The sequence below is a fragment of the Magnolia sinica genome, chromosome 4 (assembly GCF_029962835.1).
Source record: "Magnolia sinica isolate HGM2019 chromosome 4, MsV1, whole genome shotgun sequence".
NCBI lineage: Eukaryota > Viridiplantae > Streptophyta > Magnoliopsida > Magnoliales > Magnoliaceae > Magnolia > Magnolia sinica.
This window is the reverse complement of record NC_080576.1, coordinates 87,805,309-87,949,487: the sequence shown is the minus strand read 5'-3', so window position 1 is coordinate 87,949,487 and position 144,179 is coordinate 87,805,309. Positions and strand designations below refer to the sequence as shown.

Sequence of the window (144,179 nt, the reverse complement as noted above, 5' to 3'; positions counted from 1 at the left end):
CAGCATCGTCGACCAGCCGATGAGGACGTGGACCCACGCATGGGTTAGTTTTAGAGCGACTTACGCGTGAAGGTAGGGTGACGGTAGAGTTCTCATAAGAATGCCTTAGACCTGTTGGGGATAATGTCGGATTGTTTATGTCAGAGGTCGGTGTCCTATGTCGATCTTGGATCCCCGCCACCACCCCCATTGGGCAGACGTGACAGATGATGTGCGACAGCTCATCCGTCAGCGCCTTCTTAGTAAATTAAATTTTCTTTTGTGAAAGTTCATTTATGGTTAAGTTATTTTTTTAATAAGTTTATTGTCTTAATCTATTATTTATGAAACTGCAGGATAAATTTGTCCTAGATCTGAGTGTTCCCTACATTTCTCATGCCATCGACGATATAGTCAGGGAGCGGTTTAAGGAGTACCGCGGGGAGTTACACCAGCGGTACAAGCGGTGCAGGACCCACGAGAAGGCCGTACTGTCCACACAGCCGCATGTGACTACAAACGACTAGCGAATACTCTACGAGAGATTTTCGTATGAGGCTTTTCAGGTAATATTTACATATTTACGATATCTTAAGGTAACAATTAAATTCGCAATTAATAACAATGTATTATGAATAATGTGTTCAGAAGAGGAGCAGAATAAATTCTTTGAACAGGGGAAAGTTAGAAGTGAACCACGTAGCTGGTTCACAGTCATTTGTACGACATCGTCTGGACATGGTAAGAAATTTCTGGTGATTATGGTAAGAAATTTCTGGTGATTGTTAAGTTGATATATTCAAAGTCATTTATATTAACTCAATTGTCCTTTCAATTACGCAGCGAGATTTCGTCAACGGCCAGGAACCTGGACCAGTAGACCGCTACAGAGGGACTCATTATCGGCAGGCGACGAAATCTTGGGTTCATCCTGGAGCCAACGAGAATTGGGTAAAAATCCTTATATTGTAAAATTTAATTGCATTGATTTATAATAATGTCATTCGTTATGAAAATTCATATGTTTTCATTACAGGCGGCGATGGACACCATACGCAGTCAGCCCACTCCCGATGGTAGTCAGTGGAGTGAGGCAGATATCCTGAGCGAGGTGTTTGGCACCCGTACTGGATATGTGCGTGGGCTTGGCCATGGTGCCAAGCTCACGACACTCACTAGAGCTATCTCCAACCGATCCGTCGCTAGGGAGAGCGCCCTACGCTGAGCTGATATGACAAAGAGAGAGGTTCAGCAGCTACGGCTCGTCGTCGATGACATCAGAGCTGGTGAGGTAGAGGGAGGAGTAGCAAAGGCGTAGGGAGGAGGAGGAGCAGAGGCGGAGAGAGGAGGATTAGAGGTGTAGGGAGGAGGAGGAGCAGAGGTGTAGAGAGAAGGAGAGGCGACGGGAGGAGCAGGAGAGGAGGATCGAAGAGATGCGGGTAGAGCATGAGCGACGGATGCAAGAGATATTTCAGGCTCTCGCTGCACGTTTTGCCACCGATGCCCCACCACCTCCGCCTTCATCTTCGTGATTTTTTTAATGATTTATTTTATATATAAATGTTAAACTTATATGCATTTATGCATGGATGAATGTGGGTTGTATATATGTGGATATGGATAGGATTGTTTGTGTATGGATGGATGTGGTTTGTGTTTGGATAGATATGGATGTGAATATGATGAAAATGTATTATAACATGTGTATTTACAGGTGTATATTAGGATTTTTTTTTCCTAAATTTTGAAGAAAAAAAAAGAGACTATTATTGACGAAATATTTCGTTGGTAATAGTAGGCTGAAAACTTATACCGACGAAATATTTCGTAAGTAAAAATTAATACAAAATTTATACCGACGAAATATTTCATTGGTAATAGTAGGTTGAAAACTTATACCGACGAAATATTTCATAGGTAGAAACTAATACAAATATTTATACCAACGATTTATATATGAGATATACCAAAGATATAATTCGTCGATAATAGTGGTCTTATGCCGACGAACATATTTCATAGGTAATAGTTTATACCGACGTAATATTTCGTAGGTAAAAGTTTATACCGACGAATATATTTCGTAGGTAATAATTTATACCGACGAAATATTTTGTAGGTAATAGTTTATACTGATGAAATATTTCGTAAGTAAAAATCAATCTATATATGAGATATACCAACGAAAGAATTCGTCGGTAATAACTGGCTTATGCCGAGGAACATACTCGTCGGTATAATTAATCCACAATTTTACCGACGAAATATTTCGTTGGTATAAGCTGTGTTTACCGACCAAATATATTATTTTTTCCTACCAAAAGTAACATATTTTGCTAATGATTTTTTTCATCGGTATTTGTTTTACCATTGCCGACGATGTAATATTTCGTCGGGAAAAGCCTTTAGCCACGGTCTTATCGTGACGATCTTTTCGATGACATATTTCGACGAAAACATATGAAATACCGACGAATTATGTTGTCGGTAAAAGAGCAATTTCCTGTAGTGTTTGAAAGCTGGAGCCACTGAAGAGGAGTGCCTATTGGCTGCCTCTTGGACAATAGTTTGTGGGCCTAACCATGATATGTGTTTTATCCATGTTGTCTATCTATTTTTTCAGATCATTTTAATGCATGAGCATAAAAACACAGTAGATTCGGATCTCATGCGGACCACACTAGGAAAAAGTGGTGATTGAACGCCCACCGTTAGAAACTTTGGGGTCCACAAGTTTTGGATGAAGCTGGTAATTATGTTTTTGCTACATCTATGTCCATGTGATCTAATCAGCATGTTGAAGGGCTAATAAACATTACTTACCATTGGCATTAGGAAGTTTTTAATAATGGTTGTTCAATCACCAATGGTTCGCTGTGGTGTGGTCAACCTGAGACTTGTATCTATTTATTTATTTATTTATTTTTGGCTCATTTTGCAAAATAATCGTCCAAAGTAGATGAACAGCATAACAAATACATTAGGGTAGGGCCCACAGAGCACCGTCTACTAGCCGGAGACGGATTGGCTACTCCCCTGCCACCTGCCAATGGATGTGGTCGGTGCTCTGTGGGACCAACCATGATGTATGTGTTTCATCCATGCCGTTCATCTTTTTATAGATCATTTTATAATATGAGATCAAAAATGAGAGATATCCCAATGTCAACTGGACCACATTACAGGAAACGGTGTTGAATGAACTTGGACTATTAAAAACTTTATGGGGACCATAGAAGTTTTGGATCAAGCTGATCTTTGTTTTTTCCTTTCATTTAAGTCTGTCTGATCTAATCAACGGATTGGATGTCAAATGAACAGTACGCCTTAGGAGGATTTTAATGATGGATATCCAATTACTATTGTTTTCATATGGTGTGGTCCACCTGAGATTTATATCCCTCTCATTTTTGGGATCAAGCCTAAAATGATCTTTAAAAATGGATGAAACACATACATCATGGTGTCCCACATAGCACCGACCACCAGCCACCGGGCTGTGGCAGGGGAGTAGCCAATCCGTTTCCCTACTAGCCACCTCGTTACTATCAGTGTCAGTCGGCCATCCGCGTACACTGAAAAGCTTTGCAGGTTAATCGAAAAGAACGCGTATTGCGTCCTACCCACGCCCGGCTCCAGCTGTGAACAAGCAGGAGATTTGAGTGGCCACCATGATGTATGAGTTTTATCCACATCGTCCATCCATTTTTCCGCATCATTTCAGTATGTAAACCCAAAAACAAGGCAGATCCAAGACACATGTGGACCACACAATGGGGATTAAATTCTTTCGGTTGAAAACTTCCTAGCGGCCACATAAGTCTTACATCGATATGATATTTGTGTTTTCTCTTCATCCCGGTCCATGTAATTTCATGAATAGGTTGGATGGGAAGTATACATCACGGTATTCCCAATGAAAGTTTCAACGGTGAGAATCATTATCACTGCAGCTGCCTGTGGTGTGGTTCACTTGAGCCTTGGATCTACCTAACTTTCGAGCTGATGCCATAAAATTTCACGGAAAAGTGGATTGACGGTGTGGATAAAACCCATACATCACGGTGGCCACTCAAAACTCCTGCCCGTTCCCAGCTGGAGCACATTGTGATACGTGTAAAATATCAAATCCATTTATGACGTGGGCCTCTTCATTTTCTCAATGCAGCCCACAAATCACACCCATCCAAAATTCCCTGGACTCGATTAGGTCGGCCTCGGGTTGATTCTCAGCCCGAACCGAAAGGACCGAACCGGACTGAGTTGCAGTAGTAAAGGCCTGGTGCCGTCGTTCGGTAGCGACAGAGATCGAATTCTCGTTTTCTGCAGAGAAATGTCAGTGGAAAACGGGACCCGAAGTTCTGAAGAGGATGCGAGAAAAGAAGATGAGAATATTCTACTATTCCTGGATTCAATGGACAGTTATCTCACTCTCTTTGATTCCTTGTCTTCCACGCTCCGCCAGGTTACATGGCTTACCCCCATTTTTTAAAAAAAAATTAGATCAGCTGATTTCGGTTGTTTTATCTGATATTGATTTTTCGTTTTTCCCGTTCATGGGTTTATTGGGTCCCCGGATTTTTTTATTTTTTTTTCTTCGTTTGGGGTGCGTTTGGTTGCACCAAATATCATGATTTCATGATATTTGGTTGGTGCAACCAAATGCACCCTTAGTTGTGTTGTATGCTTAACTCGTGGGTGTGTTTGGATGCAGTATCGAATTGAACTGCAATCATTATTAGTCTAATAAAGTGGGAATAACCAAACTGTAATTTCATTTGTTAGTGTTTGTAGCGAGGTTGTGTTACACAAATCACAACTGTGTTGTTTGAGTTGAGCTTGAAAGAAATGTAATCACAATTTGAGGAATACTACCACATTTTGAATACTAGGAAACTTTGTTGGATGTGTCAGTTACTCTTGATTAATCTGAATGTTCATAGTCCGATTCATTTTTGCATCCAAACTGAGCTTTAACCTGTTTGGGAGATGCCTGAAAATGACTTCATCACATTTTAGTCAACAGCAATTTTGGATTCATGGTTTTATTTCTCCTTCTAATGGTGTTGACGGTTGAGTACCAAAATGTTAGACATTGGCAAGTGGGGCTCACTGGTGGGCAATCACCAGTGGGTGGGACGGATGTGGTTTAGCCTCTTTTTGTTAATCATTTTTCTTTCTTTCGTTTGAAATCGAATTACAAATTCAACTTTAAATGAAGATTTAGATGAGGAGATAAAGATAAGCCTGGATAATTTCTAGTCTCATCTAAACTCCCCATTCTTCCCCATAAATGGGAAGAGGTTATCTTGCAACAAAGAGAGTAAAAAGAGGAAATTGAGAGATTGATATTTGTCCATCTAACTTGTACTTTGTATGATCTAAGCCATAGATTGTAAACCGAGGTCATCTATAACGTAGAATTGGAGGGGTGATTAGACCATCTGCTCTATTAGTGGTTAGGTGGACCACTAGATCTGGACCGTTCATCCTTGGCTTTGTGGAGGTCCCATATCGTGTAGATCGTCAGATCTTGAGGGCTCACTCTTCTACACAGACTTTCACAAAAATATCAGAGTTTGGTTTTATGGGTATTTGGATTTGATTTTGCAATCAATAGATAGGTTGAAATGCAATCAAGGTCTCGAATATCAATATTGGGAGGGATATTGACTGGATCAAACGATATGGTATGGAGGATATTGGACCTGTATTGGCCGATTTTTTGGCCCAAAATATTTTGAAAAGTTATCAGAAAAATAGAAAAACGTAAAACACCAGAGTTGATCATTTTTCTTGTGTTCTTTAACATAAATTCAATGGTCTATCAGGCTATTCTTTAATAACAATAACATCGGCTGGCTTGGTCTGCTAAAATTCTAAATAAATAGGCCTCACTAGAACACAAATCAAGCGTGATTTGGTACATTGTGCCCCATTACATTGAAAATTTGAAATACAACAAAAGTGGATGAAAAACACAAATTTTAAAAAAAGAGAGTGATGGTTTACTCCTTCAATATGTCCCAAAATGGCCCTTTTTTAAAGGGTTCCCAAAATGACTCATCCTGCATCTATTCATAGAATCTCACTTAAATTTTGTGTTTTGATCCCAAAAATAGGCCTAAAACTAGTCCGCAAAGAATTTCGAAGCTTCCTCTATGGTCAAAGAAGAAAGAAGTGGAAACCAAAAAAATTAAAAGAGGGCCTTTATGTCCATTGCAGCCTATATGCCACCTTTTTTTAGATGGCTTGATTTACCCTTTCATTGCGCATTAAGGGGAGCCGATTCTCCCGTATCATAACTGTTTTTTAAAACTATGGTTGGAATGGAGCGTTTGGGACTATAGACTTTGGTAGAACCCTTTTTTTTCAAGGACGAAAATTCATTAAAGAAAAAAAATAAAAAATACAAGGGAAGAGAATCTCCAACAAAATTTTCTGGCAAGGAGCCCATTTTAGCTAATTCTTTTCCAACTGTGTTCCCATCCTATGTATATGTGAAAATTGCTCTTGAAATCCCTAATTTCCTTTATTCATCTTTCACAATCTCCAAGGATAGCGTTCTACTAAAGAACTTGAAATCCCAACTGATGGCTCATAGGAAGTCACCTTCTATGATTGGAGGGGCTTGCATGTGGATGAGTTCTTTTAGCCTTATACACAAGACTCAAAACTCTTCCTCATTGAAATCCGAAACCCAGTAGGTTCGGCAAATCCATGAAAATACTCTGGTTGCTCTTGCCTTATAATCCCTCCAATTCACATAGGGCCTAGATTGCTTATTGAACTGCCATCAATGTTGAGGTTCCAATTCTCATGGGGGAATCTAGGATACATGGGGATTTGAGGGATGAAACCCCGATCCTTAATGACCCCCATCCAATCTCTACTCATATTGCTTCTAGAAACACCCATAAATCCCCCTATGGAGCAGAAGTCCATCAGATGGCCCTTCCATAAACCCTTCACCTAGTTTGCTGATTTTGACACATTTTTTAAGGCCCTATTTATTTATTTATTCTCTCTCCTTTGAAATTGACTTCCAAACAATTGGAAGTAGTGACAAATGCCTCGGGATTTTTCCTCTTGGAAATTCGTAACCAAGCTTTTGAGCATCTAAAAGTTTATCCACCGATGGAAGCATCTACTAAATTACTTCTAATAACCAAATATATATCTCCATATTTCTTGGGTGGAAGGATAGTGGATGAATGTTGATTCACACAAGCAACCATTAATATATCGATGTCTATTCTAGAAATGATCCCAGAGGACTTTATCTTTCCCTATCACCCGACATGACACAATAGCCCTTAGAGGACATTTTAAGTTCCAAATCATGTACGTAGGACCACATAGGTGCATCAATGCCAACATCTTCATGTGCAATGAGTGGACGGAGAAGATCCCATTCCTGACTCATCTCCATATTCTTTTATTGAGTCCATGACGTTGGATATAAATTTTAGCTTCAAAAAAACTTTGTATATAGATTCCCTCCAACATGGAAGAAAAGGCAGATGTATGAGTGTTATGCGATCTTGTCACTTTGGAAGTTGCATATTCCATATTATTCAGTCTCCCTCCTTCAAGAAGCACATGTTCACTGATACTTCCTTCTTCTTCTTCTTCTTCTTCTTCTTCTTTTTTTTGGTTTGAAACGATGATGATATTTCATTAAAAAGGCCAAAGCCAAACACATTACGAAATACAAATATACAAATGTACAACCCATGCACCCTAGGCAATCCCCCGAAACAAGCTATAGATGAAGTTAAGGATTCTACACTTCCCCCCACTCCTTTACATTGAGCATCACCTTTTTGATAACATCTATAGTTCTTCCCTTTTTATTTCTAAAGCACTGCTCATTCCTTTCCCACTGCGAAGCCTAAAGAGCCGCTAATAAGCTTAGCCTCCATACCCTTTTCCCTGATTTTCCTATTCGCCCACCATGCCAAGATAGAAGAAATTCCTCTATCGAGTTTGGAAACATCCAATCAACCCCAAATAGCCGAAGAAGATGACTCCACATCTCCCTTGCAAAGGGCAATGGATAAAGAGGTGATCCACTGATTCTACATCTTTGTAGCACAATAGACAACTGTTGGGGAGAATCATACTCCTCCCACACAAATTATCAATTGTTAACATTTTGTTCCTCCCTACAAGCCATCTGAAACAGCCACCTTCAAAGGAGCACCGTATCACCATAGCCAAGATGTATCCCATCAAAATCATCTCTTTCACACAGAGACCGATAAAGAGGTCTTACTAAGAATTATCCTGATGTTCTTTTAACCATTTTATGGAATCTGGATTTGATAGCCTCGGAGAAACCTTTTCTAGCATTACTTTGAATGATCCATTTAAGGGACCATCAACACACCATGCATCCTCCCAGAAGAAGATATGGGGACTATTACCAATTCCTCATCTGGTTCCCTGTTTCATCAACATCAACAGATTCAGAAATTGCAGAAGGTGTAAGCTTTGGAAGAGATATAGTTTGAGATCAGTTTCCAGAGATTGAACCTTCTGACTTAGCTGACCAAAGCTGAGGCTAAGGTTACTACTTTGTGGATGGCCCTCCAAAGTCTTGATGTTTTGACGCTAGGATCTGATCAAGGTGACTAACCGAGATCACTTAAACCATATTTCGAAGTTGGGGCAGATGACCTTTTTCCACAGCCATCCTCATTTTGCGAAAGCCTCTATAACCACTTTTTGAGCTATGCCACAGTCAAAATCTTCAACCATCTAATGCCCATTCGTCTCATCTTTTTCGCTTTGCATATTTATGACCATTCCACCCTCCTTTCCTTGCCATGAGAAGTCTTTCTTTAGTTTCTCCAACCTTTCCATTAACTAACCAAACATTGGAAAGGGACATGTAATAAATCCACAAATTAGGTAGGGCTGCTTTTATGTGTGTGATCCTTCTACCAAATGGGAGGTACTTGCCTTTCTAGATAGGAAGTTTCCATTATTTTTTATGGTTTTTCAATAGAAAGAGGAAGGCCCAAGTAACTTGATGGACACAAACTAGCTCTACAATCTAGAATCACATTAAGACCTGTCAGAGAATCAACGTTCATTTTAACACAGTTGCAAGAATCGTGAATCAAAGTAGGAAGAAATTCGGGTGCAAGAGTGGGAAGCGAATATTTCAAAATCTTGGGTATAAAGAGCTAGGGAAGTGGGAGCGGGAATGAGAGTTGGAAGTGCAATTTGAGGTGGGAGTGGAGAAGGTTTGTGTAATTAAGTTTTCCCCCAACACTTCTTATTTGCACCAATTCACATTTCGACCGGAGGCTGCCTCCTAACATTCCAAGATGACCTTCAACCAGCCATCTTGTTCCCTTGGTGCATCACATATGAGTAACATGTCATCTGCGAACTAGAGATAAGATACTTAGAACTCTGATTTATCTACTCTGAAGTCTAAACCGTTAATGATGCCTTCCTGGGTCCCTTTGTTCAGCATTCTGCTTAGCGCATTTCTTTGCCACAGTCGTAAAAAGAATCAGAGAGAGTGTTACCTAGTCTCAAGTCTCGGCCCCTAAATCCTCTAAAAAATAACTTTCAGAACACAGTTGATGAGAACTAAAAACAACGCCAAACCAATGGATTCTCCTACCCAACCCATGCATCTGATGCCAAACTCCATTCTTCTCAACATATATTTTAGGAAGAACCAGAACCATTCTATTCGACAAGATCTTGCCTGCTTTCAAGGACCTCTCACAAGGCAAGTTTTGGGCTCTAGCTCATCCAAGTGGGTGGTCCACTAATTGGACCATTTGGTTTCATTGACAAAGTGCACTGCTAATGGCACTTGAAACATATTGGACCTAAAATCTTTTGAATTCTTTAGAAATTGAAATAATTGTTTTATAAACTTTTTTTTTTTTTTTTTTTTTGCATTTTTAATTAACATCATTTTTGAAGCTTCCTTTTGCATATAGGGATGGCTGGAGCTAGCCAGTGCCCGGCATTCCATGGGTACATCACGCATCACCAGTGCATTATTCGATCTCAAATTGCATTCTGCTGCCACCACATTGCAAGTGAACCTACCATATGATGAATCAGCTTCAGGTATTTGATGAACTGCTGAAGTTGCATTTGATTCAAGTTCTGAAAGATGGGTACCTTATCACCACCCCATTTGGCTGCATCTGCTACGAGAACCATTCTACTGTGGAGGAATTATGTAATCCCTAGCCTAAAGAACTGTATACTATCCTTTGGGCCCTGAGTTCATATTAGGTGGGTATGATGGGCAACGTTGTGGGTGGACCATGGCCCAAAAATCTACTAGGTTGGAAGATCCTAAGTTCCTAACCATCCAATCTTCAGCCTTTTTCCTCTTGGATGTGGATCATTCCTGTAACTTTTACATTAACTGTCTATTTTAAGACCACTGACTGAAAGCTTAGGATTACCGTTGGGGCATGTCCATCTATAGGGTTTCCCATTAGACAATTGGAAGATCCTAGCCATTCAGTCCTCAGCCTTTTCCTGTTGAATGTGGACTGTTATTGCAATTTTCACATTATCTGTCTATTTTATGACCACTGATTGAAACTTGAAAGTTTAGGATTGCCCCATCAGCAATCACTTTGAGGCATGTCCATACACAGGGTCTACCATTAGATGGAAGATCCTAGCCATCCAATCCTTGGCCTTTTTTTTTTTTTTTTTTACTTTTTTTTTTTGTTGAATGTGGACCATTCTTGCATTCTTTACATTAATTGTCCATTTGAAGACCACTTATTGGAGTTTTTAGGATTGCCCCATCAGAGATCACTTTAAGGCATGTCCATTAAGAGGGTCGCCCATTGATCATTGGAAGTTCGTAGCTGTTAATGACTGTGGATGTGAGTCTTACCATTATGTGGCCCACCTGAATGACTGTAATAAGGGGCTGTACAGTTGTACAGCCCGCCTAGTCCCGCCTAGTCTTTAGGTTTGTTGTCCATGTCCTCTTCTTAGTGAGAAAGAAGAACAAGAACGAAAGAAATGAAATGCAATAGGAAAACTGAATAATAAAAGATCCTTGTTTATTCTTTCCTCCATCCCATCCATATTCATACAGATGGAATTTTTATCATGATTCATGAACTAGTGTAGTGTTTAGTCCCTTTATGTAGTCTATTAGGTGCACTTAATATGCACATGTCATATTGTAAGTAGGCAATGGGTAGTTTTGGCATTTTTCTTTCTTTTTTGCCATAACATAAAAACGAAGAGAGTAGGGAAGTACAACCTTAGTTTTTCTCTCTCCATTCTCATTTTTTCTCTTCCTCCTCCTTTCTATTTCCTTTCACTTTTACACAAATCTACATGGTACCAGAGCAGGGTTCATTCTAAATTGCATTGCTTTTCTATCTTCTGTCTTGCAAAATTCTTTTTTCCTTTTCTTTTTCTCTTTGCTCTTCATTATCTCCCTTGTGTTGGAAGCACTCTAAGAAACCCAAGGCTTCTTCTTCTTCTTTTTTATGGGTCGGGCCTTCATAATGATTTGCGAGTGAGCGGGAATGGTTTGTTTGTGATCCTCGTTTTTCTTGTGTTCGGTTAGAATGTATGGACTTATTGTTTCGTCAGGTATGGTGTGTACATCGTGTGGAGCTTGCAATTGGAATCTTCTTATATCTAGAAGAGTTAGCCTTCATTCGTGTAAGCACTATGATATTTTATGTAATTTCTTCTTCTAATGGAAATGAAGGATGATCAAATATCTCGATTCCTAAATCCATCTGATTTTCTAGGGGTTCAAATTGCCTCTATAAAATTAAATGGAGCAAATAATCTCTAGTGGTCTAAATCCATCCGAGTGTTATTATTATTATTATTATGGTTAGAGGCAAATTAAAATATCTAACTACAAAGTAACCAGATGAAAGTGATAGCATGTAAGATCAGTGGATCTAGAAAAATACTCAAATCATGACATGGTTGTGGAACAGTATGGAAATGTTTGTTAATGTGAATGTGATGTTTTTAGATACTGCAAAGGAGGTGTGAGATACATTACAAGAGATGTATTCATTCAATAAAAACATCTCTCGTACATATCAATTATTTACATTGTTCGGAGTATCCTCGATATTATCGAAATATCCCGATATTATCTCTCTCTCCAGCTCAACGATACCGATAACACTAGTAGTATCAGAAATTCCAAGTATCGGTGATGCATCGCTAGTCTTGCCAATCTCTCGATATCACCAATGTATCACCAATATTTTTGACTGTATAAATTCTAGGTGTCGCTTGTATTGCCAATGCATCAATATCTCCAATGTATCACTAATATTTTCGACCATGTAGATTCCAAGTGTCGCTTGTATCGCCAGTGTATCGACAATATTTCGATAATATTGCCAATGTATCTGTTTACTAAAAGAATTCATTTCATTTTTTTTTTTAATGGGCGCATGGTTGCACGCAGCGATCAAATTGTCGACGATTTTATCATTAACTCAATATGGGCGATATCAAGACCACATTCTTTCATCTCTTTTTCAGTTGTTGACGATTTCTCGATAAAATATTGTGTGTTGTCGATATTTTGAAATATTTATGGATGTTTGGATGGAAGGTAGGATGGTTGGATGGATAGAGATGGGATTGATGGGATGGTTGGACGGATTTTTTACAACAACACATGCTTTTAAGCCCCCCCCCATTAAATGGAAACCTATTATGTATGCATTAAAAAAAAATCCTAAATATGCAAATATATGTATTTTAGCATCTCCTGAAGTTTCACTGAAAATTTTCACCATTTCCCCCATGTTATTTCTTGTTATTGGCGATATTATTGACGATATAGATATTGTTTCCATATCCTTGACCAGCGAAACTCGTAGCGATACTGATACTTTGAACACTTATTTGAAAAGATTTTGCATTCCAACAAAGGGATAAGTCCTTTGGTGAATATTATTCGAAAATCAAAGGAATATGGGATGAGTTGAATGTGTATCAACCACTTACTAATGATTTGAAGAAACAAAGTTAACAATGTGAGGAGTTATGTATGGCTAAATTCCTATCTAGCTTGAAATTAGAATACGAGTCAGTGCATGCGCAAGACTTGTGTGGCAAATCCTTAAATGAAGTTTATGCTTGCCTTCAACAATTATTATTGGGCTCTACAGGTGGAGCCAATGACAGTTCTGCACTGACATTATTTGTTGGATGAGGCAGAGGTGGTACTTGTGACAATTAAGGTAATCAATAAGGTGGCAAACATAATCAAGGAGGTTGTGGAGCTAGGAAGCGTACTCATTATGGGCTCACTAATCACATTGTTAAGAAATATGGGGACATCCATTGGAAGCCTTCTTTGGAAAATCATGCATCTTATTATAAAAAGAGCAGTTAGTCTTATTCTGTTGGTTCTACTCTTACGACTCAACAACCAAGTACATCTAGTGACATAGTCACACATTCCTAAGGTGAACACTCCCAAGTTTTTAAGAACAGTCTATCTCGACCACTACTTCCACTTCTACAGTATTGAAGAAATCAGTCTAACTTGACCACTACTTCCCACTTCTACATTCACTTTAGCGAACTCAAGTACGATTTGTTTGGGTCCAAGTCCTCTGCTCCATTGGTCATTAACTCTAGAGCTTCTCTGACCATATGATAGGTTAGTGTGGTGCCTTTTCCTCTACTGATACACTTTTGTCGAGTTCATCTATCATTTTGGTAGATGGTACCCGATCCAAAGTGTGTGGAATGGGTATTGGCCATCCAATTTCATTTTCTTTCATTTTCACCTATTCTCTACATAGCTAAATTTCCTTTCAGCCTTGTGTGTGTTGGTAAACTCAAAAAATCACTTAAACTTCTAATTTTCTATCATTCACACTGTGTTTTCCAAGATCTAAAGACGAAGAATAAGATTGGTGGAAGACATGAATATGATGGGCTTTACTATCGTGACCGTGAAGTAATTGGAACAAAAGCGCTGACAACATCTCTCCTTACCAGCAGCATTGTTGTCTTGATCACCTATCTTTGAAGATTCTCAAAAGTGTCATTCCTTCATTATTGTTTGTTTGCTTTAGAATGAGAAGTGTGTGAGTTAAGTAAGCATCATTGAGTCACTTTTTCACCATGTGTGGAAAAGCATAGTCTAGTTCCATTTGCTATGGTTTATTTAGATGCTTAGGGACCTGTTTGATTCTCTTGTGTGTAAGGTAATAGGTATTTTGTTACCTTTTTAATGATTTTTCAAGAATGACTTGGCTTTATTTAGTTAAACACAAATATAAATTGTTCTTTATTTTTAAAATCTTTCATATGGAACTACATAATTAATTTAACTCCAAAGTCCGTGTGTTTTATTTTGATAATGCTAAGGAGTATATATCCAATTCTTTTTAGCTTGTATTTATTTGAAAATGGTATTTTGCATCAAACATCGTGTGCTTACACTCTACAACAAAACGGTGTCATAGAATGGAAAAACCATCATTTGCTTGAGGTAACACATGCCTTGTTGATTCATATGAATGTCCCAAAAAGTTTGGATTGATGTGGTTTTAAGAACATGCTATCCAGTAGAATGTCCTATGCCTTTATAAAAAAAAATAAATCAATAGAATGCCCTTTACTGATTGTTGTACGTGAATAGCAAGGAGATGAACCTCCACAGACTACGGCACGACCCAAACCATGTGAGATTCGGCAAGGAAAAACTCCCACACTTCCCGAACAAAGGACTAATGGATAAATAAGTGGTCGATTGATTGAAGGCTTAGAAAGTTTTCCGAAGGCTTCTCATTATGGCTATTTGGAAAGAGCGGAATGAGCAGTGTTTTGGAAATGGGAGGTCCTCGGTGGATAGTGTGATAAAGATAATTTTAGGTCTTGTTAAGGGATGGGAACCTCGTGTTTATACAGCCAAGGTTGCTTCTTTTACTTCTTTTTTATTTGCAGATTAGAGTTGCATTATATTCTTTTCCTGCCTTATATCGGGCGTTCTACTAAATTGATGTTATCTCTCTTCTCTCTCAAGAAGAAAAAGAAAACCAAGGAGACGATCAACCACCTCTTAATCTATTGTTCCTTCTCCTATGAAGTCTTAATACCTCTTTGTTTATGCCAATGTCAATTAAAGACCTTCTCTCGGCTTAAAATGGAGGAGGAGGGAAAGAAAGGACTAAGGAGGGCAATCTGGCATCTTCTTCTCATGGCGTCTCTTTGGGCCATTTGGAGAGGGATGAACAACATGCCTTTCGGAATTCTCCCAACTCGGCCATTGGGTGGTTTGGGCATCCTGTTATAAGAATATTGATCCATGTAAATGCCCCAGTTGTTAGGGTTGTAGCTGCTTTCTTTGTTTGTGTTCTTTTCAGCTTTTGACGAATTTCTAATAAAAGCTTGGTTGCCTTTATAAAAAGAAAAAGAAAAAAGAATGCCCTATGCTATCTTGACTGGTCAGTCGCCTCATGCAAATTTTTTTCCAGGTGTTTTATTGTTCTCTTTGCCCTCCTTGGATGTGTATGCTTTATTCATCAGTTGGAGTCGGGCTAGGATAAGTTAGAATATAGAGTTGTTAAATGTATTTTTCTTGGGTATTCTAGAGTGCAAAGGGGTTACAAGTGTTAAAGTCCTTGTCTTCGAAGACAATTTCTTTGTGCCAATGTTACCTTCTTTTAGTCCACTCCATTCTTCTTAAACAAAGGTAGATCTCTTGTCTTGGAAGCTTCGCAATCTTATCCCAGTGTTGTTACAATTCCTATTGAAGAAGACATCCAATTGCCTCCTTCCACTGATTCACCTATCCCATTGCTGAGCCTACACTTGAAGTTTACTCACGACGAAAACAGGGAGATAGTGTTGCCAACCATGATGTCCCATCCAAGAGGATATAGCAATTTCTCTTGGATTTATCAACCTCAGTAGGAGACAATATACCTTGATATTATTGATAATTCTTTTATTCAAAGGATCTTCCCATCTTAATTGAAAAAGGCAAATATCTTTTCAGGAAGAAATATAATTCTGCTTCCTTTTTTATCTTCTTCCGAGCCTGTTGATCTAGTCACTTCACCCATATCTCCCGATTCATGTGATCTCCCTATTGCTTTGAAGAAAGATAAGCATGCATATACTAACCATTCTATCTTCAAATTAAAATCTTTTCATTGCTTGTCTTCCGTCTTTCGTAAAGTTTCCCTTTATCGTCTCACTATGTTCCTAAGTCATACTAGGAAGCCTCGTCACATACGGGGTAAAAGCAGGCTATAGAAGAAGAGATGGTTGCACTTCACCAAAATGACACTTGAGAGCTAATTAGTCTTCTAGTCTGTAAATGCAATGTTGGTTGTTTGGGGATGTTTGCAAGTAAATTTCAGCCCGATGGTGCAGTTAAACAATTGAAAGCTTGCTTAGTTGCCAAGGAATACATTCAGACTCTCAACATCGTCTATACCGAGACCTCTTCAGTTATCAAGCTTAATTCCATTCATGCCATTCTTTATGTTGTTAATCATGCGTGGCCCCCTATTTAAGCTTGACGCTAAAAATGCCTTTTTTTCGTAGTGATCTCACAGAAGAGGTCTATGTGGAGCGACCACCTAAGTTTGTTAAGACTGCCAAGCTTAATTTCATTCACACCATTCTTTTGAGTTTGTTACTCAGGAGGAGTTAGGTAAGGTTTGTAAATCACCACGTGCATGGTTTGAAAATTCAGTAAGATTATGTTGATCTATGGTTTTCTCTAAGTCATGTTGATAATTTTGTCTTCATATGAAGAGGCGCCTCTTGTCTGATTGTATTAGTTGTGTATGTGGATGACATTGTAGTTACAAGAGTCATAAATAAAGGAATTGAGTTGAAGACCTAGAAAGGTAACAAAAGATTGGTCGAAAAACTCATCGACCTAACAATCACTAGGCCAGATTCATCATATGCTTTGAGTGTGGTATGTCAGTTTATGAGTTCTCCTAGGGTGCCTCACATGGTTGCAGTTGTTTGGATTCTGCGATATCTCAAAGGAGCACCAAGCCAAGGAATTTACGTACAAGGAATAATCATTTTCAACTTACAGGGTATTCTGATGCAGATTCGACAGGCTTCCCAACTGACAGGCGATCTATTAGTAGGTATTGTACATTTGTGGGAGGGAATTTGGTCACATGAAAGAGAAAAAAGCGTTGTTTTAGCCCGATCAAGCGCTGAAGCATAATATAGGGTGATGGCTCACCACTTGTGAGCCATCAAGTGTGGATTAAGAAACTATTACAGGAAAATGGATTTGCAGTGAACCTACAAATGTAGTTATTTTTCGATAATCAGGCAACGTCCATATTGCAAATAATCCAGTTTATCACGAGAGAACCAAGCATGTTGAAGTCAATTGTCATTTAATATGTAAGAAGGTTTCTAATGGTGAAATTTCTATGTTGTATACTTGGTCTCAAGATCAACTTGCTGATGTGTTCACCAAAGCTCTTGGCCGTTGTCAGTTTGCACATGTGTTCAAGCTAGGCATTGGCGTCCACGCTCCAACTTGAGGGGGAGTGTTAATGACTGTTAATGTGGGTCATATGATTATTCGGCTATCTAGATGACTGTAATATGGGGTTGTACAGTTGTACAGACCACGTAGTCTTTAATTATGTCCACGTGTCCCTTTATTTAGATTATTAAGTGCATTTAATGTGTACATGTCATATTGTAAGGTGGGATATTTTGGCATTTTTCCTCTTTGTTTATTCTTTTACTTGATTTTTTTAAAAAAGGAGAGTAGCGATGTACAACCCCTGTTTTTTTGTCTCCATTCTCTTTTTCCCATCTCTTCTCTTCCTCTTTTCTATTTCCTCTCACTTATATATAACTCTCCACTATTCATCCAATCCTTGGCCTTTTTTCCTGTTGAATGTGGAATTGTGGACCATTCCTGTATTTTTTGAACCTTATTTTAAGACCATTGATAGAAAATTTAGGATTGCCCCATTAGAGATCACTTTGGGCAGTGTTAAATAGCGTGTAGCGTATAGCGTGGCGTTTGGCCCTCTATAGTGTGTAGCGTAAGTTACACAATCCTTAATATTTTTTACTTAAAGTAATAGAAAATATGATAAAAATTTTAAAATGCATAATTTCTATGAGTTCTTGACTATGAATCTGAATCATCAACCATTTATTTCCATGCAAAATCTCTCTCTCTCTCTCTCTCTCTCTCTCTCTCTCTCCCTTTAGACATCTCTACGTGTGACTTCTTCTTTTATTTATTTATTGAAACATCACAAATTAATAATATATACCACAATTTGGATGGTTCAGGTTAGTTTAATGTAGTGCCATGTGTCATAGGTATAAGTCATCGCCATTTTAAAGTAGGTGTTAAACTAACATAGAAAAAACACTTTAAAAAATGAGATTTTAGGTAGCTTACGCTATCTATGCTTCACACTACGCTATAGTACATGTAGCTTACGCTACATACCCTATAGCTTACGCTACATGGGAGTTACACTACTTGCGTATGCTACGTAGCGTTTTCGCTACGCTACACTACATAGCGTACAATACACGCTATGCTACAGCGCTATTGAAAACACTAGCTTTGGGGCATGTCCATCCACAGGGTCTCCCATTGGATCATTGGTCTAGAGCATTGAACAACGAACCCCACTTGTAGGAACTCAGGGCACAAGGATGCTGCATATATTCCTCGGTCAAGGATATATAATTCCTCGACACTGATACATGGTTTATTGTCGAGAACGTTGATGAATGGCTGTGCCTATGAGTGTGTGCCAGGGATAAAATCAGGGCACAAGGATGCTGCATATATTCCTCGGTCAAGGATATATAATTCCTCGACACTGATACATGGTTTATTGTCGAGAACGTTGATGAATGGCTGTGCCTATGAGTGTGTGCCAGGGAAAAATTAATATTGAAGAACCACTGAACAATTTGCCATTGTAGGTGATCCTACGGTGAACCAGCCACATTTTACTCTATCTAAGTGGGCATCTCTGAGTGATAGAAAATGTGACTCCGGGGAGGTTGAAATTGATGAGGAGTTGCAGAAGAAATCATATAACTCCCAACTACGACATAGGGGTCCATCCACTGGTATAGCTGCTTCCCCCCCACCAGACTAAACATAAAATGCAAAATGGTTGTCACTTTGTTTCACTTATCAGTGACTTGCTTTCCATACACGTGGCAAACATGTATGAGATCCAAACTGATCTGCAAGTACACCCTGCCTTGAATGGGCCATATCCACACATTCACATTGGTTGGACAATCCTAACCCTTGATTGGAGGAACTTTTAGGGAAAGAAATGGATGCTCAAAGAAACTTTGGTTGAATTTTTTATGGCCATCTATTTTCTCTCCCCAAAAGTTCTGAAAAACAGTACTCTTCTAGAGGGAAAAGGAAAAAAGATTCAAAAACTATAGGATTGTCAGATCAGTGTATTTTTGGGGTATATTTGGCAGGCGTACAGAAAGAAAGTCACCGTTAATTCCCCCAAAAAAAAAAAAAAAGAAAGATCAAATGAAATTCATATAAGGTTCCAAATTTGGACAATGGCGAAAGTTCGTTTGAAGGACGAAAATTCCCTCAATCTAACCCTTTTCTAGCCTCTTGAAAAAGTTGTTGCTAATTGTATTCTATTGCAATTAAAACGGGGCTAAATCTCAAACCACTATAAGATGTAACAGCTGACCATATTCCAGAGAAACTGAAAGCGGGTAGTCCTTTATCTGCTAGAAGCAGCAGCTCACTGTATTCTAGTGCACCCGAAAGAGGCTAACTCTTAACTGCTAGAGAATTTAGCGGCTAACTGTATTCCAGAGAAAACCATTACAACTTTTAACGGGTTAAATTGTGAGTATTCGTCCCCACCTGAAACGGAACTTCCACTTGAGTCCAAATTTGGGCCCTTGTGAAATTACTTTCAATTTCTTTCTTGAACTTATGGAATTTCCAGTCCCTTTCCTGTATATATTTATAGAAATAGCTCTCTTTTTGTAACATTCCCTTTTTGTTCCCTATCAAAAGATGTCCAGGAAAAAGATTCAGAAACCAACGGAAAGACTCTTGCTGTTGATGATCAAGTAAGTGACTGATCAGTTCTCTTCTTTTTGAGATATTGACCTTTACAACACTAGAAAATATTCTTATAATAACCATTTAAGATATTTAATTACCAATGAATGAGGCACAAATATTCTTAAATATAGAAACTATCGGATGTGTTAGTGGCCATGTCTTTGTGGAAAATAATTGTATTAGCTCTTATATCAGTGATCACAGACTTGTGAGTTGGCCTGCAAGAAAAAAGAAAGAAAGAAAGGACCAACCACATCAAAAGACCAAGGGGTTGTTTAGATTTTTAAGTTACAAGCACTTTACACCTTCTCAGGTGTAAACTGTTTGCATGTCATTTTTTTTTTGGATTTTAAGTGGTAATATATGTTTGGCTAACTTGTGCAATGTTTATGTATAAAGTAGGTATTCACACCACAGAGCTTGGAGCTGCAAATCCCTCCAGAATCGGCAAATCACATAAAGAGGACTTGATTTTCTTGTCGGTCTGGGAGAGCATCAAAGCTTACACGCATCAGACGGATTGGATGCCCCCCACCCATCATAGTGGGCCCCAAATGCAATCTAGAAGTTTTTAATGGTGGACGTCCCATCCTTTCCTCTCATGCATCATACTTGCATGCATTGGATGGATTGGATGTCCCCCACCCATCATAGTGGGCCTCAAATGCAATTCGGATCCCTCACCCGTCATAGGAGAGCAAGCTTGCATGCATTGGACGGATTGGATGTCCCCCACCTATCATAGTGGTCTCCAAATGCAAAATGGAAGTTTTTAATGGTGGGCGTCCCATCCTTCTCGTGCATCAAAGCTTGCACGCATTGGACGGATTGGATGTCCCCCACCCATCATAGTGGGCCCCAAATGCAATCCGGAAGTTTTTAATGGTGGACATCCAATCCTTCCCTCTCATGTGGTCCATTTGATGATCAATCAAGCTGTTTTTTGGGGGGCCATAGGAGAGCATCAAGGGAAGCACAGATGGACATATATGATGTATCATACACATTACGGTGGGCCCCACACGTCATGAGTGGTATCAACCATTGTGTTCTCTTATGTATAATGTCTTTTGAGTTGTAAAGACTATTTGTAATTTGAAACATGGCTTTTGTTAGGTTTCAGATTACAACTAAAAGGTGTAAAAAGGTGTAATGTGTTTACAACCTGTAAAGCCTTTACATGCAAATGCAGGTATCCAAACAGCCCTGCAATCCTTTTACCTGTAATCCCTATACAATTTAAGGATTTTACAGGCATCCAAACGACCCCTAAGGATTTGTTTTGGCTCAAGTTCCGTGAAAAGCTTTTTCCCACAAAACCAATTGATGCAAGATAATTAACCACTTGCTCTAAAAGCTCGAACTGTTAGAGTATGACGAATTAATCCCTTTATCTCATAGCCCCGACCCCACATCTCATGGGTTAGGAATTCGGCCGAACCCCCCTTGTGGGCTCCAAATCACATGGGTACCGCATCACACAGGCCGCCCACCCCGAGTGTGTCCCTGCATCCTATAGGCTACCTCACTCGAGCCCGGTGTGAAATGCGCATTAATCACCCTCGGTGAGGAGTCTCGTACACAAGACCTCCCCCGTGGGCTCCGCCCACCCCAAGAATGCCCTCGCATCCCACAGGCGACCTCACTCGAGCCCAATGTGAAAATGCCCCTGCATTACCGATGTTTTTGTTAGTGGGCTTTTTAACACCTATTTCATCAGGTGATTTTGCAAACGAAAACTTTGGGCAGGTTTCCAAATGGGCACAAAACTTTCATTTTGAGATCTGGAACATGGGTTTTGTCTAAAACAACTGTTTTGACGTGCATCCCAAGAGGCCCTAAATGTGCACTTGGATCTACAATTTAAACAGGTACCTTCAGTTTAATTAAGATAAAAGACCATATTGTTATAGCATTTCTTACTATTCATGATAAGTAGCCCTCAAAATGCAATTCAATCATTTCAAGTCCAACTTGAAAGTAACATAATTGTAGTTAATCGACAAGGGTGAAACAATGAAATGAGGGTGAAACAGCGAAAAAACGAGACAAGAGGAGATCTATTGGAGTGAGGCGAGAAGAATCTGGAGAGGATGCTCGTTTACACCTTTGGATTTGATCATCAAGGGAAGGAGAATGGAGGTCAAGGATGGGAGGGAAGGTCATCGGTAAGGGTTGTGAGGGGCGAGGGAGGCAGGATGAGGGAAGGTGAGGCAAGGGAGGGGAGGGAAGAGGAGGGAAGACTACCAGGAGTTTCAACACCTTGTTAAGGGTTCGAGTACCCATAGGTGGTGAAATCCCATTAAGGCGTGAGTGTGTGGGGGTGTGTGCGTGTGTTAAAAAAAAATGTACAAAAAAAAGGAGGGAAGAGGAGGGGGAAGGTTGGTGAGGGAGAGGGGTAGAAAGCAACTGACGAAGGGAAATAAAGAGAGGGGTGGAGAAGAGGGTGAGCAAGGGCTTACAGAGAGGAGGAAAGAATTACAGAAGGGCCAAGAGAAAAGGGTATACAAGGAAGGGTGGGGAAAGGAGAGGGGTCCTTGGACTAGGTGGAGTATTGAGAAAGAGGCTTAGAGTCAGCAGAGGGAGGTTGGATCGCGGTTGAGAAGACAAGGAAGGCTCTGCTAAAAGGAAAAAAGCGTATCGTTGGCGGGTCTCTATCGAAGCTCCCTACCTTGTTCGTGGAGAACTTCTCACAGGATTGGATGCCTACAGATTTTTTGAGAGTGTTCAAGAACTCTAGGGCAGTGAAGGAGGTGACCATCCTGTGTGTTCGAAAGTCATCAACTATTCGGGGCTTCGCTTTTGCCTGGATGAACTTAGCGGAAGAAGCTTCTCAAGTGGTGGCTTTGTTGCATGGAAAAGACTTCGATGGGAAGAAGATTTACGTAAAGGAGTCAAAGAGTGGATCAAAAGTAGTTAATGAGGCTTCGATAAAGAAGATGGAGGGCGAAAAGGGTGGTAAAGGATGAGCAAAGTTGAGGCCCTTCATGGATGTCGACAATAAGTGGGAGGTGTAGAGAAGGGGGCTACCGTGGATGCTGCCAGCAAGAATATGGGTGGTGCATGTGCAGCGGGAGGGACATCACCCAAATCTTTCAAGGATGTAATCATGGGAAAAGATCTAGACCAGGAGCCGAAAAGCTCATCGCGGCATTAGGAGAAGAAGAGCAATCAACAGCAGAGAAGTGGGAAGGAGGTGTTGGCTTCGGACCAGGAATTGGAGGTGAACCCCTGGGTGATAGAGAATGCATGGAATGAGATGCAAGCATTTGTAGCAGCTCGATCAAGGACCATTACTTCATTGGTAGAGACCTTGAGGTGGAGGCGAAGGACACCATTATCTGGTTTGTTGGGGAGGATGAGGTGTGGATCTCCTTAAAGCCCTACACATATCTAGAGTGGGTAGTCATTGTGGGATTCCTCTTCAATGATGGACCAGTGTTGTCTATGCACAAATGGTTGGGAAGCTCGATTTTCGGCAAAGATGATGTTTGGTTTTTTGTTTTGGTGCTTGCCGTTGGAAATGTGGTTCATGGATACTATCATTGGATTGGGATCATGTCTAGGAGAAGTTACTGTCAATTCAACAATAGAAAGGGGGGAGGAGCTTAGTGTAGCAAGGATTTGTGTGCGAAAGAAGAGAGTAGTGGAGTTTATTCCAATTGTTGTTGGTGACAAGATGACATTAATCCGAGTGGAGGGAGAGGTTAGATGGGGCAAGTCGAGGAGATGGGGAGAGGTTTGGCTGCAGAGGAGTGAGGTTGCTTAGCCGGTTGCAACTTAGCTAGGGGGAGATTATGGAACACCATCATGGTGGTCCGGTGGAGCATTGAGTCCAACGGGGCAATCATGTGAGATGTCGGTTAGCCAGTCGAAGGTAAGTGGGCATGAAGTTGCCTCTCTTGATGACGCAATAGTGTGTTTGCAAACGGGGGAGTAGGGACTGCAGGAGAGTCTCTTCGAGGTGCTGGTCGATGTCTATTGTTTTGACGTATGGCAAGGAGGTAGGCAGTTGCGCAATGGCGGCAACAGAGGCGCTGTTTGGGTGTCAAGGTGAAGCTAGGTTCGGAGTTTGAGCTTCTTGCATTGTGACTCGTTGCTTGGGGGCAGTAAGCTTGGGTGAGAGCCTTCGAAGGATTGGGCCATGTGCCCCTCATTGTCGCTGGTTCGGAGACTAAGTGGTGTCCAAAGCCTGTCTTGTGTGACATATTGAGAATGGGTGACTGGATGGCGCTTTTGAGGATTCTCATCTAGATGCGTCACTCTGTGAGCGATGCGGGATGGCTATATGGAGTGGGCCATTGTGTGGTGGGAGCATGTGTGCAGGATGGTTTTCAGGAACCTCGATTCCCTCATGTGTTCTCTCCAGAATCCAGATCGTGTGTGCCTCTCAGCTTCTTTGGCATGTGTGCCCCATTTGGTGGGTACCTAAAACTGATTTCATCTAATTTAGTTAACAGTAATTATGTATTAGAGATCAAGATCATCTAATAGAAAATTGTTATTAACATGAACTCAATATGTACTAGAAATCAAGACCTCTAATATGGAATTGTAGTTAACTGAAATGAGATGCTCCTTTTTAGTTGTCTACCAAACAGGGCCCTAGTCTTGTTGCAAAATGCATAATATTTTTTAATTTGTCTAATTCATGTTCTTCACCTTACCCATGACTGTCTGAGCCCCGATAAAAAACTCAGTAGAGGGTTAAGATTTCAACTTGTAGAAAAAATTTATTTGTTATAGAGTTAATTAAAATCAAGAGTTAGTGACTGAATATGTGTGTATTTGCCACTGTTTAATTAAAAGGTGGCAACTAATCCATTGTAACACGGCATGCATATACGGGCAAACAAATACGTCAATGCAGATCATTGAGACCTTGGACCCCATTGTGGACTGAGAATACCCTGAAAATCACAGTGGTCCAAGGATTCCAACCATCCAATTGGTGGTCATCAAATGGATAGTGTAAAGAAAAAAGCTCATCAGACCAAATTATCAATGAAATTGGATGGTTAAGATCATTTGATAGTGAGGTATTCAGGCTATGCTCCATCCGCATATGGTTCCACAGTTTGGACGGTCTGGATTGATGTACTTGTATCATATGTCATGTCTACAGTGGGTGCCATTTAATAAACCATGGCAGACTCAAGATCTATGCCATTGTTCGCCCCAATGGTTAATAACTTGGAGAACTGATAATATATAATTCTGTAAAGTTTACTATTGTAGGATAGAACTACTTGACCATTCATATTTATAGCTAATCTTTTTTCTTATTGAATCCTGCTTTCATAGATTCAGAAGGAGAGATCTAAGTCACTGTCTGTCTTTGGGACATTGGTTTCTCCAAAGCTTCGGTCAGCCCAAGTTTCATTCGAAACAGGTTCAAGTTATTTGACTTAGTTTGCTGCAGAAAATTAGAGATATTCAGATAAGAGGCATTAAACAATTCCGGGTCCAAGAGTTTCTACTGCAGAAAGGGGTTTTCTTTTTCTGTTTGTACAAGTGGGAGCCATGGTTCAGTCATCCTAGTGATTGGATCTTTGGCACATTCTTTGGTTGAATGTGGAACATTGCTGTATTTTCATTCTTAACTATCTTCTGGACAAATATTATAGGGCTGGGATTTTCTGAAGTGGGTTCAATCTTATGTATGGTTTAGATAATCGAACCATGGGGCCTCACATCAATGGTTTAGATAATCGAACCATTGGACCACACCTATACACACACATTGAAAACCAGTCATACTGTGGAAACTCTTGGCCCAAGCATTGTATAATGGGGTGTGCTCTGGTGGTATCGGTAACCACCGTAAGCTATGGTGGTACCGAGCATAGGTGGGGCTCACACGATGTATACACAACATTTGACCCGTCCATCAGATCATCCAATCACATTACCCCCAAGGCCCAAACATCAGCCCAAATGGAAACTCAGGTGGGTCACTGAAAAGGGACATGTTGAGAGGTGACGCCTATCCTTGATTTACATGGTGGCCTACCATTTTGTTTATAAGGAATCTAGGCTGTCCATATCCTTCATCTGAGATTGATGAAGCTTCAGGATTAAAAAAAACAGGCTGTTCTGCAACTGAGGTGGGTGCCAAGAATCAAAGAGAGGCATCCCCTCCCTCCTTATTCCCTCTGCTGTGGTCCATCAGAGTTTTTGATCGAGCTGATTTTGAATTATTTTGGGTAACCCGTGGGACTGCATCTTATGAATAGGTTAGATGTGATACATAAATAACATGGTCCCCACATTTGCCTGTACCACTGGGGTGCACTCTTGTGTAGTACCTCATTCAGGTAAATAAACATGCATATGCATGATCTTTACAGAATGTTTCCTTTTCCCTCAGCACTGGAAACTCTTGTAAAAATGGCAAATATGCGGTCTTCGATGTTATCTGCATATGCTCAAACCCGGCAAGAAATGGAGGGTGCGGAGTGACATCCTAGTTGTGTCTTCAGGACCTGACCAGGTACCTTATCATCCTAACCACGATTACTGAATTTCATTCTTGTGCAACATCAGCTATCAATTTTTGAGATGAAGATTGATTGTCGAATGCTGATTACAAATTGCTAGTAAAGATGTTACGACTGTCGAAAGTTACACGATAGCTCAAAATGCCATATAAATGTGTTCAAACTTCAAACGAACCCAGCTGATTGTTATCTGAAACTCCAAGTTACAAGCTTAACTTTAGGGGTGTAACTCTGGGGTCCTAATCTATGCACTATCTAACTGAATTGATGCAAGTTTATTCAAAGTCTATTCATATAATTTATAAATGTAAGAAGGCATGTGGAAACACAAGCAATACATCCAAAAGCAAAAGAATAATCGCTAGATCAGGTTACATACATGCAGTGTTTCAAATAGCCCCCATAGCGTAGTGGTAGTATACTCTACGTAGCGTAGCGTGGCTGTAGCGCTACATAGCGCGTAGTGTCCGTAGCGTAAGCTACAATGTATTTTTTTACTATTTTTTCAAGTTTTCTTTGTTTTTAATGTTGAGAAATGTGACACTTGAATTGTACATGATACTTTTAACCTATGGGATTTTTATTTCTTTTCATAATTGTGACTCGTGGTTTTAATTAGACATTATTAATTAAAGTGGTTTGCTTAGAAAGTTGTTGATGTGATAATTATTTGATTTGGCTTATATATGTGGATTGGCTTTTGATAAATGATAACTAATAACTTTTTGGAACATGCTTATAATTGATCAAATGAATCATCTTTTAGGCATTTTTATATTTTTTTCCTTTCTTTTTTTCACTATTTATTATATGTCCTATTTGTTAAATTAAAAAATAGAAATATCATGTAGCTTACGCTACACGCTATGTATTTACACTACATGCTATAGAGGGCTGAGCGCTACGCATCATGCTACCGCTATTTAAAACACTGCATACATGTTTGATTTTATGTTTGGGCAATTGGTGCAAAGGACATTTTTAGAAGCAACTCCCGACACGTGCCAAATTAGCACAGATGTATGACATCTGGACCATTCATCCGGTGACACCCATCCTGAACATGCCCAAAACCAAAATTCAGTATGGTCTACTTATCAGGTGGGTATACATTTTTGCAAAAAATTAACCGTTAGCAAAAAAAAAGATCCACCCGGGCCTTTATTCAAGATACCCGTGTCCCAGCTGAGGAGAAACTAAATTATATTGTGGCCACCGCACGTTCACAGTGGTCTCCACTTGATGATGGAGTCAATGTTGGTTGTTGTTTAAGTTACATTTGTATCCCGCCAAATTAGTACTTGTAATTTTGGGCAGTAGCAAATTTGACGTTGCTTGCTCCCCACCTGATGAGCTTCATATTTCATATTTCATCACATGAAGGACCTCACCAATCTCTGAGAAACCTATCACTATTACTTGCCAAGTGGCCATGGATTATTACAGCGACATCCCATAACACATGGGTGACTAATCTTCTTTAAAAGGACAAGGTTTTCTCATAAAAGGAACCCACCTCTAACTATAGCCAGGCTGCCATGGCCATTGGCGCTCACGGTCAGGATTGTAACGACTGTTGTGACTGGTGGCAACCCACATGTAAGTCTTGTTTACCCATCCAAAAGTGTGGCCCACAATTTAGATTGTTTGATCTCAGTTTCATATGTGCCTCTTGATTATTTCATAGTGCACACAGATGGGACCATCACACTTGAGAAGAGTGCATGCTTAAGATGAGTGGCATGTTTTCAAATTGGAGGGCCTTTCTTTGGATACAACCCAAGTTCCAAGTCTGCCCCTTCACACTTGTAATTTCATGAGCATGGGCAAATCCATCTTTCTGAATGGTTAATGACATTGCTTTCTCTATAATAAAAAATATTCACACATGTTATGAAGGAGGGGACCTTTTACAGTTATGTAAAGTGGGAGGGTTTTTTTTTTTAAATAAAAACTGGGCATGACAAGGGAATTGGACTAAAATGGGGGAAAAAAAATTTGTTTTTTGAGGATACACCACTTGATTTTGTCGTCCTCAATACCTGTACCCACTTTAGGGTAACATATGTTTCCATAACAGCCCACACTGTACCCACTCTAGGGTAACATATGTATCCATAACTGCCCATACTGTAACTCTTTAGGGTAACATACGTTTCCATAACTGCCCATATGTAATTTCAAGTCCTCTAGTCAGTGGCTATTATCCCACAAACAGGGTTGAGTTGTTGGATGTGGAACATCCATGATAGTGACCAACAAATGGAAGGTTGCCTCTCAGTGGCTTACCACATGCATGGATTCTGAATTCTTGACCAACCTGAGGGCATCTGAGTAGTGCAAAACATGGCCCCCACCATGAAGGTGACAAAGTCAGGGTAGTTTACGTACAAGGCCACAAGCTGATGATCAATGTGGGCAGTTGGGAATTTTATTCAAATGAAGGTATTCCATAATGGTAATGCTGGCCGTAATGGCCACTGCTGTTACCATTACCTTACAGGTTGTAACAGCTGTTATAGCGTAACTGTCCTTTTTAAATAATAATAATAATAAACTGTCTCTGACATTTTCTCTGTAACAATCGTTACTGCCGTTTCAGCCACATACCGCGTAAGGGTTAAACCATCCATTGTTTTGGTGTAGGAGTGCACCACTAATGAGTGGACTCATATTGTCATCTTTGGTGGGGACCTCATCCTCTGTTAAGATGTCCCCAAACATGCTAGGAGGGAACAAGTGATGCATGTAAAGGCATGTGTGGGGCTAGTAAATTTCATTATTGTCATTTTAGATTTTGATCTAAGAGGTCTTTTTATTTATTTATTTTCTTTTTCTTTTGTTTTTGCCTTATTGTTAGGTAAGCTACGCTTGAACCAGAGACCTCAATGTTGAAACACGCCGTCTACCATTGAGCTACAGGGAACTGCAGCTTATGTTCTGCAGTTCTCATTGGATTTCATTTGGCTAATTGAAGATGTGGTCATCAGCATCTAGACATTCGATGTATTTTATTATAGTTTTGTATCCTTGGCATGCATGTCACAACGTGTACATGGGTATAAACCATCCATGCCACAGCCTAAAATTCTCACTGATCTGATTATCTGAAATGTCAAATCGTATGGGCATTGCCCAGGAAATGTGGGCCTGGCCTGTTTACATTTTCAACCACTTGTTTGCAGGGCATGTCACAATGTGGGGACTTTTTTGCACTGTTAAGACAGTGGTCCATCCATCATGGGGTCTGGTAGATTGGATTCTTTCGAGGGTGGTACATGTGCTGGATAATGAATAGAAAGTTTTGGAAGAAAATGATAAATACGGACTCATGCACAATGACATAGCACTTGAATTTGAAGAGGTTCAATGGCTGGCTAGTGCTGTGGCACATGCAAGATCTATCTTGTTAATCATGTCGACCCCACTACGTATACTAATGGCCCAAAAATTAGGCCCGTCCGGTCAGTGGGCGGACCATGCGTATACCAAAATAAAAAAGGATTAACCAGTGGTCCATGTTCAATGTCCATGTTCGGCAACCTACATGCCCTTGGATGAAGGGTACTTGGTTTTGCAGTTAGGTGATCCAGACTGCCTGGCCGGTGGGCCTAACCTGGATGAAAAATAGCACAAAAACCACAAATGGCTCGACTACACTGAACTTCAACATGCGATTGTCTGATTGTCATAAACTCGGTGCCTCTGGGCCTAATAAAGGTGAAATTTCCCCAGAAATAACATATGGTGGGCCAAACGTGGATGAACAATGGTGTAAAGATCATGAACATGCCGAAATGGGCTGTCCAACAATCTTCTATACTTCTCTCACTTTCAATACCAACTTAGCCTTGGCAAAATTTAGAAATTTACAACCAAACATGGTACCAATCTCACAAGAATTATAATACTCATATACGAGTACCAGGGTTGTTTCTATGCATGGAAAGCTCTACCTAAGACGGGTTTCCATGTTATGGAGAGCTTTCCACAGTTTGGATGCAGTTGACACTCTCAAAAGACGCCTCAGGAGACTGAAATGCAGCTATTCATTGACAAAGGTTTCCACAAATACTGCTCTCATCTGCATTTCAACAACTACTTAACCGTGCTCTAGTAGAGGCAATGTCACGACCTTAAATCTAGTGTTGGTAATCCATGATTACGGGACACCAAATTTTAGTTGACAGCCTCCGTAGAACTTCGATTTTGGGACTTCCAACTATCACATCCTAAGTCCCATAAGCGGGGCTCCACAAGGAGGATTTTTGAAAGTAAAGACAACAAGCATGTATGTCTCAAAATTTCATCATATTCAACATATATTATTGTGTACAACTGAGCACATCAAGGCAAAAACAAAACATAAACCATGTCATATTTACTATACTTGATGTACACATTCAGGGTATTACAAAAAAATATATATATACACTGATATGTATAAAACAAAAAGGACAACTAGAGTCTGTAGCCTCTACTCCTGCAGCTTCCTACTCTCACCTGTAACAAAAAAAAAAAAAAAATAGAAAGAAAAGCTTGAGCTACTAAGCCCAATGAGTGCGTGTGTGCAGTGAAAATGCATGTTTCATTTCATGTTCCTCTAATACACATGCTTTTTGGCTCAATAGCAATAAAATAAAGATACAATGCCTACTCTTTCAACGTTTTCACAACTTTTCACATTTCTCAATTGGATCACCAGGGTCTAAAGCAGAGGTGGGATTCACATATGATTACTATTCACTTGTGTAGACTTTTCCACCGTGGTCAACTATAGAGGTGGGACTACATAGTTCACGGGCCGAACTAGTCTAACCCACTTGTGTTAAACCTTACTATCTGCTTAACAGCGAGAAGTAATTAGTTGCATGGCAAAACGATAGTGGACAATTTACTAGCTTGTCACACACAACCTATCTTTGCTTGCCCATAAACAGGTCAAGTCAAACTTCTCAACCAATCGACACACGTCGATGGAAGTCGCTGCCTACTTTGGTATTTCGACATTCCAGCGCTCTATTCTTCCACCCGGTCTAAGCATTGGTCGCTCCTAATGGTACCAATCGGAGTTTAGGGACTTTCACCCACGGACCCTCTACTCATGTCCTGTCGAATTACACATTTCCGGTGTGGTGTCAAACTCAAGTTATAACAAAGTATGTTTCATCGCATTTACAATTACCATATGCATAAGTCCACATACAAGCACAATATGTCATGGTTTTCAAGGCAAACATAGGACGACCTTCCTCATATGGTCTCCTCATACATTTAAGTTCCACATTTAAATTCCTCATAAGGGTCTCATGTAATACATCATGTATCTAGACGGTTTAAATACTCATCATAGACACATCGTGTGTTGCACCACAACCCACTATGACCACCATATTATGATATGAATCATTCACTCTCAAGCATGCAATGATACAACAACTATGAGTCATGCATATGATATGCACATGACTTAGCCAATCTAATTCCAATCCGGGATTTATTCTGCTATAAGACTTCATGCTACAAGTATACTTTTTTCTCAAAGAGTAACTACATTAAAAAGATGTAGGATATTTCTTTGAAACAATTTGTCAAACAGATAGCGGGCGGATGTAAGGGACAAAGACAGAACCCGTTTGTAAGGGACAAAGAGAGAACCCGTTAAAAATACGTATGACTTTCATCTAATCAGCCATTAATAACCTAGTCAACTAACATAGAAAATCCACTTTCATCTAATCAGCCATAACCTTAAGAAAGTCCAGCAATTATTTAACTTTAAAACAGAAATTTCAGCAATCTTCTAACCCTAAATGAAAATCCAGCGAAACTCTAACCCTAAAACAGAAAATCCAGCAATTCTCTAACCTTAAAATAGAAATTTCATGAAAATCCAGCGAAACCCTAACCCTAAAACAGAAAATCCAGTAACTATTTAACTTTAAAACAGAAATTTCAGCAATCTTCTCACCCTAAATGAAAATCCAGCGAAACCCTAACCCTAAAACAGAAAATCCAACAATTATTTAACTTTAAAACAGAAATTTCAGCAATCTTCTAACCCTAAATAAAAATCCAGCGAAACCCTAACCCTAAAACAGAAAATCCAGCAATTCTCTAACCTTAAAATAGAAATTCCAGCGATAGAGTTTTGAAGAAAACCTCAACGTACACATATACGTGCTCCTAATCTATACACTCACCTGGAACTATCAAAGGAGTGACTTGCAATCTCAACTTCTATTTCCTTTTCTTCTTCTTCTTCTTCTCAACTTCACATTCAACAAGAAAGAGTGCTGAAAAAATAAAATCCTGCAAGAGGGTTGTCATATGTGTGGACTTGAAATTGGTTTTAAAGGGGTATAGGATGTTTTGTGATGATTTTGAAAAGTTTAAGCGTATAGTAGCAATATAACAATGTTATTTAAGTAGTTGGAACTAACGTATTCCAAGGAGTTTAAAAACATCGAGGTCATTTGAGTATATTTTCTCAAAATATACATGTACATATCTATGCATAACTTTCACTCCGGGTGTCCTATTGACATGTCGTTTTCGCCATTAACTCCGTAACTCGACTACAGTTACAACGGTTAGGCTCTCGGACCTAACGGATTTTGAAAACTCAATGGTAGGGCTCTACCAGATAAAATAAGGATATAATTGTCATTTCTCAGATTGTTTAATTTTAAGTCCATATCTTAAATTCGGACATCGGGTTGAAATACGGCTTGCGGCTTGATAACAGAACAACATTATGATCAAGTCAAAACATTCTCGAGGCTAATGGACCTATAGTCAACGGCTATCCAGTGTACAAACCAGATTTCAGGGTCACGGGTCTTACAACTTTTTCTGTCACGGGTCTTACAACTCTTCCCTCCTTAAAAAATTCCGTCCTCGAAATTTCAAAACATACCCGGTTATAATAGTACAATATAACAATACAACAATAACCATATCATATTTATACGTACCTAAGAATCAAATAGATGATGGTAACGACTGCGTATCTCTGCTTCTCGTTCCCAGGTTGCTTTTTCTACAGAATGATAACCCCATTAGACTTTAACTAAGGGAATGACTTTAGTACGAAGAACCTGTTCTTTTCTATCCACGATACAAATTGGCAGCTCGATATAGGATGCATCTTCCCGAACTGCTAAGGATTGCGAGTCAATAACAAGTGTTATTATCTTCGGATCACATTTACGAAGCATTGAGACGTGAAAAACATTATGAACTCCAGATAATTGGGGTAGCAAAGCGAAACAATAAGCTACGGTGCCAACTCATTCAACAATATCAAAGGGCCCTATAAACCTCGGGGCTAGCTTTCCCTTAACACCAAATCGTACTACACCTTTCACTGGTGAAACTTGGAGATATACACGGTCTCCCTCGACAAACTCTAAGGGTCTACGCCGGCGATCTGTAAAACTCTTCTGCCGACTTTGAGCTGTAAGCATACGTTGTCGAATAAGATCAATCTTTTCAGACGTTTTCCGGACAACATCAGGACCTAAAAGACATCGCTCACCAATCTCAGTCCAACAACTTGGGGACCTACAAGGTCTATCATATAACGCCTCATAGGGTGTCATGCCAATAGTAACTTGAAAACTATTATTATATACAAATTCTGCTAACAGCAAGTGGTCGTCCCAACTACTAAAGAAATCTAAGGCACATGATCTGAGCATGTCCTCAAGAATCTGGTTAACTCTTTCGGACTGCCCATCTGTTTGAGGATGATATGTTGTACTAAATCATAAAACCATCCCCATTGCTTTTTGAAAACTCTTCCAAAACTTTAATGTAAACCTCGGATCTCAGTCAGATACAATCAACACAGGTACACTATGTAATCTAACAATTTCGTTCATAAACAAAGTTGCGAGCCAATCTGTAGACCAAGAAACACATATAGGAAGAAAGTGAGCTGTCTTTGTTAAACGGTCTACAATAACCCATATAACATCATGTCGATGTAAGGTTCTTGGTAAACCCACAATGAAATCCATAGTTACATGTTCCCACTTCCATACTGGTATCTCTAAAGGTTACAATTCCCCTGCCGGCTTTTAATGCTCTGTCTTTACTCGTTTGCAAACGTCACACTCTGACACATGCCTAGCAACTTCACGTTTCATTCCAGTCCACCAAAATTGCCTTTTCATGTCCTTATACATCTTCGTAGAACCTGGGTGGATAGTAACTGAGTGCGATGTGCCTCATCCATAAGGGCCTTCTTCAATTCTGAGATATCTGAAATATATAATCTACTCTGAAACCGAAGTCCACCATCCAAACCTATCTGCCACTCTAGTTGACTTTTCCCTATTATCACATCTTTACAAAACAACGCCCATTGATCAAACTGTTGGGCTTCTATTACTTGGGATATCAAAGAGGGCTGAATCGTCAAGTTTGCTAATTGTACAACTGAGAACTGTAGAGTCATCTCAAAATCAAATTCAACTATATCTTCTACCATTTTCCACTCTCGCATCATCAATTGTGCCACTTGGGCTTGTGGCTGACAACTTAAAGCCTCCGTCACCACATTAGCTTTTCCTGGGTGGTACTAAAGATCAAAATCATAGTCTTTCATCAATTCCATCCAACGTCTCTACCTCATATTCAATTCGGCTTAGGAAAAGAGGTATTTCAGGCTCTTATGATCTGAAAAGAGTTCGAATCTAACCTCATACAAGTAATGCCTCCACACTTTGAGGGCATAAACTACCGCTGCTAACTCTAGGTCGTGTGCGGGATAATTCTGCTCATGAGGCCTAAGTTGACGAGATGCATATGTTACTACCTTGCTCTGTTGCATTAGGACACACTCCAAACCTATAAGCGAGACATCTGTATACACAACAAATCCCTCACTCCCAGATGGAAGAGTGAGAATCGGTGCCGTCGTAAGACGAGTTTTTATGTAACGCCCTGAAAATCGGGGGTCGAGTAAAAGTCCAACTCCCGAGTTCCAACGCATCACTTATGTAACATATTTAATGATGATTAAATGTTGTTTGGGTTAGTGCATTAATCATGAGTGAGATTATACCAAAATAGTAATTCATACTCCAGATCAATTCATATAACGCAAGCGGAAGACTGAAAAATGTATATAAACGTGTATGAACCAAAAGATCGTGATCGGTATCCAGAGTATGAATACATCACTGAGTCATCATATACATGTAATAGTTCAAAATAGTTCAACTACCAAAAATAAACCCTGTAGCCCCGTCGATCCGGAAGGTCTAAGCGAAACCCCCGGAGAACTGCATATATGAGAACTTGTCCTGATTATCATAGAAATCAGGCTCCGCCTCCTGAGTCGTATCATCATCTGTAACTAAGGCAGAGTGTGGTGGGTGTTCAGAACACCGTCCCAGAACGTGGGAGTGAGTGATCAACTCAATGGAACAATAAAGCAAAGGTTAACATGTTATCAATTCAATCAAGCAGTAATGATAACGCAATACAAGCAAATATCCCTAAGTACTGTGATTAATGCAAGAATGATATGAATAATGATGCATGCCCTCGCATACGCTCCCTCAGCAACTTCATCTTACGATCACGCATGCAACACCGCCACAGTGCTTGACTTGCTACGCCAAACGCACGTGTAATGCGGTGCATAAGCATGATTACCAAGTTCTTATTAGTCCTTTTCATACAGCAGGATTGGGAAGCTAAGGTACCTCCCTTGTATCAATTTCCAAACAATGATCCATTCTAGGGTCGTCAATCCTAGTAAATCTCATACGACGATATGGTTCTAGGTCGCTGCAAAGGGCTCGTCACCTTATCAGTGCAGGCCTAGTGTACTCTTATTGCTACGTAAGGGCTCGTCGCCTCTACGCAGTCTTAGTGTACGCTCGAGGTCACTACAAAGGGCTCGTCACCTTATCAGTGTAGGCCGACAGCTTAAATACAGTGTCTCATACCATCGTATTTGGCTCACGAGTCTAGATTGCTCACTGGTCACTACGGGGAGGCTTGTCACCCCAGCGTAGGTCGACAACTCGACCACGGTGTCCCATACCACCGTGCCCGGCTCATGAGTCTTAGCGGATCGATGTACCAAGGTTAACGGGGTTTCACTGGTGAGTTTGGTACCTTAGATTTAAACGGTAGCGTCCATACATGGTGAACATACAATAGGGCCAATTGGGTTACTTGATGAGCTCGATTAGTACGAGCGCACGTTGAGTTAATCGACATGAAGTGCGTAAGCACTCCGTGTGGCCTAACCACTACCGACATCCTAAATACGGCTTGGATCCATCGATCACGTCTTATGTGGCGAGACAACCTTAGCCACAAATCAGAACCTGTTACCGATTGCCTGGACTATTTCATAGTCCCAAAACACATTCAATGATAACAGATAATCATACAAGCAAATAAGAACAGTAATGGATCTACAATTCCAATCATACAAGCATGTGAGCATTTGATGGATTTCAAATTAAACATGAATTCACATATAAGTAGTGTCTAAGTTAAGCAGACAAAGAATGTAAGTTACATGGAGGAAATCATACACATCGTTAAGGTAGTTGAGAATCTCTTCTCAACGCCTATAAAAAGTACAATATATTACACACTGATTCATTCAGGCATTTCTACAAACACTTAGACCACACATTCCAACATACATGACGTATGTTGGTAATATCACGTATTAGGACAAATCCTTTCGCCGAGGAGTTGTTACACATACAACTAGTACAAACACACGACAACAAATCATGGCAAACACTTGTTCATATTTCATACGTATACGATACTTTCTACATATACATGGAATACACAAATCTCAATATAGTTCATATATATCAGAAACGCAATACAAACATCGCATTTTGCATGTGAAATTTCACCCACATCAGTACTAAACCATTAACCGACATTGAAAGCCTTGAAAACCATAACTTATACGTTTATAGTCCGCACCTTTCACCGGTAGACTTGTAACGAACTCTGTTTAAAGCTAAGTCTTTGTCTACGGCAGATTTGGCAACCTATAGGATAAATTAGGTTAGCTATTTGATAACCTACACTATCAGAAACCCTAGAACAGATTAGGGTTTCAGTTTTCTTACCTAAGAACGGAATACCTAAGAACGGAATGGAATTTGCCGGAATAGCGATCCAGTAGCGATGAATAAGCACAGGAAAAGACAGGGTAGAATACCAAGAATCTTCTCCAAGTTCTCTCTCACTTTCTCTCTCTTTACTCTCTTCTCTCTCCTAGGGTTTTTTCTCAAATTCGTATGGGATATGAGAGAGGGGGTTTAAGGTCCTTATATAGGCCCAGGTTTGATGGAAATGGCCCCAGGGCCAAGGTATACTTAGGTTGTAACCAAATATGGGTCGTTCCGGTCCAACGGAGCACTTTTGGTGGTCCCTTTTCCACGTGCGGTCGGACTTAAGCTCCCTGACCATGGATCTAGGTCAGGCTGAGTTTTCGTACCGATCGAATTTACAGATCAACCGTGGCGGATCAGTTTCAGTTCAGCGGTCACGATCACTTGATTAGGGCCACAAGTACATCGACATGTGAGGGACATTTCTCCTGATCCGAGGGTGTATTTGGGTCAGATTCTGACCGTCTGAATCCTTATATTTGGCCCGCAAGTGACACGACTCAAATTACTTAAATTCAGATTTTATTCTTAAATAGTTTCACGTTTCTCACCCTCTTCGCTCCGGGCTCAAGTTATGCATTTCTAGACACAGTTAGGACTTGATTTCCAAGGAGGTTGTCAAGTCCAATAATGCGGTCATATCCGTATAGTTTCGGGGTAATCGAACTTTCGACGTGCGGTCTAGGTTCGATACGAAGTTTCAAGATGCTCCCGAGAGCAACCGGGTTTAAGGATGGATTTTAAATTTTAGGGTAATGTAGCGTCAATGATTCTATACGTTTCAGGTCTTACAGATCATATTTAAAGTGATTAATACTAATTTCATAAGCACTCTAGCTTAGCACTTGCTAATATTAACCTAATTTCTAAAGGATTTGGTTCTGGGTGATTTCTGCCTGAGGTGGTACTTGGGTCTTTGTACGGATTTTTTCGAGATGTTACATTTTAGTTCCGCAAATGCCCGCTCACAGGCTCCACTCCAAACAACCATTACATCCTTTCGAGTCAATCGAGTCAGTGGGGCAGCTATACGAGAAAATCCTTTAACAAAACGTCTGTAATACCCTGCTAGACCTAAGAAACTTCGAATCTCAGATGCATTCTTCGGCTGTTTCCATTGCAAAATTGCTTCAACCTTAGCTGGATCAACTGAAACTCCATTCTTCGAAATGTGTGCCCTAAAAATGTCATGAAACACTGGATTTTCATAAAATTTCTGTTTTAATGTTAGAGAATTGTTGGATTTTCTGTTTTAGGATTAGGGTTTCATTGGATTTTCATTTAGGGTTAGAAGATTGCTGAAATTTCTGTTTTAAAGTTAAATAATTGCTAGACTTTCTTAAGGTTATGGCTGATTAGATGAAAGTGGATTTTCTACGTTAGTTGACTAGGTTATTAATGGCTAATTAGATGAAAGTCATACGTATTTCTAACGGGTTCTCTCTTTGTCCCTTACATCCGCCTGCTATCTGTTTGAAAAATTGTTTCAAAGAAATATCCTACATCTTTTTAATGTAGTTACTTCTTGAGAAAAAAGCATAATTGTAGCATGAAGTCTTATAGCAAAATAAATCCCGGATTGGAATTAGATTGGCTAAGTCATGTGCATATCATATGCATGACTCATAGTTGTTGTATCATTGCATACTTGAGAGTGAATGATTCATATCATGATATGGTGATCATAGTGGGTTGTGGTGCGACACACGATGTGTTTATGATGAGTATGTAAACCGTCTAGATACATGAGACCCTTATGAGAAATTTAAATGTGGAACTTAAATGTATGAGGAGACCATATGAGGAAGGTCGTCCTATGTTTGCCTTGAAAACCATGACATATTGTGCTTGTATGTGGACTCATGCATATGGTAATTGTAAATGCGATGAAACATACTTTGTTATAACTTGAGTTACTTGAGTTGGACACCACACTGAAAATGTGTAATTCGACAGGACGTGATTAGAGGGTCCGTGGGTGAAAGTCCTTAAACCCCGATTGGTACCATTGGGAGTGACCAATGTTAGATCGGGTGGAAGAACAGAGCGCTAGAATGCTAGAATACCAAAGTAGGCAGCGACTCCCACCGACGCGTGTCAATTGGTTGAGAGGTTTGACCTGACTTACTTATGGGCAAGCAAAGATAGGTTGTGTGTGACGAGCTCGTAAATTGTCCACTATCGTTTTGCCAGATGACTTATTACTTCTCACTGTTAAGTAGATAGTGAGGTTTAACACAAGTGGGTTAGACTAGTTCGACCCGTGAACTATGTAGTCTCACCTCTGTAGTTGACCATGGTGGAAAAGTCTACACAAGTGGGTAGTAATCATATGCGAGTCCCACCTCTGTTTTAGACCCTGGTGATCCAATTGAGAAATGTGAAAAGTTGTGGAAACGTTGAAAGAGTAGGCATTGTATCTTTATTTTATTGTTATCGAGCCAGAAAGCATGTGCATTAGAGGAGCATGACATGAAACATGCATTTTCACTGCACACACGCACTTACTGGGCTTAGTAGCTCAAGCTTTCCTTCTTTTTTTTTGTTACAGGTGAGAGTAGAGAGCTGCAGGAGTAGAGGCTACAGACTCCAGTTGTCTTTTTTGTTTTATACATATCAGTGTATATTTTTTTTTGTAATACCCTGAATATGTACATCAGATATAGTAAATATGACATAGTTTATGTTTTGTTTTTGCCTTGATGTGCTCAGTTGTACACAATAATATATGTTGAATATGATGAAATTTTGAGACATACATGCTTGTTGTATTTACTTTCAGAAATCCTCCTTGTGGAGCCCCGCTTATGGGACTTAAGATGTGATAGTTGGAAGTCCCAAAATCGGAGTTCTACGGAGGCTGTCAACCAAAATTTGGTGTCTCGTAATCATGGATTACCAACATTAGATTTAGGGTCGTGACAGAAAATGGTATCAGAGTATGATCTGGGAACTATCTACATAAATCCTAATGTATTTACTATATGTTGTTGTGTTAGAGTTGTTAGGTTCATGTTTTGTGAAGTAGAAGAGTTGTATGGTTATTTACTATTGTGTATATTGTATCGGTTTACTTGTTCCTAGTTCTTTTTAGGCTAATTTGGTGTTTTATTTATAGGATGCCGCCTAGAAAGAATCCTGTTCAGACTCCTCCAATGCAACCTAAGTCTAAATCAAAATCTACGTCGAAATCTGTTCAAACTCCTCCAGTACAACCCAAGTCTAAGTCACAATCTACGTCAAAATCTGTTCTAGATCCAGTTATACCTATTCCTGCAACACAACTTCAACAACTGTTGCAGACTATGTCAACTATAACGGCTAATCAAAAGCAGCAATCTAGTTATATTCCTGAGACATCAGCGCAGGAGTGGGCCAGTACTCTTTTTATGGAGTTTAGATGTCTAGATCCACCTTGTTTTTCTGGCAAGTCAGATCCTATGGCAGCTGAGTTATGGAAGTCAGAAATAGAGAAACTTTTTCAAGTTATGGGTTGTACTTCCAAGCAATGTGTTAACTTAGCGACTTATCAATTGCAAGGAGAGGCAGAACAATGGTGGAAGTCAACTGTTCGTTCAGTAGATCCAAAATTTGTGTCGACATGGGACGCATTTAAAGACCAGTTCGATCGTAAGTTTTTCCCCGTAGCTGTTCGTCGTCAAAAAGCATATGAATTTGATTCTTTGGTTCAGGGTGAGATGTCTGTTGCTAACTATGAGGCTCGTTTTATAGAATTATCTCGTTTTGCTCCGCATTTAGTAGCCACTGATGAATATATTAAAATATCATCGATAAAAACAACAATAAACTGGTCCAAATAAGGACGGAATAGCTTATTCATCAACTGCATAAATACTGCAGGTGCATTAGTCAGACCAAATGACATGACTTGAAATTCAAATTGTCCATAACGAGTGACAAAAGCTGTCTTCGGGATATCTTCCACCCGAACCCGAATCTGATAATACCCAGACCGTAAATCTATCTTCGAGAAATACTGCGCACCACTCAACTGATCGAATAAATCATCTATTCTTGGGAGCGGATACTTGTTTCTAATCATAACCTTATTAAGTCCTCTATAATCACCACACAACCGTAAAGAACCATTCTTCTTCTTTACAAAAAGCACAGGCACTCCCCAAGGTGAAGTACTCAGGCGAATAAACTCCAACCGACGTAATTCATCTATCTACTTTTGCAACTCATGCAATTCTAACGGTGTCATACGATAAGAGGCTTTGGATATAGGGGCAATGCCAAGGATAAGATCTATTCGAAACTCTTTCCGTCTAACTGGTGGTAAACTTGGAATTTCCTGAAAAACATCTGAAAAATCACATACTACCAACAACTGTTTAATACATACACCTTTGGACTCGTTATAAAGACAGGACATCAAGGTCTCTATAAATTTATCTTTAGGATCAGCCACAAACTGAAATTGAAGATGGTCAGGTATAGAAAAGGTGACTGTCTTAGCGGTACAGTCCAACACTGCATGGTACTTGGATAACCAGTCCATTCCCAAAATCACATCATATTCTAACAACTCCAAAACATAATAATTGATTGGAAGGGCATACTCTGCTATGTAAACAGGACAGTCCTGCGATATAGAACTCAACACCATTCGTTTCCCTAAAGGAGTCAAGAGCTCTAATCCCTTGGTCATCAATGTTCTCGACAAGTCCAACGACTGACAAAAACTATCTACTATAAATGAATGTGATGCGCTAGAATAAAAAAGGACACGTGCAAAAAGGGATGATACTACAAGTATACCTTCTATGACTCCTCCCTTAGTCTGAGCATCTTTCTTCTGAATTGCATAAACACGAGGTTGCATCTGAAGGGGTAAGGGTTGTCTACCTTGCTGTCGCAGTGACTGTTGTTGTTGGGGCCTATATTGTGTCCTATATGGTGGCTTTTGCTGCTGGGGCTGCTGATGTCTAGGTGGTTGATATGGCCGCTGTTTCTACGGATTGTGACAATCCTTTTAACGGTGCCCTACACCACCACAATTATAACAGGCTCCGAAAAACTGTCACTGAGGAACAGACGATGATACTGGGGATCTGACATCAGGTCTAGTTACAAACTGTCGTTGAGGAACAGATGGTACTACTGGGGGTCTTACATCAGGTCTGGCTACATTATCATATCTAACTGTAGGCCTCTTTGGGGATGAAAATGGCTGAAAACTACTACCACTCTCTAAAATAAATCTCCTCTTCCTTTGTTGATTAGAAGTAGATGGATGCGTACTTTGTTGTTGGTTCCAACCAGACTCAAAAAGTTGTGCCTTCGCTACTACTCCCTCAAGAGTCGACAACTTAAACCCTCTAACTCGAGATCGCAAACTAGGACGCAAACCATCCTCAAATTTCATCGCCTTTAAATCATCAGTGGCTACTAAATGCAGAGCAAAATGAGAAATTTCATGAAAATCTAGCGAAACCTTAACCCTAAAACAGAAAATTCAGCAATTATTTAACTTTAAAACAGAAATTTCAACAATCTTCTAACCCTAAAACAGAAAATCCAGCAAAACCCTAACCCTAAAACAGAAATTCCAGCAATTCTCTAACCTTAAAACAGAAATTCCAACAATAGGGTTTTGAAGAAAACCTCAACATACACATATACGTGCTCCTAATCTATACACTCACCTGGAACTATCAAAGGAGTGATTTGCAATCTCAGCTTCTATTTCATTTTCTTCTTCTTCTTCTTCTCAACTTCACATTCAACAAGAAAGAGTGCTGAAAAATAAAATCCTGCAAGAGGGTTGTCATATGTGTGGACTTGAAATTGGTTTTAAAGGGTTATGAGATGTTTTGTGATGATTTTAAAAAGTTTAAGCGTATAGTAGCAATATAACAATGTTATTTAAGTAGTTGGAACTAACGTATTCCAAGGAGTTTAAAAACATCGAGGTCATTTGAGTATATTTTTTCCAAATATACATGTACATATCTATGCATAACTTGCACTCCGGGTGTCCTATTGACATGTCGTTTTCGCCATTAACTCCGTAACTCAACTACGGTTACAACGGTTAGGCTCTCGGACCTAACGAATTTTGAAAACTCGATGGTGAGGCTCCGCCAAATAAAATAAGGACATAATTGTCATTTCTCAGATTGTTTAATTTTAAGTTCATATCTTAAATTCGAACATTAGGTTGAAATATAGCTTGCGGCTTGATAATAAAACAACATTATGATCAAGTCAAAACATTCTCGAGGCCAATGGACCTATAGTCAACGGCTATCTAGTGTACAAATCGGATTTCGGAGTCACAGGTCTTACGACTTCTTCTGTTACGGGTCTTACAACTATTTTCTGTCACGGGTCTTACAGGCAACCCATCCAGACATGGCCCAGAACCCAAAATAAGAGAGAGCATGTTCTCCGTCCATGCATCCAACATGAAATCTCAACATGCATTGAAGTATCTATCCAGGATCAAGGATCCATGGAAAAAAAAAAAAACCTTTCCCTTGCCTTTTACCACTGTCTCAACATCCGAGCAACCTCAACACGTAACAGTCCCAGCCATAGGACAGGTTTACATAGTACCGAAAAGAGCAGACTAGATAATGGTCTATAGTGTATGGTCTGCATACTTGCATCGTTCCACCTACACTTTTGTTTTAAGTGGCATTGGACCCATCAGAAATCTTGCTTATCCTGATTGGAATTGAATACCAACGAAGTGCCAGAGAGGAACAGACCATGGGTTCCAACACATCGCTTAGTGTTAGACTGTGTTTCAACACTTAAGTCATGGCTTCGAGTGCTCATTTGGGGCGTGTGTAAATAGAGAGAGAGAGAGAGAGAGAGAGAGAGAGAGAGAGAGAGACCATTTGATCAATCCGTCATGTCTATCTAATACGAAGCAATGTACAAAAGTGTCTAATTGCATCCAAGTGCGTCTAAATACAGTTTGTAAGTGCATCTGAGTTTATCTAACCCCAAGGTACTTAAGATGCACTTAGACACTCATACCACACTTGGACGTAATTCAACACACTGAGATGATGCAATCAAATTACGACTGACATTAAGCTTATATTTACAAAGCTTTATATTGGATCCAGAATCTGCATGAAACACCATATAATAAGAGGATTTAGAAGGTCCTAATGCATGAGCACACAAGTGACCTGATGCATCTATTTTGTGCAAGTAGGGCCCATGTTCCCAGGGGATCCAAATCTTGATATGATATAATCCACCATAGGAAAGCAATCCCATCTTGACTGTTAGTTCAGACAACTGTTGTATTTCTCCATAATTGTATTCATCAGTGTCCAATCCAAGAGTTAGAGCCAGACATGCACAAACGGTCCCATCAGGACACTATTAACGATCTGATGCATCCAAACCCTATAATTCCTCACAACAAGAATATCATCAGAGAAACAATAAAACTAAGCTAGAAGGCTTATATTTTCATGGAAGAGCTTTGCTAAGCGCACACATGTGCAGTAAACCTCCAATACACACCAAAATGCGCAGACAATAAATTTGGTCCCCTCGGAAAGTAGGTCCCAATATTGGAAACAGGTGGGTAGGTCAGAAAACCTCAGCCGAATTTTTCAAAGCCATACATTTTTTTTGCTAACTGTGGCCCACCTAACCAGTGGATTTGCCTAATTCTTGGGATAGGGTATCAATATAGGGTTGCCATTGTGATAGATGGATTGGATATCAGACCCATTGTGCCATGCTGGCATGTGTGGCATGTACACGAGCTTTATTGCACAAGCGTGTACACTTAGCAAAGCTCATTGTGGAAAATTGACCATGGGTTTTATTTTCACAAGCTCAAATGATTCCCATCATCTCGTTGATGTATTTCTATTGCACACACTATAGAAGGTACACTTCACCCTTTCACCCTCTCATCTCCCATGGTACAAGTTTTGAAGGTGAAAAACCACAGCCCAAAACACTTTCAATTCTCAGGAGTCAAATCACAAATATAAGGAATATGATATAAAGAATGTTCAATATGTATCCATCAAATGAGACTAGGAAAACAAGAGGTGAAAAAATATATATATATTATCCTAATGCAAAATAGACAAGCAGAAGAATAAAATGCAGACATACAAGAAAAATTAAATCCCAAACATACAACTAACTGATCATCGCACATAATAGCACACAAAAACTGGCGGTCGAACCCACACGCACACAAACTCACAAAAGCCATAGCCACATGAAATTTGATGCTGAAGTACCTGCTAGAAAGCGCTCCACCTATCAGAACCCCGCCTTGGCGTCTCCGAAGTCTTGAACGGCCCGGTTGAACCAAAAGGATCAGAGTCGTCAAAAGACGGGAAACCCCGACTGTGGTCGGAGTCCCTGGTGCTACGGATGGAGTCGAACCTCGCAAGGGTCTCAGGTGGAGGAAAGAACCCACTGTCATGTGTGCTGAAGGAATCAAACCTCGCAAAACTGTTGAAGGAGTGATCGTCCGACCCTTCAAACCTCGGCGAGAAGCTAGTGTTAAACAGTGGGGTGCTGGGGACAGAATCTGCGAAAAACGAGCTCTTCTTCTGAGACAAGCTATCGGCAGTGGGGGATTCTGTTCTAATTGGATTTAAACCTAACTCGCCAGATCCAAAGAAAGAGCTCTGTCTGCTCCTCTCATGATCAGAGTCCTGCATGGGAGTAAAAAGTTAGAACTTAGAAGAAAGAGAAAAAGAACCTAATATAAGTAATTTCTAGTGGAAGTGACAGGCTGGCAGCTTTGATGCTTTGGGGAAAGAGAAAGCAGTCACCCAAAAATAAAAATAAAAATTGCAGTATGTGATTGAGGTCCTTCATCAATTGGGAATCTGCACAGGGAAGGTCAGGCTACCTTCCCTCAACATCATCAGATGGCAAACAAGATGATTTCCATCCATTCTTTTATGAAATTGTTCTCTTAACTTCAGAAAAACATTTCGTTTGCCCATATATTGGTAGGGAGGTGAATCCGGTAGCCAATATTTTAGCTAAACGATGGGCCATCCATACTTTTGTAATAGGGAATTCACTTACACAACTTGGTGCATAAACTATTATGTGGTTGTGCGTGCGGGCATGCATGAGGGGGGGGGGGGGGTGTGGCGGACAGCTAACCTTAAGTGGGTTAAAGCCCCATACTGAGTCAGTGTCATCATTAGCATCGAACCTAGCACCCCAAGATGGTTCATCGGCATACTTATCCCCAGAGAAAGTGGATTCAGCACCACCATGATCACTGCATGATTTCCAAGAATTTTAGACAATGTGAAGCCATGTTAGTAGAAAGCCAAAAACAACGTATGCAGTTCACAAAGCAGAATATAATGAAAAACATGATTCTGACTTCCAGAAAATGACTAGTCTGAAAATTTTGCTTTTTTGAAAGATAGTAAAATTCATTAAAAAAAGTGGCAAAAGCGCCAAAGATACACCTGCAGCCCCAAAAAACGCAGAGAAACAACCTGCGGGGATATTCTGATTAGAAGACCATTCTTTCACAAGACTTGGCCCTCCCTATTAACAAGGAAAACAACCCACTTTTCTCTTGAAAGCACCGATTATTTTTCTCCCCAAATGGACCACAAAATGGCCACCAAGGAAAGCCTCCAAAGTAAATAAAAATAAAAATAAAACCAAAGTTCTCTCTTTATCCAAGGCCACATAGATGTGAATCCTCCACAAACCACACCTCTCTCTCTCTCTCTCTCTCTCTCTCTCTCTCTCTCTCTCTCTCTCTCTCGCTCCATCCTTACAAGGTATTCTCCATAATCCCTAATCTTTTCTTTTTCTTTCTTCTTCAATCCATCAACCTTAACCCATCCCTCTCTCATTCCCCACTAACCCACACACCCATCTCCTTCACCCATTGAATCCTCCTTGCTCCCCTTTGTTTCCCCATCCCTCTTTAGGCCAAAACCCCCCAAATCCCCAACCCTAGGACCCTAATTCATCAACCTTTTCTCCATAATCCCTGATCTTTTCTTTTTCTTTCTTCTTCAACCCATCAACCTTAACCCATCCCTCTCTCTCTCTCCATCCTTACAAGGTATTCTCCATAATCCCTAATCTTTTCTTTTTCTTTCTTCTTCAATCCATCAACCTTAACCCATCCCTCTCTCATTCCCCACTAACCCACGCACCCATCTCCTTCACACATTCCCACGCACAACCAGCCACATGCAGCTGCCCCATTGAATCCTCCTTGCTCCCCTTTGTTTCCCCATCCCTCCCCCCCAATCGAAAACCCTAACTCTAAATCCCCAAATTCCCCTTGAGAGCCAAAATTCCTAACCCTAAGTTCAGTTTTCCCTCTTTTCCTTCAAATCCCTAAACCTATTTCAACCTATACTTTAACCTACACCTAATTCCTTTAGGGAACTAGTGAGTCCCTTTGATTTATGGCCTAACCCTATGTTAATGTGGAGTTTCTCAACTCCATTGGGACCTAATTCTCCAATCTCTTATTGGTTCCTAACGCCGTGCATGTATTAACTTAGGATTAGCGTAATTTCTATTTGCTATTATTTGGATTTGCATGTAGTTGCTGAAATTTAATTGTTCTTGCTCACATCAACTAGAATCTGATTTTTATTATCATCCCAGGGTAGAAAAGCACTGTCCTGCATCACAAAGCTTCCTTCCTTCTCTTCTGGATTCACCAATATGCCAAGCCAGAAATAAATCATTGATGCTTCCTAGCATCACCCAAGGCATGTTGAAAACACCCAAGAAGTACTCCCACATGGACCTGGCAAGTGGGCAATGAATAAACAAGTGGTCTACCAAATCTTTGTTTCCAAGGCACAAGGAGCACATATTGAGAATGTACATTGCCCTCATTTGGAGATTGTCGATAGTGAGCACCTAGTTCCTACACACCAACCGCACAAAAGTAGCGATTTTTGGAGCGCCATATCTCCAAACAAAAGCCAATAGACTCAGCCCCAAAGCAACAATTTTTTGAAGTGAGAAATCTATAAGAAGATTGGACCAAGAATTTGCCCAACCTCTCTAGATTCCATACCAGAAGGGTCATCCACCCCTGGAGAAAGGGTAACCCCATGAAGCTTCGTGAAAACCCTTGGAAATTTCTCAAACTCATCTTCATAAGGGCCTGTTTGATTTTTCATGTCATATGAAAATACCTTGTAAATAGGTCATAATTACTTACCAAATAGGTCATAATTACTTACCAAAGTAATTACCACATCGTTCCCAATGCGACGGCTTAACTTTTGAATGCTAAAACCAAGGACAACTGTGAAATGAATGTGGAGCCCACTATGATGTATGTGACTTATCCACACCGTTTATCCATATTATGCCAGCTGAATTTAGGGCATGAGCCCAAAATAAGGTAGATCCAAAGCTCAAGTGGACCACACCACATGAAACAGTAGGAATCAGACACCTACCGTTAAATACTTATTGAGGCCCCTAGAAGTTTTGGATGAAGCTGATATTTGTGTTTTCCCCTTAACCATGTCTATGTGACCTTATGAATAGGTTAGATGACAAATAAACATCAATGTGGACATGGGGAAGGAAACAACTTTCACTGGTGGACGTTTTAAGGCCATTATTTCTTTTGTGTGGGCCACTTGGGCGTTGGATCTGCCTCATTCTTTGGCACATGCCCCAAACTGTTCCGGTAAAATGGATGGACAACACAGATATATCACATACATCACAGTGCAACCCACAAATTTAAGTCAGTCTTTTTGGACTGGTTTTCAAAGTAGAAATACATGGATTATCAAATAGGCTCAAAGTGTAATAATTACCTATTTACAATGTACTCACGGTGGACATGGAAAATCAAACCTGCCCTAAAGATTACTTCTACAAGTGGGAGACCACATGAACTCCATTCTGTGGAATGAGAAGCAACCAACCACAGAAGATTTTGTATCCGAAGCCATGCTTGCCAACCTAAGGACTCAGATCATAGAGACCTATCAACTAACAAAACGTCTTCCCAAAAGAGCACCCTTTCCTCCTTTACTATTGCAAAGCTAACCCACTTCATAAAACTTACCATTAGAAATCACGCCTCAACTTATCTAGCCTCTCTATCACCGCCTTTGGACATTTGAACAAAGACATGAAATAGATTGGCATATTCAAGAGAGCTACTTCAATCAAGGTTAGCCTTCCACCCAAGGACAAGTATCTACTCTTCCACGAAGAAAACTTAGCTTCCACTATTTCAATAACCATGTCCCAAAGGTGCTTAGGCAGTTTACTGATACAAGGGGAAGCCAAGGTAAGTGGTAGGAAAAGATTCAGCACAACACCCAAAAATCCCAGCCAACCGACTCTAACTTCTCCTTGGAAGTCCCAATCCCTAGAATTTCACTTTTCGAGACATTGATTCTCAAACCTGATTTTTATTTTTTATTTAAAAAAAAAAAAAAAAAAAATCTTTTAAAAAATATACTTTAGAATATTTGATTATCCTCCTTAAACTAACCACATTGCCCACCTCTGCTTCACAGAAGATGATCATGTCATCGACAACCTGAAAATGGAATATCCAAAAGCACTCCCCTCCCTACCTCGAAGTCCTAGGGAAAAAAAAAAAAAGGCCAACATCTTGAGCTTTGTCTAAATCTTAATTAAAGCTTCTGCAACCACCATGAACAGACAAGGTGATAATGGGTCCCCTTGTCTTAGACCCTCTTGAAGCACGAAAGAAACCTTTCGAAGATCCATTGACCAAAATAAGAACTTCGCCAACCGAACACGAGAAATAATTCAACTTCACCATTGGTCTCCATTGGTCTCCACAACCAAATATGATTTACATATAGTCTGAAAAATCCCAATCCACTCTATCATAGGCTTTTTTAATATCTAATTTACATGCTACCCATTTCTTTCCACCCCTACGACACGCATCGATGCATTCATGAGCCACCAACACAGCCTACAATCTGTCTTCCGTTGATAAAGGCATTCTGAGTCAAAGATGATACTAGAGAGAACTGCCTAAATTCTAGTAGCAAGAATCTTAATGAGGATTTTGTAAGGACTTCCTATCAAGCTAATAGGTCTAAAATCTTTCAAACTCTCAATTCCCTCCTCATTTGGAATAATGACTATAAAGGTGTTCCCCATTTATGAAGCTAATCGGCCGCTTGAGAAGAATCCTTTGATGAACCGCATTACATTGGCTCCCACCACACTCCAAAACTCCTGAAAGAAAACCATAGGGATGCCATTTGACCAAGCCCAAACATTGGTTCAATAATTTCTCTTTCTAAAATTGGGTTTTCCAACCCTTCAGTCTCAGTAGAGGATAACTAATTAAACTGCAAGTTGTCTAAGCACAGTCTCAACAAACCCCTGGAAGATAATAAATCCTTGTAGAAGTCCAAAATGTCTTCACAAATCTACTCCTTATTTTCGACTCTTGAATCATTCACCTTCACACTAAGGATTGGGTTTGCACTAGCAACCCCAAGAAAAAAATTTGTTTTCTTATCCCCATTTTTAGCCAAATCACTCTAGACTTTTGCTTCCATTTAATCTCATCCTCCTTTAGCCGCTAATTGTATTCACACAAGAGCGACTCCTAAGCCACGTGCAGCTCCCAAGTTTATAATAGAATGAAGACTTGTATGTTGTTCATATCGAACAACTAAATACCCAGCCCCACTCATCCTCTCTTTTACCCCACACATCTTTCTTCCACTCCATGATTTTCCTTTTCAATAATCTCATCTTCGGAAAAAGCTCAAAACCTAAAAAACCTTCCAAATTGAAAGATTACCACCATTCTTAATGAGACCTCGGAACCCCTTCATCTCCAACCACATCGATTTGAACCAAAAAAGGACACAACACCCAATTTTCCTCATCTGATCCGACACCGATTTAGGAAGACCCCTCAATGAGACACTCAGGAAGTGCTCAATCCAAGGGGAATGGTCAAAATCGATTGGTGAGCTCTAAGCTGAAAATTTTGCTACCCTGACCTTTTTTTTTTTGGAGAGGAAACTTGCAATATCATTAAAAGGGGAAAAAGCGAAACAGAACAAAGAGGAGAGAAGGGCCGCTGAGAAAGAGACAAAGCAGGCTCTCACCGAAAGCAGAAAGTTAAGAACAAGAAGAAAAAGAACAAACAGCCCACTTGGTGATGTAGAAGTGGACTTTAGCCACTATAATCCCACCGAATTGGAGGTCCCTTTGAAACATCTATCATTTCACTCTTTCCTAATTGCCCACCATACCACTAGCAGGGCCAATCTCCAAAAATCAGAATTATGCTTACCGATGGAGACCCCATGCCATGCCTTTAAAAGCATACCCGTAGAGTTTGGAAGGCACCAAGAAACACCAAACCAGGAGAGAACTGCGGCCCATATCTGAGAGAGGATGGGACAGTGGATGAAGAGATGATTAACCGATTCAGCGTCGCCCATGCAGCAGAGACAGATGTTTGTGAGCAGCATTCCTCTTTTCCTCAAATTATCAACTGTTAGCACCTTTCCCTTTCCCACCAGCCAACCGAATGCAGCTATTTTTGGAGGGAGCTTGTATTTCCAAATTTTGTCCATCATGCAAAGGGTTGCAGGAGCGTGCGCACTACTAATGGAGTGATAAAGAGATTTAACCGTAAGCCTACCCGATTTATCGAGCTTCCAAAACAGGCTATCGGCCGCGGAGGGGTCATGATTAACTGCACTGAGACGGTGAAGGGGCTCAACATACTCGTCGATTTCGATGTCTTTGAGGTTTCTTCTGCAAACCACTGACCAGATAGTCTCAGCACCTGAGGAGAGGAGAGAGTTGGCAATGGAGATAGATTTATCGGGGGCCAGACGATAGATGCGTGGGAAAATGTCTTTAAGAGCAGAGTCTCCCAGCCACACATCTTCCCAGAAACGTATCTTTTGGCCATTGCCCACAGTGAAAGTCGTACCTTTGAGAACATCAGATTTGGACGCTATAATGTCCTTCCAAAGAGTGGAGGCCCTATAGGCCGAAGATTCCTTGGTCCACCAACCACCTGCAAACATCCCATATTTACTTTTAACCAGCATATTCCACAGCTTGCCCTGTTCAGTACCCAATCGCCAAAACCATTTGCCCAGTAGGGCCTGATTCATGGTTTTAAGAGCTCTAATGCCTGCACCGCCATTCTGAAAAGACTGGCACACCTTGTTCCAGGCCAGCAAATGGAACTTTTTCTTGTCTTCAAAACCATGCCACAGGAAACCACATCGAAGATTATTGAGTCTTTTTAACACCCAAGATGGACATTTAAAGAGAGACATAAAGTAGAGCGGGAGGCTAGAGAGTGTGGCTTTGATGAGAGTTATGCGACCACCCAAAGACAGAAACCTGCATTGCCAACGGGCCAGGAAAGATTGGGCTCTATCTAGAACTTTATCCCACAGATATATAGGAGGCTTTCCCACGCATAGAGGAAGACCAACAAAAGTCGATGGAAGCGAGGCTGTAGCGCAGTTGAGAAGATCAACAAGGCGTTGGGTCTCAGCTTCTTCCAGATTCACTCCAATCAATTTGGATTTAGAGAGGTTGACTCTAAGGCCTGACACAGCTTCGAAGCAGCAGATAATCTTACGGAGGTTGTTGATGTTGTGCTGGTTAGCTTCGCAGAAGAGCAGGATGTCGACAGCAAATTGAATGTGGGTTATTGGCGTAGCCAATCCTCTAATGTGGCAACCTGAAATGATACCAGCAACCTAACCAGCAGTAAGCATTTTAGAAAGAGCTTCCATGACAATAAGGAAAAGAAAGGGAGAGAGGGGGTCTCCCTGACGTAAACCCCTAGAGCAGCCAAAGAAACCCTTGGGGGCACCATTGAGAAGGATCGAGAAGTGAGCTGATCCTACACATTCTCTGATCTACGTACACCATTTGGGGCCGAATCCCATACGCTGCATCATGTAGAGAAGAAATTCCCAGTCTACGTGATTGAAGGCTTTCTCCAAGTCTAAATTGCAAAGAACACTTTTTGCTCCCGATTTGGAGTACGAATCAAGGCATTCATTGGCAATTAAGGCGCTGTCAATGATTTGTCTGCCAGGGATGAAGGCACTCTGGTTATCCGAGATGATCGTGTCCATCACTCTCCTAAGCCCGGAGGCTCGGACCTTAGCTAAGATTTTGTAAGGTGCACCAAGGAGACTAATTGGCCTAAAGTCCCACATAGTGTTAGCACACGAGAATTTAGGGATAAGATATGAACGTAGCTCCAAGCTGATTAGAAAGACGGCCTCTATCGTGAAATTCATTGACGAAGGCCATGATGTCCGCCTCCAAGATCTCCCAAAACGAATGGAAGAGAAGGATAGGAAACCCGTCTGGCCCAGGGGCTTTGTCTCCCCCCTAGGGCATCAATCGCCTCCTTTACTTCTTCGGCAAAGAATTTAACTTCAAGACAGGAGGACTGATCTTCAGATAGAGCAGCGAACTCGAGGCGATCGAGCTTTGGTCTAACCCAGTCTTCTTTGTGGAAAAGGAGTCTGAAGAATGAGACGGCTTCTTCAATAAGTTGTTGTTTGTCTTCAGTTGGAGTCCCATTGATCAGGAGGCAGGCGATTTTGTTGGCTCGATGTCGGGCACTGGCGATGGAGTGAAAGTACTTCGTGTTTTTGTCGCCTTCCTTGATCCATTTACAGCGCGATTTTTGCATCCACACCATTTCATCTGCTAGAATTCTGGCTGAGTATTTCTGAATAACTTCTAATCTTTTGGTCCAATCCTTCGCATTAGGATCAACTTCAGCAGCCATATCTATCTCCTGGAGCTCAGTCAGAATAGCCTCTGTGTAGCAAGACTAAAGAAAACTCGACATGACTTAGTGTAGCAACCCCATTAGATTTTTCAAAGACCGAACAAAAGCTAGATTTGGGCAAGACTTAATGAAGACTAAGGTTGAAGTGAAAGTCAACTGAGAGAGAGAGAGAGAGAGGGGGGGGGGGGGGGATCGAGTTCTCAAGACTTTAAAGTGTCCTTTTTTTTTTAGCATCCTTGATCAGAAGCACAGACAAAAACTATGAAGGAAATACCTCTTTATTATTACTTCTTTTCTAAATGACAAAACTTCTATTAAAGAGGAAAGAGACAAACTACAAAAGGGCCAAAAACAAGAAACTACAAACAGATGTTGAGAAATCATCCATCCACGAATAAAGGAGAGCCCATTCCCAATTACTGGAAAAATCATCTCTACAATGTCCCTTGAATTCCTGAATGCCACACACCCATGCAATACCCCTTCCAAAAGCCAATTGGGATACATCTTCCATAAACAAAAATCTGTTTCAAAGCATTCCATTTTTTTGCTTCTTCCAAAATGGACCAAATACCTGCAAGCAATGCCAATTTCCATTATTCCTTCCTCACTCAATTTACTTCTTTCCCAATCCTCAAACCAAGCATAACCCACAGTTCTTCAAAATAAGATAAAGACATCTACATACTTGCCCAGCAAAAGAATAGTACATGAGATGGTCAGTCACAGATTCCGCATTACCAAAGCATAGAATTACACAAATTAGTAATCGTCGTGTTCCTGCTTCTTAAGTGGTTGATTGAGAGCATCTGTTTTTCCCCACTAGCCATTAGACACAAACACCCTGGCCGGGCCATGATACGATTGTATGTCCAGTAGAGGCACCTTTAGTGTCCTCAGCAAGTCATAGAAAGATTTGCCTGTAAATTCCTATCTCCTTTCTTTATCCATCTGCATTTGTCTGTTTCTTCTACTGAGGATATCTACCATTTAATTGATGCATGAGATTAAGAAATTCCTCAAAATTAGAGCCTGCCAGGTTTCTGCTGAATGCCGGATCCTAGACCACCTGATTGTCAATTACACTGCGGCACTGAGAAGCCGTCTCCACATTTACTGCCACCCAAAACAAGCAGACAAAATCCTCACTAAGGACTTCACATCAAATATCCTTCAGGATTGAATTGTTCTAACAATCCCTCTGTGGACTGACAATTACATGTAATGCTACCTTCCAGATTCCCGATGCTCTGTATTGAGAGGATTCTTTTGTGAACCATCCACCCCAACGAATCCCATATTTGTGAGAAAGTAAATGTTTCCACAAACTATTATCTTCATCCCCAAACAGCAAAATACACTTCCCAGAAGTGTTGTGTTCACAAACCTTTTCCATCCGCAGTGTGACTGTTCACTTCTTGTGTATTTCATTTAGATACATTTTTCTTTACAGTTTTTTTTTCTATGAATATTTAGAGATATTTTTCTCTATGCAACTAGGAGGCACCAATTTTTAATCATGGTGCCATGTTGACAGGCGGGGACATGGATACCCATGTCCAAAACTCATGGACGCAACACAATTTGTAAAATGGCTTTTAGGTTTAATTAATATAATTATTCATTTGCATAAAATAATTATATTTCAGTTTTATTAGCATTGTCGTAATTTAGCAATTTTTTATATGCAATAATTATGATATATTAGGGATCAGATCCAGTGCCCATCCAGGTATGACATTTTCTTACATCCATGCTATTCCTGCCCATGTGGCGTACCTGACTAGATAAAAAATTAAGTGGACCATGGTCCAAAAATCACAATGTCTTGACAATCCTAGTCCTTTGATTGAACACTTAAAGACAATCAGTAATTGACCCCATCCAATGAGAAAAGTTCCATTTATTACACAAGTCAAGACAGTCCAATCACAGCCATTTTGTTCAGTAGCCAAACACCAGTGAAGCCTGGAGAATGCCTGGATCAGATCCATGCCTCCAGATGCAGGGGATCCTCACCAAATATACTAAAATTTTAATGTGCTTGTGCACATGTGTCAGCCAATCAGGTCTCGACTCTTGAGACATTTCTACGTCCAACACTCAGTATCTGTATCCAACACCAACATATGCTGATATCCAAGTTACAGACTTTTCTGTCTTGTGATTTTATGAATTCATTATTAACAGAGTAATGCATTGATTAATGTTTTTACTGTTACTCGGGTGCTAATTGGAACCACTAATCTGGTAGGCCATCATGTGAAGGACCTGTAGATTAAAAATTACCAAGATCAGACTTAGCCATTGTCAGTTTTCAGAAATGAACAGGTAAAAAACTCAAAAATAAATAAATAAATAAATAAATAAAAGAAAAAGAAAAGAAAGAAGAAGAAGAAGAAGAAAGAAGGCAAACTTGCACATTCAACATGCAAAATTACAGTGACCAGGCTGTAAGGGTTATCAAGTCACCATGGTTTCTAGGCTATGGTTTGTCCACATGATGTCCCACCAGATCAACAGTTATGTTGCAAGCCTCACTAGCTATCATAAAAGAACAAGGAACCTAACACCAGGATGATACAAGAGACCACTAGACAGTTCCTACACTAGAATTAAAGCAGGAGAGTTCAGAAATATTAACGGATACTCAAAATTTTGAATGAGAGGCAGGAGAAGCTAGTAGAACACAGGAAGAACCATTGATATCTCTGGAGATTCACATATGAAATCATGGAGGAAAGAAGATTTAGCCATATCATAGGAGGAAAAAAAATCAACATCAATAGAAAAAGGGATTTTTCAAAGTTATTATGGAATTTATATTCCGTTGCCTTTTTTTAAAAAAGGTTTTCATTAAGCTCCATCACTAATTTAAGTAATAAAAATTATGATACCTTCTGGTAGATTTTTCTAATGGCATTACATTTAGTTATTTTCAATTAAGGACAAAAATGTCCTTTGATGAGAATGCCCTTTCAACAAATCAGAAGCTAGGATTCACAAATCAGAGGTCAGGAGTCATTGGAAATGTGTCGACATCCCCAAAAGTTGTGCCTGTCAGCTAATCAAGTGGGCCGCGCTGTTTGAGAAAGGTGGGCGGTTAAAAGAAAATTATGAAAATTCTATTTCCAGAATATACTGGTGGCATGCATGATGAGTGGGCCAGCCTGTCCATGAGCAATGGTGCAAAAATCATGATTACCCATCATCCATGTTTCGACAATCAGTAAAAATTTCTACTAGCCATCCAAAAGAGAATAGAATGGTTGAAAACAGTGGGATTAAAATACTAAAAACCCACACGCAAGTGTATAAAGTAGCCGAAGTACATCTCTCCACTTATGCCATGTGGCATGTGGGTGTGATCCCTGGCCAAGAATCGGAATGGTCCACTCATCGAATGGACTGAAATTAGAAACTTGCCGACGGTATAGAAAAATCTGGCCAAGCATTTTTTTTTAATCCACCACTTGTTTTGTAATCTACGTGTCACCTGGTAAGTGGACTGGCCTAATTCTTTATCTAGATTGTCAAGATGTGGGACCAACCTTTTAACTATACATTTCATCACCATCAAGTAGTTAGGAATGTATTGTGAATTTTGGTCCATTTAGACCAGCCAGTTAGGAAACCGCACTGATCAGATAATCCTGATCGCCTAATAGGACTACTGAAAAGAAGATTGTAGGTGGAGCAATAGTCTGAAAGCTATACTGATGGGACACTCAATATCTGATTTCACCAATTGTATCTGAACCTCTGACTAATTTCCTTCTACCTCTACATTTGAAGGCCCCTAATTGGATAGCTAGGTTCCAATCGGTAGTATGACTCTCAAACTTTCTCCATAGAAAATGGGTCCATGATTTGGATGGTCTAGAAGGGTGTGCATTTATGTTCCCCGTAAGGTGAATGATTTTTCATAACGGACAATGCGATCTAGGCCTTTCATTTGCTGAAAATCCACACCTCATAACTCATTAACCTACACATGGCATACAACTACCAATATAGGATGTCCAAATCAGGAGCCTTGCTGTTCAAAGTCCAAAAATCATACCAATCAGGAGATCTTGACCGATCAATAAAAGCCACAGAATTTGGACTGTCCATTTTTCTTGAAACTTTCCATTTTAAGTCCAAATTCAAGCGGCAAAAGCTGGTCATGATCACCCAATATATGATGGATCATCAGCCGGTGGGGTCATAATCACTGGATTGGGCAAGGGCGTGGTTCACTATTGGGCCAGCCTATGAGCATCCTGAATCTCACACATGCCCCAAGATGCTCGATGAACATGTGAGGTGAATTGATCAAACATGAGCCCTTCGATTAGTAGAAACTTGTTTCTTGAAAGGGCATTCTAGCCAGAAGAGCAGTTTTGTCATTAACAAGAAAATAACCTTCTGAATTTAACTACCATATAAAAAACTTAATGGAAAGTGCTTTATTGAAAGTTACTTAAATTACTGATGTAGATTAATGAAAAACTTTTTCAGAAAGGTAATGGGATGAAAATTACCCAATAATTAGGTGGTAATTATAAAAATCCCTGAAAAATTACATAAAAAGAAAACAGAACATATATCAACCATCATACCTGTGACTATCTTTACCAGTTGGTGAAGAATCGGTACCAATGTTCTTTTCGAATTGTGCAGCTGGGAATTCTTGAGATGGACTTTCGTGTGAAATTTTCACTGATGGACTCTCTGGCGGACTTCTTGCTGAACCATCTTCACTATGGGCATATGCTTGACCACTCTCAGCAACCTGCTCACCTGTACTAGTGGGCTTCTCCATCTTACCATCAACATCTGATGATGATGTGACCCCAAAGCTTTCATCAGGAGTTTTATCCTTCCATGTAGGCTTGGTTCTTGGAGGAGCCACAATATTTTCCACATCAACAGTAAGCTCCTTGACAGGCACGAATCCTGAAGGTGGAAATGAAGCATCAATCTACTCTGCTAGTTGCAAATCATCATGTCACATTTTCTCGTTAATAATGGATTTTTAAAAGAAAAGTTGAAACTGTCCATTTTGTAGCAAGCTACACACACATGAATCGAACTCATGTATCTCCAAAAGGACGAACAAAGAGAACAATCAAGGGAAACAAAAATAAGTACTACAGTCAATCTGATCTTTATTTTGCTAAAGGCAGTAAGATAAATCATTCTCATCAGAACTATCAACCACAAGGTCTAACATACCATGATAAGTATTGTTCAGAGTATCCCCGATATTATCCGTATCTCCAGCTCCGCAATACCAATAATACTGGTAGTATCAGAAATTCCTAGTATCAACGATATATCGCTAAGTATTGCCAACATATCGATATTGCCAATGTATCGCAATATTTTCGACTGCGTAAATTGCAGATGTCTCTTGTATCGCCAATGTTATCGATATCACCAATATTTTCGACTGTGTAAATTCCAGTTGTCACTTGTATCTCCAGTGTATCAGCGATATTTCAATACTATCGCCAATGTATTGATATCGCCAAAACTCTGTTCATTAAATAACTTTTAATTTCAAATTTTTTATGGGTGCATAGTTGTATAATGAAATGCATGTTTGTATGCATGCATGGACGGATGGATAGATGGATCATGGATAGATGGATGGATGGTTGGATGGTTGGTTGGATGGATGGATGGATGGATGGTTGGATGGTTGGTTGGATGGATGGATGGATGGATGTGTGCACGCGCGTGCACGTACGAACGCATGGATGGATGGATCATGCATGTGTGTTTGTATGTATGTATGTGCGTGCATGGATGGATGGACCCACCATTTCCCCCATGTTTCCCTAATATTTCCGTGCCAATGACACATGCTTTTAGGCCTCATTAAAGGGAAACTTATTATTTGATTCCTAAATATGCAAATATGCATCTTTTTCGATATTATTTGATTCTTAATTATGCAAATATGTGTATTTTAGTATCTCCTGAAGTTTGACTGAAAAATTCCCCCATTTTCCCCATGTCTCCCTAGTGTTTTCCTGCATTTCTGGGAATCAGCGATAACGATATTGTTTCCATATCCTAGGCCAGCGAAACATGTAACAATACCGATACTTCGAACATTGATGATAAGTAGTAGCATTCATTGAACCATGGGCGAGAGTTGCATCCTTAATAAAGAGTTAGAAGCATGTACCATGGTCTACTCTTAATCCTACAGTGTTGAAAATGAATATTGACAGACCCTCGATAGGCTAACCAGGGCACTCAGGGATTTAAGTTGTGAGGGACAACAGAAGCAAAACATCAAGCTCATATTCTCTGTGCCTTCTGGAGTAGGTACTTCGAACAGAGCAAAATTCTCAGATATTCTTGTCAGCTTATAATTATTTAAAAGTTACTGTCCAGGGAAGGATATTGTAAAAGAGGATTCAAGGAGTGCCACATAATGGGCATCACAATCAAAACCAGAGACTTGGAAGCTTTCCTTCATCATTAGCAAAATTCAGAAGGTAATCTCATCCTTGAAAGTTTCTTTTTCAATCAGGTTCCTAGCGGGGTTAATAATTTACCTGATAGACTGGGAAACTAAGGAGTTGTATGCTCTTCTTTGGGTGTAGGATTTTCATGTCCATTTCCTTGATGGATGCTTGTAGTTTTCAATTTTATTTACTAGTCTAATATAATTACAGTTACTGATTTAAAAAAAGGAAGAAAATTTAGAAGTACAAAATTGATAAAGCTTTTCTATCAACACCCTCCACTCCCTCCTATGTTGGTGTTGTAACCTACACCGTGCACAGATTTGGGCATCTTTTTCTTTCTTTTTCTTCCTTACCAATTAGTAATAGACTCATGCTATGCCACAACCCAATGGATTCAAAGTCTCAAGTCTTCAAAAAAAAATTCTTGCATGGGAACCCAAGTTAAGTATGTGAACCACGTCCAAAATGTACAAATCTTAAGCATTAAACCAAAAAAGAAAAAAAGAAAAAAGAATGTCGTGCAAAAGCACATTTTGGTTGACGACCAAGAGAAGGAAATTATATTTACGTAAATGAGAAATGCTCCAGTGCTCTCAGAGCACTATAAGTTATAGTGCTCCGAGTTTCGTTGGTTCGCTTGGACAGATAATTCGATCAAATTGAACTGTTCATCACATCCAGAACAAATTTCACAAGCAATCATACAAATATTACTATTGGATTATCCAATCCGTCTTTGATTTGGCCATATTTTCTACACCCACCTATTTTCGAATCCACATATGGGATGGTTACAATTGCCTAACAAAACAAGTTCTTTAGAATCATAAGCAATCCAGGATCGGCCCTAGCAGATAGATGGATCAAATTGTTGATTGGACCTGTCTTGTCTAAATTATCTTGACCATCCATATTAAGCGGCATTTATCAAATGGATCATATTTGTCAGATCAGTGTGATTTTTTGCATGTCAGCACATGAAATGTGAGGTGAACCTAATGAACAGTCTAGATCAATAGATCAGACTTTCATAAGTGTCCCCATGCAAGTAGGAGCACTATAATTTATAGTGCTCTGAGAACACTGGAGCATCTCTCTACATAAATATCAGAAATATTCACTTCATTCACTGGTTGTTCTCCATGCTAATTCCCAACATGAAGTGGAGTTTTAAGACACACGGACTGCATAACACCGCCCGACGCATCACTTGAACCACCCATGTCATGCCTGAAAAGGCAATGTACTGTGGATCAACCGCATCGCAGATACATCAACCCACAACACACCGGAGGAAATCGACGACCTTCTGGAGTGAACAAACTAATTCACACCATAGAGTCAAGAATCTCCTGTCGGAATCCACTTCATCCTTACAAAGGAGATACGGCAGTCCAGAAGGTCACCCTCTGAACCGGGTCTAAAAGACATTACTGAGCAGATACTGTTAGCAGATGCACTTTCCCCTTGTAATTTTGTCCTTTGTTAGTAGGTACTCAATTGTTTTGTAATTGACAGATCACCATCATCATCATCATCACCATAACTTTGTCCCAGCTCTTTGAGAACAGCATAAGGGATTAATCAAAGAGTTAAACATCACTGAAAATAATGCAGAATCCAGGCCTACAGAATGAAGACTGGTCCCCAAACATCAAATTTGCAGAAGGAAAAATGGTTTGAAACAGTTATAACAAAATTAGATACTCTGCTTCCTGCTACTAATGTTAGTGACTAACAAATGATCTAATAATCTTACACAAAATAATAAAAAAGGCTAACTATTTCAAAATGCATCTGGCATGTGTAAGGTGTTCAATGGTGGGGCACCTCAGAAATTTTCCAATAAGCAATTATTCCAAAATGAATAAATTTTAAAAAACAGCACAGAATTTGGAATTTCACATTCACAATGTCTCTGCAAAGCGAAAAGAGGTAGCATTCAGAAACATCCAATTCAGTGCATTGAATAAGTTCCCAACTTCAATAAATGAGCACTCAGCATAAAGATTGGTAAAATGGAATGATAGTTAATTTAGCGCACCTTCATCTTCAAATTTATCCCAATCTTCATCCCAATCAGCTGCTCCGTCTTGAATTCCAGGTTGCCAACCTTATATTTTGAAGGGGGGAAAAGGCACTATCAGATGGAAAGAAAAAAATGAAGTACAAAATTCCTAAGAAACTGAAAAAAAGAAGAAGAAGCATATCCAATCATAACTTCACAAAAACACAATCAATGTCTTATGGAAATGAAATGAAATGGTTCATTCGCTTAATCCAGTGGAGGGGTAGGTATGAATTAAGCTTAGTTTGTACCGTCGATTATTATGAACGGAAATGATTCATCTACTTAACACATCACACTAACCATCACAAAACAAATTTTAAGCTATCCTTTTGGGATTAGTTAGATAAGGATAACACCTTCTGAGAACAATTGCCTGTTATAGTTGAAATATGTTTATCAGCATTACTCAAACAGTGCAAACTATCAACCATTCATGTGGCAAGCATTTATGTCAAATTGTTTACAAGGATTTAGCAGTTCATGCAACTATATCGATTCAGTCATCCATGCCACTGGATTTTAAGCGGCAATCCTAAAGACTGACATTATGAAAACAAAAGATTCGGTGGAATGGCAGCTCTATATGGGATGCATCATATTATGAGGACTTCGCATATGATAACAGTGACAACATCTTTCCTCAATCAGACAATGAGTCGGGATCACTGGAACCTCGAACATTTCGTTGACTTATCTAGAAGGTCAAGGGTAAGGAATTCCCTTCTTTCCCCTCTGAATCAATCCAATGCTGGAGGGGATTAATTCACCAAACTGAGAGGATATGCGTTATTCTTTGATCAGAGTCTGCATGATTGGCCTGGAGGTGCTGAGAATCAGATTACAATATGTTGAGACCTCCATGTATACAAAGAGCATCAATTTTTTTAATGGTTGAAGAACATCATCTCTTCATCTCAATTGACAAACCATCTCTTCTTTTTAATTCTCAGGCTTACAGGTCAAAACATCTGAGAAAAAGAGGTATGATTATCACAAATGTGTGCCTATGCTGCATGGCGAGCGAAGAAACAGTGGACCATCTCTTCATTCACTGTCCCTTCATCAGTCGAATCTGGCCAGACCTTTCCCGTTTTCAGATCCATTGGTCCTCCCCAAATTCGACAGGCAGTCTCCTTAAGGCTTGGCATGGCCCAAGATTTGGCAAACAGAGGACCGATCTATGGAGAATGTCCCTCCTTGCTCTCTGGTGGTCTGTGTAGGAAAAAAGGAATGGAAGATGTTTCAATGGTGTCACTAATTCCCCAGAATCCATAGCGTTAAGAGCGGTACGATTTGTGGTCGAGTGGGCTTCTAATGTGGATAATCTAAAGGGTTATAATCTTCAGTTTATAGGAGTGTAGTTGTCCCGCTAACTCAGTGATTAAGCTATCCCTATATTCCTCTTTATCTCTTAATATAATTTGTGACTTTTCAAAAAAAAAAAAAACTTCTACTTTTCAAACTAACTTCTTTTGTGTAATATGTATGTTTAGTTGTGGAATCCATACAAGGGATACTAAAAACTAATAAGCCAGCTGATGTACTTTGAAAGTGTTTCAAGATGCCTTTCGCTAGATCTTGAAAGACTGCTTTACTCTATGAGGTCTAGGCCATTCATGTTGGAACCTTTCCTTGTTAGAGCTGCTCTTAACAAAACTATTCCCACAAAATCTTGGTACACGTAAAGAACACGCCCTCCCTCCCCCACCCCCCTATGCTATGGTGATCCCACAAACCTCTGTGGAGTGGCACACCTGCATTTTCGTTTGGTCTGATTTTTGGCCCCATGGCATAATATCGAAGGATGATCAAATGGATGGGGCAGACCTGATGCACACATCAGGTGAGCCCTGCAATAGCCCGGATCCGCAGCTAATAGTGGTGGTATCTGTATCATGTGTATGCGCACACACATGACAAATGTGTGTACATGAGAAATGCTCGCATCCACACAGCCAACAAGTTGGACAGAAAGTTTCAATCCAGCCACTGGATAACTTCCAACCTATCATGTGCATGCAACAACCACTCCATCCAATATGTTGGCCACAACTTGAGGATCACTCATGCAAAAATCAGAACCATCCACTCAGGCCACACCATAGAAAATAATGCATAGACATTGATAAATAATAAAATACAAGTACATGGAGTGAAATTTTAGTAACGATAGGAGTGAAAACAAGGAATTAGTTAAGATTGCTGACAAACACGTTTCCCAAAATGAACACTTTCGATACTTTTGGTTAATATTTCATGTGAGTGGAGATATTGAGAAGGATGTTGCCCATAGAATTCAAGTTAGGTGGAAGCAGTGTTTGAAGTATTGGTATCGCTACAAGTTTCGCTGGCCAGGGACATGGAAACAATATCGATATCGCCGATAATATCACTGATAACAGGAAATGCGGGGAAACATGGGGAAAACGGTGGAATTTTAAGCGAAACTTTAGGAGATGTTAAAATGTACATATTTGCATATTTAGAAATAAAAAATTTGTAAAAAGAATGCATACATAACAAGTTTCCATTTAATGGGGCCTTAAAAGCATGTGTTGTTGTAAGAAATCAGTCCAACCATCCCATCTGGCCTATTTAACCATCCAACCTTCCATCCAAACATCCATCGATATTACAAAATATCAACAACACATGATATTTCACCAAGAAATCATCAACAATTGGAAAGGAAATGGAAGATTGTGGTCTCAATATCGCGCATGTTACGATATCGATAATATCGAGATATTATCAATATTAACAATGACAAATTGAACACTACATACAACCATGTGCCCATTAAAAATAAATTAAAAAAATAAAAAAATAATAATAATAATTGAAATAAAAATTTACTATTGAAATATCGTTGATACACTTATGATACGAGCATTACCTAGAATTTACATAGTCGAAAATATTAGTGATACACCGGCGATATTGATGCATTGGTAATACAAGCAACACCTAGAATTTACTTAGTTGAAAATATTGGTGATTACAATAGCGATATTGATACGTTGGCGATACTTAGCGATACATTGCTAATACTTAAAAAATTTTATACTACCAGCATTATCAGTATCGCTACCAGTGTTATCGGTATCGTTGAGCTAGAGATAAAGATAATATCGGAGATATTTCGATAATATCGAAGATAATTCGAACACTGGGTGGAAGCAATGTTTTAAATATCGTTATCGCGTGACGTATCGCACCCTTGGGATACAGATGAATATCGGTTATCACATGGGATATATCGGTTGTATCGCGTAATGTATCGTTGTCGTTGGGAAACATGGAAACATTGGCAAATTGGTTGAATTTTTCAATGAAACTTCAAGGATTGTTGAAAAAGACATCAACACACACTTAAAAATCAAAACATTCCCCCCCCCCCCCCCAAAAAAAAAAAAGTATACATAATAGGGGTTTTCTTTGTATGGGGTCCTAATATATGTGCTTTCCAACTGAACTGATGCAAGTATATTCAAAGTCTATTCATATAATTTATAAACATAAGAATACATGGAAATACAAGCAATACATTCAAAAGAAAAAGAAGAATCACTATATCAGGTTACATACATGTTTAATTTTGTGTTTGGATACAAAGATTGCAACTGATTTGTGAGAAATTTTGGTTTTTCGCAATTTTCCACAACTTGACCCATCTCCCTCAAATCTTGAAATCGAAGTTCCAAATCCATGATTTTTCATGAAAAACATGAAGAATCATAGATTTGTAACCATTTGACACTGGCTTAACATGATTTACAAAAAAAAACATGGATCGAAAATTGAAAATGCTCACTAGATCGAATAGGTGGGATATATCGACGCTACCTGTGTGTTTCGTATCACACTGGTGGGATACGAGATATATCATGGGATATATCGACTGATATCGTTGATATTTAAAACACTGGGTGGAAGAAATGGAGATATGCCACTAGAGTTTTATGTGATTGTCGTGTACCACTCAAGTAGAAAGGGAAATTTTAGAGGATAGCTATAAGACCAGCCATGCTTTATAAGATGGAATGTTGGCCAAGTAACGAACAACATATGCTTGCTCAGAGGATGAGTATAGCTGAAATGAGGATGCTGAGATGGATGAGTGGCAAGATGAGGAAGGATAATTACAAATGAATGCATTTGAGGGAACTTAGGAGTAGCACCAATAGATAATAGGATGAGGGAACGTAGATTTAGATAGTTTAGTCATGTCATGTGCAACAGAGACCAAGAATTGCACTTGTTAAGAGTAGTGGTTTCAATATCTTGCAATGTCACCAATATATCCCACGATATACCGGTTATCCCAACTGGGCAATGCGAAGCCTAGCTTTAATATCCATTTTTCATGGTATCTTGCAATATATCACACGATATCGAGATATTGTGCGATATATCCACACTCCCCCTTGATAAATTCTTAATGTATAGTGAGATATATAGATACCGAGTGCAATATCGAAAGGGGTAAAAGGAAAATGACAGTGTTGTGTCTAGAAAATCCTCAAAATTCACAAAAAAAAAAAAAAAAAAAAAACAATTATTATTTTTTTTTTGCTAAAAAAAAAAACTTCCTAATACATTGTAAGGCGATTTTGAGTAGTCCATCCTTGTTTGTTAAAAGAAAATCTTTGAAAATCCTCCGAAATTGCAATCGAAAGCTTCTTGGAGCAAGATTCTAAACGGTGCATATTTTCTTGTTTTGAATCATTTTTTTATATGTTGTAAGTATATATGTTGTAAGTAGTGCCAGGTGGTAGAAATCCATGATTCTTCATGTTTTGCATGGAAAATTATGGATTTGGAGCTTCATTTTCAAGATTTAGAGATAAACCAAGTTGCAAAAAAATGAGAAAAATCAAAATTTTTCCAATTTTTCCTAAATTGATTGCAATCTTAGTATCCAAACACGAAATCAAACATGTATATATCCTTATCTATGCATTCTTGGCAATTTGGGAATTTTTTGTTTAAAATAATAATAATTTTTTAATTTAAAAAAAAATTTAAAATGTTAAAAAAATTCAATATCCATAGGTATATTTCTAGTTTTCTACTTTTTCTTTTGCTTTTGAATGTAATGCTTGTGTTTCCATACATGTCTTCTTATGTTTACAAATTTTATGAATTAGCTTTGAATTTAGTTGCATCAATTAAGTCAAATAGCACATAGATTAGGACCCTACACCAAGGAAACCTATTATGTGCATTTGTTTTTTGTGATTTTTTTTTAAATTATTTTTTAAGTGTATTGGTGTCTTTTTTAACAAATCCCTAAAGATTCATGGAAAATTTCGACCAATTTCCCAATGTTTCTCCATGTTTCCCAACAACAACGATAAATTACCCAATACAATTAATATGTCCAATATGTATTTGTATCCCAATGGCGTGATACGCAATGCGATAACAATACGGAAAACATTGATTAGGAGCAGTGTTCGAGTTGTTGGTATCACTAAAAGTTTGGCTGGCAAGAGATAAAGATAAAATATCGTTATTGTCGATAATCGGAAATGCGGGGAAAAGGGGGGAAACATAGGAAAAAAATGTGAAATTTTTCAGTGAAACTTCAAGACATGCCTAAATATACATATTTTCATATTTAGGAATAAAAAAATTACAAAAAGAATGCATACATAATAAGTTTTTATGAAATGGAAACCTAAAAGCATGCGCTGCAGAAAGAAATCACTCTAATAGTAACTAAAATGTGTTTATATAATACAAATGCAGCTCACATAAAATAATTAAAACATGTAAAAGTAAATGAACTAAAAAAAACACACATTTCTGGAGCCCACCTTTATGTATGTATTGTATATCCGTGTTGTCCATCCAAACACCCATCCATCCATTCATCTCATCCAACCAACCAACCATCCATCCATCCATCCGACCACCCAACCATCCCATTCATCCATCCATCCAACTATCCCATTCATCCAACCATCCCATCCAATCATCCAAACATTCATCCATCCATCTCATCCATCCCATCCATCCATCCAGCCCATCAAATCATTCATCCATTCCATGTATCCATCAAACATCCATCTATCCTATCTATCCAACAATCCAACCATCCCTTCCATCCATTCCATTCCATCAAATCATCCAAATATCCATCCATGCAATTTATTCATCCAACCATCCCATCAAAGCATCCAAACATCCATCCAACCATCCACCCAACCAACCAACCAACCAACCATCCAATCATCCATCCCATCTATCCATCCATCCATACAACCAACCATCCAATCATCCAAAAATCCATCCCATCCATCCATCAAAACATCCAAACATCCATACAACCATCCCATCTATCCATCCATCCATCCACCCAATCATCCCATCTCATCCATGCATCCAACCATCTATCCATTCAAACATCCATCCATCCAACCATCCCATCCCATCCAATCATTCAAACATTCATCCATCCATCCATCCATCCATCCCATCTATCCATCCAACCAACCATCCCATCCATGCATCCAACCATCTAACCATCAGGAGTTGATTAGGTGCAGCATCAGCCTTGCCTAAGATTGTGGCCCTTACCATGAGGCCCACCTTGATGGATGTATTCCATATCCATCCGTTTTGCAAGACCCTTTTAAGGCATAAGCCTAACAATGAAGTAGATCCAATTGTCAAGAGGACCTTTTCATTAATAAGAAACAATGGTGATGACCATTAATGGGCCACAAAAGTTTTGGACCAAGCTAATATTTGTTTTTTCCTTTCACCCATATTTATGTGACCTTATCAATAGGTTGGATGGCAAATAAACATTATAGAAACATAAGGTGGGCCCTAGGAAGTTTTTAATGGTATGGCATTCAATCACCATTGTTATACGGCCCACCTGAGATTTCGATCTTCCTCATTTTTGGACTTATGCCATAAAATGTTCTGAAAAATGGATGGACAAATACATCATGTTGAGCCACATCATCTTGGGTGAGAATGGGACGCACCTAATCCACTCCCCCTAACCATTACAACTTTTTTTAAAAGTTTAAATGGTGGTGAACCAGTCTTATTATGTTGTGTGAAACTCACACTATAAAAATAACTTAAAAGTTACCTAATCTATTAGTTTTGTTTCGAGGCAAAATGGTGGTGACCCATGCTTTTTAATGGTGTCAAACACACATTTTAGTTGAGCTTAGAAGTAAAGCTAAAAGGAAAGAGCTTGGAAAGAGGATTTCGAAAACCCCTCTTTTAAAACCCTAAAAGTGGACAAGCAAGTTCTCCGCAACCGTAGGTATTATAACCCTAGAATCTCGAAAACATCTTCAATCTCGCAACGCATATTCAATTATCGATGGAAATTCCAACAAGATTAGAAAAACGCTCGTCAAAATCCCGGATTTGTTGGGTTATTTCATACTTTTGAAGACCAACATTGTCGATCCACAGTCCCAATCACTTCTCGATCTTCTGGAAAGAGGTATTTCTAAATTCTGATTTTATTTTATTTTTTGTATCTACGGCTCGATTTTGTCGGCGAAATTTCAGGAAAAAAAAAATAGCAAAATCTAAAAAAATCAGCAAAATGTCGCCGATATCCAAGGGAAAAAACGAAATATGGGATTTTCAGTTTCAAAAGGCCAACGATACTGAAAATATCGGTGATAATTCGATATTATCGCTAATAATTTAAACACTAATTAGGAGTGAGTTGGTACAACTTGAAGGATCTAAAAGGGCAAGGGGAAGGCCCAAAAGGATGCAGATGGAGGTAGTAAGAAAAGACTTGATGACCCATGGTCTAACTGAAAGAATGGCCCTTGATAGAATGGAATGACGGAACAGGATTTCATGTAGCCAACCCCAATTAATTGGGATAAGGCTTAGATGATGGTGGTGGTCGTGGTGGTCACACATGCATGCACACAAACCGAAACACATGCAGATTTAGATCCCAAGTGTTAACTCCACCAAGACATATGACTTGGGGTGTAACACCCCAGATTTTTGCCAACCTGGAGTTAGACGTCCTTAGGCAATGGGTCGATCCTAACCCCTTGTTAACTTCTCAGAACTCAAATCCCAAAGTCTAAAATCCCTTTTTAACCCATTTCCTTCAAAATCTCACTTTTCACCAACTTATTCTTAAATTTTTCTAACTACTTTCATATTAGACATGGATCCTAAAGTTTAGGTGATGAAAAATAATACTTAAACAAAAAATTACTATAAATAGTAAATAAATAAATAAAATGGGTTTTTGACCATTAACCTTATGGAATATCACAAAATAAATAGGTTATTTGGATAGAACAGCTTCTCCTACCCCAAAATCATATATTGCACGTCGAATAACTCATCCCGGGTTGTAAAATACAACCATTTCAAAATCCCATGGCAAAACACCACAGCGGGCGGGCGGCGCCACCGCCAGGTCGGTGGCGCGCCGCCGGAGCACCAAGTTATGGTGGACCCTCGCTGCAGATTTTCTGCACTTTTCGATCGACTTCAAAAAGTCATATCTCCCTCGTTATAACTCCGATTTAGGTGATTCAAAAGCCAGATTGAAGCTTGATAAGTCTAGTTTCATATAAAAATAAGTGAAAAATATAATAAAAATTTTAATGTAGTTAAATATGGGTCATTGTGACAACTGTCCGGAATTCATTAGTTCGGACAGCTGCTACTTCTAGAATTTTTAGAATTTTTCTACAATACGAAATCTAATGAAATTTGATAAAGATGAAGTAAACTTGATGACGAACTACTAGAAAAATAATTAAAATAATATACTAATTAAAAGTGCCAAAAAGGGGCGTAGAATTGTCCTAGGACCTTATTCTGGCGTAATTAGGGCATAATTTAGTTAAGTGCTAAATTAAACAATTGATGGATTTGGCTTGAACCACTTTCTATACGAACTACAAGACCCAAAACCTTTATAATCACTAATTCAACATTACTTAAAAACCTAAGAGCAATCTCAAAACCCAATTGCTCTCGGGAGCACATTGAAACTCCGTATCGAACCTGGACCGTGCGTCGAAGGTCCGATTACTGCGAACTCATACGGTTATGACCGCCTTATTGGGCTTAACAACAATCTTGGAAATCAAATCCAGATAGTGTCCGAAAACGCATAACTTGAGCCCGAAGCGAAGTGTGTGAGAAATGCGAATACCTTTAGAAAATGAACTGAACTTAAGTAAATTGAGTCATTCGCTTGCAGGCCTAATCTAAGGTTTCAGACCATCAGATTCTGACCCAACTACACCCTCGGATCAGGGAAAATTTTCAACACATGTCAGTGTACTTGTGGCCCTGATCGAGTAGCGATGACCGTTGAACTGAAACAGGTCCTCCGCGGTCGATCCACTGATCCGATCGGACCGAAATCTTAACATGGCTTAGATCCATTGTCAGGGAACTTGCCCCTGACCGTGTGCAGGTAATAGACCCCCAGATGAGCTCCGTTGGCCCGAAACAGATACCTTTTGGCTATAATCTAAGTATACCATGGCCCTGGGGCCATTACCATCAATTCTGGGCCTATATAAGGGCCTTAACCCACCCCTCTCTCATTCCATACGATTTCTCTAACCCTAGGAGAGAGAAGAGAGAAAAGAGGAGGAGAAAGTGAGGAGAAGTGAGAGAGTTGTGGTTTGACGCCGGGATTCGTTCCTGCCACTCCACGGGCTGAATCCCTTCTCCCGTGTCACTACACAGACGAATCCGAATCCGAATCCATTTTTCGGTAAGAAATCCTAACCCTAATCTGTTTTAGGTATTCAAATAGAGTAAATGGCGAAATAGCTAACCTATTTCGTGATTCAGATAGCCATTGTGCCGTAGACAAAGACGTAGTATTCAAACTAAGCTCGGTATGGGTTTACCGGCGAAAGGTGCGGACTATAAACGTTTAGGTTATGGTTTTCAAGACTTTTAATGTCAGCTAATGATTTATGTCTAACTTGATTGCTGTCATATGATCCTAGTTACGATGCTTTGTATATATTATACATATGTGAACTATGTTGAATTCAAAGATGCATTCCATGTATTTGTTGAAATGTTCGAATGAATATGAAATTATGATTTGTGTTCGTCATGACTGTAAACGTAGGATTCATGGTTGTCATCGGTATTATGATTACTATGTGTGATGATTTGCTATAATATACGCTGTAACTAACCTAGTTCATATATTGGGTAAAGGGTAGCCTAAATGTTTGATAAAATGCCTGAATGAGTAAATGCTTGCTGAATTGTATTTAATGAGGCCATTGAGATGGGATTCTCAATTACCTTGTCTATAGTTACAGTTTCCTTCATGTAACCTATCTTGCTACTACGTGATTTATGGATGAATGCCTATGTATGATAACATGTACTCTGTGTTTGTTAAAATGCTTATATGAGATTTATATTTGAATTAGTTGCTACATGCTGTTTTGACTAGCACATATGAATGCCTATTGTATTCGAAGTGTGATTGGGGCTACGATGTAGTCCAGGCAATCGGTAATGGTTTACGATCGGTGGCCGAACGATTTTAGCCACGTCGAACACGTTCTATGAATCCGAGTCGTACGGTGATTATCGACAGTGGTTACGCCACGCAGAATGCTTATGCACTCCATGTCGATCAATTCAATGTGCGCTCGTACCAGTCGAGCTTGTCAAGTAACCCGATTGGCCCAATGTATGTTCACCATGTATGGACGCTACTACTTGAACCTCAGTTACCAAACTTACCAATGAAAACCCGTTTAACCTTGGTACCACGATCCGCTATGACTCATGAGCCGAGCATGGTGGTGTATGGGACACCGTGGTCGAGCTGTCGGCCTACGCTGGGGCGACGAGCCTCCTGTAATGACCAGTGAGCAACCCAAACTCATGAGCCGAATATGGTGGTGTATGGGACACTGTATTCAAGCTGTCGGCTTACACTAGCGCAGCCTACCTGTGGTCCCCAGTCAGGTTGGTGACGAGCCTTCGAAAATAGACTGTCAGTTGGTAGGGCGTTGGTGGAGTGACCTCAAGTATACACTAGGACTACACTAAGGTGACGAGTCTTTCCGCAGTGACCTCGAGTATAACCAGGCCTACTTTGACGGTGACGAGCCTCTCCGTAGCGACCTAGAACTTGCCTACCATATGTGATTAACTAGAATTGACGACCCTAGATGGATCATTGTTTGGGTTAATGATATAAAGGGAGGTACCTTAGCTTCCCAATCCTGCTATATGACTATGCCTAATTAAGAACTTGGCTAATCACGTACATGCACAGCATTTGCATGTGCCTTTGGCGTTGGAGTTGAGCACAGAGGAAGGGGTGCATGCCGCGATCGTGAGATGATGTCGCAGAGGGAGTGCAGACGAGGGCATACATCATTATCGCATACCATTCTTGCATTAACAAGAGTAATTCGGACCTGATTGTTGTACTGCTTTATCATTACTGCTTGACTGAATTGATAACATGTTAACCTTTGCTTTATAATTCCACTGAATTAGCTACTCATTCTCACTTGGGACGATGTTTTAAAACACAACCCAGACTCTAGTTTAGATGTAGGTAATGGTGGAGTCTATGCAGCTGAAATGGACTTCATAGGCGAGGAGGAAGAGTTCTCCTACGTTCAGCTCGTAGGCAAGTCTATGTAAACCCTGTGCTGATTCGACGGGATTATATGGTTACTTGGATTGGTTGGACATTCACAGTTGATATTTTGTAAATTTTGATCCAATATATGTATATATTCAGCCTGGTAACATACTCATACTATGGAGATTATGAAACACTTATATACTCTATATATCTATCTCAGTCTTCCGCTTGCCTAATTACATTAACTCTGGAGTATGATATGTTGTTTTAGTATAATCCCACTCATGTTTAAATGCATTAATATGGACAACATTCAAACATCATTATCTATGTTGCATAAGTGATGTTCTGAACCTCGGGAGTTGAGATTTGCTCAACCCCCGATTTTCAGGGCGTTACATGGGGTGGGGCCAACCAAGATGTGCCAGACATCCAAAACATGCATTAGATACATCGTCACCAAAAAATGGGATGCCTCAATAATAACTCAAGGAAGCCACACCATGAGGAACAATGTAAAATCATTTAAAAAATCACTGAAGCCAATAGTGTGGCTCACATAAGTTTTGGAATGCCCTAATTTTTTGTCGTCCTTTTGTCCACTTGGGGTGCATGCAAACACCATGGCAGCCCACCCAGAAACCAACAATGGGTGTCCTCTGTTTCCTATGGTGTGGCCCATTAGAGTTATGGCTAAGACCAATTTTTTGGCCCTAGGTCTAAAATTGCTAAGTGCACTTGATAGACAACTTAGATCTCCGAAACACATCACAGCAAGGCCCATGGAGATCGATGCTATTGTAACTTATGATGGTGTCGACCCTATGTGCGTGTGGGAAAATTATCTCTTGGCAACATTACCACCATGAATATGGTGGTAACCACCCCACTATGATGTATTGATGACATCCACTTCAAACATCAGTCACTCCTTCCCATGTTTAGGCATGGGCACAAAAATCAGGCCATCCATGACTTAGGTGGACCACACCACAGGGAACAATTGAGAGGGGATGCCCACTCTTGATTCTCATGGAGGGCCCGATATGTTATGTATATGACATCAATCCATTCTAGATGATGGGACACCTAAAAAATCAGGCCATTATGACTTGGGTGAGGCCTAACACAAATTAATCGTGGGTTTCCCCCTCCCAATTGTTCCTACTAGTGCAACCCACCTAGGTTTTAGAGGGCCAAATTGATGTAGGATGATGGAAACTATCCAAGGATGCAAGATGAGAGATCAATTTACACATTAATTTCAGCCATCAACATGTAAAATCAAACATAACCACATAATAAATTCGAAAACTCATATTTATAATACAAAGGTCCTAGGTTATCACATATGCGGTGCACGAAAATATAAAATAATTTAAGAGTGACCCACTTATAAGTAGGGACTTCCAATCTAGCGTGGGTAGTACAACAACCACGTGGATAAACAAAAATGCAATCAAAATTCTGATTTGGAGAAAATTTCACAAAATTCATATTTTCATTAGGGTTTTGGATTCATAGATGGAGATTGAGGATTGAAATTTTTTTAGGGATTCAAAGGATCTAGGGATTAGAGAGTTTTGGAGGAAAATCAAAGAGGGCAAACCCCAAAACAAGAGCCCACACGTGGCTGCCCGAACAGACGCACATGCGTGCGTGTGCACGTGCGAGTCCACACGTGTCTAGGTAAAGTAGAAGAAACAAAGGGAGGATTGAGTGGGGTTTTGATGGGTTTAAAATGTTGTAATGGAAGGGGAAGAAGGAAGACGAGGAAGAAGAATAATACGTTTTGAAGAAGAGAATGAGGAAGGATGCACCTTTGGGAATCTACCACCAAACAAGCTTCTACCATTCCACAATTCAATTGAAATGGAGGGTTTCTCACAAACCCTAAAACACAATAAGAAAAAATCATTCACACAAGAGAGCTTCTCTCATTTTTCTTTCTTCTCAATAACACCACTAGAGTTGGACATCCACCCCCCTGTGCTTTTTATAATTCAAAATTCAAAATAATTTTTTTATAATTCAAAATAATTCAAAATTCAAAATTCAAAATAATTATAACTATGCCACTCACTTAAGTGAAATGGCCCATCATCCAAAATAGGAAAACTAAAACACTTATTATCAATCTTAACCATCAAATAAATCGTAAGAGAAAAAAAACATAAAAGAAGCAAGATCAAAGTCCAAGTGGCCTGATCGGCAAAATCCAATAATCAGATTGACACAAAATAAAAATCATATGACTAAAATAGTCTCTTAAGCAGCCCATATGCATCATCCCAACGTGGGGTCTTCCTGATGCACGTCCAATGCATGTGAGGTCTGCAAAATGGCTCGGTGGGCCCCATCTGAAACTCGTCTCCTATCCACAAAGAAAGTTGCGCTGATGTGGGTGGTTACCTCCATCTCTAGTACACCCGAGTAGGTCCTCTAACGTCCCCATCACATATTTTTTATACAAGGCCAAACACAAAGGGCAATGCATTATGACTGGAGTGGATGTCGTCATGGTGGGGCTCATAGGTCATTACCACCAATGTTCGAATTATCGGTATCGCTACAAGTTTCACTGGTAAGGGATACAGAAACAATATCGATATTGCCGATAATATGGCTGATAACCGGAAATGCGGGGAAACATGGGAAAAATAGTGAAATTTTTAGTGAAACTTTAAGAGATGTTAAAATGTACATATTTGCATATTTAGAAATAAAAAATTTGCAAAACGAATGCATACATAACAAGTTTCCATTTAGTGGGGCCTTAAAAGCATGTATTGTTGTAAGAAATCAATCCAACCATCCCATCCAGCCTATTTAGCCATCCAACCTTCAATCCAAACATCCATCGATATTGTAAAATATCAACAACATATGATATTTCACCAAGAAATCATCAACAATTGTAAAGGAAATGAAAGATTATGGTCTTAATATCACGCATGTTGTGATATTGATGATATCGATAATATCAAAATATTATCAATATTATCAATGACAAATAGAACACTACATACAACCATGTGCCCATGAAAACATTTTGAAATAAATTTTTTTCTGATAAATAAATTTTTGATGATATCAATACATTGGCGATATGATTGAAATATCGTCGATACATTTATGATACAAGCATTGCCTAGAATTTACATTGTCGAAAATATTGGTGATGCATTGGCGATATTGATGCGTTGGCAATACAAGCGACACTTAGAATTTACATAGTTGAAAATATTGGTGATTACATTAGCGATATTGGTACATTGGCGATACTTAGCCATACGTTGTTAAAACCTGAAATTTCTATACTACCAACGTTATCGGTTTCGCTACCAGTGTTAGCGGTATTGTTGAGCTAGAGATAAAGATAATATCAGAGATATTTTGATAATATCGAAGATAATTCGAACACTGATTACCACCATAGTTATGGTGGCAATGTTACCATGAGAAATGGTGCAACCCAGTTATCAAGTCAATGAGATCTCGATACCCAAATTGCAAAGTAAAAAAATAATACTCACTAGAACAATGGAGTAGAGAGGGAGAACTTTTATTGACATCAACATTTTCTCTTACAAAAGCTAAAGAAAAACCACACTTAGAAAATATTCGAATGAATAACTCCTACACCACCACCTCCCTTTTATAGTTCCTAAAAGTATCTTTGATTGAAATCTCTATGACTAAAAGAATCAATCACGATGTATTACAAACTAATCTAATCTTTCTTCATATGGCAAAAGCCTAATGAAAAGCAAACATAGAAAGCAATTAAATCTCTAAATCTAGCCTATATCTTCAATCATATCAATTATGCCCTTATCACATCTTTAATCAGCCCGCGATATCTCCCAAAATAGTAAATTATAACCCCCGAATCTGTAAATAATCAACACATGTTAGGCTCTACGGTGGGCTATGGTCATATGTCTTATCGGGCCCTACAATGGGCCTAGATGGACCTAAGTAAGCCATGAGCCTGCATCAAGAAACATCACTATGTTTGTGAGGGCACATGCATGCATTCCTACGTACGTGAAGATCTCAAACACTAGTTGGATAATAGTGTTACTGTTCAACTAGTGCATAGTTGTCATGTATGTATGACATCCAATCCCCCCAAAAGTTTGGCCCCACCATGACTCATCAGGTGATCCACAAGCGTACTTTGGATAAGATTGGCAAGTTGTCAACTTTCAGTGTGGCCGACATGATCAATGGATTGGTCTAATTTCTGCATCAGTTGTTCTTCATGGTGGACCAACCTTTTCAACAGGTTTGGATGTTGCACACATTCAGCATGTTTATGCGCTAGTTGGACAAAAATACCATTGACAAGTAGTTGTGCTCAAGACTCTATATGCATGTATGAATGTATGTGGATGTATCTATCTAATTCTACATATATTTCTTTATTTACTTACATTTATATTTGAGAAAATGAATATATATATATATATATATATATATATATATATATATATATATTGACTTACTAAAAAGGGAACAAACAAGATTTTAAACACATTGAGTTCACCATACAAGATTACAAAAGGACCAGAATCACCTTAAACAGGAAATAGAATAGCCAAAAACAGAAAGTTGATCTGGGATAGAAGGTACCAAAGGGAAGCTCAACCAGTGTGGTTGGCTTAGCACGCAATCCGTATTGCTTGCAGCGGTCATTTAAAGTTTTCACAAGCTCCTCAAGATCTGATTGTATCCGCTCAGCGCGAACCTTGAAATGCCAGAATGGGAGTTAGATAGTTACATATAGTCTCTAATCACTTAGCATGTGATGATTTACCTGAAGCACACCATCAGCACTTCCACCTTGTTCCATCTTAACAATTGCATTATACAGTTCCATTTTCCTCTCCTACAGATGAATCAGGTAGAGTTTTAAGTATGGACGGTCACTGGCAAAGATCTAGAAAAGCAGTATGTATCAAAAGGTGCTACAGAAATTCAGAAAGGCCTTCTCCGTAGGAGCATTTCATTGGCCATTATCCTAGAAGATAAAATGGTTTAGTTACCTGAATTTCACGAAATGTAGCCTGTTCAATTGTTAATTTGGAAGCTACATCTCCAACTTGTTTGTATTTTTCTTCATATTTCTTAGCAAGTGACTCAACCTGCAAGTTAATGTGTGTGAGACATCATTCTTGCAATAACAAAATTAGCTTCCAGACAGTCAAGATGCCCCATCGAGTAATTTGATTTTGATACATGAATGACTAGGATGTCTTTGAGCTAAACAAAGTTGAAGCACACTAGTCAACACATCTGATTTTGATACATAAATATTTCAATCCATGTTTGTTAATCAACCCAGCCTTCTTGGAAAGACACCAAATACAGAGACACAAGAACCTTGGGATGAGACTGTATTGCAAGGTTCCAGGAATTAAACATCTACTTGTTGATAAGCGCAAATAATAACCACCATTTCTCATCACCATCACCATCATTGTAAACCCCATAAAACAATACATCTGACTTTCATACGTGAAATCTTTCAACAAATCTTTGTAAAACAAACCAAGCCTAAGTAACAAATAGACACCAAAAAAAGAACAATGAGAACCTTAGCTTAGACATATATAGCAAGGTTGTGAGTAATCATGCATCTAGTTACTAAATTCAAACAATAACCACCTCTCTCATCATCGCCAACGCCGCCTCCACCATCGTCATTGTCAAAAATCTTGTAAGAGAAAACTTGGATATGCCAAGTGGGCCCAGTGACTTGCTTCAGTTGCCTGGTTGTAAATCAGGCCGATAGCATGTTACAGCCGTGCCTGCTCTAAGATTGTGCAAGGTATGTCTCCAATTCGTTGTCAGGCAAGTACCAAAGATCATAATTAGGATACAGATATATTGGGAATAGTTTTAAGGAGGATAGGAGGAAGGCTAATCCTGAGCATCTCGCATTAGTGGCTTGAGGATCACTAGGAATAATGGTACATATGGATGCATGCGACCATCTGTACCAACCCCCAGATGGTTCAAAATGGGAGACATAACCATGAGTGAGGTTTCCATATATGAGAAACTTTTGGGGTGAGATGGCGTGATCAAGATGGTGCTGCCAACGTGGCCATTGGGTTAAGCGTGGCAATGGGCTACTTTTGGTCAGGCATGGGCCTGCTCATTAGGCCAGTGGGTCAGGATGGGCCTGGCACTTTAGGCCTGACAGAAAATTGGGTCCATGCTTAGACCTGGAGTTTTGGCCCATTGGGCCTTAATACAGTGATATTTATGCTATAGTTGACATTAAAGCATAGTCAATGGGCATTTTTGTACACTCCAACCAACATACAACTATTCTAAGCAACCCTAACCCTAGATCTCCTGTAGTTCACATGTTGTTTTCTTCTTCTCCTCCCTAAATGTCCTCTTTTCTTTCCTGTTGGACCAGGCCCGTCAAGCTTGGGATTTCTAAAACATATTCAGATTGAACTCTAGCTTGCTATCATTAGCGCATCACAGGCCTGGACCATGCCTGGGACCTAGGTCCTTCCAGTCAGGTTGGGCCCAGGCCTGGCGTGTCCCAGCAAGCCAGGTCCATTGTGGCCCATAATTGGGTGAATCTTGTTAAGCAGCAAGCACTAAATGTGAAAGATCTCTTCAATAAGTATACCAGCACCTTCTCGAGTTTCAACGCATGTAAAAGAGACCAGGTTCCCACAAGAATCTTGTTTTGAAGCAAAGATGACAGGGTGAATGCTAGGGCTATAATCTGTTAACCTGGCAGATAAATCACAAGCAAATAATATTGAGGCCTAATAACTTGTATGCCACTAGATGAAGACAAGCTTCATGTCAAACCGAACTTCACATAAGGTGTTTTCTTGTGGTGTCACCTTTAGGATATTGAGGCACCTAAGGCTGTGGAGATGGGTACTCTGCAGCCATCGCAAAATAGATCATATGATCAAATCTCCTAGGTTGAACAAGTAATATCCCGCAAATCACTGTAAAACCCAGAGATGCTGTTCATAATGAAATAGATTAACTGTGTAGGGCAGCAGAAATCATCATCAAGGGCACCTTCATAAATTTCTTCCCACCAAATCAGGTAAGATGCTCAAAATTACACTCCACCGTAGACAATATCAAACAATGGAGTGTTGGAACCATCAGATGGACCCAATGATCAGTCCAAATAGCGAGTTGGGTCCAGAGAGGCCAGCGATAAAGCTGATAGGCCAGCCAGGTCAAGAGTTTGGTAGAACTGGCCTCATCATGGATGATAGTAAATGAGGGTTAGGGGTTTTGTTGTGGTGTGTGGGGGAGTTTCTCTATAACTCTCTATGCTTATTGTATAGTATGGGTTTCTTTAATGGAGAACCACTATCAAGGTATTCAATAACAGTAATGGCCGGTCATTCAACCGTTACGTTACAACCCTGTAATGATAAAAATTAAAAAAAAATTAAAAAAAAAATTAAAAAAACATTAAGAAAAATATCTGAAAAAATATTTTTAAAATTCCAAAAAAAAATGAGAGGATTCCAAATGTATTCTCTTTTTTTTTTTTTGACAAGTTTATGATTGTGTAACAGGCCATTCTTTGGTAAGAATAATCTCTCAGGCTGCCTAATGAAACCTGGGAGGCTTATATTGATTTCAAAATTCCTATGTTTAATTTTCTAAATATATAGCATGAACCTAATGATGAGACAATTATATATTTATATAACCATATTACCATGGACAAAACAGTCTGAAATTCATACACTCTGTAGAACTCATCCTACTAATGCATATCCCTAATCATTTGGTACCATTTCACTAAAGAAACTTTAGGAAAAAATAAAAAATTAATTTCAGATGAATAGCATTGGGTTGATTTAGGACCACTAGAATGCCCCCAAAGCAACCCAAAATTCATGCAATCTATGAAATTCAACCCACTAATGCATATCCACAACCATTTGATAACATTTTCCTCAAGAAATTTGAAGAAAAAAATAAAAATTAAATTAAATGAATAGTGTCAGGCAAACTTAAAACCGCTCGAATGCCCTCAAATTGGCATGAAATTCATTTAATCTGTCAAACTCAACCCACTAACATATATCCATAACAAGTTGACACCATTTTCCTCAAGAGATTTGAGGGGAAATTAAAATTAAATTCAAATGAATAGTATTGTGTCAATTTAGGACCATTCGAATGCTCCCAAAACGGGCCGAGATATGCAATCTGTGGGATTCATCCCACTAATGCATATCCCTAAGCATTTGACATCATTCCCCTAAAAAAATTGAAGGAAAAAAAAAAATTTAAAATAAAATTGGCATTATTCATTCCAAAAATGACCTAAAATTCCAAAAAATATCAAAAACAGAAAAAAGGATGAAAAATACTTATTTAACGCATGCATGTGTAGATCTAAACTCCACACATGTATTTGAACAATCTACAATATTTTACACACACCCAAAACAAAAAAAAAACTACTTAGCCTGAATCTTTGATTCTTTGAAAACAACTTAAATCTTGTGTTTAATCTTTAAAGATTGCACAAATCTAGTCGAAAATGAGTTAAAATAATCCTAAGAACAAAAATAAAAAATAAAAAATTGGAGATAATTGGGAAACTTTGCAATATAGTCCCCAAAAGGGGACTTATATTAATATACTCATGATGGCCATTACACATACGTTTTTAAACACCCAGCCCGCTATTGTATTTTGTTTCTACTTCTTCAATTATTAATAAAAACCTATGGATTAAAAAAATTAATAATAAAGGGTTGGATCCCACTATGACTCCACCGGTGATATAGGACTCACAGTCTATTCTAACAATTTTGTGGGCCACTGATGATGGTCTAATTGGTTAGTTCACCTATATGGTTGAACAATACGGGACTGATTCAATAGTTTCTTATGGGGGGTTATTTGGATATAGGAACTATTTTGGAATTGTATAATCATCATCATCCAAACCTTATCCTAACTAATTGGGACTGGCTACATGAATCCCGTTCTGCCATTCCTCTCTATCAAGGATCGTATCCTAAACCACAGATCATCAAGTCTTTTCTTATTACCTCCACCCACGTCCTTTTGGGCCTTCCCCTTTCTCTTTTAAAGCCTTCTAACTTGAACCAATTCACTCCTGACCAGTGCAATTCTTGACCTCTGTTGCACATGGCCGAAAAATCTAAGTAACTTTAGAATTGTACAAAAAAAAGGGGGGGGGGGGGGGGGGGGGTAAAAATTTTGAACTATGTTTTATAAACATAGTGTGCATTTCTGGAACAATTCTGAACTCTGACAAATGGGCTGTCTTGGAACTGAAATTAAATAACAAAAATAGTGTCCATTAGAATATCCACCAATCTGCCATTCAAGACATAATTTCACTTTATTTGTTGGTTTATGATCCAAGATGAGACCCATGATTCGGGCAATTTAATTTTGAGTTACATGATGCTTGTCACTTGTGCATGAGTGAACCATCAAAATCAATTGTAGGATCAAATTTTTCCTAAACCATCATCATCGTTGTCGTTGTAATTGTCATAGTTGCCAACATCATCTTCTTCTTCATTTCTTTTTGTACTCACTGCTCAAACATGCATACGTGATACACTTGGATTGATCAAAGCTGCTTGTACCATTGAGTTACCTTGTCCAAAAAAAAAAAAAGGACTGGTCTACTCATCAATTGAGCCAAATAACTACAAAAGAAATGAAAGGCTGAGAGAAATTGACCAACGATCCACATTCAATGCAAATACGTGGTCTACGATGGCTGATTTATTACCCGGGAAATCCACATGTTGTCGTCGTTGTCACTGTCGTCCTTATGATCACCACAGCATCACAACGAAATGGGACAATGATCATCACATCATCATCCCAATTTTTATGCCCTTTATCACTTTGCCCTAAAAAATATTGGATATTGTCACAAGCAAAATGCTTGTAAAAATAGATCGCAGGAGGTTAGCCTACAGCTTGTTTGCCTAATCAGTTACTCCTAAAATTTTAAACAAAAATAGGGACTTTTAGGGACAAAAAACTTCAAAACTTTGCCACATCGAATCAAGTGTCCAAATGGGAGCACAAGTTCTTGCAACAGAAAAAATTTGTTCTGCCCCAACTATTTACGTGTTTCTGAACAGCCCCTAGAGAAAAAAGAAAACAATATATATATATATATATATATTTATCGAGTCTTAGAATATCACAAAAATAGTCACTTGTGACTCGAGGAACTTGAAGGATTGGTAGTTACACAATTTATACACACTCTTATTTTCGGCACTTTTTCTGGGCCACTTTTTGGGTACCAAATGGCATTCGAATGACACAAAACAGGTTTCGTTTGAAAGCCTACCGAGTTAGCTCCCAAGTCCCGAATGTGACCAAGATCTTGCACTTTTTCATGGATTAAGTTATGATTGACAGATTTAGTGAAGGGTTGCATGGCTGTGGCAAGATTTAGGGGTGCTTTGGCCAAGATCAGTATTCATTTAAGATATGTGATAACCATTCATTAATTCTAATCCTAACCATCTATATTAAATGAATACTGATTGTATGAATTTCAGACCGTTTTCTTCAGTATGATGAGTTCTACAGATTTGAGCTCTTGATTCTTAAAATTGACAAATTTTGGTGGAATTTGGGTTCATAAAGACTCAAGATGTGATGAGTTTCTTTTTTTTAATCGGCAGAAAGAGATTATATTAAAAAGACGTGATATGATCTAAAGTGGTTTTATGAAAAATATGCATTACATTCACCAGGATGTAGTTTGCAAACTTAGCAAATTAATGCAATAACTTCAACAAACTGATGGCAACCAAAAAACTCAGCAAATCGGATTCATTAGGCACCCTGCCATGGACCATACCTGAATCGAACCACGAACCCAACAACCATGTTGCAGAATCCCAAAGTTGAAAGGCTCACAGGCTGAAATGGACCACCTCATGTCTATATATCATGGAAATAAAAGTTGGTCCCATGTCACCAGCACCAATGGACATGTTATGCTGATGGCCAGTTTCGGCCCTAAAATCAGCATGGAGTCTTTACCTTTTTGGTGGATTACATATCAGTTCAGGTAGGAAAGAAACCAGCGCATCAGTGAGCACTTTACCCTGGGATCTCCAACATTGATAAATCAATTACCAGGCCTTGTCATGCAAGGTTAAAAAGGACCTTCCAATAGTGAAGAAACAAGAGCATGGATATGATGATTGTACATTTTTACTTCCTACAACCAAGAATATACATTTAGGAGTTGTTTGGATACAGGAACAATTCTAGAACTGGGTTTTTTTTTTTTTTTTTTAAAGAACATAACAAAAAATAATTAAGTTTGTTCTGTACAAATTTTTAGCCAAGTTTGGTAAGCACAGTCTGTTCATCTGGAACAATTACAGGAGAGGAAGATAGGGAGGGAATGGGGAGGTGAATCTTTCTCCCAACCTGATTATATGGTCATAGGCTGCCAGGACAGCCATTCAATCATCAAACGATCATATGGTAGATTGAGGGAGAGAGAGAGAGAGAGAGAGAGAGAGAGAGAGAGAGAGAGAGAGATACTAGAATCTGGTTGCCAGTCAGCCATCTGCATGCGCCATCTTTACTTGAATGGAGGTGGTGGTATTAGGGTTTAGGGAGCTTGAATGGTGGTGGTGAGGGGGGGTTTGGGCAGGAGAGAAGTGGTTTAAAAAATAAATAAATAAAAACACTATGAAGGAATTTAACAAATAACCAAAATTAGGGGGGCCATTTTTGCTTAAAACACTCAACAGGGCAACAATTCTTATTTCTTAACCAAAGATGAGCGATTAGGAGATACCCGGCTATTTTTCTTAACCAATTATACTGTACCCAAACAGCCCCTTAGTTGTGGTATGCACGAATGCAGAACCAGAATTTTAGGAGAACCAAATTTCATGCACAAAAGAACATCGGCGGATAAAATATCTCGAATATGAATTGTTCTCACTGAAATTGTCAGAGCTAATTATCTAGAGAGGACAAAAACCCCAATTTGCTAAAAATGGTACCTCGCGTTTATCAGCAGATGACCTTTCAGTAATCTCATTGAGTCGATTGTCACACCTGCTCTTGTACAGAACCTGATACGGAAAAGAAAGAACCCTTGAATCAATAAGGACTATCAGCGTGATATGAAATTCAAATGCCCAAGGGTCAGAACGAAAAAACTATTGTGTTAGTGAATATATCAGCTTGATATACCTGCAGCCATTCAAAGAGTGTAGACAACAATATAGAACTACTTTTCCCCAGTTATCTAGACCCTACTAATGCATCCCAGTGGTCAAAGAGAAAAAGTTTTTTTTTACTGGCTGACATGCAGCATGAGAAAGGCAGGTCGCTAACTTAAAAATAAGGCTCTGTCTGGACTCTGGAATTTGGATGCACAAGTGCACTTAATTGCAAACATTCAGTTTAGTAAGGAGGAAATAATAAAAATTAGAGATTGCAAACATTTGGTTTAGTAAAGAGGAAATAATAAAAATAAGAGGTTGCAAACACTCAGTTTTAGTCCAAGAGGAAATGACAAAAATTCATGATATTTCCTAACATTCACATGAGGAAGCAGCTCTCAATTGTTACATTTCTTTAAAGTCCAAGTGGAAAGTAACATACTTTCACTTGGGAGCAGTCTGTACATCAAAATGGCCCATTTTTTCATAACAGACCTACTCACCCTCTTATGTCTGGACCAGCACTCTATACGGACCAATACGGCCCATTTTTTTCATAACAGACCAACTCACCCTCTGTATCCCTTAACAGGGTTGACCATTTCCTTTACATATTGGCTGATACCCAACTGTTTTTTAATGACATGCCTGGCAGCACAGACATTCTTCTTCTTCTTCTTTTGAATGACGTAGAATTTTATGAGGAAAAAAAAAAAAAAGCACAAGAGCAGAGAGGAAATTTGTGTGTGTGTGTGTGTGAGGGGGGGGAGGGGTGGGGGAGAACAATGAGGAGCTCAACAAAAGCACCAAGAGAGACTAGTAACAAACTCTACAAATAGACTATATCTACCAATTTACAACATTTGAACAAGGAAACCCCAAGAGCCCAAAATAGCAGGTTTCCTTTCACTCTTTGAAAAACTGTGGCGCTTGATTCCATGTTGTTCATCAAGTTCCTGATTAAAGCTCTTTACATAACAGACCAACTCACCCTCTGTATCCCTTAACAGGGTTGACCATTTCCTTTACACATTGGCTGATACCCAACTGTTTTTTAATGACATGCCTGGCAGCACAGACATTCTTCTTCTTCTTCTTTTGAATGACGTAGAATTTTATGAGAAAAAAAAAAAAAAGCACGAGAGCAGAGAGGAAATTTGTGTGTGTGTGTGTGTGAGGGGGGGGAAGGGGTGGGGGAGAACAATGAGGAGCTCAACAAAAGCACCAAGAGAGACTAGTAACAAACTCTACAAATAGACTATATCTACCAATTTACAACATTTGAACAAGGAAACCCCAAGAGCCCAAAATAGCAGGTTTCCTTTCACTCTTTGAAAAACTGTGGCGCTTGATTCCATGTTGTTCATCAAGTTCCTGATTAAAGCTCTTTCCACATAGCCCAAAGTATTGCTAGAATCTCTATACACCATAGGACATATTTCCTTTTGTCAAAAAAAGTTGCCTCCAAGCTTTGAAGAGATCTAGTACCGACTCCAATATAGCCCAATGCATCCCAAAGAGACCAAGCACCAGGCCCAGATGAAAGCGAGAATTCACAATGGATGAAAATGTGATCAATCATCTCCTCAGACCATATTAATGCCAAGGATCCTCTAATTTGGTTATTTCCACTTCAATTACTTGCATGAATTCAGTAGTTTGTCCAAACACACCCTAGGCATGGAATGTTCCACTTAAGACAAGGATGTCCATGTTGAGGGGAGGCTTCCACCATTTTGGGTGGAGGTGTCACTAAAGATAGAGGTGTCAAGTAGTCAGGAATGTCCAAAAAAATTGGTTATTCAGGTGTCCACCTGGTAGGTTAGAATACAGCGGTCTATGGACAAAGGTTTCCACAAATTTTGCTATCTACTCCACATCCCTACTGGCTCCAGCAACTGTACTCCAGTAGATTCATTCCAACTGTAAATTGCACAGATTTTGGGAGAGAACATGTTCACATTTTAAGACCCACAGAGTACAGTATACAGTTCATAAAGATATCAGCAGATCAGGAAAGAACCCTGGAAGCTCAGTTTTCAATAGAGGAGGTCAAACAAGCACTCAGCATGAAAGAGGACAAAGCGCCAGGCCTCGATGGGTTCTTGATGACCTTCTATAAAAGTTGTTGGGAGGTCATCAAAGAGGGATGTGATGCAAGTGTTCGAAGAATTCAGTTCCTCAATGGTCCTACGCTGCGATATGTGTGCACCCTTCATTGCACTTATTCGAAGAAGACAGATGCAGAAGATATCAAGGACTACTGGCCGATTAGTTTGATTGGAAGCTGTTATTAGATAATCACTAAGGTCCTCCCAACAGACTAAGCAAGGTTGTTTCCATAGTGGCATCTCCTTGGCATTCATTCTGGGGAGGTAATTGCAGATGGCCATTTTTAGCTCATGAGCTAATAGACGATTCTCAGAAAAAGGAGGACAGAGGTTTTGTCCCAAATACCAACATGGAGAAGGCTTATGATAGAGTCAATTAGTGCTTATTTGAATATATGCTTGTGAGGGTTTTGGGAGCAGATGGACCGGATGGATGAGCACGTGTATCTGATTTCCATGGTTCTCAATATTGGTTAATGGGTCCTGAGCCATTCACCAGGGGGACCCACTGTCATCACCACTCTTTAAGGTGGTGACAAAGCACTGAACAAGTTGATAACAGAAGTTGTGGATATCGGTACCGTTAAAGGGATGGTGACAATGAATCAAGACTTCCAGTGCTCTCATCTGCAATACACCGACGACGCAGTGCTGTTCGGCTGGAGGCAGGGAAGAGATTTACAGCTTTAAATTTGTGTTACACTTCCTTGAGATTGTATCTGATCTAAGTATAAATCTAAGCAAAAGTTCTGTTGCAGGTATTAATCTGAATGAGAGGGAGGTGACTGATCTAGCAGTAACCCTCGCATGCAAAACAGAAAAGTAGCCAATAAAGCGATTAGGTATGCCGCTGGGAGTTGGCAACTGCTGGAAGCAGAGTGGAGTCCAATAATGGAAAGATATGTGACAAAGCTGGCCTCCTGGAAAGCTAAGCTGTTGTCGTTTGGGGGGAGGATTACATTGATTAGAGAGGTGTTGGCAAATGCTCCAATTTATCAACTCTCCCTTTTCCAATGTCCACGGAAGATAGCGACACACTTGGAGACCCTTCAAAAAACATTTCTATAGAACGAGGAGGAAGACAAGCATAAATTTCATCTGGTGGCATGGTCAGAGGTGTGTAAGCCTCTAAATCAGGAAGGGCTAGGCATTATCTCAATCAAAGAGATAAACAATATGCTCCTAACAAAGTAGTGGTGGAGACTTGGGTGCAGGGAGTCACCTCTCCTCAAGGTAATGCTTGCAGTAAATATGGTACAGCAGAAAATGGGTGGGAAATAAAAGCATGCTCTAGCAGTAGGGGCTCCATCTAGAAGACGATATCAAATGCGTACAGTAAGTTTATGCAGCAGATTTGATACAAAGTCCACAATGGTCGCAGAGTGCACTTCTGGAAGGATTGTTGGTGCGTAGAAAGCCCACTTCAGCAGAGGTTTCCAAAGCTGCTTCATAACACCTGCAACATTGATGGAACAGTGGACCATTTCTTTAACCACTCATCTCAAGGTATTGTGTGGTCCCCTGCATTTACAGGTTCATTAAAGGATGATGAGGCCCCTTAGTCGTGTTGCTTGCAATGTTGGAAACATGTAGATTGATGATATGGGAGAAGATTGCAGAATTTGGACTCCAAAGGATGACTGCGTGTTTTCCACTGCCATGTTTAGGAGGATTGCAAGGCCTGAGGTTAATAGAGGAGACTGGGCATCGATGGTGTGGGATGGCATCCGACCTAATGAAGCTCAATGCACAGTTTAGGAGGATGGCAACGTGTTTTCCTCTGCCTCTGTTGGTTGGTCTATCTCAACAAAGTGCTGACGGTTGATCATCACCAACATGGAGGGATGATGATCCCTAACAGGTGCGATATGTGTAAAGTATCTGAAAAAGAAATGGCGCATCTATTTCTGCTATACCCCTATGCTCGAAAACTGTAGGAGGTGGTATTTGTGAAATTTGGAGTTACAGTGGGTGCTACTTTCTTTAGTAGATGGGCTCGCTTCAAGCTGGAAAAGGCAGGATATTGTGGAAAGCTCTTTTGAAGGCAATGTTGTTGTGCATTTGGGCAGAAAGGGACTCGCAGATTTTTCAGGACCTTGTAAAGATGGAAGTGGATGTGTTTCAACTCATCCAGGACTATGCCATAACATGGAGCATGCAAGTCAAAGATGTTAACAGGTATCCCTAAATCTGTATGTTCTAACTGGAAAGAAATCATTAGGTTTGGTGGACCCTAAGGAAGAGAGTAAATGTTGGCAGGCCCCTCAGCTGGGCCATTGTATTCTACATTTTGCTGGATGTGCACTTGGAAATCCAGGCATTATCGAAGCTGGAGGCATGATCGGAAATAATAGGGGGGACATTCTTTTGGAATTCTCAAGGCCTACAGGGCATCGAAATGCATTCTTTGCAGAGGCGGCAGCCATGTCATATGGCCTCAGATTAGCAACGAGAGAAACTGGCATCCCATAATAGTTGAAGGGAACTTGCCTGATATAATCCCATAGATCAAATCCAACAAATTTCTGTGGAGTATAGCAAATGAGACGGAGGAGGTGAAAGACCTCGGGGACAGCTCGGGAGCCCTCTTCATCCAAATAGGTCGATCAGCAAATGTGCGGGCCGAATCTCTAGCAAAGGAAAAGGCTTCTCGAAGCCTTTTCTGGACTTCAGATTGCAGGGAGGAGGCATTGGATTTCACACGCCAGAAACATATATAGGATTTGAATCTTCATTGTTCTTGTAGTATATTCCCATTTATCAAGAAAAAAAAATATTGCAGGTTATGTCCCAAAATTTTTTTATCTTTCTCTTTTATATCTACCAGCGACTGATGTAGATAATTCTACATTTCATAACTTCTACAAAACCAAGCCTGTTCCTTAAATATTTCTGGAACAGATAAAGGGAAGATTCCCTCACTTGGATTCATGAACTCCGAATCTTTACCAACTCCACTATTTCCTTTCATCTAAACACGTGCTGCTTTACTTGGAGGCTTGTTTTTCAATATATTGTTGAACAGAATTTGGGAGGACAAATCTTGGAGGCTTTGTAATTTCAGTGATGCATCATTGAGGAGTCACACTTTGAAGTTTGAACAACTTACAAATGCACCTATCGAGCACAAGTTTCAGTAACAACACAACCATGGTTCAACAGGTAGTGAGGTAAAGCAGTTCGTTGGGGATGGGGTGTGTACTAACTAGCATAGGGATTCCAATGGCTGGGCTAAAAAGGAGCATGTTTAATGGGTGCACATGTTACAAGGAGATGTATGTTTATTATGTATGTGTCCATTACTGAGAAAAGGGCTGCAAAAAAAAGAGACTCTACAGGTAAATGGTAAGGCTGCAGCCTGCAATTTAACTGGAGAGAGAGCATATCATTGGCAGTCATCAAATTAGAAGAGCTTACCTCTAGTAATGGATTAAATTTAGCATTTCACTTTATCATCAAACTACATTTGCATGAGATGCATCACATTGTATAATTCTTCTTTTAGGATGTAATTTTATAAACCAAAGCAATAGGGAAAATAGAAGCTACTCACAAGTTCTTGCATCTTAACACGGTAGAATTCGATCTTCTCTTTTGAATCTAAAATATCTTTCTCCAATTCTTCCACCTTCCATTTAGAAATAAAAAAGAGTCAGCCAGATCAAGCCATGCATTCCCATTATCCATGAACTCAAACTAAAGGTGGAACCTAGAAAAGGAGGATTTTTTTTTCTTTAATATGTACAAGAGACTCCAATACTTTAAAACAGAAACTGCTACAGATACTAATATGAGAACTTATCCACCAGAGAATAACGCTGCACTACTGCACTCTCAGCTGAAAACTCATTAATTCACCCTAAAAATCAGGTTCCCAACAGAAAATGCAGGTTTAGGTGGACATTGAAGTATCCAGAAGTTTAGGTGCATATCGGAGCATACAAAAGTTTAGGTGCAATAATCCAAATGTAGTACCAGATTTACATGTGACAAAAACCTGCAGCGCCTACTTAAGAGTTTTAGATATTGGAATGGATTAACCCAACAAGATAAAAAAAAATTCTTTTCTTTTCTTTTTGTTTCCAGCGTTATGACCATAATACAAGTATATTGTCTATAAATCAAACAACAAGGTGATCAGCGTTCAAAGTTTCAGTATCACTACAAGTTTCGCTGGCTGGGGATACATAAACAATATTGATATCACTAATAATATCACCGATAACTGGAAATGCGGGGAAACATTAGGGAAACATGGGGGAAAGTAAACAGTGGAATTTTTTAGTGAAACTTCAAGAGATGCTAAAATACGCATATTTGCATATTTAGGGATCAAAAAATTGCTGAAAGAATGCATACATAATAAATTTCCAGTTAATGGGGGCCTAAAAGCATGTACTGTTGTAAGAAAGCAGCCCAACCATCCCATCCATCGATATTTCAGAATATCGATAACACAATATTTCGCCAAGAAATCATCGACAAGTAAAAAGGAACCAAAAGATTGTGGTCTCGATATCGCTCATGTTGAGATAACAATAATATCACGATATTATCGTCGACAAATTGAACACTACATACAACCATGCCCCCCCACCCCCCCTAAAAAAAAAAAAAAATGGAAACTTTTAACAAATTTTGGTGACATCAATACATTAGCGATATTAATGAAATATTGTTGATACAAGCGACACCTGGAATTTACACAATCAAAAATATTGGTGACACAATCGAAAATATTGGTGACACAATGGCGATATCGATACATTGGCAATACATGCGACACCTGGAATTTACACAGTCGAAAATATTGGCGATACATAGGTGATATCGACACATTTGCGATACTTAGCGATACATCACCAATACCTAGAATTTCTAATACTACTGCCAGGTAATTGGTATTGCTACCAATGTTCTCAATATCACTGAGCTGGAGATATGAATAATATCGGAGATATTTCGATAATATCAGAGATACTTCAAACAATGAAGGTGATAAGTAATTCTTTTTTTTTCTTTTTGTAAAGTGATGGGTCACAGAAAATGCCTTCTTATCTGCCTCTGTTGCTTCTTGGAACTTTGCATTCAGAGAACTCTGCTCATCCTTACTAAGTTGGTTCACAAGGTGCTTCTCCAGTACCGGCACCCTCGACTTCGGCTGCATGGGCTGTACCACATCATCAGTCTGAGGGGGAACTGGAACTCGTGCAGATGGCTTCAATCCAGATGTAGGCATTACGGGTCGAGCAACAGGTATTCCTTGTGGTGGCAAGCCTAATCAGAAGAAGAACAAGAAATCCATCAACAAAGGGCAAAACAGAAGTCAGCAGTGGAGCACCAAAAAACTTGCCCAAAAGAAAAACAGAGAGAGCGATGCATCTTGGAAGAATAGAGATCTTAACAGACGGCTATAAAATTGTATTCGTATCTACAAAAGCATTGGTGAGAAGTATTTGGACTGAATACCAGGAGTGGGCCGCCAAGCTCCACCATATGTGGCTGTTGGTTGGCCTGTGGCACGCAGTAATGTCTCATCAAACCTGACACTGTTTGGAAGCACTGCTGGAAGAGGACGCCCTTCTCTGTACCGCTCCAAAAAATAAAGCGCAGTACAGAACTCTCTCAGAGTAAGCATGCTATCATTATCCTGGTCAGATAAGTCCCACACCTGCTTTAAGACCTCTGACAAGCAGAAAAATAGCATTGTGAGCAGTCCAAATTTATAACAAGATAACATTCCAGACCAATTTGATCTACAGGCCTTTTATTTTGAGTGGTACTGTACAGGCAGAATACCTCCCACGTAAAATAAAATATTTTTCAAAAGGTACGTGCACAATAAGTATGTGGCTCCTCAATGAAAAATGATGCAAATGCAAAGAAGATGAAGAATGACAGTCAAAGTGCAGAGGAAAAAAAATAAAGACAACCAAATCAGATGAGGGCCACAACAATACTAACATGAGGCCCACTGAAGAACCCCCAAAATTCACCGTTGGACGGTCATTTCTAGAAGAAACTCCATACAGCAGCAGCAGTAGAGTTATGTGGCATGTTTGGGAGATGAAACTGGCTGACGCATGCTGAAATCATGAGTCATGCATAAGAAATACATAGGCATGGTTTGGGCTTGAATCCTTTTGTAGAGAGTCCAAATAGCACGGACTCTTCACAGCTGTTACATGGGGATTTGTTAGAGGCTGTTTAGTTGGATTGCTGAGATTTTACAAAAGCAAGGGCTGAGATTTAAAGTAGGTTTAGGTTTGTTAAGGACTATTAGAGAGTTTATAAAGGGCCTTTTTAGCCATATGAGGATTGTTATTGGACTGGTTTCTTTAATTTTCTTTCTAGACTAAAACATGGAGACGTTATTGAGATTGTTGGGTTATTGTAAACCGTTTTTGTTGGTGATCTTCTCCTTTATGCAGCACTATCATTGACCTGGTATATTTTTTAAGGTTTCTGATTGCTGGAAACCCATTAGAGTTGCTGAAAACTCTTATTTTCTGTTGGAAGTTTGTAGTCACTGCATTCTATGTTCCACGATTACGTTGCATGAATGTGTTTTTCCTGCTGATTTTTTTCAGTAAAAGCTTGCGGTGACCTATGCTAGTGATTAAAACTTGCATGCCCATCCTCTATCAATGGAACTAATTCGCATCAATTGAGACCTTCCTTTTCTTCATTGAGAGAGTGTTTGAGAGAAAATGAAACAGGAAAAAAAAATCGGAATCCTAGCTTAAAATGTCTTCTTCATTTAAAGAAAGAAGAGAGTAAAACCACGAGGGGGGGTGTTGACTTGAGAGAAAAAGATAAGTCGAATTGCTGCTGTTAATCGAATAGGCCTTTAACATCTATCAAGCTTTTCTTATACCTGAAAGGCCATTGTTTAAGACTTTCAGCTTCCGTGCATAACTTAAAAGAACATGATTTTTTTGTTTCTATTCTTTGAGAGATTAAAAGAACATGATTATAAGTTATATAATTTTGTAAAGTCATAGCTATGATACTTTCTATTTGTTCCGATCCTCATGAGTCAATACCAATCAAATGACCAGAAAAGTGGGACAGAGTTTACCCTAAACTAGGACAGGCCATAGGTGCCCAGGTCAAGCAGCTGAATCTTTTGAACTGTGTGAATGTGTATGTATATGGACCATTTTAGTTTTTTATTGCCCACTTCCTACACAAGTGTGGCCCCTTGATGACCAGAGAGTGCTCTGCCTGACATTTGAGCCATGGCGCATGCACTGCAGGGCCCACCAGACAAGCCAGCCAGATTATAGGATTTGTAATCCTACTCTCATCAATAGCCATCACATTTATAATAAAAATAAGCATAGTTGTCTATATTTCAAGCGCCCATGCCGATAATGCATGGTTTGTGTTGTGTTTTCTATGTGTGAAAGAAAAGCAATCAGAACCTTTCATAATCAATCAAAAGTTTGACTTATTAAAAGCAAAGACCAATGCTCCACGTGGGAACACAATAATGTCTACCTCTAGGCAGTCTCCAGCTCAGGAACAGATTACGTGCTTCTTCACCAGTAATTCTACCATCTCTGTCTTTGTCTACCTCCACAAATACCTTATTATACTTCTGGATATCAGATTGAGTTATCCTTGGCCATGGATGCTGGGACTCATTGGAAGCAGACCCTACAGCTCCAACTGAAACACCTGCTGCAGTTAATGCTGAAGTACCAAGTTGGTTCTGTTTAACCTGTGATGGAGGGGCCTGTGGAAGCTGATTACGACTAGTTGGCGTCGCCAATGTGCTCAGAGGATCTAGTTGGCCCTGCTTAACGGATGATTGGAACCCAGTAGCTACTGGGGCAATAGCAGATGAGTTTGGTATACTGCTTGCAGCAACGGCAGGTGCAGAAGCATCCTGCTTTGGCTGAGTCGGAATAGCAGAAAACACGTCCCCACCGAAAATTGGGTCAGAAGTAAAACCATTTCCAGAGACAGCCAATGGTTCCTTAACTGCAGGTTGGGGTGATGGTAAAACTGGGGTTTGGGGCCTAGGTGGAAGAGCGGATGTCTGCATGGATGAGCTTTGTGGTCTAGGGGGTAATGAAGGAGTTGGCCCAGGTACTAATCCAAATGCATCACGGGTCATAGGAGGTGGAATCCCTCTGTTAGGGACTTGGGAAGTTACTCCCATAGAAGCTCCAAATGGCCTCGCACCAAGCGAATCAACTGATACAGTGGACATATTTGGGTTTGGAGGATGTGCGCCTGCTATATTGCCTACCCCAGGGAGCCCTTGGCTTGTCCCCTGCATTGGAAGTGAAGCAGCAGCAGGCATGGCTTGAGGCGGCCTCGTGAACTGATTGTCTGGAGAGGGAAAAAACTGTTGGTTCATACCAGCACTTGGAACTACTTGTGGTGCTCTGAAGCCAAGGTTTTGGGTTGAGGTTGGCGTGACTGCACTGGTCATTTGAGAGGCAGGTTGAGCCATTGAATTCAGTTGAGGGGCAGGAGGTGCTACAGAATTCAACTGAGGTGCAGGTGTTGAGGCGGTGTTTATTTGAGGTGCTGGGATTTTAGCTGCAGCAGGACCTAAGGCAGCCTTCACAATATCTTGTGTTAGTTCTCGCCCAGTTTGTGCCACAGTGACAAGTCTTAGTGCATTATAGAACTCAGCCCGACCAAGAAAACCAGTCCGGTTCTGATCAGCATGCATCCACACCTGCCAGCAACCACAATGGTTTAATACAGTCAGCAAAAGGCAAAAGCAAACCACAGAAAATAAAATAGCCACAAGATTTAAGTTACAAGGCTTATAAGACCCAGATTCTGTTGTTTCATTATTCAGATTCAGAAGCTACAACTCGAAGCCAAGAAGAAGATAAGCCAGCATCTCCACCATATAAAACAGGGTAGTCAGTGGACATTTTAACCCCCACAATTAGCAGGCAAGAGATTTTAAAACAAAAGAATAATGGATGTCTCTGGCCCTTCAACCAAGGGTCATTTCAATTTTTTCCACTAAGAGTACCCCACACCAAGGTGTTCCATAATGGTAATGGTGGCTGCCATTACCGTTACGATACGGGCTATAACAGCCGCCAGAAAACTGTTTATGGGCCGTTATGGACCATTACAGCTCCTTTTTTCTGTAACGGTCATTTTGGCCCCTTGATCGGTAACAGTTATTGATTGTTACCATTACATAACGGCCGTTACGTAATAGATTTGGCAAACCATGCACCACACCCTTTTCTCTAATCTTTGCGTAGCCTGCACACAACACAACTCCTTAAGAATTCAGTCTAACAAAAAACTACATGGGACCCACCATGATGTCTCTATGAAATCCATTCCATCCATCAATTGCAGCAAGTGTTCATAGTATTGGTATTGTTACATGTATCGCTAGCTGGAGATATGAAAACATGTATCGATATCACCGATATTATCGTTGATCCCTAGAAATTTATCGCTAATTGAGGGAAACATTGGGGAAACACAAGGAAATGGTGGAATTTCTCAATGAAACTTCAGGAGATGCTAAAATACATACATTTGCATATTTATTAATCAAATAATTGCAAAAAAGACACATGCACAATAAGTTCTATTTAGTGGGGGTCTAAAAGCATGTAACGCTAACTCAAAGAAACATTAGAGAAACATGGGGGAAATGATGGAATTTTTCAATGATACTTCAAGAGAAGCTAAAATACACATTTGCATATTTAAGAATCAAATAATAGAGAAAAGATGCATATTTGCATATTTAGTTGCTTGAGGTGATGGATCACATTTTCACTTCAAATAGACCTCTCCAGTTTTTTAAAACCAGGACCAGACGGTTGGACTGGTTTAGACAGGATACAACCATAAAATTGGTCAGGTAACTAAAGCCTCTTTTCAGGAGATATTGTTCAAACTGTCCAGGTCAACCAATCTGTCCAACTAGTCAAACCTTGAGCGTACTCATTTCATTCATTTATCACATCATGTTGTTGTCTAAGGCAGTGTTCGAGTTGTCGGTATCGCAACAAGTTTCGTTGGCTGGAGATTTTTATTTTTATTTTTAAAAAAAAACAATATCATTATTGTTGATATGATCGCCGATAACCGGAAATGAAGGGGAAATGGTGGAATTTTTTCAGTGAAACTTCAAGAGATGCCTAAATACACATTTGCAGGTTTAGAAATTATATATATATATATATATATATATATATATATATATATATATATATATATATATATATATATATATATATATATATATATATATATAAATCCAAAAAGAATCTATTCATCCAACCATCCAATCCGTGTAACCATCACATGCATCCATCCATCCAACCATCCAATCCATCCAACCATCACATCCATCCATCCATCCAACTATCCAATCCATCCATTAATCAATCCCGCCATCCAATCCATCCATCTATCCCACCATCCCATCCATCCATCCATCCAACCATCCAACCAATCCACTCAATCCATCCATCCATCCACTCAATCCATCCAATCCATCCATCCAACCATTCAACCATCCAATCCATCCATCCATCCATCCAACCATCCTATCCATCCATCCATCCAACCATCCCATCCCGCCGACATCCCTGGCCCAAAAATTAGGATTATACCTGTAGGCGAGCATGGACCACACTTGTACATCAAATGATCCCTATGACCATCATAAGCTTGAGGAGTTATATGATAATCAAAAATTATACATGTGGGCCACGTGACGTGGCATGTATTAACTCAAATTAAAACCGACCAGGTTGCCCACTATCTTCATGCCAATCCCAAGATCAAATTGGTTGATGAATCCTAACCTCTAAATCATGGACACTTGTTTGTGGAAATAGGACCATTGGATTTTATTTTTTACTTTTTTCATTTTTAGCCATTCAATAAATATCCACCAACGGATAGTCAGATAGCCGTATGCCACATCTGCAAATTTTAAAAATTTTCTAAGTGCTTGCATATCATCCAACACACTTTACCTTTACCAGAGCTCCAAAGTATCAAAGTTTGGCGTACCTATAATCCATCAAGAATTTCGAAGTGCTTGATATTTTTGTTTTCCCTTCATCCGGGTTCATTTGACCTAATCGGCAAATAAACATTTAAGTGGGCCCTACAAAGTTTTAATGATGGGAATTCATTTGCCACTGTTTTCTTATTGTGTAGTCCACAATCCACCTAAGATTTGGATTTGCCTGATTTTTGGGTTAAGACCCTAAAATAACGATCCAAAATGGATGGACGGCATAGATAAAAGATATACATTGTTTTAGGACCCACTAAGCACCATCCACCAACAGCGTCATTACTGATAGCATCCTTATGCAGTCCGTCGTGGGGTGCGACTTAGCTGCAACCCCGGAACCAGCGATGTGGGTGGGACCTTGACCCTAAGGCTCATTTCCATGTATGTATTGTAGATCCACACCGTCCATCTATTTTGCCAACTTATTTTCGTGCATGGTCCCAAAAATGAAGCAAATACAAATTTCAGGTGGATCACACAACAAGAAACGGTGGTCACTGAAACCTACCATTAAAAACTTCCTAGGGTTCACCGTAATGTTTATTGACCATCCAACCTCTTGATAAGGTCAGATATACATGGATTAAACGAAAAAAAAAAATCTCATCTTAACTTGATCCAAAACTTTTGTGGCCCAAAAAGGTTTTTAGTGGTCAATAAGCATTGTTTCCTATTGCGTGGTCCATTGAAATTTGTATCTGCTTCATTTTTGGGACCATGCCGTAAAAGCAGTTGGCAAAATAGATGGACGGCCTGGATATACAATACATACATGGAGGTGGGCCCTGCAGTCAAGTTCCCACCCACATCGCTAGTTCCATGGTTGCAGCAAGTCGCGCTCTAAAATTTGCGCACGTCACACCAACTTCTGCGTAAGGAAACTATGTGGGGCACAATGTGATGTTTGGGAGAAATCCACCTCATCCATCCATTTTTCCCAATCATTTTAGGAGATGGGCCCAAAAATGAGGTAGATCAAAAACGCAAGTGTGATGCATGACAATAAATAGTGAGGATTGAATGTCCACCGTTGAAACATTTGCAGGGCCATAGAATTTTTCGATCAGGCTAATATTTTTGTGTTTTTAGTTCATCCCAATAGGAATAACCTTATGAATGGTATGGATGGCATGTAAACATCATGGTGGACCTAGGGAGGTTTCAACGGTAGGCATTTCCTACCCACTCTCTTATGGTGCGGCCCACCTGAGTTTTAGATCTGCCTCATTTTTGGGCCCATGCCCTAACATGATCTGGCAAAACGAATGGACAGGAAGGATTTCTCACAAACATCAAAGTGGGTCCCACATCCCCCACTCTGACACGGGAAGATCCTATGACAGGCTGTCACACGCCCCGTCTTCCTCTCCTAAGTCCCGACTCCATGAGGAAGTATTGAAAGAAATTGTCCTTATTTTTTGAAATATTCGAGAAATCTTTGAATAAAAAGCCCAAAAATCTTGCTGAAATCCCTCCTTTAAGCAAAATCTATCATCTAATCCAAGAAAAAAATGGATTTTTTTAGTTTTTTTCGTACCTACAAAAATCGGCCCACACGTTGTCGATCCACGATTGACCCACCAAATTCACTTTGAGATGCACCGAATAATGGCGCACCAAAAAACACTTCCACAGACAAATTTCTCTCAAAAATTCCAATTCGAAGGTTTTTTCTTTTTTAAAAATAAAAAGCTGATTTTACATGTATTTACGCTAGAATGTTTTCGCCGATATGGATGAAGCAAAGACATCTCATTATGCTGACTTTTTCGATTGCCTGATGGGAAGTCTTCCGACCACATTTGTTGGTCTCCCTTTATGCATGGGAAAGCCTCCAAAGTTCCTATGGGATAAAGTCATAGACAGATTTGAGAAATACCTTGCTAGATGGAAATACGGGTATCTATCCTTGGGGAGTCGTCTCACTATGATAAAATCGGTACTTTCGAACCTGCCTTTATACTTCATGTCCTTGTTCAAATGTCCGAATGCGATTCTAGATAGGCTTGAAAGATTAAGATGAGACTTTCTATGGTATGGAAAGGAGGACAAGAAGAAATTCCATCTGGTCGATTGGAAGGTGGTATGTCAGCAAACTCAAGAAGGTGGTGTAGGTGTTAGAAATCTCAAGAGTATGAACCGGGTCCTTTTAGGCAAGTAGACATGGAGACTTGGAACTGAAACCGGAACTCTACGGGGCGTTTGGCGCATGGTATTAGATGGGATCAGGTGGGATGGAATTGCATTTGGTCTCGTGCTAATTCTACCCAACACTTGGGGAGAATGGGAAAGCTTAGAATTAGATTAGATGGAATTGCAGTTGATCCAAGGCACTGTAGCTTTTTGCTTCCCGCTTAGTGTTTTGAAATTTTTGAAAAGTCTTGTTGATGTTAGCAAGTTGTGTGGGTCCCACCATGGTGTGTGAGCTATATCCACACTGTCCACCCATTTTTTCAGATCATTTTAGAGCATGGACCAAAAATCCAGGTAGATCCAAAGCTCAAGTGGACCCCACCACAGAAAGCAAAGGGGATTGAATGCCTACCATTGGAAACTTCTTTGGGGCCACATAAGTTTTGGGTCAAGCTAATATTTGTGTTTTCCCTTCATCCAAGTCTTTTTGACCTTATGAATAGATTGGATGGCAAATAAACATCACGGTGGACCCTAGGAAGATTTCAACGGTGAGCATCATTGTTCCCATTGATTTCTGTGTTGTGGTCCACGTAAGCTCTAGATATGTCTCATTTTTAGGCCCATGACATAAAATGAGGTTGCAAAACAGATGAACAGTGTGGATATAACACATGTTATTCTCAATGGTTTCAAATGATTATAGGTATATCCATTCAATGGACAATAAACCAACGAGTAAATGCCACTGTGACACAAACATAACATGGAGTTGGGCTTGTCCCATGGTAATAGGGGACAATCTCTGTTATATGTAATAATTACATTTTTTGAATCTCATCCCACCTAATTCTTTCTAATACCATACACCAAACACCCCCCTATGGAATTTGCTGGTTAAGAACAAATACGGCCAATCAATAGGTGGGTGGTGGACCAGAGAGTCCACAGCCTATAGAGCTTCGCCTCTATGGAAAGGAGTGTTAGAAATGAAGCAGGAGATGCTCAAAGGTATTCGTTTTATCATTGGTAAAGGCAACAATACTCGCTTTTAGGAAGACATCTGGGTGGGAGACCAAGCTCTTAAAGATGTTTTCCCGAACATATATCGCCTGGCCCCGAATCAGCTTATTTTGGTAGCTGACAATTACTATTCTCATGGGAACAACATATTGTGGAACCTCTCCGCTAGAAGAAATCTTCATGACTAGGAGATCGACGAGTTAGCGGCTCTTCTCAATTGTATTAGTAGCGGTAAACTAGATCAGACAGGAACCGATAGGCCGGTGTGGAAGTTTGACAAATCGGACACCTTCTTGGTTAAATCCCTCTACAACTCCATCTTCAGGAAACCCAATGCTTCAAAAGAGATAATGACAGATAAAGTGTGGAAATATAAGCTTCCTCCAAAGATTGCGGCCTTTGGTTGGTTGGTTGGTCGGAAAAAGGAAGGTATTGACAGTTGATAATTTGAGGAAAAAAGGAATGATTATCACCAAAATTTTGCTTTTGCTGTATGGTGGACGCAGAATCGGTGGATCATATGTTCGTTCACTGCCCTTTCATTGTACAGATCCGGTCAACTATTTTCTCTTGGTTCGATGTTCTAGGTCCTCTCAAATTCGACAGGTCGGTTGCTCAAAGCTTGGCATGGCATTACCCTTGGAAAGCAAAGAAATTTGATATGGAGAATGACCCTTATGGCAATTTGGTGGTCGATGTGGGAAGAAAGGAATGGGAGATGTTTTAAGGGGGAGTCTAATTCGATGGTGTCCACAGTGAAAAGAATCCAGTATTATATCTTCGAGTGGGCTTCCAATGTGATGCTTTTAAAGGATTGTAATTTGCTTTTGTATGGAGGGTAATTGATCCGCTATCTCAGCAGGTTGATTTCCTCCTTGTATTTCCTCTTCCTTTTAATGCAAGTTTCTGTTATCTATAAAGATTTATATATATATATATATATATATATATATATATATATATATATATATATATATATTTGCCAATAAATCAATTTATCGTAAAAATACACAATAGGTTTCAGTTTCGCCGAGTCCTCGACAACGACAATTTTGTTGATATGTCAATATTATCAACAACAATTGGAACACTAGTCTCAGGTCAAACAGATCTCCCACAAAAAATGGGTACGAATCCAATCTAGGTTTTGACATAACCTTTCAAGGCTACGTTGAATGAAAATGGCAAGGCTACCTCATTCAAGCATTGGTATTTTTATGGTCTTCCCACATTTCACAATTCACACGCAGGCTCTCACACATGCAGGCATATGCAAGTTGTCCTGAATTTGTACTAGGTTTTTTTCTTTTTTTGGTTTTCCTTGCAAATTCATACAATTCACACTTACACGTGCATGTTAGGCAATTATGTGCTTACCCAACATCTGGAAGTCATATCAATGTGACCAACTGTTTGTATGCCTCTTAATAGGTCTTTGCAGTATTTGATCGACAAGCTTTACAAGAATTTCTTGTTGATTTTCCCAAGTTTTAGTTGTAAGGCTCTAGAATGGTACAAGTTGAAGGCTCTAAAAGGGCAAGGGATAGGCCCAAAAGGACAGCGATGGAGGTAGTAAGAAAAGACATGATTACCTATGGTCTAATTAAAGGTCTGGCCCTTGATAGGGTGGAATGGCGGAAAAGGATTATGTGGCCGGGCCCAATTAATTGGGATAAGGCTTAGATGATGATGAATTGTAAGACAAAACTAGGAACAAGGATTTTGTCAAAAAAGAACCAGAACTAAAAGGAGAGGTTTTGCTTTTTTTTCTCTCTTTTTCTTTTGTTTTTTGGAAGGATAGAAAATTATTAAATTGCCTAAGGGCAAAGCAGAAAAACAAGAACAGTACCATGTTATTTAAATCAAACATAGTAATATCAGAATTTTCTTTCAGTTAATTTATCTTGATTTCAAAAAAATTATCTTGAGTAGATTTTTTTTTAAGGAGAGGTTTTGCTTTTTTTTTCTCTCTTTTTCTTTTGTTTTTTGGAAGGATAGAAAATTATTAAATTGCCTAAGGGCAAAGCAGAAAAACAAGAACAGTACCATGTTATTTAAATCAAACATAGTAATATCAGAATTTTCTTTCAGTTAATTTATCTTGATTTCGAAAAAATTATCTTGAGTAGATTTTTTTTTAAGAAGTATTATCTTGAGAGTAGATTTCTTTCAGCTAATTAAAACTATGACCCTAACCAGTTTAGATTTAGCAGATCTTTTAGGATTTTGAAGGGATGTAAGCATTGACGTAAAAGAGCATTTTAACTTGAAAACTAGAACCTTAGCCACTTCAAAATTTCAAAATGATGTGCATACCACAACCCAAAAGGGTCAGATCTTTAAGGATTGGTTGGCCACATGACACGTCGAGGCATTGGTTATGGAACAGAAAAACAGCGAAAAGATTTCCAAAAACATAGATATGAGCATACCTACCCCATAAGAAGGAAGTATGCATAAATTGCAAGCTGCTGAATATCAAACAATATGTCAATCACTTGCACATAGAGGCACAGGCAGCGGAAAATGGGTGTGCTTTTATCCAAATTGAACACGTACATTAGCAATTCTGCTTATTGACCCAGGATGAAGGTTTCATTTTGGTTTTTCGGGTGGAGGGTACCTTGGAACCGCCCATCTCTCATCTTCAATTCACAGATTATATGCTCCTCTTTTGCAACGCTTCTCATGATGAGGTGGACTGGAGAGACTAAAGAGTAAAGACGATGACTCGCTGCTTTGAGGTGGTGTCTGGTCTTAAAGTCTATTTAGCCAAAACCAAAATGTTCGGGGTGCGGATGGAGCTCCAAGAGGTGGTGCAATTTGCTGAAACCTTCAGTTGCTTAGCGGGATCTCTTCTGACTAGGTTTGTGGAACTTCCATTATGCGCAAGTAAGCCAGCCAAGCATCTTTGGGACAAGGTGGTCGAGAGGGTTGAGTGTATGCTCACTAGATGGTGGACAAGATATCTCTAAATTGGAGGTCGCATCACCCACATCAAAGCCATTTTGTCCAGCCTTCCCCTTTATTTTATGTCACTTTTTAAATGCCCGCCTCAAGTGTTAGCAAGAATAGATAAGCTGAGGCAAGATTTTTTATGGCATGATGTGGAGGAAAAAAAAAATTCACTTGCTTCGATGGGATGAGGTGTGCAAGCCTATCGATGAAGGTGGAGCGGGTATAAAAGACCTCAAATCTATAAATTGAGCTTTACTCAGGAAGTGGCTTTGGAGGTTTAGGGAGGAAGAGGAAGCTCTTTGGAAGACCGTTATCAAAAGCAAGTATGGTTGTTCCGATGGGGATTGGTGGACCAAGGATTCTTTGGCATATAGAGCTTCGGCGTTGTGGAAAGGAGACATAGCGATCAAGGTAGTCTTCATGGATGGAGCTGGTTTTTTGCTCGGTGACGGGGGTAGGATTCACTTCTAGGAAGATGTTTGGTTAGGATCATCTCCTCTTAAAGAAGATTTTCCGAAGATCTATCGGTTGGCACCAAACCCATCCGTTGTGGTAGCCGAATGCTTCTCCCGCCAAGGAGATTCGTATGTTTGGGTAATGGTGGGGCCACCCCCTCGGCTTCCTTGTAGTTACTTCTTTTGTTTAATAAAATTTCCATTGCCTTTCCGGAATATATATATATATATATATATCAGTGTTGTCAGTAGTGCTAATCGCATAGCAGTAGTATACGCTACGTAGCGTAGCGCTGCCATATCGCTACATAGCGCATCAAATAGTGCAAATCCCCTGTAGCGCACGCTACAGGGGTCGTAACGTGTAGCGCAGGTAACACACGCTACCCTATTGTTTTTTGTTTTTTTTTTTCACTGCTATAAATAGTGGTGAACTCACACCACAAGCATTAAGTAACTTATAAAAATTTATTTTTTAAAAAAAAAAAAAAAAAAACCCTATGAATAGGGTATTCGAAAGGCCTTCCAGATGTAAACCGACACTACTTCCTCTCCGCCCTCTTCAATCTTGCGATCGAAAAGCCCTTTGAAGGGGCTTATTTGGCCGATTGTTGGAGACTACAAGGAGCTCCATTTGGTGCAGTTTCATCAACAATGGATAAGAAATGACGGAGAAATCAGATTTCCCCTATTCTGGTTGCAATCGGATGTGGAGCTTCAACTTTTGCAGTTTCCATTAATTCAATCTCATCTTAAGACAAAAATAGGTACGCTCGTTCCTTTTTTTTGAATTTTTTTCGATGTACAATGAAAATAACTTGGTATTTTGAGTTTTTTTCTCATTTTTTCCCTTTTAAAATGCCGATTACTATGCGTTTTTTTGTTCTTTATAATTTTTTTCATTTCTTTTTCAATATCTCTGTAGATATGGATTTTTTTCTGTGGAATGGCCCACGTGAAGCCCACTGAGGTGTGTGAAGGGGTGGATTTCCAATGTTTTCTATGATATAGCCCACGTGGGGCCCACTGAGGTGTGTGAAGGGGTGGATTTGTATTGTTTTCTATGTTGTGGCCCACGTGGGGCCCATTGTGGTGTGCGCATGTGTGGATGTGCATTGTTTTCTATGGTGTGGCCCACGTGGGGCCCACTAAGGTGCGTGAAGGGGTGGATTTGCATTGTTTTTTATGGTGGGCCCAATGTGGTGTGCATATGTGTGTGCGCTTTTTTCTTACTATTTAATATTTATGGTGGGCCCACTGTGATTTGCATTGAAGAATGTGACATTTATATATTTTTCTTTTTTCTTACTATTTAATATTTATCATATATTTTTTTAATTAAAAAATAGAAGTATTGTGTAGCTTACGCTACACGCTACGCTATTTCACTACATGCTACAGAGGGTTGAACGCTACGCAACACGCTACCGCTATTTAAAACACTAATATATATATATATATATTCCAAAGATAAGTACGAAGAAACATGAGCTAAAGCCACATGTCAAAGCCTCCTCATGACCTTTGTTGCAAAGCATGAATGGGAGGATGAGGAGATTTAAGATGCAACAGCAGTGAACTGATGATTCCTTAAATGATGAAAATGACGAGAAGTGCAAATGCCCGAGGAGTGTGAGCATGAGGGAGATTCTAAAGCCAAAAGCAAGAGAGCCTGGCATCCCAAGTAGAAGGTTCATGGCTTCATGCAACTAAGCCTATGACAGAACAATAGGAAAGGCTTTGTTTAGGGAATATACAGGCAACACAAGCTCAACCAACAGCCCCTTGACAAGGATTTTATCAACAGCCATGCTCTGACAAATGGAGTGAAAAGAAACAGGTTGCCAAGATTGCAAACTAAAATGACAAGATTCGTCAGCCATTTACTCATCTTAAATTATTATACATTTACAATAGCCAGGCCATTCAAAAAACCGGAGTACCCAAACCATACACTCGGATCGTCTAATAACAATTAGGATAAGGGGCCCCCCCTTTCGAAAGACTTGAAATCCAAATCTACTGGGGTTTTGACTACTAAAGTTGTCAAATATTTAGAACTACAGAAAATCGTACCAATCAACGCATAACAATCAAGCTGAAGGGGATTTTTATAAGATAGCTATACGGCCAATCGTGCTTTATGGGATAGAATATTGGGCAGTCAAGAAACACGTTCATATGATGAGTGGTAGCTGAAATGAGGTTGTTGAGATGTATGAGTGGCAAGACAAGGAAGGATGGAATTAGAAATAAGTGCACTTGGAGGAACATAGGAGTAGCAACACCCATAGGCAATAAAAGGAGGGACAGCCAACTATGGTTTGGCCATGTGCAACGGATACCAAGAACTACACCAGTTAGAAGGGGTAAGATAGTTCAAGCTAAAGGCTCTAAAAGTGCAATGGGGAAGGCCCAAAAGAACATGGATGGAGGTAGTAAGAAAAGAATCCATGATATATGGTTTAACTGAAGATAAGGTCCTTCATAGAGTGGAATGATGGAATAGGATTTGTTCAGCCTCCTAATTAGTTGGGAGGACAAGTCTCGGACAACGATGATGATGATGATACTGCAATTGCACCAACCAGGCACAAATTCAACTTGTGACACTGTGATCGCTTTGCTCATAGATACATTGTTTTATAACTGCGATACTCAGGTCCTTCAAAAAATTGGAGTAGCCGAGTCGGATACTGTGGATCCCAAGGATCAGGAGAATAGATCCCCTTCTCGGAGAATCGAAATCCAAATGTTAGTTATTTAGAATTTATATTAGGCATCAAAATTCAACTCGCAATGCTGTTATTGAAGAACTTTAGTATGGTCATACTTACGAACAGTGACCAATCCTATTCTTACATGTATCTTGAGAATTTGGATTTAAGATCAACGATATCCAACACTCTTACCCATACTCAGGCAGCATAGCTGATTAGCTATATATCAATGAGATTTCTCTCAATCTAAAGCTTAAAAGCCCAAATGCTTTGGGAATTTAGGAATAACCAACGACGAAAATAACCACCAATTACGATCGAAAGCAAAAATATCATGAAGATTGTATCTTGGTCTACTAACAACCAACAAAATCGTCCGAATTATTGTTTCTACTCAGCTAGAATTCTGAATATTCTATTCGGAAATTTAAGAAAAATAAGGCAAATATACAAGGAGGAGCATCAAAAATACCTGTGCGAGGACGTGCCTCGGCAAATTTGATCCTTGCAAGAATGAGACTGCCTCCACCCCGCTGATCCTCCCATCCCGATCCAAATCGGCTCTCTGGAAATACGCTTCAAAGACCTCCATGTTCGGCGCCTGGTCCCGCCGCGCCAGTCACGGATAGAAACCGATCAAATTCGCTGGAATTCGCAGATCAGGGCATGAGATCAATCCAAACAAAGCTTCAAAACGACCGATGGTGGAATATGGAGAATACCCAGGTGATCCAGAGTGTTCAAAAATGGAGTGGAGCTCAAAACCGATCGACAGCTGTGACGGATTGGGATGAGGGTTAAAAAGATCTAAGCCGTGGAAGGACGACTGGAGAAACAGAGAAACGGGTTTTTTTTCCGTCGGATCGGGAGATTTGTAGGTTTTCAACGGTTGGATCGAGGGTGACCGGTGTTACGGATTGCGGAATGGAGATCTCCTCCGCACTTGGGCGTTTTCGATCTCTCTTTTTCTCTCTGACTGCAACATATTTGCAGAGAAAGACCAATACACCCCTCCTTATTGTAAAAATATCAAAAATACCCCCGTGGCAGAGTCGGTATAAATGGACTTCGTGAAGCCATCTCCCCTGTAGATGTATCGGGCCTACCCATGTAAAGGTCCTTATCATGGACGGCCCACTTATCACAAATCACAAGATCCCGTGGCTGGCTCAATAGGCCCACGATATAAGGTAATAATCGGCCAAACTCAAGCCCGACTATATTTATCACCTCTAGAATTGAAATAATCGTTCAACACAATATTAATTGTTATAAATTGTCATTGGAAAATTTTTAATTGTCATTAAAATTGAAATAGTCATTTTTTTTTTAATGTTATTTGCTATTAATAAGTTATTTAATTTATAGTTACCATTAAATATTTTAAAAATATATATCAAAAGACGAGAGAGAGAGAGAGGAAACTTTTGAATAAACCCTTCAAAACCATACAGTGCATGAATGGGCTAAACTTGTGCTGGATTAAGGCTATGTACAATGTAGGCTTGGGTCTGACTGTTGAGCGTATATACTAGAATAAATTTCAAGGTTTGCGCAAATATATCTTTCCATATTGGTAAGATATGTTGAAACTTTCAATGTCGGATTTGGGCTTTTTAACGATATGAGCCATTAATCTAATAAGTCTCTTGTGTGGGGAATTCCCAAACATGCTTCGGGATTGAATATTTGGACCCTTTGATCATACAAAGGCTGTAGTGATCATTCATGCTCAAATTAAAGGAGCTAAATTCTCAAGGGTTGGAATAATCTAATTGCCTGTTTTTGTTTACCTTTCCACCATGCTAAGTGAGACTTATCATGCAAATGGTTTGAATCTATAGCTTACTGGACGCCAGAGTGTATTTGAGCAAAAACCTCAAAGAGGCTTGTCATGGTCTTGAGAGGTCCTAGCCTAGATGGGCCACTTAGGAGCCATGTTTAAAGTGTCAGTATTGTTATGTGTATCATTAATTAGGGATACAAAAACATGTATAGGTGTTTTTGATATTATTGCCTACACTTGAGAATTTATCCTTAGAAGGGGGAAAAAAAGTTGAGAATCTTTTAGTGAAATTTCAACTGATGATTAAAAAAACGCATGTTTACATATTGATTAAGATATTGCAAAGGGAAATGATACTAAATAACTTTTCATTTTATAGGGACCTAAACTATCTATTATTGAAATAAATATATATAATAAATATATAAAAATATATAGCTAGTAAAATTTTCATGTTCATTAATAATAATAACACAAAAATTTCAACTTAACATAATTTCTTTTTTTAATATTTTTTCAATAAATGAAATTTTTATTGCCAATTGATAAATTGTCCTTCACTAATGAACGTATCAAATTTATGTACATCCATTTTCAATCTAACAGGCAAAAACAGAGAAATTGGAATTTCTCCAAATTTTAACATAAATGTTGATTTCTCAACTTTTCATGTAAATGTTGATTCTTCATCTCACATATTCATGTTGATGTGTGAGAATCGTACATAGGCATGGATTTTTGTTGTAATCCATGTTAAAATTTCACAGATATTTCATCACCTTTAAGTTCCCACACCATCTTCAGTGCAAGTTGAGATTCTCCTTTGAATACAAGCTTTAATATGATAAAAACCAAAATAGGTTGTAGGAATTGCCCTAGGAACAAAATTCCTAAAATACCCATACAAAATGGGGGTTTTGGAGTTTTGGAGATTTATTTATTTTTTTCCTCAATTTCTTATTGGTTTTCACCTATTTTAAGAATGTTTTCTTATTATTGAGGATATTATCATTAGTATAGTGACAGTAAGAAACTTCTATAAAGGATTCTCCGTAAAATATCATCGGTATCAATGACATAATTACCACTATTATCGAAAATATCAGTAATATATGAAATTTTTTTAAAGTACCAGTAATTTTGGTAATGTTGACCCAGTGATATTGATAATATCAGCAATGTCATCAATAATATCACTGGTATTTAGAACGTTACTTAAAAGTACTCCCATTGATCAAGAATCATAGACATTCGAGGTGAATTGGTAGCAATTGTCCATGAAAGTAGTCCCCAAGTCACATTTGTATAGATGACAATGAAACCTAATTAATGAGAATTTTTCATATTGCCCGTCTATGGTAGACCCCTCTAGATGACAATGAAGCCTATATTTCTTTCCTTTTCTTTATGCTTTACTCTTATCTATTAGTTAATAGAGAAGGGTAAGGAAAGATTCATCTCAAATTTCATGAATTTACATGGTATCAAAGTTAGATCTCATCAATTGATTTATGTTTTGTAAGATTAGGCTTAGTATAGATCTATCAGGCATGACACAAGTGATATTCCCTAGTTTTGCTCATTTGTGTATGATCTTGGCATTGATATCTTTGAACTTGTCCCTTAATTCTGTGACAATCAAGTGGCTATCCATATTGCTTATAATCCAGTGTTTCATGAATATACCAAGCACATTGACGTCGATTGTCATTTTGTGAAAAGAAAAAAGTTATCTAATAGTATTATTTGCACTCTTTATTTATTGTCAATAGATCAACTTGTTGACGTTTTTGTTAAAAGAATTACTATTTGACATTATATCCAAGCTAGGCATGTTAGACATTTATGCTCAACTTAAAGGGGAGTGTTAGTGTGCATATACATTTATAGTCCTACGGACCATCATAGTATTCATTCCATATTTACACTTTGAGCATATTTACTGTATTTCTCTTTTCTTTATTATTATTATTATTATTATTATTATTTTTTAATTCTACTTTTCTTGATCAACTAATATACAAGGGAGAGGAAAGATCCATCCCATATTTTGTGAATTTACACATAGCAGGTGACAATTTTAATTCCAGCTGAGATACTTTCACCTTCCAAGTTTGATGTATTGAAGAAATGAGATATCATTTTTATTAACAATAACAAATCCCAATGAAAATCATTTTTATTTAAATGGTATCTTCCTTTTAAAAAAAATAAAAATTATGTTGAGGGATGGACTATTCATGTCATTAATTTTTATCTAAATTATGATTTTTCTTCACATATGTTTATACTTTAACATTTTTAATAACCAATAGCCATCTATTCCATTGTTTGTCTTAGTTTTAACTAAGCACTATATTTTTAGAAAGTTGAAGGGAGATTTTCAATCTTTCTAATTTTTTTATTTTTAGTACTTTTCTCGATGATCCTACCCATAGATTATTGGATTTTTTCATAAATTTCATCCCAATTTGTGGGGTTGCACTATTGTGGGTCCATCTAAAGCTTGTATGACATTTATTCCATCCAAAAAATGGGCCCCACCTTATTGTGTATTTAGATAAAAATAATCAAGTCAAGACAAACATCCAAAAAAAAAAAACAATGGAGAACACCCAAAAATTGAATAATTTCAAGTGGTGGGATTCATCCAATATGCATTGACATCCAACCCATCCATGAAACGTAACCGACCATAATAATGTGACACCTCGAAAATCAAACCAAACCCATCAGCAAGTGGGCCCCACCATAAGTTTTAAGAGAGTTTGGGCATTTTTCATTGTTTTATATTGTGTAACCTTACCAATAATTTAGTTTGGCCAAATTTTCGGTTCTAACTATGATGGTTGGGTACACCTATTTTATTGGCTAGATGTCATAAACGCCTCATATGGAATAGCACGGTACCACCAATATATGCATACATGTGTGCGCACACGTGCACACACACATACACACAGGGGGTTTTGCTAACATCCCAGCTTTCATAGCCATGTTAGCAACACCATTATTAAAAAAAAAAAAACAATTAATAGGTAATCTCAAAGTGAAAACACATTATGCCTACCATTAAGTTATGGGCTCCAACATAAATAATATTTTTTGGTGACAATTTTGGATATTTTCTCCAAAATTTATTTTACATTAAAGGTTTACAGGCTATTTGGCCACCACTTGAAAATAAGTTCCATCTTATTTCAGAGTTGCTTGGATGTGTATCAAATTTAAGGTATAAATACTTAATACTTGAAACTTTTTTTAAAAAAATATAAAATGTTTATAGCCTATCCTGTTTAGCTTTTAAATTATAAAGTGTTTACAAGTGGCCGCTAGCTACAAGTAGAGAGAGAGAGAGAGGTTGGAGAGATGACCAAAGAGACCATTAGTTAGAAGCCTCTACTGGTAAAAAAAAAAAAAAAAAGCGACCATTGGACCTGTTATCCGATTACTTGCAATACAAAATTTTCAGTTTTTCTTTAACAAGGGTTGAAAAGCATATAACACTGACTTGGAAAACATTCGGGAAACATGAGAAAAAATGGTAGAAATTTTTAATAAAATTACAAAAAATGCTAAAATATACATATTTGTAAAGGTAAACGATAACTATCCCAATTCTGCTACGCCCATTTTGAGTCTATAAGCTTAAATTTAACATTAGAGGGTCTCTGGACTTAACCGGCATCCCTAGTGTATTTTCTTGTTCTCCATTAATTGCATGTATTTAATAACTCGCTGGAGGTAAGGTACACCAAATTTCTACGTCAACAACAAACATTTGTAATTTGCACATGTGACTAACATTAACTCAACTCCACTAGGCAAAATTATAGAAACCCATTGCTTCTTATTCACAGACCTAACCTATGATTTGTGGACGCTTATTGTCGAAATAGAACCGCTAGATATTTTTCAGTTTTAACCGTCCAATAGGTGAAAAAGAAAATCCGCTTAATTAATAGCAAATGAAACATCTACATGATTAAAGTAACTTAGGCTGCTTACTTTGACTTTTTAACATGCGACATTTAAAATTTAAGTGCCTGCGTATCATCCATCGCCCTCTGCTAGAGTAACAAAATCTTTCTCTAATTTAAAAAAGGGTAGGAAACCGCCCGCTTAGCCACTCCCAACTTCAAGCTCCACAACTCTCCAATCCATCCCACACGTGTTCCATTTATTATGACCATGACCATTTCTCATTAATCCACCAAAGGTGGGCCATATACAAGATTTTCACTGATCAGATGATCTGGACCCTGTGATCTGTACCTACAAACAGAACCAAAACTCAAGATTTAGATTCTTGTTTTATAGCTGTCCATTTTGCAGGTCTCTTTAGATTGTGGCACATCCATGGTGGGGAGTACCAGATGAGAGATCCATTCACCGTACATTGCCACGTGTACGGTGTAGGTCGGGCGGATCGATCGGAGTGGACCACCATTGCTAAGAGGAGCGAGTGTACTTTTCGGCAGATTGCACATTTAGCTCCTCCGGTACACGGGTAGACGCGGCTGGATTCGGATTCGGATTCGGATCAGGGGTCACGCGGTTACGCCTTTGTGGGTGTTGCCCTTACCGTATGGGACACACATTGATAGATCTATTATATATCTACGCCGTCCATCCGTATTTATAGCTCCTTTTAGGACGTTATACTAAAAATTAATCAGATCCAAATCTCCCTTGGACCACTCCACTGGAAAAAGTGGTGAATGACTATTAAAAACTTTCGTAGGCCAAAAAAGTTTTGGATCATGCTGATCTTTTTATTTCATCTTAATTAAGCTCTTTTTGACATTATCAATGGATTGGATGGTAAATAAACATTATGACCTTCTTAGGGCGGGTCCTGGGAAGTTTTCAATGGTGGGTATTCAATCACCACTGTTTCCTTTGGTGTGGTCCACCTTAGACTTTTATCTTATTAATTTTTGGTAACATGTCCAGAAATACGCTGAAAAAACGAATTGACGGTGTGGACATACAACAATCATCAAAGTGGGCAACATCCGTAAGGGTAACATCCGCTGAGGTGTTACCCGGATAACACCGATCAGCTCCTTTGATGGTGACCCCTCCATTACCTGGTCCGTACTGGTCGATGCTAGAAAACCATGATGTGTGTCTTTTATCAATTCCGTCCATCCATTTTCCCCGCTCATTTTAGTGCATGATCCAAAAAATGAGAAAGACCCAAATCTAAGGTGGATCACACCACAATCAACAATGGTGATTGGATGCCACCATCAAAAAAATTCTTAGGGCCCACAAAAGTTTTGGATCAAGTTTAAATTTTAGTTTTCCCTTCATCCAGGTTTGGAAGACTTAAATCAACAGTTGATGGAAAATAAACGTTACTGCTGGCCCTATGAATTTTTTTATGTGGGGGCATTCAATCACTATTGTTTTATGTGGTGTGTCCACTTTAAATTTATATCACCTCATTTTGAAGATCATGCCTTAAAATGTACTAGTAAAATGGATGGCCGGAGTGGATCTATTACATAAAACGTAGTGGAGCCCACGGCACTGACCTCGGTACTGGAGGATTCACCATCAAGAGAGTCCGGCGCAGATAAGGTGATGTGGAGACCACCATGATGCATGTGTCTTAAATTCCATTCGTTTTGAAAGCTCATTTTAAGGGATCAAACTCAATTTTTAAACAGATTTGAAGCTTACTTAGACCACACATTAGGAAAGTAGAGATTATGATGCTCACCGTTGAAACTTTCCTAGGGCCCACCCTAATGTTTATTTTACATCCAACTTGTTGATAAAAGATAATATAGATGTGAATTAATGGAAAATGCAAATATATGCGCAATCCAAAACTTTCGAGGCCCGTATAAAATTTTAACCTGGCATTTAAGCACCCTTGTTTCATGTGGTGTGGTCCATTTGAGATTCAGATTTTTATTAAAATATTCATGCCTAAAATAAGCTGAAAAAATTAGATGAATGGTGTGGATATAAAATAGACACATCAAAGTGAGCCCTACAGTACTCACTACATGACCACAACACAGCTGGAGTGATACGGGTAAACACCACAGGTCCACGGGACGTGGATTTCCTGCCAAAGCCTTTGGCAGAAGTTCCTGGAAACCTATGTGGAATACACCGTGGTGTTTGTGAGAAATTCACTCCGTCCACCTATTTTTTAAGATCATTTGGCTAAAAAATGATATGGATCACTTAGGTGGGATGAAAATGTGAGGATTGAACGTCCACCGTTGAAATATTTGTGGGGCCAAGGAAGTTTGAAATCAGGATAATAGCTGTGTTTTCAGTTCATCTTAGTAGGGATGATTCTATAAATGGTATGGATGCAATGTAAACATCACTATCCATCAACGGAGGTTTCAACTGTAAGAATTGTCCTAACTAGCTTTTCCTTAGGTGCAGCCCAATCAAGTCTTTGATCTTTCTCAATTTTTGTCTCAGTTTCTAAAATGAGCTCACAAAATGAATAAATGAAATAAAATTCTCAAAAAACAGTAAAAATCCGCGTCCAACACCACATGATATGAAAGGACCACAGTAGTGTACCTCACGTGGGTACAGACGGAAATGGATTGGCTACTTCTCTGGCCACCCGCCAATGGCTGATGGTCGGTGCTCTATGGGCTCCACCATGATGTATGTGTTTCATCCATACTGTCCATCTATTTTTCCATATCATTTTATTATATGAGATGAAAATGAGATATATTCCAATCTCAATTGGACCACATTACAGAAACAGTGTTGACTGAGCATCGACCATTAAAAACCTTTTGGGGCCATAAAAGTTTCACATCAAGCTTATTTTTGTCCGGGCCTTTATGACCCAATCAAACAGATTGGATGTCAACTAAGCAGTACAGTGGGCCTCGGGATGATTTTAATGGTGGATTTCCATTCGCTATTGTTTTCCTGTAGTGTGGTCCACCTGATATATATATCCCTCTCATTTTTAAGTTAAGCCCTAAAATGATATGTAAAAATGGATGAACGGAATGGATGAAACACATACATAATGGTGGGGCCCACACAGCACCGACCATCAGCCACTGGGCTGGTGGCAGGGGAGTAGCCAATCCGTTTCCCCCTAAGACAGTGCCACGTGGCTGGAACTTTCATGATCAGTTAAGCTGCCTTATGTTCTCTCTGGAACCCTAAGGTTACGACGATCCATAACTCAGGTGGGCCACACCATAGGAAACAGATGAAATGGCACGCCCACCATTAGTTTTGTGCAGGGCCCAGCAAGTTACTTAAATAGCATCTAATTCATTCATCTGACGTGCTTCATGGGGATGAAAGAATTCCCCAAAAATCAGTGCATTAAAAAACTCAGGAGGGCCGTACTATCTGATTTTTTTTGATTTTATACTCTTCCCTATGAAGTGGGCCGTACTATCCGAATTTAAAGGTTTAGGTTTAATTTTATACTTTTCCCTATGAAGTGGCCCACCTGGGCCTGTTTAGCCTGACGGATCCCATGAGATTATGAGGGATGGGATGGATTTTAAGGTAATGATGGTTTAAGATCCATGGGATTGCTATATCCCGGAACAAGTTCACCGAGCCTGTTTGGCACGCCCCGCGTATCCCGGGATTTTACCTTCCAATCCGTCCACCCAAACATGCCCAAGGCAGGCAAGATTGAACGGGATTAGGAGGAATGGTAATGATGATAATGTCAGTGAATTGGTTTAAGATCCATGGTTTGCTATATCCAAGACAAGTTCATCGGGTCTGTTTGGCTCGTTTGGCATATCCAAGACAAGATCAATCCGTCCATCCCATCCCTCCTTATCCCTCTTAATCCGCCCGGCCAAACAGGCCTGAGTATTGAATCAGTCTGCTTTTTAAGACAAAAACAACGGCAACATATACCTGATGGACGGCGTGGATTCCATTAAAGTTCCACGTGGCATTCAGTAGTAGGGACGCCCCTGTGCATCTACATCCATTGCATACTTACTGTGTCGCCTACAGCGTAGATCAAGAAATGGACGGCTGCGATTATCAGTCACCTTTGACTCGAATTCCATGAAACACGAGGCAATTCCCGCACGCACGCCCACACATGCAGGACCACACTGCATATCGGGTGGGCCCAGCACGAATACATCTGGCCCAAAATTCAATTTGATCCAATTTTTGGCTGTAAGCTGCACCTTCAAAAATCACCATCGGCCAAGCTTTTTCTAACCGTCCATATTTCTCATTCACATGCATGGACCACCTAATAAATGAACTGTACCCATTCGAACAATCCTGACCATCCAATTTATGGATTTTTCCATTTGAACCCAACCAAGGGACGGTACATATTTTTGGGCCCAAGATAGGCCCATAATGGGTGGGCCTGCGTTTGGTTAACCCAAATAGTAGAGATTATGATCATGATTTCAGTGCATTTGAATAAAGGGCAAGATGGGTATTACTGTGATGATGCTTATCCACCTGCTCAGGATTTTAAAACGTGTAAAGCAGTGGGATCTTGTTTAAATTATTGCTAATAATAATAATAATGAACGGATGTGATTGATTTGTAAGTTTGATTAATCTCAAACATGACATGTGATGGTTTTCGCTTTCCACTCATCGCTCCATGTTTACGTGTCATTTTGTGTAGGGGAGCGGATTAGGTTGGCCCTTACCACATTGACATATGTATTGTATTTTTAAACTGTTTTGTGTAAGAGATGAGCTAAAAAATGAAGTAGATTCAAATCCATGAGGTCGACCTCATTGGAACTTCCCATTAGGTCGAGCTGTATGGGCCCATCATGATGTGTGTTGAACATCTACTCCATCAGTCAGATACAACATTCCATGGTGGGCCGCGGGCTTAAAAATCAACTCAGTACATAACTTGATTGGGCCACACCACATACAACAGTTGAGAGGAGTTACCCTCCCATTAAAACATTCATAATCATTTTTTGGGCCACCAAGTTGTGGTTCACAAATCCAGCCCATCAAATGTGTGTCCCACTTGGATAAGGAGTCAAAACAAGTCCGCATCCAAAACTCATGTGAGCCCCATCAAGTGCTTTTATATGTTTTAAGCATGTATTCACAAGATTTTCCCTTCATCTAGGTTTTTGTGATCTTATTAACATGTTAGATTGCAAATCAGCATTAGATAGCAAATCAACATTAAGGTGGGCCCTGAGAAGTTTTTAATGGTAGGCATTTCAATCACCACTATTTTCAATAGTATGGTCTACCTGAGATTTGAATTCATTTAGATGGATAGTGTGGATATAGAATACATGTACATATATCAAGATGGGCCCCACATTAAGGGGCCACACCTTCTTATCTAATGCCGGCCGCACCTAATCCACTCCTTTGTGCAGTACATTGTATGCATGTAAGATGAGGATGCGGATTAGGTGCTATGTCGGTAGTGAAACGACGTGGAGAGATTTGATTGGTGGGCCCATCTAAGAGTACAGCCCCACCAATCAAATCTCACCGCACCACTTCACCATCCAATAGAAGTGGCCTCTTACCGAATAGTATACTTCAAGTGTTCAATTAACCTTTCTTTAGCTTTTAAGAAAGTCTCTGAAGTTTTTTGGTGGGACGTGTTTGTATCTATATCAACTTCTGACTAAAGGCACTGAATTGATCAATCATTTCATTATCTTGGAGGATTACTGATGGACTAGCTCGTCAACCCAACACCAATTAGTTAGCTGATGTTAGCTGATTTAAAAGCTCCATGGGCGCACCATGATTTGTGTGTTTTATCTGCGCTGTTCATCATTTTGCCAGCCAGCTCATTTTGGGACATGAGCCCAATAATTAGGTAGATTTAACTCTTGAGTGGATCACACCATAAGAAATATGGGAATTGAATGCTCACCGTTGAAAACTTTTTGAGCTACATGAGTTTTGGATCAAGCAGATATTTGTATTTTTACTTTATCGAGGTCAGTGTGACCACAATAACAGGTTAAATGTCAAATAAACAATACAACGGGCATTAGTAAGTTTTTAACTGTAGATGTTCAAGTAACACTATTTTCCTATGGTGTGGCCTATTTGTGATTTGGATATGCCTCATTTTTTTGGCTCACGTCCTGAAAGAAGATGGGAAAATGAAATACATACATCATAACAGGGTCCATAGAGCTTTGACAACAGCCAGCTGGTTGGTGTTGGGGTCACTAGCCAAACCTCGACCCTTAAGATAAGGCGTATGGCGGCTCTCATATTTCTTTTGTCCCATTTTCTTTAAACTATTAAATAATATGGTAATTAGGAAGTGGATGGACCAAGACCACAATAGGATACAAATCTAAAAATAAGGCGGATCCAGAACTCCCATGGGCCAAGTGAAATAAAACAATGGGAGATGAAATGTCTTTCGTTAAAACCTTCCAGCAACCAACCATGATGTTTATATACCATCCAAACCATTTATAAGATTATTAACACTCAGATAAACTATAGGAATAAATATCATTATAATACAAAATTTCTATGGCCCTCACAAAATTTCCAATGGTGGGCATTCAATCCCCACCATTTTGTGGCATGCCCCATATACATTTTGGATTTGCATGGTTTTTAGATTCCTGCCTATTGTGGTCTTGAAAAACTGATCGATGGAGCGGATTTGTCACGGGCATCTCTATAGGCCCCACACAACTTCCGACTACACAGGAGCCGGGTTCAGTGACTTGTGCCCTAGCTATACATGGCCGGGCAAACTGGTCCATTGCAACATCTAGTGAACATGGTGTCTCCTTAACTATTGTTTTGTGGGCCATTGAAAGGATCTTCCAATGTAACGCTCTGAAAATCGGCACCCGAATACGGTTACTTCAATCTCGAGTTTCTAAGTGTTAACTTAATAAAATAATGCATTTGTGTCATCATTTAAATTCACATTCATTTCATATACAAATTATCAAAATAACTCATTTCGACTTAGCAAAACCAAAGCAAGGTAGAAATAACATAATTCAGCAATATATGGCTAACACCCAAAAGTTATATTTCCAAAAGGGGTAACCACCCATATGAAAATTATATGATTCATAGTAATTGAAATACGAATATTAAAACAACTATCAAGTAGGAAGAAGCTAGAGATTTACTGGGCACCCCAAGTGCACTACCGACTGGTCTTATTCATAAGTTATCTGCATATGTCAAATAGTAGGTGTCAAATGCAAATAGTGAAAAAATATTATCAAGATTGTTACTTGTGACATTTTAGTGAATATAAGATTTACAACAAATACATATTCATACATGTAATACACTTGAGCATGTTACTTTTAACGCATAGATACTAAACAAATTACACATGTTATCGAAATAACCAAGCGTAAGAAATTATGACATAATAAGCAAACAATTTTCTAATCTAATTGTTAAGTATATTAATGCTATGATGAAATGATGCGTGCTCCTTACAATCCAACACTCCCTTACAAGTGACTTCAATGCCTATTTTGCAAATGCCAACACTCCTCGCAAGTGACTCTAACGCCAAATTACAGTCCATCCTAGGAAATGCCTGATTAGCCAAGTGATTATTAGTCCCAGTTCACACAACATGTTGGCGAAGCTATAATTCCATCGTTATATCATGAGTCATTATTTGGATCACGTAGCTCGTTGCGGCACATGACGGCTCCTCACTAGTGTCCCTTTATATAAATTAAGGCATCAACACAGTGCGGGTAGTCACCCAACACCGAGTATGAATAATCAATTCAGATGTGTGGGCTTGTCACTCAAAACTAAATCAATGCAAAAGAAATGGTTCGTCACACAATTCCATTTATGCTTAATCGTTCAAATAGTACTTTAGTACGAAACTATTGATCGGGTAATTTGACGGGGGCCGTTCGAACAATATTCTATCATCTCTATAGTACTCACTGGTCACTACGGGGAGGCTCGTCACCTCAACATAGGCCGATAACTCAAACATGGTGTTCCATACCATCATGCTCGACTTTTGTGTCTTTGTGGGATTGTAACGTGCTAATGGTTATGAGTATATTATATCAATGATAATGATGGTATCCCAGATTCTATTGAATGTTATACAATCATCAAGTATAAGAATGATCAAGTCTGCATTAGACTGATGCAATCGACTAAGGAAGACCCCGAGCAAACTGACATTGGGTACAAAGTATCTCCTGTAGCTCTAACTATTGTCGATCGTCTGTGTTCAACTTCGGTCGATCATATAAGTCTGGGATAGCTTCCCTAAAGCGGGCTATCCATATATTTAAATAATTTATGGAACTCAATCCACCACAATAACACAATTCAATCATATTAACATTTTTTAGCAGTTATTCACTAAATAATAAACAGACACATTTAGTTGTTCTAAAATGCCAGGTAGAAGCTTGAGGGTAGATATTCACCTCATAATCGAAATCCTCGACTCGAATGTGGCCTTATCGCCTAGAACTTAGGAAAAACACTCCAAATCTTAATTCATCGGAAACTTCATCGTTAGTATCGTGAAATTTAATTTAATTAGATTTTAATTGAGGATTAATGGTTTTACCTAACTTAGTTTGAGCAAACCATAACTCAATTCGACGAGTTGAGGCTCTAAGTCCTAGTACGATTAAACCCTAGAGTTAGGGTTTTTGATAAATGACGGAAACGAAAGGAGGTTTTTAACCCCAATGGCCCAAACGTGCAGGAATTGAAAGAAAGAGATGAAAATGTAACTAAGGGAACTCTTACCTAGTAAGGGATGAAACATCTTACTCGAAATTAATAAATTTTGGCTGAAGAATGCATGAAAATGAGTTAGATGCGAGATCTTGTAAGATCCGGCGAGCACGGGGATGAAACGATAATAATCTAGCATTGGGCCCACCTTTTCTCTTATCCTTCTCTTCTCTTTTTCTCTCTTTCTCTAGGAAAAAATCGGATGGGAGCAAGGGTTGTCCCTAAATGCGCTATTTATAACACCATAAATGGTGCAAATGGCCTTGAGGGCTAAGTTTTTATTATACTAGCCCTATGGGAGGGTGTTTCTAACATTTATGGTCCACTATAGGGTGTAGAAGTTGATATACACTGTAAGATAGCTGACCTTAATAATGATCTACATATGGATACGATCGGCCCGCCATTTGAATGTGCTGATCGACGGGTATGATCAGAAGTAAGTTTGATGGTCACCAATGGTCGATCAGGGCCGCGGCTATACAAATATGTATAGGGTATTAACTTAGGTTGTTGCCCTAAATTTGGTCATGATCTAACGGTCCAAAACTTAGAACTTTGGTAAAGATTGGCTATAGACAATTAACTTAAGTTCTTGATTGATTTTAGGAATATTCACACATTTCATGCATTGACCCTGCGAGTACAAGTTGAGTGATTCTAGACGCGAACTTGGCTTGATGTCTCGTAACGGACGTCAAGCCCACTAAGACAAACTACAGTCTCGGTTTTAATGACCCACTAACGAGTGATTTAGAGCTTTTTTAAAAAATCGGGGCATTTCTATAACTAATTGGATAACAAGATTTTTTGTGCATGATAACTAGAGTTTGGATTAACTAAGTTCATAATGCGGCCCATTTGTAATTAGCATAAATAATGAACCCTAATCAAGAACTTTAATTAAACTATACTAGAAACTACTCGAATTAGTAAAATATACTAAAAATAGAAAATTCTAATTTAATCATATAGGATGATTCATGCCATAATTAGAATCAATTCCTAATAAGACACCGAATACAAAAACTCTAAGATGAAAAACTCTAGACTCATCTAACTTCAATTTGGCTTTTGAACACCTCAATCGGAGTTGTAAAAAAATACATACGAATTTCTTAATTTAATGCACTGAAATTGTCAAAATTTGGACATACATAATATTGCTGAACAGTAGGTGACGGTGGCACCGGGGATGCAACGGTAGTATCGTCAATTTCTGTTTAGATTTTAATGGTGGCACCATAAGGATTTGTCCAAAAATTCTATTTTTTTTTTATGGTGGCACTATTGGGATCGATCCACACTCTGTAAATTTCGACCTTCCACTCTTTGGGGTGGTTTTGGTGGACCCCACATTACTCTTTTTGGTCCCAAATACATGTGAATACATGCACTCAAATCGAGCAAATCGAAGATAATGCCTAAGAACGTCCAACTCCCAAGTTGGTAAAAAATCCGAGATGTTACATCATGTTGGGAATTGCGGAAGTACACAAAGTGGAATTAAGCAAAGTACACACAATCGCACAAACAAACCCAAACAATAACAATTTGAATTTTACGTGAAAAAACCCTTGTAGGAAAAAACCACGGCATAAAGCGATGAGTAACGCGCTATGAAAGCAGAATTACAAAAGATAGATGATCTTACTGATTCGAACAAGATACGAATCTCCTTCAAACCCTAGTTATGCCCTTGAACCCTTAAAATTATTTTAGAAAGCCCTAATACACCTTCATCACACCCTAATCTCGATTACACTTGAAAGGGCGAGCTATCGATGTCCTTGAAGGGGGGTGAATAGGACAATGTCAAATAATCGAAATAAAAGTGGCATATATAAATAATACAAAATCTGAATCGTAAAAGTATTGAAACCTTGATTCCAAATAATTCGTAAGACAATCTTCACCTAAAATATTAGGCAGGACAACCTTATTTCATGAATGTCTTTAAAATCAATCTTTCAATTTAATAAGAGAAAATAAAGTAAATATAGCATTTACCACAAGAATGAAATAAATAACATCCACCATAAAAAAGAAATAAGCATTCACCATAAGGCACAAGGAGTTATAGTGGTTCGGTGCTTTTAAAAAACCACACTTACTCCACGCCCAAAATTACTTCCCTTGCAATTTTGACTTTCACTATAACAAGGTTTCCACAGGTTTACATTAACAATCTTATACAGTTCCTCGTGATTTTCACGGGCTCACCACAATACAACCCATTTTGTGATTTTCACGGGGTATCACAAATAAAAATCCACTTTGTGATTTTCACGGGCTATTACAAATCAACCCATTAAGATTTTCACAGGCTATCTCAGAATAACCTAAAATGAAATAAAATAAATAATGTACTTATTTTCAAATGTAGATTCGAAGATGCAGTAGAAGCTTGTAGTAGTGATCTTCTTTCTTGAATGTAGAAAAGGAAATATTTGCTCAAACAAAAGGAGTATATATAGGGTTCTAAATTATTTTAGAAATAAAAAACTCAAATGCTACTGATTCAATTCTCTTAAAATCACAAGAAGAGTATAAACTACTCTTTAAAATAAGATTAAGTAATCTTAAGAAAGGAAATTGAATAAGCTTAAAAAGAATTTATAAATACCACACAATTATCTTGCCGAGGACCTGAGCTTCTCTCTCACTTGCCAAAGGTTTAGAGTGATTTTTCGTTATAGTTTAAAATGAGAGAATGCATGTATTTATAGGCAGAGGGATTAGAAATTTGGCTAGCTTAAGAATAGCTTCGGATGGCCAGATTCCACCGAATTCGTTCCAATGGCTATCGGATTACACGAGATAAGATTTATTTAAAATTCGGCTAGCCCGAGGTGAAATTCGGTTGGCTGAATTCTCATGAATTTTAAAAGATTGCATTTCTGAAGTTTGACCCGAACTTCACTCGAGCTGGCCTGTTCACAACCTCAAGTGTACTCGTGAGAACGGGGTCGAATCCACAAGGACTAAACTTGTACATATTCTGAAAAGAACTAGAACTAGAACTAGAAAAAGATCTAATTCTAAATATGAAATAATAGAGAGTAATTGTGAAGGATTTATCAAATATCAAAAGTGAACTAAAGAGCCAATGATCCACTTGCAGTGATTAGGGAGTCCTCTTACTTGATTCAAGTACCACAATTGGAATTGGAGTCCTATCTTATCCAATTGGAAGATATAACAATTAAAATCAAATCTGAACTTTCTTTGACCTAATTCTCAATGGAGGAGAATTATGATAATTGGTAGGGATTCCATCACCAAACCATGCCCATGAGACAATGACAAACAACAGGATTTACCAATCTTATAATCTCAAAATATGAGAAGAAGATATTCAAAGCTATTGCAGATCTACTGTAATTTAAGTCACAATAAATTATTAAAAATTGAAAGTATTCTTTAAATATCAAACAAGAATCAAAGTTAGTTTAACATAAATATAAATCAAAGCAATAAAAATATCTCATCACGCTACAAGCTTCACCTTTTAGCCATAGCTAAGAGGTTTAGCCAACCATAGACATGATTGGACCAAAGTCTCTTGAGAAAAACATGAAAACAACTAAGGAAGAAGAAAAAAACTCTTAGCGACGACTTCTCTACTCATTTGCTTCACTCCTTAAACCCTAGAAGATGCCCAGGAACATCCTAGGGAGTCCTATTTATAGTTGTGGAACTCCAACTTTCGTACCTAGTTGGAAAACTCTGGAAACCGTCTCAAATTTACTCAGTTTTCCAAAATAGACTTCACTCTGCGCAATTTCACAGAATGACCCAGAGTTTCAGAATATGCTTCTTCAGGACAATTTCAAGAATATGTTTGTTTTCAGGACAATTTCAGGATTCATTTTTTTCACTTTAAATATTTGATTCTCTTCATTCCTCACTTGATTTTCTTAGATCTTTGGCATGTGAATTCTTCAATCTTGGTCTCCTAAGATCCATCCGTTGCCTTAGTGATTCTTGAGCATCAAATCCATACTTTTAGCACCATTTTCAATCCAAGTTCTTAAATTCACCTTGCAACACAAACATGAGTAAAATTGAACATTAAGCATTATCATGTTCATAAAACCAAAATATAAATGGGGGATAATATGCAATATTTGACCCTCAACATAGCCAAATTTTAAGTTAGGCTGGCTGAACTCTAGATCAAATACATTATAAATAACTCAAAAATAAATGAATTTTTTAAAGTACCTAACCTAAGGTCTTTCTAGGGTTATATCACTTATTGTTTAATAAATATAAAATTCAACTTGTCTTCAACATGACTTGAAATCGGGCGACGTCTTCTTGAGATAATAAGATGATCTTCATACATATAGAGTAGTTGCGAAACCATACTTGTGATTTGACTTGTAAGACTTTTGTCACACGAAATTTGACAACCATATGTGTGTTAAACACATAAGCACTTACAACACTCGATATATATATACTAATACAACCAGAATAAGGAAACAAATTGCGCACTTACGGAATTCTGTGCATAACTTCAATGGCATCGACATCTCTCGAAGGCCTGAGAAAATATCTAAAACAGTATATCAACCAACATGAATTTATTTTAATTTTTTAGATCAAGCATCTATCATTTACATCGATATTTGCTCAATGGCGTCGAGTGGTCTGTCGATAACATCAATAGACCTTATTACTGATAAATTTAAGACATCAACAACACTTCCAACATGGGCCCTACACAAGCTTGAACATAAGAATATCTCAGTGAGGAGGGTCATATGAAATCGGCTTCCTTGATTGGAAGAATCTTAACCGAGCTAAGGAGAAGTTTTTTGGGCAGGGATTAGGTACTGCCCCCACAGAAAGCAACGGTGCTAACGACGCCCACCATTGAAACCATCTTAGGTCCCACCGTCTTGTTTATTTGCCAGGATGAATCGAAAACCAAATATCATCTTGATCCAAAACTTATGTGGTCCCAACAATTTTTCAACAGTGGTGATTCAATCCTGACTGTATGGTCCAATGGAGCCTTGGATATTTCATATTGTTTAGCTCATCAAACCCGTCCATCAGATGATTTAGCACATTTCACCGTAGATATGGAAATTAAGGATGATCCATGAATCAGATGGGCCTCACCACGGAGTGCAAGTTGGAGGAAATGTCAGCCTTGATTTACGTGCATGGCGCAACATGTTTTATTTTATAGAATCTAGGCCCTTTCAACCCTTCATCTGGCCAGGTTTGAACGATCAGGAAAAAAAATTCAAGCTATTTGGAATTCAGGTGGGCCTTGTTGAAATCAAAGGGTGAGCATCATCTCTGATAGACGGCTGGATGGTTAGGCACACAATCACCACTGTTTCCTGTGGTGTGATCCACCTGAGATTTTTATCTGTATAATTTTTGGAACTCCATCCTAAAACGGACCGGATAAACAGATGGACGGCGTAGATATACAAAAAATCATCAATATGGGCCCCACGGGAAGAACACCCACTAAGCTGTTATCCGGGTAACACCTAATCCGCTGCCCATGCATGCGTCTGATGAAAATCATAGGTCAAAGATCACTTTCCCTGATTTGGTAATGGTTTCCCTAACGACCAACAAACGTACGGCTATGATTGGCCGCTTTGAGTTATATTTTAAACTACCCTCCATTCATAATGTGTCAGATAAGTTCGACCTTTCGAGTCAGTGCACATGTGTGTCACGTGTCCGGTCTCATTTTTCAGAAAAGAGGTTTGATGGATGACACCCTCACTCTTATAATACTAGACAGGTCTTCAGCCGTTGGATTGGATTTTTTTAAAAATAATTAGCCCAAACGGTTCATGTGATGGGCTGCCTTTGGATGAGACACGAAAAAAATAGCCCAAGCTGTTCATGTGATGGGCTGCCCCTGGATGAGATATGAGAAAAAAAAGAAAAAAGAAAAGTGGATGGGCTTCTTTTGGATGAGATACGAAAAAGGAAAGAAAAAATAAATAAATCCAAATTGAATATTATAATCGTTTGATTACAAAGGTGATGATGGCCATCCATGTTCACATCCGAAGGGTTAAAATACCATAGAGTTGAAACGATCCAACTTTGTACCGTTTGGTAAACTGAAAAGTAAGGTCCGAAAAATTAAGCACTGAATTTTAGTACTTATAGGTATTATTTTCATACTCATCGGTATTGAAATTTTTATTTGATAATGTATATGAAAAAGTCTTGATATATGAAATTAAATGTTTTTTCACAAAAATAAAAAATAAAAAATAAAAAAAATTGTTTGATAAACACAAATTATAAAAGTCTAAAAATTTACAATTTGTCATATTTGCCATATTATCTTAATTTCTATCTTCCATTGCCTAGAGTATTAGGTAATGTTAAAGTCCCTCGATATACATTGATGTCTCGGGCTTTTAGAGAAAGTGGTTGTTTAACATGGTACCATAGAGAAATATCAAGTGTTCGAATCTCGAAAGCAGCAAATATACCTCAGTGATATATTCTTCCATGAGGCTTTAAAAAATAAAGTTTGACCCTTCTTAATAGAATAATCATAACTCTTCAATTGATGTCCTTGAATCAGACAACTACTAAAAGAAGCTCAACAACATCCTTTATTTAATTTAGATGGCCCACCTTAATGCCTATGTGAAATCCGAGTTCGTCCACAATAGGGTAGGTTATGTGAGACCCTGGCCTCACCCAAAATGTATTTTTGTGATTTTTTTGAAAAGGATCCGATCTGTCGTTTCGTACTCTAATGGTTGCGATTGAGATTGGATTCACTGGGGATGCATTTTTTTTTTTTTTTTGTAATATTTTTTTGAAGGGATGAGATTATATATGAAAATAAAATGAAATTTTTTGTGTCATATATGTCTGTGTGTGCTCGTGTCTGAACTTGTGCCTGGATGGTGGAATCAGAACATTGAATTCAGCCCACGTCAAATCCGGTATTCTGAGTTGTTTACCAGGGATCTCGGTTCCCTGAGAGTAGCGCATACTAGGATCATGCCCCTTAGATTTGGGTAGAGTCTGACAGAATTCTGATCTAAGACTTCTCTCTTCCTTTTCCTTCTTCACTTTGTTCATTGCCTTGGCTTCTTCTATACCTGCAATTTTTTTTTTCTAGCCATTTTTGCCCATAGCGCCTTTTCTGGTTTTCACCACAACCGGCTTTCCCATCATTTTTGCCCGTGGTGCCCTTTCGAATTTTCACGTCCTGGCTTTTTTGCTTTTGCCCGCCCCTTGGCAGCTGTGCTCTTTTACCCTTAGTGCCTTTTCAGGTTTTCACCAAGTCCGATACATGCTTGCTATTTTTACTCGAGGCGCTCTTTTGGGTTTTCGCCTCGCCCGTTTCGCTTAGACATGATATTTTTCTTTTGATTTTTATTTTTCTTCTATAGAGGCGGGAGGCTAAATTCCATTCATTGTCGGTCAACTAGTGAGCTGCCTGACTTTTTCTTCAATCACGATCGTGAAGCTGCTGGCATTGAGGTAAACTATCCCTAGGGAATACGGGCTGGTGACTTGTGCTCTCACTTACTGGGTTCGACTTTTTTTTCTTTTCTTCTTCTTTTCTTTTTCGGACCCCTCGCTTTTATTCGCCCATTTTTTTAAAAAAAATTTAAACCCTTTATTTTTTTTGAAACACTTATTGGAGGGAAGGAATGAAGATGGAATATACCTCAGGATGTTAACATCTTGTCGTTTGGCTTTAGTTTTACGATTGTGCTTGTTGACATAGTCAGGAAGGATTACCTGTGATAAATCTTCACATTGTCGGCATTGATGGGCTCTGGAAGATTTTTGCCCCTAACGATGGTGAGATGAAGGGCATCTCTCGGAAGAACTTCGCGAACGATCAACAGATCATCCCAAAATGGCTTAGACTTGCCCCCCTGGATCTAGTAGATGCAATGATAAAATATGTATTATTATCATGTTGTTAACATTTCTTTTCAGATCCGCTTGTCATTGGTCCTAGCGATCGTTGTGCACTTTATGTCTGTAAGATGTAGTTGGTTGCATTGAGCTTACCACCAGTCATTTTCCTTGACTTCTTTCTTCATTTGTATCGATGATGTAGGATGTTATCGCCACCCACTTTTTCTGCCATGAGAATGCACTCATGACCATTGGATGCCTTTGGGTTCATTCTTTTGATGATGTCTACACCCTATAATGAAAAAGGGCTAGAGTGTTGCCAGGTTATAAAGACTTGAAGCATACACACGGATCCGTTATGCAAGCTTCGAATACTTGAAGCACTTCCTAACATGCTGCAATAGCTTATCTCCATCATTCATCAGTAATAGCAGTTGCAAGTTTTTCTTGGACATCGCATGTTCATTTATGCGCAAGTTGTTGTAACGCCCCGAAAATCGGCACTCGAGTACATAGACTCCGATCTCGAGTTTCCAGGTGTTAACCAAATGAAAATGCACGTGTGTCCTTATTCAGATTCAAATTCATTTCACACACAGATAATCAAAGTAGCTCAATTCGAATTAGCGAATCCAAAGCGAGGTAGAGATGATAATAGATTCAAAAATATGGGGCTAAGAGTTAAAGATACAATTTCAATTGTGATGATCGCCCAAAATGAGATTATACAAGCCACAATATACATACCCAAGATTATTAAAGTGTAAAGCTTTCAGTTTACTCCCAATTCTCCAAAACGTGACGGCATTGGCACAACCCGATATAAGCCTACCTGTTTGAGGTTTCACTAGTACCTGCATCAATAATACGCCTGGTTGGTGTTTTAAAACACCGTCCCAGGTAGGAGTGAGTAGCTAACACAGTAGTTCCATTAGTTCTAAGTTACATATACTATTGACACAATCGGTGTAGGTAATGATAAAAAAGAAATCAAACATGTTCTAAATACTCTTATTAAATGTGCATATGAAGATATGACATGATGCATGCTCTTTCCAAACAACACTCCCTCGCATGCGACTCCGACCACTTGTTTCACGAATGACAACACTTCTTCATCACGCAACAACCATGCTTGTTCGCCACATTCTAAGCTAATATAATGCGGTAAATGATCATGTTAGCCGAGTAATTATTAAGTTCAATTCATCAAGTATATTGATGAAGCTAGGATACTGACGTTATGTCACTAGTCATTATCTAGATCACGTGGCTCGTTGTCGCACGTAGTAGCTCCTTACCAGTATCCCTTGATCCAAATTTAGATATCACTTGTTTATATCATAAATAAATAATTTCAAAGATATGATATGGTACCTAAACGTATGAGGATCAACCCGGTATGGGTCATCACCCAAACCGAGTATGATCACTCAGTTCCGAGGTTGTAACAACCCACAACACGCTGCCCTAACCAACTGGAGCACTATTTTCGAAGCCCGACCGATCTCACACATGGACCCAGATGACAACCCACGCTCGGACCATAGCATGGATGAATAGTTACTAGGGTGTTACAAAGATGTGAGCTTATCACATTAAACCAAATCAATATAAAGGAAATGGCTCGTCACCTAATTCCATTCACGCTCTGTCGTTCGAACAGTACTCTAGCATAGAACCATTGGCCAGGTAATTTGACGGGGGCTGTTCGAACAATGGTCTATCACCTCCATCAGTGCTCGCTAGTCACTGTAGGGAGGCTTGTCATCCCAGCATAAGCTGATAGGTCGGACACAATGTCCCATACCACAATGCCCGCTCATGAGTCTTAGTTGCTCAGCGGTCACTACGGGGAAGCTCGTCACCCCAGCGTAGGCCGATAGCTCGGACATGATGTCCCATACCACCATGCCCGACTTATGAGTCTTAGTGGGATCGTGTCGCACTAACAATTATGAATGAACACATCCATTGGGAGCAAGGTATCCTAGATTTCATTTAGTCGTGTCATACATTGTGAACATACATGATCAGTCGGCTAGTAGACTAATTTGATTGACATGGGAGAACTACGACACAATTGGCATTGGGTGCAAGTAGCCCATATAGTCCAGCTACTGTTGGTCGCCCGTATTCAACCCGGGTTGATCGAACAAGCCTAGGGTGGCCGCCCTAACACGGGCCACTCGTTGATTTGGGCGATTTACCGACTGACCCAATATCGTAGAAGTTTTAAGCATCGTTATGAACTAAACACTACATCATGCAATTATAACATAATACTACCATGCAATGACCTAGGCATTTCATCGAACATGTAAGCATCACTAGGGCAATACATTCATTTAGGCATTTCATCAAACATGTGAGCAACAATAGAGTAATACATTCATTGGAGCATATTATCAAACACGAGAGCATTAACAGATCAACGCATTCAATCTAGAGTTCAATCAATCATGTGAGCATCATTAGAATAATATTTTTAATCACTTAGGCATTTTATCAAACATGTGAGCATGCATAGACAAGCAATGATACATATTACAATCAAACATGAAACATGAACATGCTAGCTATTTACAAATCATTCACCACAATAAATCATTAACTGAGACCCTCAAGGGTCGATAAATGATAACCTAGAGATAATGGTCTGCACCTTAAGAAGGAATATCCGATTTTGAGCTCCTAGGGTTAAGGATTTGGGGAAAATCACAAATTCCTATATAAACACTAAGAGCTACATGAGATTTATTGCAATTCATTTTAGAAAAATTCAGGTTAAGAAGTAGGATTTATTTTTTACCTCCCAATCACAAGTATGGTGGATTCGGTGGAGGAAAATGATTGAGGCTATGGCCTTGGTTGGAAGAGACCGATGAAAGGAAGCACCAAAACCTCCCACTCCTACTCTCACTCTTCTTCTTCTTCTTTCTCTTTTTCTTTCTCTCTTTCTCTCCTTTAGAAAATGCAAATTCGTATGGAAAGGTGGGGTGCCCGAATGAAGCCCTTATATAGTGTCAGATTTTGTGTAAATGGCCCCAAGGGCTGGGTTTGTACTATATTAGCCCTATGGGAGGATTTTTCTAACCTTTAGGGCCCACTATGGGGTGTACATGTTGATATACACCATAGGATAGTTAGTCCTAATGATGATATTCGTATAGATATGATCACCCCTCCATTTGGATGCATGAATCAACAGATATGATTAGAAGCCTGTTTAATTGTCACCGATAGTCGATCGGGGCCATGACTATACGAATATGAGCAGAGAAATATCATTAACTCATGCCTCAAGTTTGGTTGTAATCTAACGGTCAAAAAGCCACAACTTCACGAAAGAACGAAAGGTCTAATTCACTTATGTTTCAGATTTCGGCATAGGGGATCCGCGCGTTGTAAGCACTTAGCTTCAGGCCCAAGTTGAGCCGTTTTAGGCACTTTCTTGGTTCTCCACCCACGATGGACGTCAAGCCCAGTGAGATAGACATTATTCTATAATTTCGGAACTACTAGCCCACTAATGAGCGGTCTAGAGCTTGTTCGAAAAATCGGGGCATTTCTGGAATGAATTAGGTATCAAGATTTCTTATGCGCAATTATTAGGGTTTGGATTAGCTAAGTTCATAGTGTGACCTATTCGCAACCAGTGGAAATGAAGATTCGATTATAATCACTCTAAACCGTCGGTTCTTAGGCTAAAAGGATATTGACTCAGTTTGGTTTGTTAATTAAGATCCGACCCTTAATTGTCACAACTTTTGGCATGTCTTTATTTAGTTATGGTCGTCTCAATTAGTCAGTGATAGGTCAGCTAGAATTGGACCCTACGTGAACAAATCCCGAGGCTAAGCTCAATGTTTAAGTGATCGGGCAGATTCGTTGGTCTTCAACAGTCGATCAATCCTATTTGTGCGGTTCTTTATCGGTACCAGCTGCGTATAAGCCCATCTTGAGTATCGAGGGTCAATAAGTGATGACGTGACTAGTTATAAAAAATAAAATTTAAGGATTTTTAAAATTTTCAAAATAGCGAAAATTCGGGGTGTTACAATCTACCCCCCTTAAAAACAATTTCGTCCACGAAATTGCCTAAGGGTAATAAATAAAGATTTTATTATTTCATTTTCTTAAGTTTTATTGATTTCAAGTTTATATGCGTGGTAGGGTGTATATTATCTATGCTAGTCTAGCTTATTTTAGTCTACCCCCCTTAAAACTTTTTCACCCTGATGGTTGACTATAATTTATTTATTTATCTATTTATTTTTGAAGATTTGGATTCAGGACGACGATTCCCCTCTATCTAGAGTAAAAATATTTATTTTTAATGTTCGACCAACATGGAGGGACGGTTGTAGTGAGCTTGAATCCGATACATCGATCATCTACCTAACTAGGGTAAAAGGTCCATTATATCCCTTCTTAGTTCTGGTGGATCTTAGTCTTCTGCTCGGTCAAAGCAGTGAGTCCATTGGTAGTCGTCCAGGATTGAGAATTGGGTCAAGCTGTGAATGCTTCGTAGGTGTATAGCTCCGTAATTCCGTAGTCTGATCAATCTAAATGTTTAGGGAATGTCCATTATTAAAAAGTTTAAATCTCCTATTTATAAGGTTGTCCTTTGGGTCTTGGTCTAAGAGAGTTCTCGTTTTAATTTATGTCCAAAGTAGGGGTTAATAAATCTCTCAATATGTCTATAGTCAAAGGTCATCCTAAAAAGGGTTTCTAATTGCATAAAATTATATATATATATATATATATTGTCATTTCGATCTTATGGCTAGTGGGTTATGAGCAACTGCACTTCAGTTTTGTTAACTTCGAGAGGGAATGAAGAATCGAGAGTTCTAAGATATTCTGGAGGTTTGGAGGGCTAATAATGCTAATAAGGACGCAGGAAGTAAAAGATGAAGAATATCATCTTCCCGATGTTGTTTAAACCTTAAGTTCATAAGAGAATAAGAACACTTAAAATATATTTTACTATAGTCTGCCTCTAACATGAGCTTATAGAGTATTAAACTATGAAACTCAATCCTACTCAAGGATCCTAATTTAATTGCACAAAAACAACTTAAACAAGAAATATATGTATATATATATATATATGTATATATGTATGTATGTATGTATAATCAAATTTAATCACAGGATGATTCCTAGTATGATTATAAATAATTCATAAATAGACACCAAATACTAACTTTAATATGAAAAGATATGACTAGTCTATTGGTAACTCGAAACGGTAGAAATTTTTGGTTTCAACCCTTCTATTATTTGTAATATATTTGTCATATTTAGTTACCATATTATTTTTATAATTTTTATATTAATCTACTATTAATCTTACTTTTATTTTGCAAAATTTCGTTTCATTTGAATTTCCATAAAAATTATAAAAATTCAGGAAGTGCTAGTTGTCCAAAACCAACGATTTTCTATATGATTCCATAATGTATTTATTCATTGTAATATTTTCTATATTTTTAGTTAGTGAAATACTTTTAAAATTTTTATGATGGTTTATCATTAAGTTTAAAGTCACCCCACAAAATTTCAGTTCATTTGGAGTTGTAGAAAAATTATTAAAATTCTAGAAATAACAGTTGTCCAGAACTAATGATTTTTGAATAGTTGTCAAAGAATCCTAGATTTTACTATATTAAAATTTTTATTTTACTTTTCACTTATTTTTATATGAAAATAGACTTATCAAGATTTAATCTGGCTTTTGAATCACCTAAATTGGAGTTATATTGAGGGAGATATGACTTTTTGAAGTTGGTCTAAAAAAGGCAGAAAAATCACAGAAAATCCAGCGGGCTGGGGTAGCTAGCGGCGCACCGCCGACTGGGTGGTGGTGCCCCCTCCTTCTGATGCCAGCAGTGGTGCACCACCAATATGGCGGCACTGCCGCGGTCCTCTAGAGGTTCTGGCAGCGGCGGCGGCTGCCACTTGATATTTGAAATCGGTGTATCTCTCAATCCAAAATGAGTTACTCGACGTGCCATATATGAATTTGGGGTAAGAGAATCTGATCTATCCAAATAATCTAGTTTTTTTTTTAATTATAAAATTACATAAGTTTAATGGTCAAAAGTCCATTTTATTTATATTTTTACTATTTATAATAAATTTTAGTTTAATTATAGCTCTTTATCCTTTGAGCTTTAGGATTTGTATCTAATATGAAAGTACTTAGAAAGATTTGATGAATAAAGTGGTTAAACCAGATAGGACACTATAAATAAAAAATTTACTATTTATATTAAGTTATGAATTCTAGGGAGCTTAAGTTGGAGTTTGATTTTGAAACTTCTTACAAGGTTTGGTATGACTATTTAAAGAGTTGTAAATTCATTTTTATTATCTACCAATGGGATTTCAAATTTTCAAGAATTTATTTCTATTTTTCTTATTTTTTCTCGTGGATTCGGGGTATCTCTGTGAGAAGTCCAGAGAAGCTTCGTGGATTCAGAGTATGTCTCCTTGAGGAAGACGGTGATCGACCTCATTACCCCATTCCTTTTCTTTGTTTCTTAGGCCTTCCATTTTCTTAAGGGCTCGTTTGGGAGCGTGGATTTGGAACCCTCTAGACTTGGAACCTCATGGATTTGAAATCCTCTTATTGTGTATGAAACCATTGATTTGGAATCAACTTTAATCTAAAAGTAGTTATACATGGTATATTTAAAAGGGTTTGAATTTAATTACTAAATCAACTTTAATATCTCTAATTACTGAACGTATGTAATGTTTGGCGTAATAGTTGTAATGAGCCCATTGAAATATCTACTTTACTTTAAAATGATGAAATTCCAAGTATTAGAGGGGCAATAAGCACAAGATCATGTCTGAGTGACTAACAAACAACTTTTAACCGTTGATTTACATGGACAATGTTTGGATGGCACTGATCATTATATTAAAGTAATTATAGTGATGCAATTGAAAATCTAGTTGTTTTAGGATATTATTAGTGGTCATGTGCCCAATGGTTTAATAGTCTAGTGACACACATATTACACATGCAACTCTTGGAAGCAATTTAGATGTAATCCAATCTTTCACCGATGATTTCAAACCTCCTCTTTGAGGGGATTCCATAGTAGACCGAGTAATACAAGTCTGTTTGGTGGATTTTTAAGAGAACTCCTCCACCCAAAATAAAAACATATCCACTTGTGAATTTTGTTTCATCTGAATTTGTAATCTAGTTAACATCGCTATATCCTTCCAATATAGTGGGAAAGCCAATGTAATGTATATCATATGTGACTGTGCCTTTTAAATATCTTAGTATTCTAGATAAAGTATTCCAATGATCATGACTAGGATTATGAGTGTACCTACTTAATTTATTTACGGCATAAGCTATATTAAGCCCTATGCAATTCATTAGGTACATTAGACTATCGATGATTATGAAATATTCAAGTTGTGATACACTTTTATTTGTGTTTTTCTTTAGATGTATCAAATAATCATAATGAGTGTTAACAGGTATTTTATCAAAGTGATTAAAACCTTTTAACACTTTCTCAATGTAATGAGACTGAGATAGAATAAAACTATCATCTTTTCTGATTACTTTTATTTCAAGAATCATATTAACCCCGCCTAGATCTTTCATATCAAATTGCGATGACAAAAATTTCTTAGTACAGTTAATCAACTTAAAACTAGTTCATAAAATGAGCATGTCATCTACATACAAATAAATAATAATTCTTTCATTAATTATGAATTTACTATACATGCATTTGTCTTATCATTTATTATATAACGATTGGATTTCAAAGCATTGTCAAATTTCTTATGCAACTGTTTAGGAACTTGTTTTAAACCATATAAGTATTTGATTAATTTACATACTTTGTTTTTTTTTTTTTTTTACTTTCAATTTTATAACTCTCAGATTGATCCATGTAAGTTTCTTTTTCTAAATCCTCTTTCGAAAAAGATGTCATAACATCCTTTGATGTACAAGAAGTTTGTATATAGATGTTAAAGCTATAAGGACTCTAATAGAAAATATTCTAGTTACATGAGAATACGTATCAAAATATTCTATTCCTTCCTTCCATTTGAGACCTTTAGCTACTAATCTAACTTTAAACTTATCAATGGTACCATTAAGTTTTAACTTTTTCTTAAAAATCTGTTTACATCTTATTGTCTTATTCCTAAGTGGCAAGACTACTAATTCCCAAGTTTTATTAAACAAAACAGATTCTAATTCATCATTTATAGCTTAATTCCATAATGATGCATCGGCTGAATTGAATGCTTCTGTATACGTTAGAGGATCATCCTCAAGGAGAAAGGTATAGAATCTGTCTCCTAGGTTAGTTTCTTTCCTAACCCTTATGCTTCTCATTGTTTCTATTTCTTCTATGTTTTCTTTTTCTACATTTTTACTACTTGAGGCAATACTGGAAGCATCATTATTTTCAATTTATTTAGATATAACTTTCATTAGAAAATATTTTCAAAGAATTTTGCATCCCTTGCGTGCCTCAATGTTAGTGTTAGGGTTTAGGACATCATCCCTAGATTTCAAATCTAAGAATCGGTAAGTTGCACTATTTTCTACATATCTTATAAATACACAGTATATTGATTGTGGACCTAATTTTCTTTTCTTAGTTTCCAGTAACCATACTTTTGCTAAGCACATCTACATTTTAAGATATTTATAGCCAGTAAGATGTTTCTTCCATAGTTTATAGAATGTCTATCTGTAACTTTATAAGGTATTCTATTCAAGATATGACAAGCAGAAAGAATGGATTCTCCCCACATGTTTGAGGATAAACCAGAACTGTTCAACATTGCATTCATAATTTCTTTCAAAGTTCTATTTTTTCATTTTGCTATACTGTTGTTCAGGTGTATAAGGGGTAGTGATTTCATGTATACTGTCATTCTTTTCATAGAATTCTTTAAAATGTAATAATTAATATTCACCTCCCCTATCTATTCTAATTCTCTTGATTTTCTTATTTATCTGGTTTTTAACTTTTGTCTTATACTTGATAAAGTACTTCAAGGCTTTATCTTTACTTCTTAGTATGTATACCCTAGTGTACCTTGAAAAATCATCTATGAAAATTAATAGTATCTTTTTTCATTTTTAGACATTGATTCTTAAAATCACCCAAGTCACTATGAATTAGTTCTAGAATTTCAGATTCTCTAAAAACTGATTTGAATGGTTTCTTATGGAACTTAGATTCTACACACACTTCATTTATTTGGTTCTTGATTTGAAAAATCAGGTATAAGACGTAGTTTCCTCATTCTTTTCAGAACATCTGCATTTACATGTCATAATCTATTGTGTCATAAATCAAGTGACTCAATCAAGTAAGCAGAACTGGAATTCATCTTATTAAAATCAGTAGGGGATACATTCTATACAAACAGTCCGTCACAACGGTAACCCTTTCCAACAAATGTCTATTTCTTGGACAATACAACCTTCTCTGAATCGAAAATCAATTTGACACCAACTTTATTTAAGAGGGATCCAAAAACTAAATTTTTCTTGATGTCAGGCACATGTAAAACATTATTTAGTGCAAGTGTCTTTTCAGAAGTGGGCCTTAAGATCACTTTTCCTTTTCCAACTATTGAGGAGGTTCGAGCATTTTCCATGAACACTTCTTCATCCCCTACAACTTGGTATGAGGAAAATATGCTTTGATCCTTATAGATGTGATAAGTAGTGTAACGGCTCGAGTTTTCAGGATTCGAGTATGCGACCCGTTTCCTAAAAACCTGAGTGTTAATTTATGAAGAGCCAAATTCCTTATATATATATTATTTTCCTTTCATCAGAATAAGAAGATGAGCGTAGTATGGACAAATCAAATGTAAAGGAAAGTTGCATCATCATTTGGATACACAAGAAGCTACCCATAATGACTTATACAAGCCAATGTCTCAACATTTACAATTACAAGATATACATACATGAGAGATTTAAAAGCATATAAAACACATAAACGAAAGCCGCAAGACCATGCAGCTTCCTTGAAAGGTACAACCACGTATCCTTGACCATCATAACAGCTCCTCGTCAATCTGAACCTATATATCACTTAAGCCACCTGTACTACCTATACAGTTGTATATTTGATGGATGAGTGGCCAACTCAGTGTAAATTTTTCTCAAGATTACACACCGCCACATTAGGTAAACATAGTTATGAAAACATACAAAGCATACTAAACAGTACATGATGCAGTCTTATTAAATGCATAGATGTATGAGTGCACATCAACTGGGGATGCTCATTCAGTTGGCTTTTGCACAAAACCCATGCAATGTGGCTGGTCACCAATGAAAGTACATAGTATATGCGTAGTGTCAAACTATATGCGTAGTGTCAAACTCACTAAAAGTGGGTCGATAGTCATGGTCTGGGAGCTAGTAAAACGATATCCCAACTAAATCCTATTAGGCACGTGTTACAGCATCTAGAATTAGCCACCTGTCATCGCCCGAATGCTATGAATGCATGATTAGCCCAACTATTATTAATCTGTTTACAACCAGCAGGTTTAATAAGCGCAAGGTCACTACGGGGAGCTCAGAGCCCAGCGTAGGCCGACAGTTCGGGCATAAGTCCCATACCACCATCCCCGACTCATGAGACTACCATCTTAGGATGTTTAATAGAAACTCATCGACTAGTGGCCAATCATATTACAGTATATGGGGCTTACCATTGCATGGTTGCACAAGATAAAACGTCAAACCCATATAGGAGAAATACCAAAACAAAGCCACGTAGGGCCAATATCAAACAAGCCACATAGGGCAAATATAAAAAAAAGCCACATAAGGCGAGTATCAAAACCATGCGATGAAAGGCTATCCTTGAAAACCACTTAGACACAACAACCTTGGATGGTAGGCCCACATCAATTATCCATCTAGACCACCACTTAATAACCACTAGATCGAAGGTCCATTGCAATCACCGTCAGTCGAGTTACATCCCAAGTATGGGTGTACGTTTATAAGTGGGGGTTTCCCATTAATATGCCAGTTTAAATTCCAGAAACAATCCACAAGTAATCCAATAATATGAAATAAATATGCAGGATAAACATTAAGCATGTGAATAGCAAATCGATTCCAACAGTTAACACATGTGGTTATAAAATGGAGATATCATTTATAAAGTAAAATAAAACTATAACTTAAACTAATGGAAAAATGGAAAGCTCAAGGAGAAGAAATCATCACCTCATGATCGAATCGCCTCTAGTGTTGCTAGGGAATGCGTGTACCCTTAAAGTCGAATTGTAACCCCCCAAAATCCGGGGGTCGAGCACGAGCTCAACACCCGAATTCTAACGCATCACCTATGTAACATAGATAATGATGATTAAATGTTGTCCATATTAGTGCATTAAACATGAGTGAGATTATACCAAAATAGCATATCATACTTCAGAGACAGTTAAATTATACAAGCGGAAGACTGTGACAAGTATATAAAATATATAAGTGGTTGTAAGTCCCTAGAGTATGAACATGATACTAAGTTAAATAGTTACATGTATAATTTTAAAATGGACAAAATGAATATACATGTGTGTTTTAAAATACAAAATGACAAGTATAATAGCATCTAGTCAGCATCCCATTAATCCCTGTCGATCAGAATATGGTCTACATAGACCCGCCAAATAACTGCATGTAGGAGAATTCCTCCTCGTCATCATAAAATTCAGGCTCCACTTCATAAGCATCGTCGTCATCTGCAGCTATAACAGAGTCTGGTTAGTATTTTAAAACATCGTCCCAGAGTGGGAGTGAGTGATCAACTCAGTGGAGCTATAAGGCAAAGGTTAACATGTCATCAATTCAGTCAAGCAGTAATGATAAAGCAATACAACAAGCATTCCTAGGTACTCTGGTTAATGTAATGATGATATGTTATAATGATGCATGCCCTCGCCTGCACTCCCTCTACGACATCATCTCACGATCGTGGCATACACCCCTTCCTCTGTACTCAACTCCAACGCCAAAGGCACATGTATTTCTGAAAGTTTCCCTCATAAAGGGAGTTCTTCGGTTTGGTAATAAGGTGTAACACCCCGGATTTTTTTCCAACCTAGAGTTAGACGTCCTTAGGCAATGGGTCAACCATAACACTCTCAAAGCTCAATCCCAAAGCGTAAAGTTCCTTTTTAACCCTTTTCCTTCGAGATCTCATCCTTCACCATCCTATCCTTCAAAATTTTCTAAGTACATTCATAATACATACCAATCCTAGGGTATAAATGATGAAGAACAATACCGAAACTAAAACTTACCATAAATAGTAACTAAATGGATAAAATGAGTTTTTGACCCTTAAA

General features: G+C 38.9%; 2 protein-coding genes across 5 annotated transcripts; one reads left to right on the top strand and one right to left on the bottom strand.

Annotated features, from left to right (window-relative positions):
* The first annotated feature begins 4,132 nt into the window (after positions 1-4,132).
* Positions 4,133-29,757, top strand: LOC131243336 (uncharacterized). Of its 3 annotated transcripts, XM_058242624.1 has the most exons (7): positions 4,135-4,444; positions 9,951-10,083; positions 18,949-19,098; positions 20,036-20,091; positions 25,391-25,478; positions 26,457-26,579; positions 29,447-29,757. In XM_058242624.1, the coding sequence occupies exons 1-6, from the start codon at positions 4,313-4,315 to the stop codon at positions 26,546-26,548; spliced, it is 651 nt and encodes a 216-aa protein (XP_058098607.1). In that variant the 5' UTR covers positions 4,135-4,312; the 3' UTR covers positions 26,549-26,579; positions 29,447-29,757. The 3 variants fall into 3 exon arrangements, with proteins under 3 accessions (XP_058098608.1, XP_058098609.1, XP_058098607.1); XM_058242625.1 differs by lacking the exon at positions 18,949-19,098 and having other exon boundaries at positions 4,133-4,444; XM_058242626.1 differs by lacking the exons at positions 25,391-25,478; positions 26,457-26,579 and having other exon boundaries at positions 4,133-4,444.
* Positions 29,758-45,737: 15,980 nt separating this feature from the next.
* Positions 45,738-110,394, bottom strand: LOC131243335 (actin cytoskeleton-regulatory complex protein pan1-like). 2 transcript variants are annotated; one of them, XM_058242623.1, is made up of 14 exons: positions 110,098-110,394; positions 109,848-110,020; positions 96,552-97,746; positions 94,518-94,733; positions 94,099-94,325; positions 92,602-92,676; positions 86,773-86,844; positions 79,762-79,860; positions 79,533-79,604; positions 79,349-79,463; positions 63,067-63,135; positions 59,157-59,493; positions 46,899-47,019; positions 45,738-46,435 (listed from the first exon to the last, which is right to left on the bottom strand). In XM_058242623.1, exons 2-14 carry the CDS (start codon positions 109,965-109,967, stop codon positions 46,016-46,018), a joined length of 3,138 nt encoding a protein of 1,045 aa, XP_058098606.1. In that variant the 5' UTR covers positions 109,968-110,020; positions 110,098-110,394; the 3' UTR covers positions 45,738-46,015. The 2 variants fall into 2 exon arrangements, with proteins under 2 accessions (XP_058098606.1, XP_058098605.1); XM_058242622.1 differs by having other exon boundaries at positions 109,848-110,393.
* Positions 110,395-144,179: the final 33,785 nt, after the last annotated feature.

Coding starts and splice junctions, on each gene's coding strand:
- LOC131243336 (XM_058242624.1), top strand. CDS start 4,313: ATGTCAGTGGAAAACGGGACCCGAAGTTCTGAAGAGGATGCGAGAAAA. Junction 19,099..20,035: donor ACATAGGGGTCCATCCACTG/GTATAGCTGCTT, acceptor CCCTATCAAAAG/ATGTCCAGGAAAAAGATTCA. Junction 20,092..25,390: donor CTCTTGCTGTTGATGATCAA/GTAAGTGACTGA, acceptor CTGCTTTCATAG/ATTCAGAAGGAGAGATCTAA.
- LOC131243335 (XM_058242623.1), bottom strand. CDS start 109,967: ATGGAGGTCTTTGAAGCGTATTTCCAGAGAGCCGATTTGGATCGGGAT. Junction 63,136..79,348: donor ACTGGTTGAGCTTCCCTTTG/GTACCTTCTATC, acceptor TCAAAATATAAG/GTTGGCAACCTGGAATTCAA. Junction 47,020..59,156: donor ACTGGTAAAGATAGTCACAG/GTATGATGGTTG, acceptor GAAATCATGCAG/TGATCATGGTGGTGCTGAAT.